The sequence below is a fragment of the Platichthys flesus genome, chromosome 9 (genome assembly GCF_949316205.1).
Source record: "Platichthys flesus chromosome 9, fPlaFle2.1, whole genome shotgun sequence".
NCBI lineage: Eukaryota > Metazoa > Chordata > Actinopteri > Pleuronectiformes > Pleuronectidae > Platichthys > Platichthys flesus.
Window position 1 is genome coordinate 11,480,219 of NC_084953.1, and position 144,179 is coordinate 11,624,397.

At 43.5% G+C, this 144,179-nt stretch overlaps 1 protein-coding gene across 10 annotated transcripts; it reads left to right on the top strand.

Moving 5' to 3' along the window:
* The first annotated feature begins 23,393 nt into the window (after positions 1–23,393).
* Positions 23,394–121,161, top strand: adgrl2a (adhesion G protein-coupled receptor L2a). 10 transcript variants are annotated; one of them, XM_062395875.1, is made up of 24 exons: positions 23,394–24,061; positions 44,511–44,698; positions 64,403–64,616; positions 75,925–76,034; positions 83,642–84,442; positions 95,841–96,137; positions 96,732–96,835; positions 97,526–97,711; positions 98,343–98,381; positions 100,054–100,237; positions 100,925–101,047; positions 101,685–101,887; positions 102,546–102,719; positions 103,794–104,003; positions 104,720–104,940; positions 105,572–105,638; positions 109,669–109,760; positions 112,711–112,879; positions 113,088–113,216; positions 114,260–114,356; positions 116,028–116,156; positions 116,962–116,979; positions 118,223–118,261; positions 118,903–119,043. In XM_062395875.1, the coding sequence occupies exons 2-23, from the start codon at positions 44,623–44,625 to the stop codon at positions 118,258–118,260; spliced, it is 3,681 nt and encodes a 1,226-aa protein (XP_062251859.1). In that variant the 5' UTR covers positions 23,394–24,061; positions 44,511–44,622; the 3' UTR covers position 118,261; positions 118,903–119,043. The 10 variants fall into 10 exon arrangements, with proteins under 10 accessions (XP_062251859.1, XP_062251858.1, XP_062251852.1 ...); XM_062395874.1 differs by having other exon boundaries at positions 118,223–118,275; positions 118,903–119,029; XM_062395868.1 differs by lacking the exon at positions 118,223–118,261 and having other exon boundaries at positions 118,903–121,161.
* Positions 121,162–144,179: the final 23,018 nt, after the last annotated feature.

The window sequence follows — 144,179 nt, forward strand, 5'->3', positions numbered from 1 at the left end:
CACTTTTCATTTGTGTACTTCAGTATGTTGCTTCATGATTCAGAGGAAGGGTGTTCACACTTTGTCTTGGAGGGACTTATCTCTCTCATGGCGGACGGGTTGAGAGACGCGGCGTCTTGTCTCCCCCGATTGTGACGTTGAAATGCTTTGTTTTCTAGTATGTAACTCGGCTGTTTAAGATTGTCATGTTACGGAGATGTCAGGAGACGGAGACGCAGTTTAACGGAGCAGAAGGTAGCTCAACAGTTGATTGAGTAATTACAATTAAATCCCTCCCACATTGATTTGTATTACCGCGTTGCTGTAATACACAAGTTCAGATAGATTTTTTTTTACCCTGCACCCCACTGTCCTGCTGCACCGTATCAAACTAGGTCACAGAGCAGACTTGAATATTCATGATCCTCTATGACAACTCCCTGCTATTCCATGTCAAGACCTATGTTAATTCTGAGATTTGCACATTTGAGCCTACTTGAAACTCTTTAACTCCACTACCTCAAATTTTGAGCACCGCGAGAGCCAGGTTGACAACTGCAGTCCGGCTGAAAGGAAAACATTGTGCCGCAGAGGACTGCGACCGTCCAGCGCTTGGCAGAGATGGAGCAACTTATTTCTTTGCTTCGCCGGGCATATGGCTGCCATTTTGGAGGGTCACTCAGGCTGCAGCTGTGACGGCTTGAGATGATATTGATTTGAACAAGATAGCCAGGTGGCCAGTGTGGTTTCCAGAGGATGCTGTTGTTTTGCACATAGTTGGATTGTGCCCCGATTCTCATGTGTCACCGGAGAGATGACAGTTGAGACTTGAATATTCCAAAAGGTGTTTTGTCTGTTCGACCCACCGCTCATCAACATTACAATCCATCTGTCAGTCACTGTCCGCGCCATTATCACCGGCCAGTTGCCGTCCGTGTTGCACTGCCATGTGTGCGTGCACGTGACAGGCTGTGGCACGCACACAAACACACACAAGGTCCCATTGGCACCATTAAAAACTGCCCTACAGTAGTTTGTCCCTTTTTAGTCCCTAACTCACACACCTGCCAATTGCCAGAAATACCTGGACTGTCCCATAAGGTCAATAAAGCACTAAAGAACTGCCCAACAGAAATGAATGCACTTCCCCCTGACATTTACTCTCAGTGTCTGATGACCTCTCATTAGCAAGAAACTGGGTCACATAGGATCTGGTACTTATCAGTGCTTGAGTGAGAAACGGAAGCTGTGTATGCTTCATCTTGGGAAATAAAACAGCCCTCTTGGTAGTCATTTACTACTCTGCTGCCAAGAGCACCATCATTAATTGGAAATGGTGTGGAAGCCTTGGCGTGGACCTCTTCTAACAAGTTGACTGAGAACCGAAGCTTTCGCAGCCAGACTGTGGGAAGCGTGCGGGACAGACGCTGTAGGGAGGGGAGCAAAAGTGACGCGTATGGGCCATCTCAGCCGAAGAAGGGAAACAAATTGAATCGAGAGTCGGCCGGAAGAATCGCGAATTAAAGCTAGCTCTGCGGAAAAAAAACATGTCCTGTTGTTGTTTTTATCCTTCTTTACATTTTCCTCTGTTTTTTTTTCCAAACAGTCCTTCAGAATTACCACCACCCTGTTGATGTGTCTTGAAGATGATTATCCACCGAGATTGGGCCTCTGGAGCTGAACACGCCCAGGGGAGCCTTATCACCCCCGCTGTAATAGACGAGAACAAAAGGAGTGGAGAGGGGAAGGAGAAGGAGAGGAGGCAAGAATTCCACCGAGCTACAACAAAGAGCACAGTCAAATCTTCACCCCTCCACCACCCCCAACCCGCCTGTCTGCGGCAGCCGCTCAACCTGCTCTCCGTGCGGATTGCTCGATCTTCGCCTCAACCCTGGGAGGGAGATGTATTCCGAGGCATATTGATCACGGTCTTCTTACAGCTGTCATTAATTCAGACAACTCTGAGCTTAATGAGAAGTTTTATTTCTGCTGTCAGTTCCTTTGTTACTGAGTAGCATTAGACACACAGACACACACACACACACAAACACACACACACACACCTACTTAGTGTGACATAGATGCTGCCCCACCCTCCCCCTACCCAATCCAACATTTAAAGATTTATCTCTTAAATGAGAACCTGTGGTAAACAGGCTAATCTGTTTGGCAGCACTCACGGTCATGGCTGAATAAAACATTTGACAATGCTAAGCTCCTGAATCTTCCTATCTCTCGCTGGCAAAAGGCCTCTCTTTGCCTCCCTTTAGGGCTCCTCCATTGTTAATCCCACCGATCGCATTCTTCTGGCTTTTTTCTTGCCGTGCTGCAGGGGTGTGGCCGGACTTTGGTCTCGTCTGACAGAGAGTTCATTATGAGATTGGCGAGGAGCTAATGCAATAACGCTCATCGTGTGCCGCTACCGGGGCCAAGTCCAGCCGTTCATGCAGCACTCTGCTCTTCTTCCTCTCCTCTCTCTCTGTCTCTCTCAATCCCTCCCTCTCCCTCCCTCCTCGCTCTCTCTCTTCCCCTGTCTTGAGGAGGCAGCCTGCCACCTCTCCTGTGGTGACAGGTTTTCTCTGAGGTATTTAACCACTTGTCTAGCAAAACCCCTTTTAATTGAAATTACCCATTGGCTGATAAGCTTCTGGAGCCTTATCAGAGAAGAGATACAGGGGTTAGGGTCTTTCATGCTGCAATGTTTAGCTTGCTCTTCTCCCTATGTTTCTAATTGTCTATCTCAGTAGGTCTCACTTCCGATATGTCTCTTTTATTCCAAATTGAAGATCCTTTATTCCTGTGTATTTTCTCTCGAGTGCAGTACCCATTCTACACCCCCCCCCCCCTCCAGAAAGGACTGTTCTCTTGTATTTCTAATCTTGAGCTACTTCAGAATTACCCCGTGTCATCAGTGAGTCCTCTTCAAACACTTCTGCAATATACGTTCACTTTTTTATGGTTTGTGTGATGGATGTTCTCTGCAGAGCTTTTTAAATGGAGTCTATGTTGTAAAGTTAAGTTTAGAAAACTTTGCGTTCATCCTACCTGGTTTATTTCTAATGGAGCCATAGTACCTCAATGATAGTTTTACAGTCAATGCTTTTCTTGAATTTGCTGTATTACTGTTCACTCAATCTTCAACACTAGAGCTCTGTCACTCAGCTCAATAGAAGAGATTTTCCTCCGAAGAGAAATTGCTTAAGAGGAAGTGATTCTCTGAATGTTGTCTCCATGATTGAGATCAGCACCTGCAACACCCATGAATGAGTGTGTCAGTCCGATATGGGGTAAGTTATTAAATTATCAAAATGATCTGTTAGGATCGCCAATTATTAACCACTGCTGGAGTTTATAGGAGGGCGTAGAGGAGGTTCAACTCTGTCTAGCATTCCTGTTAACCCATGCTGCCCCCCCCCCCCTGCCTGCAAGGTGCTGTTCGCCTCTTTATTTAAGTTTAGTTAATGTTGAACATATCGCGCTGATTCGACACTCCACATCCCTCGAGCCAACAAGCCAAGTGTGAAGATCATGAGATCAAAATTTTTTCAAGCTATTATCATTATTATTATTATTAGATCTACGTTCTCCAGACTGACAGCCAGACAAAGATTTGTGGAATGGGTAGATTATCCGTCCCTTCCATTGTTTCCTTCTTGTTGCTTCTCCATCACTGTTTCCTGGTTTGAAAGTTGGCCGGTCAAGCATTGTGCCCTGTCTCTTCGGTGATACAGGTGGTGTACCAGCCACAAAGTGTGCAGTACACCACATGATCCAGTGAGCACTTTGGTTTTTATCTGACATACACAGACCTATGAGCCAGTCTGACACGCCTCCCCTATTGTGAGCTGTCAGGAGTCAACAGTTAACAAAGCTGAAGTAGCACACACAAGTATTCTGGGTTTTCAAACCTAATATTTCTGCAGCGGATTCATCAGTCAGCACACAAATGGCCAATTTATCGTTCTGCTGGTTCTGACACATTATAAACTAATGCTTAAGAACCATAATTAGGTCAGTAACATTCTGTGATTTAAATTCTGTGACTGTCAGACCCTGACAACAATTACAACACTGTGATGCTGCTTTCTGACATGGACTAAGTCCAAGACTTTCCAGACGGGGATGTGTGTGAGAACGCAAATGTTTGAATTAATTGCTCTGGACATTTTTCGGGAACTTTTCCTGCCAGCCACCCAGAAAGTATGTCCAGAAATGTCAGCGTGAGAATACAGCAGGAACAATTCTGGAATTCACAGCAAGCGAGTGTGTTGATGATGCATCTGAAGAGAAGAAGCTGTCAAACACTGTGTTCTTGGCAGGGGAGTAAATGCATCATCCCCTGCCTCCTGCATGATCTACCCAGATGCCCCCCCCCCCCCCCCCCCCCCCGCCTGACTGTTCCGGAGATGTTCCTGTTGTTGTGAACGCATCGGACCCAGACAATCTACTACTGCGTTCTTCATATGTGAAAGGAAAACTATTTCTGGACCCAATGTTGGCGACATGTTCTGGAGATCATCTGAAAACACAACAGAACCAGGGGTAGCGAAGAATGTATTATTTTGTAATGCAAAGGAAAATTCAGCGATGACATTATCATGTATAAAACAACTGGCTCCGGCACCCTGGAGCATGCACACTCTGTCTGTGTAACACTGAAAGAAAAATGATGTTATCAAGTCAAACACCTCAGCGGTGCATGGAAATGCACATTAGCTTAGCTCAATATCAACCTTTGAATGGGATCCAACTCAGCAGGCTAAATTCAATATGAAAATACAATCAGCATAAAGGTAAACAACCTCAAATGTATCCATACCTTCCCGGAGATGACATGAATAGATGCACAGTGGGACGTGGCCGTGCGCACACACGGCTCCACAGATTGCTTGCATGTTTAACAAAACACATCACATGTGTGGAGAGATAAAGCCGGTGATTTTTTTGTGTTTGATATTCAAATACTTCTCCTCTGAGTCAGTAAATCCACTTTCAACCCCCGGCCCTGTTGAATATGATTTGAAGGCTATGCCCCGACGAATATTATCTGATGAGCGCTTACCTTTGCCGCAACTCCCATCACTCTTCAGGCCATGACACAAATGAGTGGTCATTTATAATGAAGAGGCTGATTTTATCAGAACAAAAACAAATCAATGTGACACCGTTGTAACAACTGAATTATTCATCAGCTGTTATTAGGAACTTTCATTTACATGTACTAATTGGACTGACTGCTGCGCACATGCCTGTATGGTTAGAGTTATGCTTAAGCTGTTAAGTGCATATTATGGATAATAGATGTTTCATACGCATAGGTGCTTGACTGTTGGATTTTTGAAATGATGTGTCAAGGTGGCTGATGTTTGCCAATAAAGCAGGAAATGGTTAATATGATCCACAAATGAGTCAGTGTCTTCCTCCACCTTCAGATGTTTTCTGGATTGGTCCAACATTAATTACAGGTTGTGTGTTAGTGTCGTGATTATCTTTGCAATACATCATTTTACCTACCAATAAGAATGTGTGCTAAACCTGACAAAAAAAGCTATTGGCATTACAATAACAGCTAGGAGTCCCCAACTGTAGTACTATTAGAGCGCATTGGTTTATGTTTGTGCTCTCATGGTATTCATGGTATGTGTTATCTTCATGTCAGAGGCCAAGTTGTGTTAAAGGTTCAGCTGCAGGTAAACGTTACCTTACTGCTACTTGCAATGCTGTATTTTTAAAGTGCCTTTCTAAAGTGCATGTTATTCTGATAACCCTTAACCAAATCAATATAGATAGTTCTGTGATTTAGTATGTAAGCGTAATTTCTAAGAGATAGAGTTAGAGTCAACATTATGCACAACAATGTAAGGCTGAACTATTCAATGATCTAAAGTATTTCTTAATCTACATTATCTAGCAGCTATCACTACTGCATACTCTACACTCTAAAGTTTTACCTTCTGTGATGTTGTTACAGTACTTTTTAGAGATGACGCCAGTTTTTCACGTGCCTTAACCTTATGTCTAATTAACAATAAATTCTTAACTTTTCAGTTGGCTTAATGAATTATTTATCCTTATTATGCAATGTTTCTTTCCAAAAAGCAACATTTTTAGAGAAGTCAAATTTCACAATTTGTAACAACAAAGTAATAACAGCACTTGATTGTAATGAAGTGTTTTTACTTTGCTGCACACTTCACATTATGTGGATCTGATTATTTCATCCACCACTGTACTTTCATAAATAATCAGTATTTTCTACCCGTAATCCAGCAAACTGTGGCTGCAGAGGGAGAAAGTTTTTCTCAGTGTGACCAACAAGTTAAATGAAACTATCAGGCATTCATGTTTGAAAGTTACTCAAGCATGTTGCAGGCAAAATAACACAACTGAGGACTTTTAAGTAGTAAAATGAGTAGATTAAAAAGGGCTCCTGAAGAAAGGGGGAACAGGAAGGAGGAATGAGCTGCAGATGGCGGCGAGTGTGGAGACGTGCCAGCCCTCCGGACGGGGCGTGACCGGAGAACCAACCATGTGGAGGTAGAGGGGCTCGCTGAAGCCACCTGAGCCTCGACTGTGTCTGAAACAGGAGTGCTTCGTTGACAAGCCATCAGTCAGAGACTCCGACAGGGCTTTCAGCAGACCCCATCCTCCCCGGGCCCCCCCCCCCCTCCCTCCCTGCACCAGCCCCCGACACACACACGCTCGAACCCTACACCACAACGTATGTCAGCACTGTCATTAGGGTAATTGCTGATTACACACACAGTTGTCTCACCCAAGTCTGCCGTGCGTACGTCAATCCACAAGCAGCTTTTCTTTCGTTTGCCATGATTGGTCTGAATGCGGATCGTTCAGGATGTCCAATTCCTGTTTTTCTAGCAAACTCTGCTGAGAACGGTGGAATGCTTGACTTTGACCAGTTTCAGTGTTTCTGTCCCGCCCCTCTCTCACAGACCGACGACCTTTGTGAGATATGACAGTCCAGGCGCTTTCCTTTCTGAGCCCTGCAGAAGGATAAGTGGACAACATGTCTCGGACGGCTAGCTCTGAGAAATCACACTTATTATGCCTTTGGACAGTCCAGGTATCTGAGTGAGTCGAAGAATAGAAATTCCCTGTGGGGTTTTTTGACAAGCTATTAGGCTTAGTTTTATGTTTTTTATGTGATCCATTTTAAACTGCTTTCAGACATGCACTGAACTCTGGATAATTTACTCAAATTATCTGGGGGGGCTGCATGTGAGAATGCAAATGTCAGGGTAAGACTTTTTCCCGATAGCCCCCTATTAAAAACTCCAGTCAGCGTGTCAATGAGGTGTCTAACATGTGAACGACACATGACCAGAGGAGCTTTGAGCCAAAACGATCCATCGTCAGTGTCGATGTGTTGTAAACAAACACATGATCTATACATTATGTCCCAGGATGCTCCACCTCACCTGAACGCTCTGGACAATGTCCTGCTGTTGTGGACGCATCCGACCCGGAGAAGCTCCTCCTGCGTCGTTCATGCATTTTTTGCAATTGGGTCCGGATACTGTCAGAAACCTTATATTATCCAAAGTCCTCAGTCTCGGCACTCGAAATGTCAGAGAACCATTTTTTTCTTATGCTCAAATTCATATATTAAAAAGAATTTGACCACAATACTCTGCAAGTTCGCCTGTCAGGTTAAAGCAGCAGCTGTTTATGCAGTTTGTCCACAGCACTGGCTTCTTCAGCTACATTTCAGCCTGGCACAGTCACGCTGACGAACGCTCCAATTTGTATCTGGGGACTAAAATCAGCTCTCCTTGTTAAAAATGCATGATTTCATAGCAGCTCCATGATCAAAATATTAACCCGTTCAAACAAAGGGTCACCTTTGCAATTGCACCAATCGGGAGTGATATCAAATGGAAGCCATGCTGATTTGGCCTTCTATATTTATGTCCTTAGCGTGTTGATATCAGGCGATCACACAGAGATGCCTTCAAAATTTGTTATTTATCGCTTTTTGTAAACCCTGCGAGTGGGAAATTGCTCCGGCCTCATTCCTTTGCATTTCCCTTTTTCCCAGGGCAGACTCGTGGTAGCGGTGGTGAGGGTTGAGCTCTGTGGAGACGGCGCTCGAGGTGAGCAGTCCCCCATCAGTGCCAGGTGATGAGTTTACTCGTCCTCGCTCACCCCGGAGGCCCCGAGGTCATGACCTCCCATCCGCTCCCTCACGCTCTCATTCATTTCACTTTCATAAGCGCCAGTAATGACTTTGCAACAGAGAAGGGGAGCCTGAAACACTTGTTGGGCAGAAGGGGGAAATCTGCTTCCGTGTGACGGCAATTGGTTGTGCTCTAGGAAAATGCAACGAGGGGATAGAGCTGTCACAGAGGTCACGCAGCACAGGAACCACAATTATTTGCACCTTCTCATGTATACACTACTTTATGCAGCTGGTACTCAAACAGATTGACACATGCCTAAACGTCCACACGCATGCACATAGCACACACACACTCCCACTCACACAGGGGCTGGTGGAACGCTGGCTCTGTGCATTGTAATATGCTTGGGAGCCTGTACAGGGATTAGCAGCTCATTTCAGTGGCTGCACAGTTGGCCTTCACAGTATCCCAGAGGAGCAAGACAGCTGTGTGGGGGTCTGGGGGGCTTGTTTAGAGAGTGGGTTGCAGTGTGTGTGTGTGTGTGTGTATGTGTGTGTGTGTGTGTTTGGAGGAGGAGTTGGGGCACGGCGTATGCTTATCTGACTCCAAGGGGCAAATTTGAGATGGTTCAATACCAGCTTATCCAATACACACCACTGCACTTAACTGAAACGGGACAAAGCAGCCGACTCCCACCTCTCAGGAGATCTCTTATCATATTGCTCCTCAGCTTAAACAAACTACAAGTTGGTGAGGATTTAGAGCGGCTTCAGCGCAGGCATGTGACGAAGCATGAACCCGTGCGCCGCAGAGGATTTGTGATGATTAAAAAAAAAAAGAGAGAGAGACCCTCAGAGATCCAACTTAATTTTTAAAGTAGGTTGCAGCTAATTTGAAAAGATAAACACAAACATTGGTTTCTTTTTTCAACGGAGTACCGAGGGCGCACGAGGAACCAGACTGTGTTGTGATAATTACATGTGAAACCACTAACTTTAATTACATTCTGGTCAGAGCCAGCCACTCCGGTGACTCGTGGTGATAGGATCCAGGTGGACCTTGTTATGAGAATGCAGGAACGCTCTGGAGTGATGAGGGGGTCATGTGAAGATGTGCTGCGGTGATCTCATCCGCGGAGAAACGGGAGGTTTCTGCACACACTCAAACGCAAATAAATATTCAAGTGGAAGTTAGCTGCTCTGTCAACTGGTGACTTGGTTTCTTGACTCATGGCTTCTGAAGTGACAAGGTGTGAATTCTCTGATTTGATGACCTGCACTTAAGCCTCTTCGGTCTGTCTATTTATATAAGTTTTTCTTTTTTACAATATTTGCATTCCACATCTCGGTTTTTGAAGCCTGGCATCCGAGAGAAACGCTGCCACGAAACTTTTTCCGATGAGGATTAAAGACAGGTTTACACATGCCAGCATGTTTCTAGCATTTATGGGCGAGGCTGTCATTGTTGCCGGCCATATAAACGCTGGATCTTAGCAACTTTGTTGTTACAGTTTAAAATTTCATGCCTGCTGGTGGGCCGGCTTCCGGAATCCTAAAACGTCATCTTCCAGCTCCAAAGCAAACACCGCCGACTCCGGGACGAAAGGAATAAAGGAAACAGAACAAATCCAGAGTTCAGCGTTCCAAAAACACAAAGTCTAGTCGAGTAATACAGTTGGACATGAGTCAGGGACTCAGTCCTGCGGTTGTTTCCCAGGCAGACTGAGAGCTTTACAGAAACTTACAATACAGAAAAACCAACTGATGCCACAGTTTGCAATTTTTCAGACAAAGGGATCTTTTTTTGTGTTGTATCCTTTCCATTGTGTCAGTCACCATGAACTTTTGGGACTGGTGGCGAGTCCGGGCTCCTTCTCACAGTTAGCCGCCTCTCTAATCCAATCTAGAGCAATGGTGCTGGCATTGCAATGCCCAGGCTTCAGCAGCAGGGGTCTGCTTTGTGAGGAGAGGACGGGTGTTATAATTTTTAGACCCCCTATGCACAGAGGGGTCACTGGCTTTGCTTTTCTGGTTTCCTCTTACTGTGTCGACATGAGGTGTGGGATTGTGAATTCTAAGGCAAGTTCTGCTTTGAATCACTGGAGATGTCAAGATGAGAAAAGAAAAGAAGGGGGAAAAATGAATATACACTAAATAGAAAGAGTTTTGTCCTCTTTCTACGAGACAGTTTTCAAGCCCCCTTAAAACGCAGAAGTTAGGAAATGTTGTTGCCTCTATTTTAGTTTGAAAACTCCAGGGCTGCATCCATATGGTTGAGGAAAAATCTGAAATGATTGGAGACGATGACCCCTCTCTGATTGGTTCTTCCCTGTCGCAGCTCAATTAATTGAAACCTTATAAACTCTTACGGCCTCTAACAGTCCATCTTGTCCTCTGTCCGAGAAAAGAAATCCTCTGTCCATCGTTGTTTCTTGTTCATGGTTTCCACTGGCATTCACATGCCCAGTGTATATGAATGGTCACATGATGTGTTGTCCAGGTGTCTTGGAATGGACAGAGATTAGTGATATGCTTAACGCTCACATGGGAGGAGATGGATTTAGTTTTTAAAGAATCAGGTTTAAAATGATGTATGGAAGTAGTTCATGGATGTGATAATCCAATGGATGAGGGGATGCCTGCTCGAATAAGACCCTCCTAACCTCACACTTGTTTCAAAGCACATAATGGGCGCAGTAACACATAAATATTTACTAAGTCCTTTGAGACAAAGTTAAGATATAATTACTTTCCATCGGACCTCCACCTCCGTCCGCCCCCCCCCCCGACAGCACATCTTCCACTGTGGTTTTAATGTTCGGGAGCTGGAGAGGTTTGAGAAGAGTCCTCGCCTCATTGTCCCGGACACAACAGCTGTGACTTAATGAGTCCTTTCCAAAGTGCTCACCCTTTGCCCGTGTCTGAGCCGCTTCCACCGCTGCCTCCTCATTGACCACATGACCATTGTCGCCAACTTATTCACTGGGTCTTAATGGTAAGACACACAAGAATGCAGCGGTGCCTGAGCCTCTGCCACCTCGGAGCAATGGTGGGAAAGCTCCTGAACTCAATTCCAACAGCTTATGTTTACCATGACAAACCAGTGACCTGTGGGTTCACTCCAGCAATTTGGGGGAGAACCTCCCACACACACACTTGGATATATCCTCCTATCTCTCTTTCTCTCGTTCTGCAGCTCCATTTTATCTACTTCAGTATGTTACTGCCTCCGGATCCTAACAAGGACGTTCGCAAAAAGGAAAAGAGAAAAAACCTGACACAAAATTTTTTACCTTCAAAAAATCCTCATTCAACCCAGACAAAATAACAAGGACGGAATTCTTGGCTCTCTTTCTGTCGAAACATAATATCATTACCCGAAAAAAAAAAAGGCACTCGTCTCGCAGCGAAGGAACTGGGTCCTGTGTGATCCCCGTGGCTGGAGGTGGTGGAGAGCTGAAAAGAAGCGAGGAAACGTGATGTGGCGCAAACCTGCAGCTTGGCGAGGGAAGTTAGGATGTTGCCATAGCGATTTGAGATGAAATGCACAAGTAGTTGTTTAATTAAATCCCGCCGCTTTTGTATATTTGACAGTGAGTAGGGTGGTGACAATAGGCAGTGATAATATTAAAAGTCCGTCGTTAGACACGTCTTGTGGAGCCGGGCGTCCACACTGAGGCGATTTGACTGGGACGGCTGGAAACAAGCTGTTGGAATTTTCCTCACATACGCGGTGATCTCGGCTCATAACGGGGCCGCCGGATAAAAAAAAGACACTCAACACGACCATAAACTCGTCTTTCATTCCGCTGCCTCCTCACCTGAGCATCACCCATGTTAGGGGACTAATTGTGTGGCGTGTTTGGTACCCATTTATCCTTGAGGGGAGAATAGAGCGCCTGTCAACCCCGCCGCATATGCATACAAAGTGGTGCGCTTCTTTATTAAGGACTTCTACAAACAAGACTGTATTGAGAGCCACGGGCAAAGACGATGGCGAAGAGCCTGGAGTTACACGCCCCTCACCCCAGCAACAACACAGCATGGAGCTGTCATCCCAGTCAGGTGTTATTATCGCGGCAGGTCTGGGTTCTTAGCGAAGGCTGGCAGCTTTATGATTTGATTCACTTGGGCTGTGAGGTAATTAGAAAGGAGGGTGGCATTAAAAACACTTACAAATGGAACACAAGACACCTGAAATGGTGGTATTCGTGAATCCTGTACAGATAATATACTTCAGTGTATTGAAACGAACAAAATCCTTATAGTAGATTAATATATAATACATTAACGCCATGTCTTGAATCTCTTAGATTATTTAATATTGCCTTCTTTTTCTAGTATGGAAGATCATATTGTGAACTGGAATCCAGACATGTGTCGTCTGCACACACCCTGGGTTATCAGGGGGTAAAAGTCAGTGTGTTTGACACTGGACATGAACCTCAGAGAGGATAAAAGCGGCTTGTTGAAAACCAGATTGCCGATAACCTTTCCCCTCGGAGGTTGTAGCTGCGGAGGCCACGTCTCTCCCGGCCTCCCTCTCTCGTCTCCTTGACACGCCATGCAAAGTGAATGACATGATATTAAAGCACTTCCTCATCAAGATTGAAAGGCGTACATTCTTTTTTTTTCTTTTTTTTTGCCTGCAAGCAGTCAATTATTTGACAAGTACACATAATGAACAATGCAAGACTAGTCAGAATTTAATCAAAAGGCAGAGACAGGGGCCTAGTGCAGATGGGAAATGATTAACACAGTTAATCAAACATCCCAGCGTTAGGTTAAACATGGCAAGCCTATCCCATCATCTGAAATATGAATGGGATCCCTTGCATATTTCCATTTTTCCATTTCCTTTTTGCCCATGGAACATTTATTGCATTTATTATGTTGACCCCTATTTATTCTGCTGCTTTCATGGAGGTGTTTATGTTGGCCCTGACATCTGGGGACTCATTTCCTCCCTTTGGTGTGAACCCTAATGCAGACAAATTCGAGGTAGCTGACACTGAAGAAATTGTCAAACGCAGGCTAATCCGAGGGGTATTTATGTAAAGGTTATTTGGTTTTGCTTCTCAGTGGGTTGCTATTGTGAAAAATCATAGGGGGGAAAAGAAACACCCACATGGAGTTGATAGCAGGAGCTCTCTATTGAAAAAACTGATGCATCCGGCAGGTCAAGCATAATAGGTGAGAGGGTGTTCAGACACAGAGACATATTTGATCCATGGCTTTTCTATTGCAGCACATTGACAGAGACCCCTAAAGAAAGAGAGAGACAACCTTGTCCCATGAAACACAGAACAATTATGTATTACCATCTGACATTGGCAGAAACTGATTATATCTTCATTTACTAAATCCAATTTGAAGGTCCTTGTCCTTTACTTGACAGTTCTCTTGTTTCATACTGCTTTTGTTCATGTATGCAAATTGCATGAAAACATATTTTTTAGCTTCAGTGAATAGTGAGGCTTCTTTACAGATTAAGATCTGACATACAAAAATATTAGACACTGTTACAGATAACAAAATAAAAGACATACAGAGTACAGTGTGATGTAAATTATAGAAAATGGACGCTTTGCATAAGCAATACTCAACCAAATATAAATAATACATACAGGCTTATGTATCAATAAATAATGGTCCACTGATATAATTACTGCATTATCAATATGTTCACTTAAATATATTCTGCTCCATTTACTTGTTATAAAAAATGTTTCATATTGTAACATTGCTTTAATTAGGTGAAAAATCTTAATTATTCCTACCCTGGTATATTTAGTCTCTTCCAATTAATGAGTGTCTTTTAGGGTACAGGAACAAAATAAGAAGAAGGTGGATGTGTTTTTGTTTTGTCCTCCACAGCGTTGAACTTGTGAAGGTCTCAGTTGTGCAACGGGGGGGGGGGGGGGACTTTTGTGCAACTTCAAAAACATCTCCTCATTTTGCAACCTCGCGAAAAGTCTGGAACAACGAGTATTGTTCCTTTTCCACTTTACCATGCAACAATAATTAGCCGTGATTACAAAGTATCTCTTGAGAAATGGGGACAGAACAATTTAGTTCATTGTCCTCGGAAATTAGAGTTGCCCTTTCTCTCCTTGTCTTTCTCCCCCTATTGGATAAATCTGTTCCTCAGTGGGCCAGGAGGAACACACCGCCAATCAAGCAGACAATTTGATTGGCTGGAAGGAGATTTCGCTCTGACATATTTTTGCCTAATAAACAGTTGTGTCAAATGATTGGAATGGGTGCAATTGCAGACTTATTAAGGGATGCGTATTAAGGAAGGTGTTCTGCTTTTTCCAACATGTATATGTACGCCCCCGCACATTTGCACACGCAGCCTGTTTCCTGTGTGGCTGGAAACACTTCACCTCGAACGTTGAGCTGTGAAGTCACATATGTCGAAGCTTTCTACAAATTGAACAACCCTTCAAGGATTCTTGTTGACTCCCTAATAGCTTTAAGCATCAGAAGCAATTGCCATCGTAAATTTGGCCATTTTTATGCCTTGCTGAGCAGCCCCGGTATTTAGAAGACTAATGTTTTATGGAAATAAGCTATATGTATTTAAAACTTATAATTGTGTTCCTTTATACTGGCACAAAGCAGTTACTTTTAAATTAGTAGAATTAATCAGAATGCAAAATTGAAGGGAAGGAATGTCTGTCCGCAGTGATGAATGCTTAAGTAAGATTTTGCTTCAATTAAAAATTCAGGCAATTATAGTTAAAGATTATTGACCTCTAAAGGGACTGGGGGGGGTCACATGTTTTCCTCCGTCTTCACAGTATAGTGTTCATCTTCATTAGGCAGAACAATTGAAGGCGTTTTGGTCTCGTACGGGGGGGGGGGGTATTAACGCAGACAGATTATCCTCTGCACACTTCACTAATAAAGTTGATTTCCGTTATTGTCTGTCCAGGTGAGGGGAGATTTTGAAATATTGCCTTCTTCCCACTGACCCACTCGTCCTTCTCATCAGTGCGTCTTAGACTTTTTTCCTCCCATTGTTAATATGCCAACAGGGAAGATTGATGTGTAATTGTTTTGTTCTGTCGGAAAGTCATCCAGACTTAGTTTTAGACCCAGAATTGTGAATTTGTCCCAAAACATATAAACAGTGTCTAGTTTTGACTGAAGTTAATGTGGAGCTTGGTGGAGAATATGTGTAGGTCGGTCACGAAGCCGTATTTGTGCCAAACCTTTTTGCCATTTCACTTTGTCAGGTTTATACATGATTGTAATTTGGAGTCCAACTCTTTTTTTCTGGTGCTGTGGGAATATCTAACTGAAATCTAAACTCACGCACTCAAGCAGATGGAGCGAGGCCATTTAGGCGATGTCCAAATCCATTTTTTGTAATTGTTTTAAAGGGGTTGTACATAAATACCGCTCATTATTAGTGTGTGTGTGTGTGTGTGTGTGTGTGTGTGTGTGTTTTGGTGGTAACATGCCTTAAACCAACCAGAGTAGTATCTTCAATTCCCTGTAAAAAACAGCTGTGCCTGCGCTTTGGTAGATCGTTGGTGCAGGTAGTGAGAGAGAGAGCTTCTCTGGAGAGGAAATGGTTTCACTTTGCACCCAAGCATTTACCATAGTCTTTGTATTCACATTTAATTATGCTATATTATATTTGGTTTGGATCCAGGAATTACTTATTTAACTTTTCTGGTTTTTTTTTTACATTTTCACCATTTTCCCAGGGAATAAATGACAGGTCTTGATGAAAAAACTCATTTAGTTAACTGATGCTCGTGAGTGTGAGAAATTTTGGGACAGCTTGATTAAATTTGAGGGACTGTTGGCGGAGGTTTATGCCTTATAGAGTCAAATATAAAAGAGAACTAAAAAACTCATATTTTCTTTGGTGCTGAACACCTTTCTTTATAATTACAATACATCAACTTGATAAATAATAACTGAAATAACATTGTGCTCGGCAGAAAACCCCTTTGGTTTCAAACGTGTTGCAATCGAGAGTGAATGGATCTTTCTTTCAACCCAGTCGTTTCAGAGTGCACCGAGCATTCACTGCAGGTTTACAGTGCAGACGCCAGAACTCGTGTTTGAAAAATATGTCCACATTTACACGACACAGAGTGCAACACAACAGAGTGAGGCAAATTGGAACTGTTGGCCTCTGCTGAATCATATTACCAGTGACCATATATCACTTTTTTTATAGGTCACAGGTGAAGCACATCTGTTTCCACTTGGCTAAGTTTCCCCACGAAAACATTTGAATAGAGATTCTTCACCTTTATCTGTTGCTTTCGTGTGTTTGTTAAAAAACCAACATGTCGCTCACACATCAAACCTGAGAGAGAGCAAAGGGCTGCTCTGTAAGACAACATGTTTCTGGGAGGTTTGGATTCCAGGACACAGTTGAAGGAGTTGTACGGTTCTTGAACGTTTACTTCACGTCACACTTTTGCTTTGAATGATTTGTTTATGCGCCGTGGTCTTTTACCAGGCAACTTATTTGACAGTTGTGCAAGCCAGAGCCCAACGTGCCCACACTGGAACTTGCTTTTTTCAAAGTTGATCTCAAAGCCCCTCATGTGTTCGACTTGTCTTTAATTGCTTCCTGTCTGCTGGGTCAATTATAAGTCCTGGACTCTTTTTTAGGGGGGAATGACTTGGGCAGCAAAAAAAAAATTCTGAACAGAGAGAGTGATTAAATAACTGAAATTTGAGCAGAATGATGACATCATTCATTGGGACTTGATTTGATAATATTTTACTTGGTGTGCCAGCTCCCAGCGCACATGTTGATTTACATTTAGACAGGAATTGATTTTCGAGGCTTTCTTGGGTGTGTTTAATGGGGGAAAAGGCACAGAGACAAAGAAAACTGTAATGATTTTAAAAAGGCTTAAGATATTCTTACTCTTTTATCCTCTATTGATTCCGTGTCAGATGCATGCCGGTGTACCCTCTTACTATTTGTATTTAACACGTGAAAGAGCTGTAAGAAAAACAGTTTGATCGACAGTCGCCAGTGAATTAAAAACACTTAAACAGCTTTTTATTTGCATGTGACAATCGTCTCATTCTCAATAATCTCCAGCAGGTAAGTAGAGGCAAAGATAATCTCTGTCTAGTTAATGATTGATCATGATACAATGAAAGAAAATGTCTGGCTACAGTTTGGATGAGTTTGACTTGTAAAACATTTGTAATACAACATATAGTCCTACCAAAGTATAGAGAAAATCTTTAAAAATAACTCATGGGAAAATCTATGTTTACAAGCAAGACTAAAGGGGCTTTTACTTCAAGGAACCTGGCACTTGAGTATAGTTCACGTTTACCCAGGTAAAGCTCACATCAGGTGTGAGCCATAGGTGGCTGGCTACAAAGTAGGTCCTACTCCATGTTATCAAATTGGACATGGACCAAACTAAAAAGGTCAAAGTACATGTCAAATAAAGTTTCCACAGAGATGGTTTCTGTCCTTTTAGGTGCTTCCTATCACACTGGTGAGTGGTCAAGCGTTATATTTTCGAGTGACTTTGGACTCTAGTTTTAATTAGCTCTTTGATGCTATTAAAAAAGGAGGAGACACTTCATAATTGACAGCTGAGACTGACTCGTGATTCGTCGAGTGCATGTGTACCAATACCAATCAATACCATGGATCCAACCAACAATAGCAACAGAACCGGCTCGGACTCCAAATGAGTAGTGTTATCTGAGATATTCCGGCTTCATCTCTTCACAGTGGTGGAGAAGGGGGAACTCAGACTGATGACTTATATATACTAATATATTTAAATGTAGGCTTGATGTCCTCAATTAGACAAGAAGTTGGGACAATATACAAACGCTAACAGAGTAACATGAGCAATTGTCACCCCCAAGTCTGAAGATGTCTCCCACAGCATCCCAGTATATCTCCCTCTACTTGCGTGTTCCAACAGCACATCCATGAATGGTTTTGATTGCTGTCACTCTCCATGTTACATTTAGGTGTTCACATCTAATTTGATAGTTAAGTATAAATATGTATTACTAAATTACATGTTGCCTCTGGTGAAATACGCCAAAGAGTTGAATTGGTGCCTCTCTGTCTGGGCACATCTGAGTTAGATATGAAAGTCCCTGAGCGTAGACTCAGCACTGTACTGTTGGTTGGCCCTTTATCTATAACCTGACCTTGTGTACTGCTGAATGAGAGAAGGGAGTATGTGTGGAACAGGCCCCCACTCTCCCAATGAAGTCATGTAATATGCACTATGTACATAATATATAGTGGCATACACAGGATGTGTGTGAGGATGGTCACAAATTCCTCAACAACCATAACATGTGACATCATAAACGTCCATTCAAACATGGCTGCAAAAGGATCTCCAAGGCTTCCTGAGGAAAATGAACTACTTTGTTTGAAATGTGAGCAAATGAAAACATGGAGTATTTCCATGTGCAGATGTCACCTCAAGGCAGCAGAGACATAGTTGATGACGCAAGTGAAGGCATCTTTTTCTTTTGTGTGTGTGTATTGGCGGATCCCAATCCACCTACATGCATTCTCCCACCTCTGACATGAGAATGCCCTCGCTCCAGACCTTTCAAAATGTATTTTCCATCACATCATTGTCCACGGACTTAAGTTAAACAACTTACTGATAAGCTTTGTAAAAGTATTCAAACTTTTATTTCATTCTATTTAAATAAGCCAATAAAAGCCCTGTCGCGTCTTCAAATCAGCTCGGTGCCGACTTCTTCCAGAGCAGATACAGGGCAGCTCCTCGAGGTGCTGCAGGAGTGAGGTCAAAACTCCACGCCGCGTGGTTACCCGTGGCTACATAAATATTAACCAAGTCTCCACTGTGTAGAGAGGCCTTCTCTGATTGTGAGTCTACTCCGAGAGTGTGATATCCTAGGAGACCACTAAAGCCAGCTTGACGAAATTGATGAGAGAATACCGAGAAAGTCGGTGCAGCCGTGATGTGGAGGAGTTTCCTTTCACTCGGGAACAGATCAAGCTGCAGGATTTTCATGCAGACGAAGCGGGGGGTGGGGGGGGGCACCACCGGCTCGCGCTGCTCATGCATCACTTTGAACTTCCGCTGTAAAAACGGCAGGGAGAGATGTGACGGGAAGAACACGAGGAACACAACTCCTTTCGGTGTCCTGAAACCGATTCTTTTATCTGCACCGTGCACCAGGCGATACGGCGAACCCGCCACGGCTTCAAACAATGTCCCGTTACTGGAGCGGTTAAGCGGACGAGTACATGACACAAGCAAAACTCCGAGTGTGTCCACGGGTCAAGCTCAGAGACGTTGAATGAAATAAAGTAGGTCAGAGTCACTTCAGGAACAAACGATTGAGTGATGGAGGTTTTAAACGCGGGCTTTGTTAATTGTGCTCTGAAGGGCATTATGGCCGCGGCCAAATCTTTGTCCTTCATCGGCGAGAGGACGCTGGTTTGTCGGGGGTGGGCTGCGGTCCCGTGACTGGTCATGTGTGCCTGAGATGTCAATCATGTGCAAATATTTTGGGAGGGAACCAATAAGCATTGTGAGGTGAACAATTGGAGGTTAAGAGGCAGCCTCGGAGCCCCATGCGGAACGAGGAGACGTTGGCTCTCAGGTCCGTCTGACGCGTCTGCTGGAAATCACACCACAGTTCTCTCTTTACCAGAGGTGGGACCAAGTCATTTTTTTGCAAGTCCCAAGTAAGTCTCAAGTCTTTGCCCTCAAGTCCCGAGTCAAGTCCCAAGTCAAGACAGGCAAGTCCCGAGTCAAGTCCAAAGTCAAGACTGACAAGTCTCAAGTCAAGTCCAAGTCCTGCAGTTTGAGTTTCGAGTCTTTTCGAGTCCATTTGATCACTGAGTAATAATATATTTACACAGATCATGTATGCTTTAAAAATCTGTAATTATTTATTTATTTATTAAAACAAGTGCAATTGAAATTACAGAAAAAAATTGTGCCAACATTGCACTTCCCTATTGCACAATTAACCAGTCATTTTTAACATTTAACTCATATTTTGCAAGAATATTCTTCATTTTAAACCACTCCTACAGAATGAACACATTTGAAAAAACAAGTGCAACTGTAATTATTTGTACAAAAGTGCTAACAACATTGTCCTGTCCTGTGTTTATCTCACCTCATATTGTCTGTGTGTGTGTGTACATGTGAGAAACATAACAAATACTTGAACACAACAATGAACAGGGTTGTGCTTTTTATATGTCAGGGCCCTATGCTGAATTGCATTTGCAAAAGACCAAATTGGCCAAAAGTCTGTCAGTCATTTGTGCACGATGGGGACGTAGTATGATTCCACAAAGTGCACCATTTTGGTGCCCTAAGCATAACTCCTCTATGATTACATTAAATAATCATGAATAAGTACAAACAAGAATAGTCAATCTTTTTTAACTTTTTTTGAGCAATTTAATATATCTCTTGTTCTGCCTTTTTTGTGATATACATGTCTAAAAGGTATCTAATATTTCTATACTGAAATAATATCGGCATTATAATTGTAAGCTAATTTATTTAATGACGTTATTGTTGAGGGTTGATTTGTATTTCCGGTTTTAAGTGGGTTGTTGGTAGTGACTCTTATTTTGAAAGTGGGTTTTAAAGGAAGTGGGTGCTGTGATGAGTGAAGTTGTAAAATGAACGGAGAATAAACGGGTGTGCTGTCCCGAGCGCATGACCTGCTCTCGTGTCCTTTGTCGGCTGAAGCCGGACTTATGATACAACCAAACGCTCGGCTACATAATTATTATAACTATGATGATTTTTCAGTTGCTTTTTTTTTGGTTCCCCCTCAGGACTTGGTGCCCAACGCACAGCGCGTAGTGGGCGTTTTGGGAGCGGCGGCGCTGCACACACACACACAGACGCACACAAACACGATGACAGATACAGAGCGCTCCTTAATAACATACTTTTGAATCTTTGTGTTTTGGGGAAAAGAGCAAGTCTTATCAAGTCAAACGGCTCAAGTCCAAGTGAAGTCACGAGTCATTGATGTTGAAGTCCAAGTCGAGTTGCAAGTCTCTTTACAGTTTGTCAAGCCGAGTCTAAAGTCATCAAATTAATGACTCGAGTCTGACTCGAGTCCAAGTCATGTGACTCGAGTCCACACCTCTGCTCTTTACTAACCTGAAAAACACTTTTACTGCAATTCATAAAAATCATTCTCTTGTTTTTCCATCTTCTTCGTGAGTTTGGGCCGAATCAAAGACAGAAGAGGAACCGTTTATCATGCACCATTTGGCGAGTCATTATTAAGATTAATATTAAGATACGTTTATTTATACCAAGCACATGCACAACACACTCATGCAATGGTAGGTAAAATGATCCTCTGCATTTAACCCATCTGGTGCAGGACACACAGAGCAGTGAGCAGCCATGTGCCCGGGGAGCAGATGTTGGGGGAGTAAGGTGCCTTGCTCAGGGGCACTAGACAGGGTAGGGAGAATCTTCTTGGATTTTTGGACAGATCAATCCAGGTTCGTCTTTTGTTGTCTCTCAGTGGAGTCGAACCAGAGACCTTTTCTGCCCATAGTCCAAGTTTCTGCCACTAGACCACCTCCTCTCCATTATGTGCAATGCTGTGCCGCCTTTGCGCGATATGATCGTATCAGAGTCCATTATACTAGCACTTGCACATAAACAATTAATGTGCAACTCGTCAGAGAAACAACTGCGTGAGCCGAGGTCACAAAAACAAGGTGGTCCACAATTAGCAATAAAAAAAAATGACTAAACTGAAATGTGTGATGTGTGTCATTTTCTGTCTTTACCTACTTCATCAGCTTGTGAGTTATGTTCACTCAGAAGAATAGCAACACAAGTCTATTGCCCTCTGTTGACAATCTGAGGAAGCAGATTCAAATGAATTCATGCAAAATGGCAGTTTACGCTGCTCAACGCTGAAGCCGTGCAGACACCACATGTGTTTTTGCTCTGGGCTTATAAATAAACATTTTTCTCCAGATATGGATATCTGCCACTGGGTGACCTTTTATTACATCTGTTTTCCCTCCCCTTTTTTTTGTCCCTAGCAAGAAAGAAAATGGCAGTATTATTATGTAAAATTATGCTTATGAAAACACAAGTCTGCCCCTCATACCGCGCTCACCTTCACCTGGCAGGCATGACTCAACTTCACATTTTCCCCACAGAGGGTGAAAGGCAGGTTCTATTGAAGCCAGGTGTGTACCCATGTCCTGTCAGATAATGGTTCTGGCCACAATTCCTCAAGCAGATCATAACATGGTCCAAGTCTTCAGCAGATGGAGAAATTAAAACATGAAACAGTTGTGACCTGTGTCTTTGTTTCTTTTTTTAAATTCAAAGATAGAGGCTCTGAGGAAAATATTTAAATATGTACCAGCTGCAGTGAAAATTTGATTTTTTTTGTATTGAGAATGAGGTCGAGTTTATGAGGTTTTAATGAAGATTCAAATTATATATATATAATTTTGAAATCCAAATGAGCAGTGATCACCTTGTGTTGTTTTTACGGCGAATACAAATCACGGATCACCACGGCGGCGTACAGTATGCGGAGCGCCACAGGGTCGAAGCCGCGGCCGCCCAACACAACTCCCTCTCCTGCCAAACGGTGTCATGAATCATGTAGAAGAAAAGTGCAGCGAGGGAAAGAAAAAACCACACACTCACAATTGAGGAGAGGTTCTTGGTTTGGGAAAAAAAGTGCTCTGGCTGTGTACCCACCAGCAGCAGCAGCAGCAGAAGCTTGACCACTCGCTGCTGCTCAGGCCGGCGTGTTCTCCTGCAGGAGCCGGGCGGAGGCAGGGTGGAGTGGTTGGGGGGGGGGGGGGGTCTCTCTGCCTGTACTTCTATGTTCCTTTTGATGCTTGGTAGTATTACAGTAAAATGAGTCCTCTGTCATTGGTTGAATAGGCCGGACTGCCTACTGTGACAGAGCGTGAGGCCTCTCGTGCCCCAACAGGGAAAGGCAGCGTTGCATCTCCAAACAGAAACGCCAAAAATAAGACCAGGCAACTTCGTGACCTTGAGAAGAGGAAGAGGAAGAGGAAGAGGAAGAGGAAGAAAAGAGGAAGACGATGAAGCATGAGTCCTGGGTGCAAACGATATTAACGTGATGTGATTGGTGTCTTCTGGCACAGACTCCGAGTCAGTGTGGATCCGGACTCCACTCCGGGTTTTGCCCGCGGCCCGCTGCTCACACGGCTCCTGCAGGCAGCGGCTCCGCTCCTCCACTGCGCTGGCGCTGTTTACTGGAAGCTGCCCGATCCTCCACCAAGTGGCTGAGCACCGTGAGCGGGGTCTTCTCCACAGGCGAGCCGCCGCTGAGCTCCAAACTTCAGCCAGTCTCCGCCAGACACAGGAGCCCGGAGGAGAGCAGCGTTCTGAGGCTAGAAAAGTAGCGAAGGGGGTTTCTGTCTTCTCACCCCGGCACCAGACACTGAGAAAAGCCACTCTTTTACCCTCTTTCACTCACTCTTGTTGCTTTTAATTTTTTTTATTTTATTTATCCTCCTCCTGCGTCTTCTCCTTCCCCGTGTCGGTCGCTCCTTCCCCGGGAGTGAGAGCGCACGCAGGCGGGAGAACCAGGGCACACGAGCCGCTTCTCAGGGCGCATGAGGTGTCGGGACTGAGCGCCGAGCAGAGCAGCACCTGGCCGGCCATGGAGGCGTGTGTCCCGGGCAGGGGAATGTGAGGCTCCGGGGCTGAGTTTGGTTCTGTTTCTGGAAGGGGGGGGGACCTGCACTGCCTGATCGCCCGAGCCTGTGTCCCAGATCGAGGGGAGCATGCCTCAGACCTGCAGACTCTCCGCTGCAGAGGAGTTCCCATCAGACTGTCTCTCCACTATCTGACATTTAATTTTTTCCCCCCACATTTCCTCTACATGCACTTTTTTTTTGTATCCTTGTTTGGCTTCAGTGAATTAAAGGTAAGAAGCAGCTTTTTTTAAATTACTCTACAAGTCCGATCTAGGCAGCAGGGTTACACTGGTTGATGCGAGGTGTAGCAACTTTTCTGTTATTGCCTGGTCACCTCAGAGTCATGCATTTGCTTTATGCACTTATTCAAACAAATGCAACCGAGACGTAAAGCTGCTTAAGTTTTTGAGTTGGTCGTATTCTTGCTTTTTTTTTTAAATAGAAAAAGTCAGATTTTATTTCAAGAAACAGTGAAATTACAACAAAAGTATTTACAGCCGGGGATCCCATTTCACTGGTCCGAGGCACTAATTGAAAAATGGTTAATGAAAACACAACCAGATGTGGATTGATTTGTTCGGCTGAATGGAAACTATTTAAAAAAAAAAAAAAAAAAAAAAAAACGTGTGTCGTGGAAGAGGGGCAGTGGATTTACATGTGAACCAGAACATGTGAAGCGCCATTTAACTCGGAATTTATGCCTTTTTTTTTTAAAAAAAAAAAAGAAAAGTTGAGTTGGAGTTTAATGGTGGTGAGTTTATTTTTAAATCCACTGATGGTCCCAGTAGTTGGGTCTGAATGGGGAGGGAGGGGGGGGGGGGATTTATGCTGGAGGCTGTGACCTGAGAAGCCATGTCGTTGGAACTTGTAGAGAACATTCACAGGCTAATCCATTATAATTGGGGCAGGGGGCTATTTGTCCAGAAGAAAAGAGAAGAGGGGAAAAAGCCCAGTCAAGCCTCGCCTACCCAGTGTTATAATAATTAGTGGTGGAGCCACAGATAGCCCATGATGCAATGGTTCTTACAAGCGCAGGAGATGTCAAGGAAATCAATCAAAGAAAGAGAAAAAACTAAAAAGAATAACAGAAAATAAAAGGAGGGGTTCAGGTCGAACTCCAACGCACTGGGTGCAGAGTGGCAGTAAAATTAGATCCTTTCTCCTGCACATGTTTTATTTAGGGCCGCAGATTGCGTCTTGTCAAGCGTGTGTTAAAAGGAGTAGGGTGAGGAAGAGGCGCGCATGCCTTCTCCTTGCCCCCGACAAACACGCGGTCGCAGCCGGGGATGTTTGGCAGCCGCCAGCCGAGCTGCAGCCTCCAGTGATCGATCACTGCAAACGGGATAAATTTAGCTCGGTGCCCTCCGTGTTTTTGTTGTTGTTGTTGTTGTTGTTTTTGGGAGGTTTGTGCCTTTGATCTTTAAAGAGAAACCTCAAGATTGGGTGTGATCCATGAATCCCTTCCCTGGACTCGAGTCCCATCAATGTGTCTCATTTCTATGGTTAGTCTGTAGAACACATCCAACCACCATATCTGCCCAGCGGTTGGATACAGCTACTTTAAAACATCACATTTGTCAAGCTGTGTGTGTTTTTTTTATAAAAGTAAATGTGTATTTAAATGATCTGATGCATCAATCCTGGGTAAATAGGCAGAGCTGCACAACCTTTCCTGTTTTCTGTGACACAATTCTCGAGATTATGCAAAACAAAAGAACAAACCAAGTGTTTCCGAGGATGAAGTGGCTTCATCTGCCTCCCTGCACACAACAAAGTGACATCCAGCGCTACACAAAGGCAACTTTTTCTTTTTTAGGAATCCGTATGAAATAGGCTACATGCTTGTATCAGGCTTCGGGAGCTGTACGCTGCTCCTTCAAGCCTCGCTACTGGATAAGTCCAGTTTCACATGTTTGGGCATTGAGGTGTGGGGGGGGGGGGAATTGTATGAATTAGCACAAGTGCAAATTCCGAGTGTTTGCGAGGAATACATTAGCATATCAAAGTGGTCAAAGCCTCCAACACAATGGAAGGAGTCGTAATTTCTTGCCACAGGTTTTTTGGCTGAGTCTGAAAAGGCTTGAGGACGAATGTGTGAGCTGGTAAAACTGAAAGACGTGTGTGTGTGTGTGTGTCTGTGTGTGTGTATTTCCCCCTTTCTTGTAAGCAGGACTGCGTTACATCTCATGTATAACATCATCTCGATTTGGATTTGTTCGCACGCCGGTGTTGTCGGAGCGTCCTCACAACAAGGTGGATGTCATTTCCAAAAGAATGAAAAGTGGAGACAGAAGAAAACATTTGGGAGTTAGAAGCAGAAAATCAGACTTTTATTTTGATTGTAGTTCTCAATTTGACCGTAAGCTAAATTGTAGAAATTGTTATTCCAATTCGTTGGCTTCTTAGGAAAAAAACAGGTGTATCTACGCTCGGTGGACGTAACACAAACTCCCCCCACCCCCGAACGCGGATTTTAGGAACTGTCTTCTCACATGTCTTGGTGCTTGATATCTTTAGCTCGAGCACGCCATTACGAGCGTTTTACCGCTGGTCCCAGACGGAGAGAGAGTACCTGTTCCCAGTCCATACAGCCTGGTTTCCCTTGAAAGTGCGGTCCGGTTTCAAAGACCTGCAGCTGCTCTTGATCTGCCACCGAGCAGCAAGATTGCCTCTCTCTCGGCCTGTGCGTTCAATCTGGAGGCGCTGATCAATACAGGCCCGGGCACGAATCTCTGTGCGTTTTGAGGAGAGAAAAAAAAAAAAAGTGCTACATGTCGCGCTACTCTCAACTCTTTATGTCACTTCATCTTTTTCCTCTCTTGCAGCTCACGAGACTCTCAAGAAGACAGGCAGTGTGAATGAGGGAGGGAGTGTGAACGCATCAGAATTTGTGGACGTGACGGACTGTTGCTGTTGCTCCATTTTCCGCTGGGTTATATCTTTTTTTTTTTGTCCCCCTCCCTACAGCAGCTGAGGTTTTGTACTGTTACGTATATCTTTGACGTGGGAGTCACGCGGATCGCCATGCAGCTTCCGTAGCCTCTCCAGGTTTTTTAAATTCCAAGAAGCCAGGTTTCTTCTGCTCCACCTTAATCGATGAATCTGTTATTAATTTAATTCAACATGAGCTCACACACGCTCACCGGTAGCCCCATTCGCTCATGAGGTTTTTTTTTCTCTGCGCAGTCTCACAAGCGTCTTTTGTGTGAGGAGCGATTGGCGAGTCCATGTGCCTGATTTAAAGGTTGCATTGTGGCTGAATGGATTGTTTGTGCCAGTGCTAAACTAAGGGGGGGGGGGGGGGTGTTTGGGCTTTCATCCACGGTGAAAAACCAAATTGAGGCTTGTGTTTCTGTTTTTCTTTTCCTCCACTAGCATCACACTCTTTTGTTAGCCGACAATGTACGAGGAGCGAGGGCCCATTTCAAGTTGCAGTTCTCGCAAAATGAAGTGTTTGCTGCTCCGTCGCAGAGTCGGACGAGCAGGGGGTGGAGGCTGGGAATGTGTCCGGAGTGGAGGGGTTTCAGGGAGCTAAAGCTTTGAGATTTACATCCCTGCTGCTGATGTGCCTCGTAAATTGTGGCTTTGTGTTTTCCGACGCAATCTTTTCTGTTTTTAAACCACCTACATGGAGCCCTGCTGTGCGGATAACTGTTCGCCCGTTAAAGGGAATAAACAAGGCTGTAAAAGGAAGCTATGGCAAATTTGATGTAATGCGCAGGCCAGAATATCTCCCCTTTCATGACTGATTTTATTTTACGATCGGCAATCAGGAAAACGCTGTGCGCCCGTGTGTCATCGCCCCCCCCCCCCTCCCCTCCCCTCCCTCCCCTCCCTGCCATTTTGTCAAACATTTGTTTCCACTTGCCAAAGGCCTCTGGTGCAGCGGGGGATTCGGTACCCCTGAAATGGCAGGTGAAACTTTCTGCTTGCCTGAATAATTTCCGAGCAGAACGTTACACAGCAAGGACATGGGGCGGTGGAAAGTTAGGGGTCAATCTAAACTCTGCTGACAAGAAACAACATGGATATTAGCCGGTGGCTCTCGTTTGGCTCCGGTTAAGTGGCAGCCTCCCTTTAGCTTATCTGGCATCTCTTTTTTTTTCATGATTGCCTCAACTCATTTTCTGCTTCTCGGAAAAGGTATTCGGGAGAAAAGGAAGTGCAGAGTGCAAAACTGTGTTGTAAAAAAAAAAAAATCCGCCGCCACCCTGGTCGTAAACCGACGTGTGTAACCTATCGTCCTGGGTTCTGATCGCAGCTATCGTGTTTTACAGCTCGTTGATGACGCAACGTGGACTTACGAGATATGCCGCGGGCTATTAGCGCTGTGTGTTTAGGTCACTCCCAAGACCAGTGAGGGAAATGTCTGTCAAGAAGGCGTAATGCAAACAAGACCCCACCTTTAATTGTTTTTAAAAATTATCGTTTCACAGATCCAAATTAAAGCCGTTGCATGAGCGATAATTATTCCCTGTCACTTGGATAATTTAAGGATAATTAGAAAATTCTAAAAAAAACATGCCTTGAAAAAAATTTAAAAATAGTGCTTGTTTTCAAAATTATATTTGTAAAAATGTTTTTAGACCTACTATTTAGACTACAGACACACACTCACACACACTCACACACACACACACACTCACACACACACACACACACACACACACACGCACACACCAACGCACCCTGCCTGTCTCAGTCTTTGTGCTATGTGAACAGGACTTGTCCTTATCTGTGCACAGCTGCAACACTATTTGGGAAAATATTCAATTTCTGTGTGACCGAGGAGAACCTGGGAGGCAAGGCTCTGAGCAAACAGCAGTTATTGCGGCTCTGCCATAGCAGCCGAGAGCGAGGTCTGTCTGGGAGAGAGAGAGGGAGAGAGAGAGGGGGGATCTGCGGACGTCTGCCAGGGGAAGGAGTAATGTCTCGGCTGGATTAGAGGAGAGCGGAGCACATCCACACTTAAAAGCCCCCTTTTCCAGCAAGACAGGGCTGTTATTTAGGAACAGTGCGTGTGTGTGTAAACACTGCACAGCAATATATATACGTCTTCCATACAGGCGGCTGTTGTCCTTGACAACTGTGACTCATTGCACGTGAGAAAAGTTAGACCCCCCCCCCTCCCCCCTTTTATATTTATTTTAAAAGAAATATTTAATGTTGGGCTGTGGCCATTCTTCAGATTAGCATTATCCCAGTGAGGTGCAAAACTATAGAGCACTGTTGAACATTAGAATATTATTTTACTTTCATTCAAGTGGAAGTGTCTTTTTTATTATTTATTTTATGCAGGTTTTATTTATTTATTTATTTTTTTTTATTCATCTTTTTGGAACTTCACTTCTAATGCTGCTCTGGCTGTCATTTATTTGCACAGCAGTTGTGGTGAGTTGCTATTTTGCATTTAAGTAAAAAAAAAACATGATACTGTCCCCGAATACAGAATATGAAATTCAGAACAATCTGAGATAGATGGCATCAGTTGGAAGAAAATCACAACACTACAGTTATAAATATATATATATATATATATATATATATATATATTTATGTTTTTAAAAGACACTAATACCACGTCTTCCAATGGGTGAAAGTGGAAGTAAGAACTGGTTGTGATTTAGTAAAATAATGTTGCTCGCTAGCTCTTTGATGTGTGTGCTTATTGATGTTCTGAGAGTGCTTTAATTCAGGCGACTGCAGTAGACACTCTCCGGGATTGAAGTCCATGTTGGAAAGCAGTTTGTAAAGAATCGCTGATTTGTAACGATCAAATCGACCAAAGCGTTAGAGTGAAAACCACGAGAAAACATGAAAAATAACACAAGATATTCAAATTAATGCAGAAAGTTCAAATCCTGCAAGAGGCACGTATGTGCATCAGTCATATATTTCATCTTATATGCTTGGTTGTGTAGTTCCGTTGGGAGTCTGAGGGTTTGATGGATGACATTTTATTGTACAGTATTTAGTTGGGGAGTGTGGAAAGCTTTGTTCCAGTAGCGTGCTTTGCCAAGTCAGATGGAGTGGAGCGTCTGGTCTGGGAGTTTCAGAGGAATATCACAGGCGCGGTAACTTGCTAAAAACTAAGCTAATCAACAAAATAATTGTCTGTTCAATTGCTCGCGTGCCAGAGACATCAAACACAGCCGAGGTTGAAAAAACAATCAAATTATCTCTTAATGATTGCTCACGCTGACAGATGAGCACTTGTGAGCCGGTTGTGTGGCGAAGGCGACATATGTGAGGTGGAAGGAAACTTTGCGGTCGCTCATGTGTTCATTTTGAGAATCCATCGTCACGTGTGGTAAAAAGCGTAGCAATGTTATCTTATTGTGTGGTTTTTGGCGTCGGAACAGAGAGAGAGAGAGAGAGAGACGTATTAGTCTGTTAATTTCCGACAGTGAATCATGAATCCTGCTGCTTTTTATCTGCGCTGTTCCCACCATGTGTGGTCCACAAAAATGTTTCTGTTTCCTCTGCAGACTGAAGTTTGGCCCCTATGTCTGCTGTCTCTCTCTCTCATCTCTCTCTCTCTCTCTCTCTCTCTCTCTCTCTCTCTCTCTCTCTCTCTCTCTCTCTCTCTCTCTCTCTCTCTCTCTCTCTCTCTCTCTCTCACGTTCTCCCTCTGTCTCTCTCTCTCTCTCTCTCTCTGCGTAGATAATGTCTCTCTGCAAATGATTTAACCGCCCTCGTCGAGGCTCCTTCCAGTAATTGAACAAGCAGAGACTTGGAGTTTTTTTTTTTACAGGAAAACAATAGTCATATTATCTCAGATCTCTCTCACTGTAGAACTCTTGACATTCAGCGAAAACTCTGAGCTCGGACCGGACTCTGCCGACTGCTCCCGGGGTCTTTAATGAAGCAAGGAATCAGGTTGGCTTTTTACACAAAAAAAAAAAAAAAATCACATCGGGGCCATTAATTTTCATGCCGCCAGGACATATTGAAAGTGTTGCATGATTGGAATGCATGCCTTGCAAGATCCACCTTGGGGTGTTGTGCAGCCTCGGGCGCTACTTGGTTGACTTCGGATGCAGGAAAGCCACAGAGACTTGGTTGTTATTAATCAAATTGTTTTAGACAAACAACGAGGGCGCTTGTAGCAATAATTAGTTAAACATTTTTTTTACATTATATTCTATTAAAATGGCTATTCAACGCATTTACGTGTATGCAGGGTTTCTATGTTATTATTGTTATTATTGTTTAATAGGGGAACCTCTTGGCTTGACAATGTGTCTCAAAGCTCCGTATTTAAGTGTGATTGCCGCAGGTTGAAACGTGCATTGTTTCCTGGCAGAGCACGGGGGGGGCTTTGATTGTGTTGCTGTGGAGCTGGATTGACCTTATGTGTCAGAACGAGGTTTTTCTAAGCCTTGTTTCATACCGAGCGCTCTCCGACTCAAATGGCCTTAGGAGGAGTCGATCTTGACAGAGATGCATTGTCTCAGGCAGCCAATAAACCACTGCACTGAGTGGGTACATCTGTGAACCTCATCTCGACTACAGTGTGGGGCGAGCAACAACACGGCGACTGTCACAGCTGCACCTGCTGCTGTCTCCGTACAGAGCGCGCCTCTCTGCTGCTCCCGTGGAACCCGCATCGCTCTTCCCTCTCGGTGACAAGCCAGAGGCAGTGGTCTCTCTCTCTCTGCTTCCAGTCAACCGGAGACCAGCTTCCTGGGATAACATTTGAGAAACAGAGGACAAAATGTCATAACCCCCCCTCCAAAAAAAAAGAGATGTTAAAATGACAAATCTGCCCCGGGGGCCAGGATTTGGTTCCATCGGTGCATGGGTATAAAAAAATTCCCCGTCTGTGAAGCACAGTGGGGCCTGTGAATGCTTCTGGCGTAGTAAAACCTGACCACCACTTGAGCGCTCATTCCTCAGTGCATTTGTCCAGCTACGGTAACAGTGTGGGGTATGATATGACAGCAGGTTGTCTCGTAATATTGTGAATGATGAACGCAGACACACGGCGCTGACTGGTTCTGCACACGCGCCGCCCCTGCTCGTGTATTGAGGCCATTCAGAAGATGATCTGATCAGCTGAGAAGAGATTCAGCAGCATTAGAGGCTCTTAAACCTCAGATGTGCTCATTTTTGCCGCGCTGCTGTTAAAAGTCGCTCAGGATCCAGCGTTGACACAGCATTACTAAACCCCTCACACCTCATTCGCTTGCACTGAATAACCCGGGATAAAGAACAAAATGCAAGAAATGTATTGCCAAAAAAATGACCATTTGATCATTTGCACATCGAGACACACACAAAAAAACAAGATATAAGGGGAACAATGCCCGAGAGGGTTCTTTCAGCCTGGAGAAATGATGCAACATATCCACTTTGCTGCCAAATTGAATGTAGGAGTGTGAACAGCGATGCGGGGACGTGAGGAGTGGGTCTGACGCCGGTGCAGATAGTGTGGGATTAACGCAGGAGAAGATTGAGCGACAGTGGCCGGTGACTTCTCTTTACAGCTTTGCTTGTACAGCTGTGCCAGGCCTGGCATTCACTGCTGCCTGTCGGCTCCAACTCCTCCTCCGCCGCCGGGGGGGGGGGGTGGTAATGAACATCTTAAATACTGCAGATAAGTTGAGCTCTTGAATGTGCCTGTGTGTAGATTAATCATGTATTTCTAATGAAAATTGAAAAGCGCTTTTTATTGACACCTCGGCGGGATTCTTTTTTTTTTACGATTTGAATCTTTTTTGGCGTGTGGGCAAGAAAAGTACATACACAGGCTGCCCTCATTATTCACCATGCCTCCTTATAAATGAGGTGTGAGGCGGCTCTGCTGGTGTGAATGCTGCTATAAATCACACATACCCTGACTGCTTTATCCATTAGACTGCCCTGTTTGTCTAATTCAGCTCTTCAGTCCTGCGCAGTGGTTGAGGTAATAAAGCCAAGTGTGAGAACCTCAGCTTTCCACTGACACCTGGTGTGTTATCGCTGGAAGGGAGAGGTGGAGAAGCAGGAAGGAAGAGAATTAGCCCGAAAATGACAATCAGGTTACATCACAGATTCCTTCAAGTCCCTACAGCACATGCCTCTTTGACGCAAACCTATATTTACGTTATTTTAAAGTCTGCTTTTTAACTAGAAGTGTGGAATGTAAACATATTGGTTCTTTATATTCAAATTGTCCAGCTGATCCTATAATGGTTTATGTAATTTAAGAAAAACAATAATTTTCTCGAAAGACCATTTCAGAAACATCCCTCTATATATCTGAAACAATTAAACAACCACATTTTGAGATACATGATTTTCTTTGGAATTTTAGGTCCTCAGGATTTGTTAAACTTAAAAAAAAAGCTTTACTTACTGTGACCTGTCATTTGCAAACTGGAAAGTCTTTGGCTTCCGACTGTATTCGGAGCGCAGAAGTTTCCTCAAAAAGTACTTCCAGGTTTTTATAGAGAGTTTAACGCAGCCACACTGCATAAAATCAGTCAATAAAGCCTGAAAAGACTTTGAGGAGTCTTAACTTTTTTTTTTGAGGTAGCTGACACAGATCAGTCGCCATTAGCTAATTAATGCTCAAAAGGCATCACTGGCAAGCTACTTTTGAATATTTTAATAAATAATTCACACTAAACAGCTGTTTATGCAACTAAGAAATGAGACAATGGAAGATGGAACCAGTCGAATGTGTTTGTGATTACGAAATCACCCAATGATAAAAATCTAAACCACGGTTAAATGATGACCAGACACAAAGCTCTGAGCGAGCTGCACGAACTCCCATGTAACCGCATCTGAGCCCCGGTAACACATGTTTCATTTTTAGCATCAGCATCAGCAGCTGAACCAATGTGATGAGCCGGATTTCTGTGGTGGTTGATGGAAATGGAGAAAAGAGGCAGTGTAAAGAGGACAGTCAAATAGGAGGCGTCCACGGGGTGCATTTTTCGTCATTGCAGAAAGTGGAGCCAGTGGCATTTCTGTCATTCATCAGCCTGAGCTGATTACTAGTGAGTCTAGAGTGAGCTGACAGGATGCGGCTCCCGCAGCCATTACCATCAGAAATAGGTCCAGCAGGCCCGGAGGTGGGCGAGGCAGCCCGGAGAGGCAGAGACCTCGAGGATGGAAAAGTTTGCACGGATATGTTTCTGAGTGAGATGGTGAGGTAGAGATTTAGATTAGATTTGTAGTTTGACTTTAGAAATTCAGCATATGATCTTCTGCTCTGTAAACGATGTGATACAGACAATAAAAGTGCGACTGAGTGGGACTTGCTCTCAACTGGAAAGTCTCGTAGGCCCTTGTGCGTACAGTTTATAAAACGGAGGCAGGTGCAGACATTACTTGGGGACAGTCAGTGATGTAGCCTAGTTTATTGTATTGGTTGTACTCAGACTTATCAGTTCTGGGACGGGGGATCCAAATGGATAAATCCATAAAAACTTTATGGATTTCTGTTGGTCCACTTGCCCATCTATGCGGCAGCCCACTGGGATTTGTCCCAGGGTGCCCGATGGCCAGTACAACACTGGATTTGCTGCTATGATTCACTCCCGGCTTCTTACACACCCCAGTCCCTGAGAGACACCCCCGCTAGAGCCACTGCAGTGGTACATTGGTATTTAAACAGAAGTTTACAAAACTATTCATACAACTGGTGTTAAAGTAGCCTCAAACAAAAAGTACTACTTGATACTGTGGATATTTTGGGGTATGAAACAAAATATGGGTGACGGAGATGAAAAATATTCACAGGACAGGATATCATATATTTATTAGTTCTCCTTTAAAGTTTAAATGTTATTGACATGTGGTGATTATGCACACAGACAATATGAGTGACTTTCATTAAACTTTATGGGATGCAAATCCACACATTGCTTTTGAAGCCGCTGTTTTGTTCTTCATCAGTTTATCATTAATGAATTCTTGTCAGATGCTGAAATCATGCTCTGCATAGTGATAAATGTTGACTTAATGAATTGTTAGATAACACCTTGCCTGGTTAACAATAAAGTACAAGAATATTCCTTTAATTAGGCCTTAATCCATATCTCGTTTAATTAGCATTTTCTTTCCTGTGATTTTTTATGAATCATTTCCAGGTATTTTTTTACTCTCCTGCAGAGATAAAAAAATGAAAATTAATCATTTATATTTAACGTCGAATTTAACTGCTTATACACTCAACAATAGTGTAAAGTAGAGGTTTAACTACTTCTCTGATATAATCGACCAACCGTTTGATTGTGTAGGGAAACGCCTCACGTAGAATCTGGTTGTTGAGAGAAATTCAGTATCACCACCTCCATCACCAAGGGACTTTATCACACTTACTTCTTATTCATAGTGTGTCCCATTCTCCTGTCATTATTTTGTACAACTCAGAGCTGTAGCAATTGCAGGGATTCAGAGATTAACATCTCGTCTTCATCCTTCCTTCGGCGCTGCAGTTCAAAGGTGCGACCCGAACCCCAATCCGCTATCGTCTGGCCGTTCAATTGGTCGACTTTCCAGAGTTTGTTTAGGAATTTGAATCCCTTTGTTACTCAAAACAGGAGGGGGGGGGATAGTTTCCTGTTAAATGTTTTATCGCTGTCCACTTTCACAGTCGCCCTGCGTTTGCCTGGTCGCTCTCTCTCGCCTTGTGGTTTCAGACTCCCTTGACTTTGGTCTCGTTATTCTGAGCAAACAAATAAAAAGGGGAAGCCCTGTTTGTTTTCCTGCCTGCTTTTTTTGTTGTTGTTATCACCAAAGAGCAAACACGTCTTAAACATACACAAGGTGCAGAAGCAGCGATTGCCGTATCTGCCGTCCTATTGTGGGTGGCGGGAGATGATAACATAAGCCATGGATTCATTTACATAATTTTTAAAATCATGTCAAGCCGAAGCCTGACTCATGGTCAGTAGGAAGCCGGGGGACATTCTTGAAAAGAGATATTTTTTGCCTCTGTGATTTTGAGCTCTTAAAGCGAATATGCTGAACATTACATTTTATAATTCTCCCTGTTTTGTCATCTGCTACCACTGGAATCTATTGAGTGCAAGCCAAGTGTTTGCTAGTTGACGTCCCTCAATCCAAACCGAGCTGGAGAACACTCTGATATATAAATACCTTCACTCTCTCCGTCCCAGGGATGCTGCTCCATTGTACAGTAGGCAGGAAGGCGCGAGATCCTGAAGCACCTTAGTTATTGAAATAGGGGGCAGGAACGAGCCAATGGGTGCTTGTTTGCATCACAATCCCCCCCACTCAGTCCTGATGTGATGCTAATGAGCGCTGTGGAGAAGGCCCAGCCCCCAAAACTGTCCCCCTCTCTGAAGGTGGGGAGAGGGCGAGGATTAGTGACACTGAAACTCCACCAAGGAATCTAATGATGTGCAGCTTGGAAATTCAAAGCAACTTAAATGACTCTTTTGTGCTTGTGTTCTCTTTCACTCCACCAGTGTTTCCTTGTTATAATGCAGCCGAGTGCATTCATTTCTCATCAGAGGCTATATGCCTGTTAGACACTGTCACCACATGTATATCTTTGAATAAAAGCAAATATACCGTCATCAGGTTTTACAAGCACCATTACCTGTCGGGCCGGTACTCAGTGAAGATATATGGCTGACAAGTGATGGTATCCGGAAACGACTACACCCACTTATTTTGTCGTGGGCTTCGTGACAAGACAAGTTGCCATACCTCGTTTTAGGTTGACATGCGCCACTTGCCTTGTCTGACAACCGCATCCGTGCCATCTTTTTCAATTTAAGACAGAAATGTGCCAGGATGACGCCGGCTGCAGGAGATCCGCTCCTCTGCTCAAATCGTCGGTATGCCTTTGCTGCCGCTGTAAGGTCCTCGTGTCGTCTTCTATTTTGGTGCAGACTAGGATTATGCGGTGTCCCTTATTCTGGTTGTTTGTCCCTCTGAGCTGCCGAAAGGTTGAAAGCCTCAATTAGACACCGAGCCAACATTGGCCACATTTTGCGCAGTGCCTCTCATCTGAAAGAATTAGCACCCATCAAAAATCTAAATGTCCACCACTCCAGAAATGCAATTACTGCATTCCAAGCTTCTGCGCTTTTATGGTTTTTACGTAATGTTAGAAAAGTCTTTTTCACGGAAATGGATACAAACACAAAAACTATATACCATATGCTTTCCTGCAATGATGAGGTTAATCCCGGTAAAAGCTAGTATCAAGCCTTGGTTAAATATACCGGTTACAAAAGGAGGAGACAAGCGAAGCAAACAAAGAGGAGAAGGATTTTGGGGCTTTTAGACAATGGGCATGTGGATTTTTGGAAATGGGCTATGACTTCATTTCTGGATTGTACATTCAATTTAAGCCAAGTATGATTTTAATGATACATTCAAGGTTAGGTAACACACACACACACACACGTTGTTTAGTCCCAAAGATATTTGCTCCGTTTCTCTTTTGTTTCCGGCATCATGCTCTGTGAAGATGAGGAAAGAAAGGAAGGCAGATAAATGGCTTATTTTCACGCTCACTCCACTTCCATCTTGAACGTCTCTCACAAGTCATCTTCTCCGTTACCTTCTTCATGTTTTGTATTGCTGCCCACCACCTTAAAAATTAATCATCCTGTTTAATAACGCCTCACGATCACAGTGCATTATTGATGGTGAGGTCCTTAATAGAAGGATGAAGCAGGGTTTTTAACCCTTCAGCTGCTCATTTTTAAAAGGGTGTCGGGAGGGGGAGTCATAAAAGCGGCTTACTGGTGCATATCCGGGTAAATACAGCACATTATCACCGTAGACTCTAACTATGCCCTGTGCATCCAAAAGGGAATCGTCAGTTTTCAGTGAACGTGACTTCCACGAGTGAATCACTGACCGCCCCTGTTGAGTTATTTGTTCCCCCACAGTTCAGATTGAAGCCGGGTGACATGCATAATTTAAACGTTTCTCACCTGACACCGAGTAGCTCTGTGTGGCTTTGCATGTGCACTTGTTTGTGTTTTTGTCCCCGACTTTGCTTGGCCACATCGCCTTGTGTTATTTTTGCATGAACGCAACAATGATGTACCCGGGCTGTAATTGCGAAGATGACTCGGGGAGAGTGTCTGGGCCACCTGCCGAGCTTAGTTTGTATAATCCCTGATTTGTTTTGACTAATTTAGCCATGGTAAACTGGATCGCACAACAAATGTTTCTTTTATTGTGTCCTAACGCGCTCTATGAGCACAAACCCTGAAAGTATGTTTGTGCGCATACTAATTGGACATGGTTTCTGGACAGGGGAGGATGCACTACATACTGCATACGCTCTGTGTATTCCAAGGTGAATCACTGCGATGTCAAGGACTTATTGGACTTGATTGGCAGGTACTATCGCCATGAGATGCCCATATAATGGCAGGGCTCCCATTCCCGACCTTCCTATTTATCTTTCTGTATTAATGTCAGCCTATTAATTCCCAAGCGGAGGAACATTTGGCAAAGACACCGTTTAACGGCCCTGGCTGAATCATTCTTATCTCCACAGACCTGAAAGGAATAGTTTTGTGCTATCAGCAAGTGGAAATGACATTTTCAAATTTCATTTGAGATAATCCACTTCACTTCCCAGTAAAACATCAAAATTACAACTAAAAACGTATGGAACCTGTATTAAGACTCTGGTACCACGGAAATTATCTGACTATAATCCACAGTGTGGACAGACAGGTGTTGGTATCTGTTGGTGCTAATAGGATTTTTGTTGCATTGCTAGTGTGATTATGAACCTACGGGTTTAATATATATACAATATATTAAGGGCAATATATCTGTCAGTGCCTCAGGACACTGCTGGACATAAGAATATTACTCACTGATAAACACAGTTCTCCCGCGTTTAAATCTGAACGGAAAATATGGTCCCCTGAAATTGTTTTCCCGACAACGCCTACGTTTTAGTTTTGTCTCCATAAATGTATTGATGAGCCGGAGTGTTCCTGGGTCTGGTTCATGACTGCTTTATCCAGAAGCCATATGTCCTGACCAGTGGGGAGTACTCTAATCGATTAATTGAGTGGCTCGTAAAAATGATGAATGGCGCAAACACTGAGAGCAACGAGCATGACAGGCCCAACGCGTATGTCACACGCTCCGGCTTTTACAGTGCAGCCCATAGGAGAAGCTGGGCAGTGCTAAATTTAATTTGCGTATTCTAATCCGCAGATTCAAAAACAGTTGTTTCTATCTGCTGGCAGAAGATAAAATGGGTTAGATGACAGCGATGATGTCCTGATCAGACAAATTGGATTGTGCTGGTTGTTAACAATCTGGAATGATAGTTCACGGTAACGATTCGTAAGAAATGTTATCTGCCAGCTTAAAAAAATGACCCCTCCCCCCTTCTGCGTCTCTTTGTTTTTGTTTTTCCCTTCTGTCTCAAAGATGTAATTCTCCCTAACGCCTCCCCAAGTACCCCCACCCTCGGCCCCCCACCCTCTCCTCTCAAGAAGCCTTCCTGTCCTGTTGAGCAGCATGTTCCTGGTATTTCCCTGGCTGAGCTCCTGTCAGGGTCAGGGCCCTTGTTTCGGGCACCAGCAGTCAAAGAGTGTTTGGTTGGGTGTCATTCAGCTCCCCGGGCCCTGCGCTGCTCTCAATCATTCCCCTCAGCGGAGGGGTCATCCTCTGATTCCTCCCTGCCCCATATTTGACTCAGCAGGACTCCAGACCCATCGGATCACCGGCCCAATCTCCCCCTCTAGAGTGTGAATTTTCTGATTTACGCTTGCAAATTGTACATCTTCAGCGGTGTCGGAAGCGGGGACACAATCTCTTTGGGGAATATGTTTCCTCCACAGCTGAGGCTGAGCGTTCTCTAACTGAGCTCTATGTCCCCCAAGTATGTCTTTTTTCCTTTTCCTCCTCAAAATTGGCAAGAAAAATGGAGATAAGGAGTCTTATAGCATGTATGAATTCATGAGGAGGGGGAAATGCAGTAGAAACCGAATGGGTTCGCTTCATTCAACATGTGGTCGGTCAGTTTGCTCCTGATTTACATCTCAGTAGATCTCCTGCCCCATATTTCCCTTCCTTTGAATCCCTCTGATGTTCCGTGACAATTAACATCCCAACTCTTTCTTGAGATTTGTTGAAAGCTCGGGGGCTAATTCAAGGGTCAAGCAAGACTTGCAAGCTGTCAGTCTCTTATTGTAACTCGAGTCCCCCTCCCCCAATTGGGCTTCTTTATTCCGGGGCCCCCTCCAACCCCTCCATTCTCCCAGACCTCGTTTAGTAGAAAGGCCGGACTCTTCTTCTATTCTCCTGAGGTCCTCTAACAGCTAGAGAGGGACAACTGGGAGCTTTGTCTGAGGAGCCCGGCATTCTTTCACATCTGCCTCTTGTTTTCAGACCCCCGCTGCATTCAAAATTCAAACTGTCCTTTTTCAATCAGCCCCCCTCCCCTCCCTCCTAATAACCCCCTTCCTCCTAGTTACCAACCCTTTCATTTTTTTTTTTGCCTGAAGAAGACCAACTGACAATTTTGTCACTCAGTTGTCAATTACAAGGCGAATACATCAAGTGTACATGTGTTTAAAGCCTCGGGGCTCAGCGCTCCTGTGGCTTCTCCGTCTCTCCGAACACACAAAACATCTGTGTGCAGCGGCTTCGTATTTAGCCAAAACCGTGTGATGCCTGTTGACATCTTAGCAGTCTGGGCTCAACCATCAGCAGAGCATCGCCTCGATCACGTGTGCCGTGTCCGAGGAGCAGCTGCGTCGAGCAGGATGCTCTTCTTCGTTTGTCTACCCTGTCTCTAAAAAACCCCCCCGAAAAATCCAAACCTTGGCCTCTCTGCAGATGGTAAAACCTGCTCTGAGATCCCGCCGACCAGTCGAGGGCTATTTGAAAAACAGTCAAGGTTTGGTCTGCGGCGGTTTGTGTTACAAGGTGAAGAGAGAAGAGAAACCCCCAGCTGAGCGGGGAGACCTCTGCACGGTTAATGAGAAGCATGGCAGCCAGGCAGCCTCCCTTCAGTCGGCGCCTTTGGTGCCTCAGCATGTTAAACACTCACAGCATGATACAGAACATATTAAAGTATAGGACTGTTATCATCGATTTACAGAACACCCATCCCCACATACTACGGTTTAACATTCTGCATTTTCTCCGTGGCGGGGGGTCTCGACTGCCTCGGAGGCAGAATGTTTCAAGGCATCTTGTCTTTGTCTTCACGTACTGACACCAGAGGTCTGTCGAGCATGCTGCCTCTGATTTTGCACTAAGCTATGATGACAGGGAAGCAGGAAAAATCATGTTGACTCAACACTGTTATCTCAGGCCTTTTTTTTTTACATATGTAAACACCCACAGCCTCCAAAGACTCAGAAACATACTTGAATGCATACTTCTAATAATAGTCATTAATAAGGTGCTCCGTCATATGGTTCTATTTGCAAAATCACAGAAAATACCATGTGGAATGGGTAGTTTGGGGATTAAAGAAGTAGTTTAAGGGTTAGTGTTTTGGTGCATCACGTAATCCACAGCGTTAATCTCGACTGTGAAAAGATCAGCAGGCTCACGTGCACACTAATAACTCTGGTCTGACCAACGTGGGGCAAAACACAAATGATTTCACCTATCATGTAAATACCTTAAACCAGGTGAGCCCGCCCGTGTCAAGGTCGCGAGCCGTGCAGGCGCAGCATCAGTCTCTGAAATTGCACTTGGCATGTATGTCCCATAGTGTCGGGTGTTCTCATTCTGTGCGTGCACCGCAGAGGTCACGGAGCGAGCCAGATGGAAAGTGGGACTATATTTGATAAAAGAGTGACAAGGCAGGGGATGGTGGGAAAATAAAACTCATTCCTTTGAGTGACGGTGAAACAAATTTAATGCAACAGCTAACACCTCAAGTGCCTGTGTCGAACCGCTCGGTGAGATTTAATGCTAAAAACACCAAAAGAAAATCTATTCATTATTTATAAGATACACCGATCAGCCACGACATTAAATCCAATTACCTGTTGTGTCTTTCTCTTTTTCCCGTTTGAACATAGCCCGCACCGGTCCCTACTCACATTCATTTACAGATCAAACACCAGAGTAAACTCTCAATCTATTATTACAGAACTCTGGTTTCTGTGGAGCATGTGAACACTGTTACTTTAATCATAGTTTTCCCAGTAAATTACTTAATGTGGGAGAAGGTAATGACTGAATGGGATAATCATGACTCAGATCTCCACACAAGTGAATGTGTGTGTGTGTGTGTAATCTAAGTATTGTCTGTCTCATTAAGTGGACCAAACAGTAACGGCTAAGTCTCTGTGTGCGCGGATGAGGATGCCTAAGCCTATATGCTCACTGTACTGCTTTATTGTGGAGACAATCTGCTTAAGCTCTCATTGTTCTGAACCCAGTCGTGGGCTGATTATTCAAAGCCACTTTCCTGATCAATTTAATTGCTGCCGCATGCACACATCAGCTGAAGACAACAAGGGGTTAGGGGTCTCTGTCGGGATCCAGTGTTTGGTCTCCACGATCATCTGTCGCTCGCCTCGTCTCCTGACTGCACATTATTCCATCGAAACTAAATACACTGTGGCTGCAGCGCTCCTGTTCCTGTTAACCTCTTTTAAATGGCTCTAAAATTAGAGGTCTCAGGTGAGGCGTAATGTCATACCAGATGAGCTGATTATGGCGGGGTTTAATTATAACTTTGTTGGCTAATGTGTGCTGCTCTGCATGTTTTCCTGGATGATGAATTATTACACCGTCTGAGAACCCAGACAAAACAGATCAAAGAGTCCTCAGCCTGTGAATCCTCCGGTGGAGGAGCCGACCGGGGCCGGCTCTCTGCGGCTCCGGCTCTCCACGGCAAACAAATTCCTCACTGTCTCTTCAGTTCACTTCTCTTGTTAGCTCCGAGTGTGATGGATAACAGTCGGTCCCCTGAATCTTAGCAAGCAATCGCAGGTGGCAGACGCTGACACAAAAAAAAATGGAATGTTGTTTTTGAATGTGCGGAAATAATAGAGGGGAGAAAAAAACAGTTTCTAATGGGGTCCTATGTGCTTTGTTGCCTTAGCGATGCCATATCCCATGGTGAATTTGCTAATGGTTCACAGGAGTGAGAGGACTGAGCTTAGCCCGGCAGTGTAAACACGCGGACAAAAGGGAGCTGTTAGTGGTGCGAAACACATGCCCGGGCGCGCAGGTAGGCATTAGGTTTCACCCGACACCGCTCCGGCGCTGTATCCATGACAAGGGGAGGAGGCCATTTGCTTTTGTAGCGAAAGAGAGCAAAAACAAACAGTCAAACAGACGAGTACTAGAGGGGCAGGTATGGATGAGGTGGGGGGAGAGGGATTCAGGTTTGGAGGGGGGGTGTGAGTGAGAGAGAGAGAGGGAGGGGCTGCAGATAAGGTGGTCTGTGATCGGCCACAACAAAGAAGTGACCATTTGCCCGTGGTGTTTCTTCATGCTTGTTTGTTTGTTTGTTTGCTCAGGGGTTGGGGGAGTCACAAAGTATCAGTCAAACAGAAGCACTGTGACTTCTTGAGTCATCTGAAATAGCAGTCGTAAAAGATTCTACTTGTATAACATTATAATGTAGTGCAGTTATTTATTTAGGGAAATGTGACTCAGCTGTTTACATGGTGACATATGAGACTGTTTACAGTTTGAAAACTAGAATAGAACTCGGGAGTACAGTGCCATGGTGTATTTTTATCGACTCCTTAAATATGCATCTTTTATTTAATCCATTTGTTATTCCCTGGAAATTTGGTGAAGATGTTTAAAAATAACAACCTTGCAATGTGTAAATAAACAATCCTGGATCCGCCCCCCTGATCCAGATCCACACCGAAAACTTCTTCACCGTTTCTTTCCATCCAGTGGTTTCTGTGAAATGCTGCCAACTAACAAACAAATGCAGATGAGTTATTAGCATTATGCTGCATCTTTAATTGACCACGTAGACTGTCTAACAATAATTACTCAATTACCTCAGTTGCTCTATTTTCCAAGCTCATGTGAACCGATGTGACTGTGGCGGGACGTAAAGCTTTCTGACTAATGGATGTCAAGCTGCTTCCATGGATAATTAAAGCATCCAACGTCACTGTGAGGTCATTTAACATCAACATTGACTTTGTTCTGTTGATTTAATCCTTTACATTTTAACCTGTAGTAAGGAATTCAAATTTTAAATTTTTCTGTCAATATCACCACTCATATTCCATGATTGATCCATATACATCTTTATCTAAAAGCAACATTTTAAAATAACCACAAAAGTCGTAAAGTAAAAATATGTCCTTTGCGAAAGGTGTAGAAATCTGAATTTGACGCAGCACTGATCAGGTTAGCATCACTTGTTATGGGTCACGAGGAGATGGGGTGGGTGGGGGGAGGGGGGGCCTTATCTGTTTGATAATATCACTGGTCCCTCCCTGCTCCTCCTCCCGGCCTCTGAATTGGTCAACGTTCGGCCGCCATCAGGGGGATTTCCCCTCCTCAGGACTATTGACCCTCTGAGCTGGTTTTACTTTGGTGGCTGGCTGGAGTTTGTAGGATTTCACAGCTTCAGGTTCAATGCTGCAGTGGAATGTATATGCAGCATCGAGTGTGACCGGGTGACTTCCTCTGTGAAATCAGCCAGGGGACCGAGCTGGCACGTGGAATAAATTTCCTCCCTGACCTGAACCGTCTGTCTCGCTTTCTCCTCCACAGGTGAGAGAGGATCAACGATGAGCATCTCTGAGAGCGGTCGGCTTGGACTTTTTTAATCAGAGCCTTTTGAGTCCCGACGCCAACCTGCCACAGACCATCACCGCCCGGCGCCATGGCGTGCTCTTTGTGGAAACTACACACCTTCTGCTGGTTCCTCATCACACTAGCCCAAGTGCACTCCACAGAGGGTAAGTCCCCCAAAAAAAGAAGCCGTCGTCTTTGTCTTCTATAAAAACATTGTGTTTTGATCTCATGTCAGTATTTTTTTTTAGATTATCTTTTGAATGGGTATTGTTTCAGGCTCAGTGGCAGCCGCTGCCAGGAATCTCTGTCGTCTTCCTTATAGCATGAGCAGTGAAATTGTGACTCAAGCCAAAGCTGCTCCTGTGAGAGCGAGCAGTGTAAGTAATGCAGCTCTGAGGACAGTGGGCAGAGGCGGATGGGGGATAATCTTGAGTGGTTTCATTAGTTGGTAAATTGTGATTTGTCTGAGATTTTCTGCTTGAAAGCGCCAGTTGTTCCCAGTTGCATCAGAGCCGGATCCATTTGTGAATCCCTCGCTTAAGAACTGTTCAGCCTCACGGTGGGCTCGCAGACTTCACACCTGGAAAAGTATAAAGCCTGGATTTGCTTTAATCATAGTGTATTTAGCTTCCGTTAAATAACTCGCTGCTGTGTCGTAATTGCAAGATTTATGCATCCAAACCATGTCTCATAAACTGTTTCCCGTTCGTATTAGCGTCTAATCAAAGCAATAGAGGCACATTTCTCAAACGGTTGATGACTGGATTTAGAATAACTAAAGTTGGCATCTTTTCAGTGCAGTTCATCAGATAAGACATTACCGATCTGGTCGGCTGGTGCCAACATAAACGCTGGCAAACTGTTCACTATACCTGCTTCATTGATTGATTTAAAAAAAATAACTCCGTAATGTGATATTACTGATTAAAGTTTGGGAGGTAATCATTTCTCAAGATGCCTAATTTACACTGGAGCAAATCACACCGGCAGGATTTATGATATCTGCGTTTCTCCTGTATCATCTGGCCTGGATTTGATTTTCCATATAAGAAGTGTGCAATCTGAGTAGTGTGTGGTCTCTAAGGGCTCGCTAAGGGTGGCTTTAGGAAGCACATCACAGAAATCACTTCAACAGCACTATTTCTGTTCAGATGTATTCTGTATGTGTTAGCAATGCATGCCACTTGCAAGAAAGGATGTTACAGCCTTGAGATCTGGGTGTTAACCCAGTCGGGGGCAGGGAAGATAGTTGGCTCCTCGTGGAGTTTCTGTCACATGTTTTAGTACATCAGATTTCACCAGGCGCAGGGTGTTGACAGTGTTTGTAAGGTGGGAAGCCAGCGAGGGATTCCAATGAAACTCAGACATTAGCTCAATGAAAAACATAAACAGAGTGAGAAGTGTTTCTAAAGCTGCGTTCAGACATACACTGGACTCCACAGTGCAAATGTCCTGGTAAAAAAAAGCGGTGTCATACACATAGAAGCCACGGACGGAGATGTCAAGAGAGTTTGAGATGTGTGTCGTCGTGAAAATCCCGTGATCCCGTGGTCCCGTGATCCCGTGATCCCCAGACCCATTTCCATCCAGCAGGATGGAAATGGGTCTGGAATCGGATGTTTAATGGAGTTTACCATTCAAATATGAAGAATGCAGCTGAAGATTGTTTCGGGCCAGACTCGTTCCCATCAACAGGTTAATGTACGGAGCATGCAGGCGAGGGGGGGTGCGAGGGTAGAGCAGGCAGCATGCAGGAGTTAGGACGTGACGGAGAGGTTTTCTGCTGCAGGAATCACACGTTGTGGTTTAAAGCAGATTGACTCCGGTGTCGACCCTTCACACCAGGAGCTCTTGAATTTCCAAGTACACTGATCTGATTGGGTTTGTTGTATAAGTATGACCTGCGTCTTTTTCATCTTGAGATATTTGTGTTCTTCCATGTTCGTGTCCGTCGGGAGTTAGAAATTTTGTCAACACATCCACTCACTCGCTGTGACATTTTCCTGCCGCATTCTCCGACATTTACGGATGTTTTACCAGGGGACTGGCAGCAGAAGTTCCAGAAGAGAGCAACGCACTCGAACATTTGTTTCTCTGTAGTTTGGTCAGGGTGCATCTAGAAGCCTGAGTGAACCTTGGTACATGGGAGTCACTGCTGACATTGTGTGAGGTGACACCCAGCAGCCCGAATCCTCCCCGGGCAAACACACAGAGAGCGATAAGCGACCTCAGTTTGGCAGAAAACCTGAAACTGTAGAAAACGCCCAATCCAAATCAAGGGAAGAAATGAGTCAAAACAACAAAGCACAAAGCCCATTTATTCATGACATTTATCATTCACCTTTTCCCTCTCGTTGCACCCTCCCCCCCCCCCCCTTTCCCATCACAGCCCCAGAGATCAGCCCACAAACAGTTCATTACAAACAATATCCCCAAGTAAACATGCTTCATTAAACTGCGTCTACCCCTAATATCTTTTTAATGCATTTTTATAATTGAATTAAATGGGTTAGCGGAATGCTGTAAATAGTTTAAAGTTTGTTTTTTTGCCACTTGTTTTTTTATGTCTGAAGAAAGGGATGCAAACACACACACACACCCACACACACACACGCGCACACACACGCACACAGACACAGCCGGGATTGATACTGCAGCTGTGGGGGATTGTGTTCCTCTCTGACCTCCTTCTACACAACATTTCTCATTCTGCTCATTTGACTGCATTTGTTTGACTCGTCTCCGCAAATGTTTTAATCTGCTCAGCCGTCTCGCCCTTCATCATCCATTTTCTCTACATCTTAACGTATACTTATATGTGTGTGTGTGTGTGTGTGTGTTTGTGTATACATATACACATACATATGTACATATTTATGGAACCCTGGGGACTACAGCCTTTCAACCTAATGGTATGGAATTAACCGTGTTATACGCTGTGTGTTTTATTATGGTCAATACATAGTGAAGTGAATATCTTGCTCTATGAAGATATGATTTCGTCATTTAGAGTCAGTGAACTGTTTAAACCACTAAAATAATTATTTTGCTGTAATACAGATATTTTGAAATACAGTACAATATGTCCGTAATTGTAAAAAAGACCAAGGGGTGCTGTCTTATGTAATAGATACAGTTATCAATATTGATATTAATAGGGAAATCCTGACATGATATTAAGAATAAAGATACTCAAAGAGTCATCGTGTGTACATTTGGCCATTTGGTTAAAATTTCACTGAAGAGCTATTCCAAACTTACACGTCAACTTTTTTATAATAAGTACTACTCGAGTGATGTCAGATATCGGGGGGTAATCTGGGTTTGGGATAAAAACTTGTATTAGATGTAGAGTCAGCTTTTCAAACTGAGGGCGTGGAGTGGAAATGAAAGAGGAGCCAACAAAAGACTGATTTAAGATGCGGTCTGGGAGGAGCTGACTTCAGTGCTTCTGGAGCTTGATCCATATCAGAAGGAATATATACATATACTTGAAGTAAACGATTTATTGAGTAATTTTTGTTGCAGATTAAGGCAGGAAGATATGGACAAAATGAGTATAGAGATAAAAAATAAAGCATAGATACAAATATGACTTGATAATTAGCACGGTAAATGCCTATTAGTTATATGATTAAATACAGACGTTTGCTCCTATTGATGTATTGAACCTTTGTTATATGCTATTGATGAAAATTATATTGTCATAATTATTGATATCGATTTACTGCTCAGCCCTAACTCAGAGGATCGTTCAATGACAATATATGTTCCTCAAGATCAGTGATCACTTTAATAGGCATGCTTAACTTTGACCTGCTCTGATATTTATTGGTATTTCATCAACACAAATTGGCCCTCTGGCATTTGTGTTGATCTTCTTTGAAGCAGCAGGTTTATTTAGTGTCCCCTGTGAATGTCATCATAGCAACCCAGAAGAAATGAGGTTTAATTTATAATAATGACAATAATGATAATAACTTTATTTGTGTAGCACTTTTCTAAACAAGGTTACAAACTGCTCACAAGGTTACAAAGTGTTTATGAAGTAATGATGTTTTATTTTCTTGTTGCAATATGTAAAAAACCTGTGATGACTTTCCCTCGCAACACATGATTAAATTGGCTCACATGTCTTTCAAAATAATTTAGTCAAGTCTGGTGGGGTTAAAAGGATTTGTCTGTATCAGCGACAGAATAACAATTCACACCTAGCTCCACCGCCGCTGCTCCCTCTTCAAAGGCTTTTTTCGAAGCTTGTTAAAATGACGGTGTCGCAGAATTAGAGAGCAGAGCAAGGATTCTGTGTCAGGAGGTAGAGGCAGGGCAAAGTTTGCAAGAAACCAAAGAGGGCTAAGAATAAATCAGGAGAAAATGCATCTGCAGTAAGTTTTTTTGATGTTTCAGACGGTGATCCATCTCCATCTATTGTGATCAACTGAATTGTTTTGAAATCTGTGTTTATTGGTGGTTTTTCAATCCGTTGAACACCACACCACTCTATCGAAATATATAAAAATCAAAGTACTGTAGTTTTTCTCCAGACTCCATGTAATGTCATTACTGTGGAGCTGGTGCTGGTTATGGTTGTGAGGTGACGGGTATTTAAAGGAGTTTGCCATAAAAGGGTTTCAGTTCGCTTCCTTACACCCTGAAAACCACGCTATTGTTTCTCCTCGTAGCTTTCAATGTTTCGAAACACTTGAGATTTCTCAAGGGCAACAGTGAAGGGCACCTTTTAAAAGTCCTGTTTTTGTACCATGTGAAAGGAAGACAGAAGACACTTAAAAACCTTCACCTCAAAGTGAATGGAATGAAATAGACAATCAAGGTGTTCTGAAATGTAATTACTGGAAGTAGAAGCCCACGGCTTAATGTAAGACAGAACTCGCAAGAACAGGGTTGTGACACTCTCAGTGCTGCGCCTGCTACCTATTTGCTCTGGTTAGCCAGGAAGACGTATTCATATAACTTCATGAAGATGACCCAATCCCTCAGAACTTTTCTCCTGACCCGACATCAAGCCCGCTAGTTTTCATGGAAAGCAGGTAATTGTCTAACAGGCAAAATTCAATCAGTTTAAGTTTATCCATGTATCATAAACCCACTCTTCAGAGGCAGAGAAACTATCTCTGTATTTGCAGACAGTCTTTTCATTCTGTCCACTAGGGGCCTCTTTCTTATTTTATATTGAAAAAAAACCTGAAGAAACTGTCAAGCAAGTATTTGTGGAACCATGGGCGCATCAGGCAGAATGTCGTTTAAAGATATTATTTGAGTTTGGTCCGTGGAAAAAGTATAGTACCACACTGCGTCACCAGCCTCCCTTTCCCTGACCACTAATTCGGTATTTGATGTACTGATTCTGACTCAAAGCCATTTGGGCGGACGGTGGACTTTTCCTTGTCTCATATGTCTTCAGTCAACAACTTCTGTTGGCTTTGACTCTCCACCTACTGCTTGATGCCATTGCGGTGGTTTACAGCAGACCGGGGAGTCTGGCTTCCCGTGGAGCCAGGCAGGCGTGGGGCCTGTGTACGAAGGCCTGCCGTGCTGTCACGTCTCTTTCATCGCCAGCCAGGCTTGGCCAATAAGGAGATAAGGAGACAATGACTGGGAGAGCAAGCAGTGGCAAGGTGTAACCACAGCCCCTGGGTCTCCTCCCTGCTGAGCACTTCAAATCCTCATTAGGATTTTCAGCAAAGGAAGGAGGGATTTTGTGGATTAGGCCTTTGTCACAGCTGGCTCCAGGTTGGTGTTTGTCACGCAGGAGAACAGCGGAGCGCTGACATCTTGCCACCCTTCTTCCTCCCACCCAAACACAGACCCCCCCTTCACCTGCATGGTAGAGGCAGTAAAAAGATGTTCCATCAACCCAAAGTGTGTGAAACTCATAGCTAATAACCGCCTGCCCTTGCCACCCATGTTTTTAATGTCATTCCAGTGGTATGTTTGGGTCTGTGGGTTTGAGCTGCTGCATTAGCATTCTTCGTCATGGTTATTTATGCGGAAATAACCTTGGGAAGCATCATTAGTTTTTTGTTTGCTGTCGCGGTCCATAGCTCATGCTGGGATCTTACTTGGCTGTGACTCGGATGCGGCGGTCAATGCAGGAGGTACGCTGCCTTTTTTTCAACCCCAGTTGCCCTCCTTCACGTATCAGTTATGGCTGGAGCAATGTAAATGGAATTATATGAGGCTATTTATCCCTTCACAGCTCACTTATTTCAAGGTTCCCAGCTTAGATGGTTTTCCTGGGTCTATTTGCAGAGATCTGGCCGTTCGTCTAATGAAGTCAGGGGTCTTGTGATCTTCTCACACCAGACAACAGGACTGTGTTTCTATACATGGATCAGGCTCTAACATGGCCCTTAATTGAGTTTCAGACATGTCTAGGAGAGTGGTTCAGCATGACAGGTCTTCAGACTCAGTGTGAAACCTAACTTCTCCCATCATTCTCGGTGCCGAGCTCTGCGGAGGATCTTGCTGGTTGGGATCTCAGGCACACTAGATTACTCATCTATCCGCATGTCCCCATCTGCCTTGTAGTTTACCGTCATGCTTTATCTCAATCTGTTCTTGCCCAGGTAGAGCCATGTGGGTCCCTAACAAGTCTATCCCAGGCAATCTACAAAACATCTTCTGATAAACCATACAGTCTGCTCACCGAATCCCAAATATGGGAAGACAAATCTGCCTTATCAATCTCCAGTGCAGTGGTCTATAACCAAAGACCCATTGTTCATGGAGCATTTATTGTTGTGTGCTTTTGTTGCTCTCCTCTGATCTGGCCGTGGCAGACATGACGAGCAGTATGTGGGCATTTTTGTATAAGCAGGCTTCAATTTGTCAGAGACATGCCTCCATCTTAAGAGTTGTGTTTTTTGCTTGTTTCTTGTCTCACATTTGTTAGTCGTGGTGGTAGAGAGAAAAAGGCAACATTACCCCAGGGCGGAGGGTTTGATTTTAAAAGTTTCTGGTATATGGAGTGAAAAAAGGCGTGCGTATAGAGAAAATACCCAAAGCTACCCGTATGATGTAGGACAGACCCTTTAGTTCTCGTTTTTTCTGTTGCTAGAGCCTCTGTAGTGGACATCAAGGACTGCAGACAAACCTCACTGAAAGACTGCTGATGAAGTGCTGTCTGGAAGGGGCGGATGAGGGGAATGCTTTTGATTATCCTGTGTAGATGGTATTTCAAACAGGAACCAGCATGTTCACCTTGCGTCAGACAAATGAACCAGCACAGCCGGTCAAGGGGCAAATGCAGTGTGGTTTCCTGTTTGCTACTGTAATACTGTGGAATCTTAAGGTGATTATACTGCAGTGTTCGGGTCACACGGAGTGCAGCGTTCAATCGCTGTCTCGACCAGCTTTTTCTGTGAGCTAGAGGGCGATGTCACTTGTCACGAATGAACTGTGGATACTGTGCACTTTTTGCTACATACGGTGAATAACATGTGTTTATGAGTGTGAGCAATTTAGTTCTTCTGCACCCTCTGATTTGAGCAAATAGAACAACTTAGAAATAAAGGCATTGAAGTCGTCTCTTGGGAGCCGCCATTTATCAAAAACCATTGACTCATGCGTGTCAGTTTGCTTTTCCATATCCGCTGAAATACCCAATGTAAACAACAACAATCTGCAGGTGTTCGAGGGGTATGTTATCACATTTTCATTGTGAGGATGGCGTTGAAAGGCATGTTCACTGAAGCACGGGGACGTGTGGTTATGGTTTGGATGACATGCAATGAAAACTGATTGCAGAACATGTAATGACAGACTCTGCTAAGAGAACATAATGCATCCGAAAGGCTTATGATTTCACAGCCTCTAACATTCATGCTCAAGAGTCAGATGCAAGATATTCCTGCTCGCCCTCAGTGGAATCCTCTTTGTCCTCCTGCTTTCAGTCCTGATTTAGAGCAGCTATAAATCCTGAAGAGGCTCCTGTAAACGAGGGGCGGTGAAACTACGCCCATAAATATAAAGGATTTAGAACCAGGTCCCTTTGAAGGAACTCTTGAGTGTCCATTTATGAAGCTTGTTAACTTGCACAGTTTCCCTAGTAGGTTTTTGTCTTTTGTTCAAAGTTCTTTCAGCCCTTTCTTTAAAACAGTGAAGCTTTTCTAAATGCTGCTTGACCTAAGGCAGGCTGCAGAAATACGTTGTCTGTCAAAAAACAAGGTTGTCTGAGCTCATTTCCCCTTTTTCGTTAGTTATCATTTAGCGGGGAAAATTAGAGATGTGTGGGTGCACTTGCTGTCAAACACAACAGATGTCAGCTCAGGCCATTTGTGCACTTGTAGATCACTGCAGCTTGACCCCTTGTGACTCAATGTATGACCTTGTGAGTCATAATGACCCCTGAGTGTGTCCGTATGTCAAGGGCCTGGGTCTCTGCTCTTGAGCCCCCCACTCTCAAGTAAATGATGGCCTGAAGGAAATAATCAGTCAAAGACAGATTTCCACTGTGGAAATATAACAAATCAATATGACTGAAATAACTCATTTTAAATCTACCCCACTTAGTCTGTGTGTGTCTTTTATACAACTGACTCAGCTCAGCTGTACCAGTTCCCTTGCCTTAAATTGGCTATTGTGCCTTAATTTCCGTCGCACACACTAAATTATATTTTAAGTAGTCAACAAGCAATAACTAAGGCAGAAAAACCAGACTGACATCTGATAGAACCTTCAAATGAGAACTTCAAAGTGCCCCTGCTCTGACAATGTGAGGGCTGGAAACAGATGGAGGGGGGATAATGTCAGGGAGCAGTCTCTGATTCACATGGGGTCAATACAAATCTAACTTTGTTCTTGATTTCGGGGCAATCAGGTCAATGAAGGGAAAATACATATGCAGTGGCAGGTTTGTCACGATAATACTCGAGCAGCGGATTATTAGGAATAGCAGCCAGTAAATTCTTGATGTATTGTAACAAGAGTAAAATTTAATTTTAGCCTGGCCAACTTTCTCGTCAAAGTATAACAACATGTAATCCTTGAACCACAGGAAATATGAAGATAAATCTCCCTTTGATTTGAAGATACAAACAATCATCAAAATAAACACAAATAGATGCTGTTGTCGTCCCTCAGTTATATTTGACAGATGGATTACTGTCAGATGGGAGACACAGGAGCCAACAAGCCACTGTATGTGAGTAAAATAGCATGCATGTCACGTGACAGTACTCTTAAACGAGGAGGAGGCAAATCTGCAGTTTAGTCTGACTAAGAGATGCATAAAGAATTCAATTGGGAGCCGCAGTCCTGTCACCAGGGCATGACTACGCGGTTGGTCAGGGAATTTGAATGCCAGGTGGGGGTCAGTCGAGGATCACGCTGAATAATATGGCACAAATGCATGCACATGAGTGCCGAGGCTGGGGAAGAGGAGCTGCTGTGGTGGTCGGCTTGAGGAGATGCACTCTGGGAATGCAAACCAAGCAGATGGACCTTTCTCATTTGTGTGTACTGCCACTGTTGACCCGTTGGGAAATGCTTCCTTATTGAATCGAAGAGCATCAAACGCTTCATTGGAGCAGAGAAGGAAGTCCGGGCTGCCCAATACATCCATTTTTCCCCCCTTCCATCATTTGCAATGGAAAACTGTGGAAATGATATAGATTAGAAGTAGAGCTTACAATCACAAAGCATATCCAGTCTCAAAGGTGAAAAATATGACTTGTATTATATTTTGGGGGATAAAAGGCTGAGTAATGACGTCCAGACAGCAGGACAGAAAAGCACCGTAGCTTATAGAAGGCCCAGCCCTATATCAATACCCCTGGGGAATGAATCATCAGACCTGTCCACTGCTAATCAAACAAACCATGAGTCAGTTTGCTTGATTAAAAATATAAGGTGTAATCGCGGCTCACCCGACACTGACCAAATCTTTCATTTCTGAATTGACTGGAGTTTTGAAGGACGTTTGCTTCCCGAATTTTTGAGATTGCTCTCGATTTACCTCAACATCGTCATAATGAATTGGCCCAAAAAACGCCCTTGACCCATCAGCGGTAATAATTGTACTTCAAGGCTCAAATTTACCAGTGACCGTTTGTTAAGGACCATGAGACAAAATTTACTGTTTGATGGTCATCGCAGCCATTTCATTACCACAAGATGTCCTTGCTTTTTTGTTGTGTGACCTAAAAAGCACTCCCCTCCCCTCTCTCTCTCTCGCCATCTCTCCCTCTCTCTCCTCCAAACACACACCACCTGGCCCCAGGGCTATCCGATATTAGACATTGAGATGACATTGTGTGCTTGTGCGAGTGCAGTCAGCCGACATGTGCAGATGATGTGAAGTCAATAATGCATTATGAAAAAAGGGGATTTATGACCTTGATGAGCCCCATAGAGCTTAATTAGGCCTTAAAGGTTGATTTACATACAAGTGTACATGGAATTTGATGAGGCTGTGTTTTCTTACCGGTGCTCCGCTTTCTCGCTCCGTCTGCCGGCAACACTTGATGCTTTCTATCTGTTCAAATTCTTCCGGATTGGGTAAAAAAAAACTTGAACATTTCTTGGCTACCATCTTCACAAGTGCCCATGTTTTGTCTGGACACAGTAAAATCAAGTTCTGAGCTGTAGGATCAGATTTCCTTTTTTTCTGGGCAATGATGGCATTTCCTGTGCAGGCTTATGTGCTGGTTAGAGATGAGGAAGAGAGTAAATGTTAAAGGAGAAGACCCTGACAGGGCACGTTTCGGTATAAAGAAGCTCACCCTAACATCAAGGGGGGGGGGAAACACACAGTCTTTCTTCCCGGTGTCTATTCAGAAAGAAATGACAAGATCTTTTTCATAGTCATGTACCTATATCAAAGATGCTACTGATAGCCCCCCTGCTGTTGCTATGGAGGTAGCGGAGATGTAAATGAACTGGAGTGAATTGCCTGGTGGAGAATACAAATGAGGTGCGAAGGGTTGTTCCCCTGCTGCTCTCTGCCTCTTCTTCTTCTCCCAATATTTTTTCCTCTCCTGTCTCCCTCTCTCTGCCCAAGTGTAGTTCAAAGACTTAACCAGTTTTCCACATATTATTTATATATCCTCCCCCACCCTTTTTTAAAGCTATATCACAATGGATGCATTCAAATGACTTGTGTCCTGTCCTGCACTGAGCATCATGCGGACGAATGGATTAAATAACAAAAGAGAAATCAATTATCCCCCCCTCCCCCCCCCAGAATGAGTCAGGCTTCTCGCCGATCATCACTGATACAAATATGAGCCAGGATGACGTGTCAGTCTCCTCTGTGGCACATAAGTCATCGCTTCAGCATCAGTTGTCAGAGTTAAATAATCTACAGATGTTCCGGGCTGAATTACAGAGGAGAAGAAACCTCGACATCAGTAACTGTCGTTTGCTGTGAGCCGTGCCCAAGACATGACGTCAGCTTTCAACACACGTACCCGAGAAAAACACAAATCTGAATCACAGCCTTCGGTTAAAGTTAATGTTTAAGACATTAAGAAGAATATTCAAATCCGGCCAACCAATGGCGTAATTCTTTTCTACAATGGCCACACAGAGTCAGCAGTCTACCTCATACCCTGCTGTTTGCAGGATATATGCAATATTTTCTTTCTTCTCGTCCCCTGTGTGGACCTGACTTCTTAAGAATACACGCCGTTGTAAAGGATATCTCTGGATTATAGAATCAGCACTGTGGGAAGAGTCTCGACTTAAAGGTTTCTTTTCCTTCACAGACTTCCTCTACTCGTACCGGGGGGGGGGGGGGGCGCAGGGATGGGAGGGGGGGGTGGGAGGGTATGTGTAGCAGAACCCGCAGGACTCAAGCTGCGTGTCCTGTGTCTCTAGGCCACACTTTTCTTTAACCCCAAGTCCCCCCAGCAAGCGCCCTTGTCGGCTCGGGAGTGCCGAATAATGGCGAGCGGCGAGTGGAGATGCTAGCTCATTTACAAGCAGCTGTTTGGCTCCCCGTCAGAACAGCGAGGAAAATCAAAGGGCCGCGTAAACGGCGGAGGACAAGCGGCGGGAGCGTCCCCGTCACACTTCTCATTGGCCCTCGACAGAAAAAATTATCTGGTTTCACATCAAAATAATCTGGAGAGCTCCTTTGTGCTCCGGCCACAATGATGGCAGCAGCGTGAGTGGCTGAATGGGCCTTTTGATCGGCCCCTGCTCTGCCCCTTGACTAACTCCAGAAAAATGTGGAACTCCAGGTACAAAGGGTCATTTTAATATGAAAAGCCATTTACTGGATGGGAGATAGCCCTGATGATAAGCAAAATAGTTCCGCCGTCATTTACGTTGCATAATCAACGCTCAGCAACAGTGAAATAATTTATCTTTGCTGACGGAGAGTCGTGTTCTAACCCTAACCCTCATTAGACGTATGGCTCCTTCAAAAGCTGCATGCGTTCAGCCGTCTATACTTCACGTGTCCTTCACGTCACGTCTCTGTGATTGATCATGGTAATGTGTATCTTCATGGGACTACATGGTAGACTGTCCCTAAATGGCTGGTGAAGATCCTTATGACTCCTCGATGGTGTGGAATAGGAAGACATTTTGTTTATTGCCTCTGCTTCACTGATAGTCATATCCTACCAGATGGTCACTTTCCGATTGATTTGGCTCATCTGTGGAGGAAAAAAAAAGAATTAAAACGTTACAGCACCAAGGAGACTCTATGTAATGGGTCGCTTTTTACACACGGGAGTTTCTCACCATTCCTCAGCTGCGGAATCATCACAGAGGTTACACACGGTAGTAAACGCCAGCCTGGGAAGCTTTAAATAGAGGTTCCTCATCGGTGTAATAAAGTGCTATTACCCATGGAAATAGAGGTCCTGTGCGCCCATCAAAATCAATTACTAGCAGGTGAGAACAACGTGTACAATAAGCCTGTGTCAAAAGGTTTACGGATCATGTGTTTTAAAATGCAAACAGCTGTTTTCATCGCTGGCAAAACACGAAACCACTTAAACTTTAATTTACGCCGCTTGGTTGGGAAATGTACAGTATTTTTAAGGCTTACAGTCTATTTTCAGCCTTTGGAAAAGAAAGACTAGACCCCCGACTGAGTGGTTTGCCTTTCGTATAATGGCACTGATCACTGCTCAGTTCAGTGCTTGCCACATAGCTGATGAAGAAGAATTGAAATGCCTTTCTAGTGGTGGGTGGGTGTCCAGAATGGTTGATTAGGTAGAGTGTCAACAAGGCCATGATAAGGATCTGGCCAGTAATGTCTCCGCTGCACCATGTTGCCATGGTCACAGGATTGAGATTTTTCCCATATTTTATCATGCCTCCGAGCCAGCGACAGATATGGCCAGCGGCAAAATAACTCTATTTTAACAATCTAAACGCATGAGCTGAAGCACAGGACGCGAGTGTATCTAACGGCGTGTGCACATCCACTTCTTCTAGTTTAACGGCAGAACAATATATTTCTGCGCCAGGCACACGGTTCACAAAGGTGGTGCTCAGTCTCGTACTTAATCACGGGTGTGTCCTGCATGTAAGATGTAATAAATTATTCCCTTTAGAGGCCAGGTGTGCTTGCATCTTGGTAGATAGCTCCTGCAAGACTCTATTTGCTGAAAGGAGCAAACCTGAACGCTTCTCTGCAGAGTGCAAATAGTGTTATCATGATTATGTGACTTCAGATCAAGCAGAATAGCAACAGCCTCAAATAAGAAATTCTCCAACAATATCTGATCGCGCAGCTTTCCATTGGGTGTTAGATAGGGCAGGGTTTTTTTCCAGCTTGTAAATCTCGGCCACCACTGGCATCCCAATCTCTTGAACGTAATATAACAGGAACATAAAAGGGAATTTCTTCTATTGCCACACGTGTTCACTTGAGATCAAGGATCAGTTGAGTTTCGGTGTGCAAAGGTCAAGGTCACTGCGGTCACCTTTGACAGCAACTCGAGAATTTATACACTAATTATTAACTCAGTCTCACACAAATAAAATGATGAAGTGATGACATTTTGTATCCAAAATTTCAATTGACTTTTCTGGCCAATATTCAACACCATAAATTTAAAAAAGTTACGTTATTTCACATTTCCCGGAATATTGAATTTGCGTCTTGGGTGCCCTCCTTGGAAACAATCATGTTTTTCAGTCTGTACCTTCTTCGTAGCATAATTCATATTTGAACTATAGTTTTTGTATCAGAATCGGCTTTATTGGCCAAGAATATGAACACATGCAAGTAGTTTGTTTCTCTCAATGAACTCACACAGTGACATACAGCAGAACAGGACGAGCCTGGTTTAACTAAGTCTAGTCAAATCAATGATAATTATATGATATTATATTATATTATGAGTTTGGACAGACATGAGTGTAAACTGCAACTAGACTGGTTGGCGGGGGCATCCAACAGCAAGACAGTAATTCAATGGGCCTTTATCTTTTCCTGCCGGTTAATTAGTGCTCAGAATATGAAAATCCTCTTTTTAGGTATCTGATTGATAGTCATCTCTCGTGTCGGCCCTTGTATAGGTTCGGATGCTCTATCCCAGTGAAAGTACATCAAAGCTGAGAAAATAACATCTCACTTTTTGAGGAGCTCTCTGAAGTGTGTGCTTCCTCTGAAGAGGGGAGCGCTGAATTTAGCCTTTTACTTTGCACAGTTTCTGTGTAAGATCCCAAAACGAACTCGGCTAAAAACATCCAGTTACGTGACTCTATTTTCGCACCTATATGCACCAGTGGTGTGCCCCGTGTCTGGCACCGTTTTGTTAGCTCAGCAGCCTCTTGCCAATCATAAAAAAAAGCACAGGAAAGGGAAAAGGCCTCAGACACACAATAGCATTTACTTTCAGCTGCTGCAATAAATGGTTGAGTTCATGAGACTTGAAAAGTAAAGGGAGAAAGGGGAACTCGATATGTTATAACACACACTACATTTTGATATTCTTTGATGGTTTACTGTCACCATATAGAGAATAAGTAATTTTTCATTTGGTCCCTGAATAATAACAACAATGACCCCAAGAGAATAGAAAGTATTATTTGTTTGGCTTATTTGAATAATAACATTTACGTGACACTTTAGCACATTCAGTTGTTATTGCAGTGCATTATCATGGCAGAGCACGATCAATAGTGTTTTGGTGCCTTCATACGACGAGAATAATAATAGTATATGAAAACAGAGAAAACCTTTGCCTATATGTAAAAGAACTTAAACCAGTTCTACAAGAATTTGTCATTGTACCATTGTCTACCGTTATGCCTCACGTTTGGTTTGTGGGTTGTCTGGTTGTCTGTATGTTTTTGTCGTCGTACGCCCAAATTCTCCTATCACGATATCTCACAAACAACCCGAGCTAATTCCTGTAAATATCGTGAACTTGTTCACCTGTAATCAAAAATATACTGATAAAATGTCAGAGGTCAAGTCACTTTGACCTCGCGTCCATTCCAGTCTTGTCAACATATTATATCCACAAGGGCCTTGAGGGAGTTCCATTAAAACCCTTGCTTAGATTCAATGATGTGTGGCCATAACACAAGAATCTATACACTAATCATGACACAATTTCAAATAAATGTCATATAGGAAATATTGACAAAGTGATGACATTTGATATTTAAAAGGACAAAGGTCAGCTTCACTATGACATCATAATGTTCTGCAAACCCACTTTTATGACCATTATTCAACCCCCGTAACTCAGTGAAACAAGACGAGAGTGGGACCATATTTCACATGTGGTTAGAACTGGTGACACTGATCTTGGGTGTCCACCGTGAAACTGTGGTGATTATAAAGATGGTCTGTGCTGCCAGTTTTGGAGATGTGTGTGAGGCAGCCATGTTTCAGAATGTGTAGCTTCTTTGCAGCAGCATCCTTATGTAACGTTTCGTCCTCTGTCATGACGACAACATTGTGTTGCATCAGAACCAGCTCTAATTGGCCAAGAATGTGAACTCATAGAAGTAGTTTTGACACTAACACAGTGGACATACAGCAGAAAGACATGGCTTAACGAAGTCAAGTCAAATACATTTTTATATTCGTCTTTGTATTGTAAATCGATAAATACACGTAATAAATCCTATTAAATTCATTCAAAGTCTTACATATTATATAAGTTTGGACAGGCATGGATGTAAATTACAACTTGACAGGTCGTGGCAGAGACAGTAATTCTAGCCCCGTAGCTCATTCACTGCCATGTTGAAGCTTCCTGTTGCTGTCATGGTTATACAGAGGCAGGTATATCTCATACTGTGCTCAGTGATTTGATTAGTTATGGTGAACTGGTATTTGTGTTCCCGACATCTGGGGCGATTTAAAAACAGAATCATGGGATCAGTTTACTGCAACTTGCTGTCAGGGCCCAGCTCTGACTGTGTTTCTCTACCGTGTCCAGCAGTAGTTGTGATCCCCGGTTTTACCAACTGATACTTCTATACATGAACATTGCTGTTGAAATTACTGATCCTAGTTTGCCTCTGTTGTTTCAAGAGGAAACATTTTCTGACGACTTTGATTCTGAACAGGATATCAAATAAGATAAACTGAACCACATTCACAAAATTAAAATAAACATTACATATAAACATCAGAAAATGTATCACTTTATCATAGATGTTGAAATGAAAGACAATGAATCTCATTTATGGTGCCGGGTTTAGTTTGCTGCACTGCTGGGTGTCCCTCATTGATTTATCTCTGTCACTCATCTCCCCATATACCAAAAGTACCATCTGACACCAGGGAGGGAAAGTAGTTTAGCCTCAGGTCTAATCAATAGAGAGAAGCTTTTGGAGGTTGTTTACAGCTGTGCTTTTGGGCCATGATGCACAAACCCAGCTGGCCAATAAAATGCACTTAGGCGAGAGCAATTTTGTTTGATTTCCAGAGATTTGAACACAAAAATGAACCATTATTACAGGGCCTGTCATCAGCGCGGCTGAAACGTTGCTAGTGTATTCCAGCACGAGTCAGACAGTATTCTCAAGCACACGTTTATCTCCTCATAACGCCGGCCTCTGTTTTCCTACTTAAGCAGAGACTTCATCAACTCTACAGCACAAAACCAGAAGCAGAGATTGTAAAGGCTCTGAAGAGTATTTAAGTGCTTTAACAGTGTTCCAGGCGCGCGGAGCGTCAGCGGGTTTTGGCTGCCGACTCGAAAGATTAAATTCAGACGTCTTGCATATGGCCCAAGAACCCGGGCCCTTCCAGCCATGAAGTGGGCCAGTGGAAGATAACAAGTCTTACCAAGATGCCATACGTAACTGCTGCCCAATTGATCCATGTAAAGTCTATGTGACCTCTTTAGTTACACAAACCAGGGTTCAGTTCATTTACTTATTTAAGGGCTACAAGCCTGTCCAATTCTTCAGCTTGTACGTTTTAAAAAGCTTTTGGAATCTCATTTGCACCATATGTGGACAGTTTGTCCCCCCTTTTGATAAGACAACTGATAAGAACAGACATGTCTCCATCAGAGGTTTAAATTATATATATTATATAATGTGGCTTTTGACTGATGCTTTCCATAGGTTCTCACACAGCTTGGTATGATCTCAGAGCAGGACGTCAGGTCTTGTTCCTGACAAACTGTTTCTTCTCTCTTTTTTCACACCTGGGCTTTTTCCTCTCAAGCCATCGGCTCTGATAAATTGTTTGTCACTGAGCGTTAGTCTTTGACTCCGGAGAGAAAAGGGGCCGGATAAAAAAAGAGAAATGTGTCTGAAACCTATCATATTTGAAAGCCTTTTACTTTTTCATGACCGGCAGTCACATGAGAAAGTTTGATGTCAAAAATAGAAGGTAGAGTGAAAAAAGATCCTGCCTTTATGATTGTATGCTCCCAAGACAAATGAGGTTTTGAGCCGTTTTCAAACAGAAACTAGGGATTTTCTTTGTAAAGTTGGGTCCAGTTTGCCTCTCACATATGAAGACTGCAGCAGGAGATCATCTGAGTCGTTTGCAATATCAGGAAAATGACCATAACATTCAGGCAAGGAGTGGAGCTGTTGAAATCACATTGGAGTTGGCCCCTTATCACCAAAAACTCAAATCTCATCGTTTTTCTGAGATGAAATCGGGGAAAACCACCCCCCTTTATCCTGAGATATTTGTATTACCTATGTTTTTTTTCAGTTAGCATCCATCTTTCACAAAAACGCACAAAAACTTCCCCAAAAAAGTGTTCTGAGCAACTCACTCGGACATTTGCATTCTCATATGCAGCATCTTTGTGCAATTTCAGGAGAATGCCCAGGGTTCAGTGCAGGTCTAAAAACAGCTTTATAAAGGTTAAATAGTCCAGGACAGCTTCCTCCCCCCACCCCCAACATACAGTTATATCCTTTGTTTAGCCTGAGCTCTGCACTGAGCACCTTAGATGTAAGACTTTAACCTGATTGGTGCTCGAGTGGAAGATCAGGGAATGAAAACTGACATTTATCTTCCTTTTGTGAAATACCACAGGAGCATTTCCTGGTGCGAGGCACCACACAGAATGCTAATCCCCTGCAATGTAGCATAGCATTTAATCAGACAGAGATAATGATATTGGTAGTTAACCGATGAGGCATCCGATGGGGTAAAATGAACTCGGCCATTCCTGGTCAATTTGGCAGAGCTGGAGTCGGTGGCTTTAAGTAATCACCTCTCAGGATGACTCATTAAAAATAAACAAGGGCTATGTAATAGTATTGTAAACAACTGTATTGGCCAGACTGGCTGCATGAGAAGCTGTTACTGCACCCTTTCCCCCTTTCTCCAGAGACTGTGAACTAAACCTCTTTAGGGAAATAGAAGCTTGGAAACACTAACAACATAGCCATCAAGCAAGTAGCAGGAAACAACACTGTTATTTAAAGACACAGGAGGTGATTGAGTCACGGCCGAAATGCAGGGGAAATGTAGGCCCACAAACGGGCAGCTGCTAAAATTGTTTTTTAAAGCTTTGTGCCACTCTCTTCGCATACTTGACATGACATAGCTGTAAAAAAAAGAAATAAAAGGGCTCTGACCGAAAATATCTCGTGCTGGGTTTGGTATAGTTGTGTATGTGGCTTTATGTGTTTGTATGTAGTTCAGTAGCAGTTTAAATATGGCTTTTGGCATTGTTGCAGAGCACAGAGCCACAATATTGATTTCTTTTCTGTTTTTCCTACCCCCCCACCCTCTCTGACCTGAAACACACACACACACAAACACAAACACACACGCACACACACTGTTTTTCCCTTTTTTCCCAGCCTCCCAATGGCCGTGGTTCGATTGTCAGCACAGCGATGTGGATTAAATTGCACTCATGCTGTACGGATGTTTTTTGTTCTTTTTCGTTTTGGGTAGCGAGTGAACTACAAGTCTCCAGTGACTAGTGACTCTGTGGTGACAGCGTGTCCCCACCTTGAAATGAATCAAGGGACATTTAGTAACACAGGAGGGAAAAACAGAAGGTAGCTCTGCGTTTGAAAACAAAGTAGCATGACAAAATAAATTCTTAAAGGAGTTCTTTTTTTCTATCACATCGGCTGCTGTCACATTTGGTTATTGATGTTGTATCAGTGCGCTCACCGTGCATAGTAACACCATAAGCTCCCTGTTGACATCTGAACTTATTACTCTGATGTATGCCAAGTAGGATTCACTATCCACATTTCAAGTGTGATTTATTTTGCTGAACAGTTTCAGCCACTTACATTTTAAAATAAGAAAGAACGAACATGCACAAAACTGCCACTCTCGTGTGTACACTCAGCACGTCCAACTCAGATATCCAGTGTCCTCCGCCTCTTACCATCTTCCCCTGCGTCAGCCGAACCATCCAGCCCTCTTCGATTTTCACTGATAGAGCTCTTTCTCCCCCTCTCTCTCTCACCTTCTCCCTCAGGGTTCAGTCGAGCCGCCCTGCCGTTCGGCTTAGTGCGCAGAGAGCTGTCTTGTGAGGGTTACCCCATCGATCTGCGGTGTCCGGGAAGTGACGTCATAATGATCGAGAGTGCCAACTACGGCCGGACGGACGACAAGATCTGCGACGCCGACCCGTTCCAGATGGAGAACGTCAACTGCTATCTTCCAGATGCCTACAAGATTATGTCGCAAAGGTAAAAACCGCAGACGTCACGGCACGGTGCCAAAAATGTTTTCCCGGAAATGAGGCCAGACTCACGGGACCCTTAGAAAATACTTGATAAGGCCTCAACAGCAGTAGTTGCATAGTTGCCCTTCGCAACCAGATCTGGCACACAGTCAAGCATTTAATTCTGTCTGGTTGCCCCCGTCGGCATCTGTTTTCCCATGTTTAAAATCATCTTCTGCATCCCTCGCCTTTGGAGTAAAATTCTCTACTGAGGAGACTAACAGGGCAGATGGAGGACTGAGTTACTGCTGTAGGAAAACAGCAAATCTGATAATCTGAATGTAGAGGGTGTGGAGGGACAGAAGAGAAAGTCAACAGTAGCCTTCAGGAACCTGCAAGACATGAGTGAGATGAACTCAAGAGAATCAGAAACTTCATCATAACTTGAGAAGTGAAGCCCAGCTGTTAAACAGAACAGAGCAGATTCAAAACATGCACACTGATGTACACTGATGCACTCACAATGGACACCAGATTCACGTGAACACAACAAACTCACAACAGGCTGAACAGACTGTGAAACTGCACAGATCTAATCTGGTTGCTGTGAGGTAATTCTTCTGTCTATTGTAATTGACTCTGTTAAATACATTACCTTGCAAATGTGCAATCTAGATTAAGTATGCTAACATTAGTCTATTACACTTAGCTTTGTATCACCTTATTAGTGAAGCTGAGCAACTTGCTTTTAGTGAAATCCGTTTAGTGTGTGTGTGTGTGTGTGTGTGTGTGTGTGTGTGTGTGTGTGTGTGTGTGTGTGTGTGTGTGTGTGTGTGTGTGTGTGTGTGTGTGTGTGTGTGTGTGTGTGTGTGTGTGTGTGTGTGTGTGTGTGTGTGTGTGTGTGTGTGTGTGTGTGTGTGTGTGTGTGAGATAGAGATGGGAAAAGCAATTACCAAAAAATTCTATAAATAAAACAATGTTAGGGTCATTTTGGTGTCATAAATTAATATGATTTAAATCTAGTCAAATAGGAAAATTTACAAAATAAATAAAAGGTACAACCATTTACCTTAATTTCACCAAAAGAAAACAAACCGCTGTTGGGCAACATAACTACCTCACCCTCTAATTATATTGTGTTGATGATGGATCCCCGAACAATGATCCGTCTGTCATTGGTTGTGCGTTCTTCTTTGGATCATTCACACAAAGTAATATACAGTGTTTCAGACATTGTCTTGTTAATGCAGAATATTTAAAACATAATTTTTAATCAAATTAACTCAAATATTCCAGATAGATTAATCATCTGCATCTGACAGCTGACTGCAAAAAGTGCTCATTCTGAGGATTTCCTTGTGATGAAACATAACTAAGTACATCTTCACAAGTAATAATGATGAGTGCAGTTTTTAAGTATTTTTAGTTATTATTTCCACCGCTGCTTATTTGCTTTTACTCGACCACAATCCAGTGAGATGTATTGTGCTTCTTGTTGCACTATGTATTTAACAGTTAGAATTATTAGTTATTTATATAACAACCTTGTGCATAGAAAACATGGTCACATTATCAGTTTCTACAATTAAATGCACCACTATGGATAAACCAACCAATACTTTATACATAATTGCTAAAAAATAAGGTGTAGTAACAGTAATCCTGACAGGGACAATTATTCAGGTTTCACTTGTACTTAAAGTACATTTTGTTGCCAATACCTGTACTTTTACTGTAGTAAAATACTGATCACATTATTACTCATAATGTTTAAAGTGTGGTAAAGCTCAGTTAAATAATTGAAATACCTCGTCGATCACTAGCATTTCCTTAACATCATCATACTGCTCCCCCCCATCGGCCCCTCTGGTAAACCCTATTGGTCAGATTAAGCGCTGGTACTTGGCAGGACCAATTTAGAGATGCTCCATATCTCCTTAGATCCCATTGATTGATCACCGGTCACAGAGATGCCCCACATTTCTAAAGCCTCTGTCTCGGTAGCCATCAGTCATGTGAAAGGAAAGATGATTTAGTGTGGAAAACAAACCAACTGAGGTACATGTATCGGCACGCACACACACATGCACCACGGCGGGGTTCCACTGCCAGTGCTGCATACATGAGACCCTATACATGAGACCAGTTGTCACAAAGGTATGCCATCTGAGCCGAAGTGTGCGGGATGGAATGACATATGAGTGCCACAGAGAGAGATATTGGATGGTATGAGGGCGTCAGCAACTCTGGTGTGTCGCCATGGGAAATAAAAAATAATGAAATAAAACAGTCAAGCCCTTGTATGCAGGGGTTAAATTGTCAAGCCGTGTTTGATGAAGTCAGATAGCTGACTCACATTGTCTGTCTTGAAAGGCTACAGCCTGCCTGCTCCCTGCTTGTGACCCTGTGTATTACGCTGCCCTCAGCCTTGCTCGTATCTTCATATTAAAAACAGCCCACTGATGCACAAAAACACAAATATCCAGCAGGAGCCGGCAGACGAGAAAACAACCCCAAACGGCCTCGTCCATAAGCTCTCCAGCAGAGGAGTCGGGTTCATTCCTCATGTGCATATATCCTAAGTGTGCCAGAAGCCCCGGAGTTCAGATGTTATTTTAAATGTGTTTTTTAGCATTTCAATGTTTCTGCTGAACTATTGTACTCAGAGCAGAGAGGGAAATGTGTGCGTTCGAGGAAAAAGCACTTTGGTACAAAGGGTCTCTCTCAGGTGCACGGGTTAAAAAGAAATCACACAAAGAAGAACCCCATAAGAGTTTATATCTGATACCACAGGAAGGAATCTAAAGCAGATCTGCAGACGCAAAATACTGACAGATACATATTTACATTATGGGCAAATTTATTTTTATTTAACTTTCCGTTAGTAAGCAGCATTACAGAAAAGCAGCATTACAGATTACCATGAAACTTGGTGGAAGGATACACTGTGGGTCAGGGAAGAACCAATGCATTTTGGTGCATTTCCAACATTTTATCTGAATTTCTTTATTATTGCGAAATAAGGCAGGTTTTTAACATTTTCACAAATTTCCCAGGGAACGACATGTGGATTTGAAAAAAATCTGTAATGTTAGAAGTTGAGTGTGCATAATTTAGGTGAAAGGGATCTAATGGCAGAAATTTAGTTTAAAATAATCCTAGTGATGTTTTCAAGGGTGTGTTTCATCTACATTATATGAATTGTTGTTTTCTTTACCCTAGAATGGGCCTTTTATATGTAAATGCTTTATATTTACTTTTGGAGCAGGTCCTCTCTACGGAGGCCGCCTTGTTGTTTACAGTCGTCCAAACTGGAAAAAAAACTTTTAAGTTTTTATGACATCTAATAGTTGCCACAGGTTTTCTTTCCTGTTTGAAAGAGGAGGGTGTGGTGAGTGGTATTCAGCTGCAAAATGCAACTTCACCACTAGATGTCACTATATTCTACACACTGAACCTTTAAGGGAACTGGAATCTATAAGTATTTGCAATTTGGTGCGGCTTCATTGAATTTAATGCAACTGTTGGTCCTTGGCAGAGGAATGTGCTTTACTGAGGGTTATTCGAGTCATAATTGCAAACGTTTAACACATATTTGAAGATGAATAGTTACATATATCCCTATGTAGTTGATACTACTAATATTTTGCTCATATTACTGATATTACAGAATTACTGTTTGTGTATTCGGAGCAGAAATCTAAAACACAGATTTGAGGTCAGTTGACAAATGCCCAGGATTGCATATGCGACGAGGACAGATTATTTTTTTCTTTTCCTCACGACCATTCATTTACATTAATAGACCAAAATATGAAGCAAATGTGATGAAACAAAAGAGCTGCTGCCAAACATGAATATCCTCCAGCCAAGAAATCTAGTGAATTATTTGCCTATTTTGGAGTCAGTGTTTGTTTCACCGTCACAAGGTCTCAGTCCTTCACTTCTACACCATATACTCACCTTATATGGAAAGAAGAAAAGTTAAGTATTTCCTACTGTACAATCTTCCGTAAATAAAGGAACGAGGTGGCAAAAATATTGGTTGCCATAATAACCCTGCCCTATTAATTTCAGTGTGTGCGGAAAATCACATTAGCACTTGTGTGTAAAACTGTGTTCACTTTTAAACATCCGCAATTGATGTGTTCCCGAACTGTGGAGAATTGGATTGAGGCTTCGCTGAGTTTGATAGATCCTGTTGGCACTTCAAGTTGTTTTTATATCTGGCTGGCATATTATATTCATGAGCACAATGATTTTATGAAAATAGCCCTAGGACTGTTGTGGCTCAATTAGAACATTCAGCTGCAAGCAATTAGTCGACTCAAGTGGGTGATAATCTGTACAGATTTTCTTCATGTGGACACCTCCCCAGCAGATGCGAAACTGCATGGCAGTACAGTTTGAAATAATTAATTCATTGGTAATAATAGTCAGCGAGATGATTTTTTTATGTGATTCTACTTCAGGATTTTTAGTTTTTAATCATTACATTTCCTCATCTGCACTGATGATGATGATAATTGCAGCCACAATGTATTCCTAGCACTGATAATATCCACCTGATTAAAACTGTGATTTAAATACATTTAAATATATATATATTTTTTTAATTAATTTAGTAAGTCTGATTGTTCGTTGTTATTGATTTAAATGTGACCCCTCGTCATTATCACAGCAGGTTTGAGCCGCAGCAAAGATGACTGTGACACATCTTGACTAATAATTCTCACATATTAAGATATAGAATATGAATAAGCGGCTCACATTTATTGATCACCCCTTTGACTAATGAGCTCTATTGGAAGTATTCGATAACAAGGTCATTGATTGGTGTAACCGAACATGGCTGGCTCCTGCCATGCTTGTGTAACATTGGTTCTTTCCAAAGGGCGTATTTCATTTCCATGAGTGATCAATGCAGATGGGTCTCTAACCGAGGACGTGAAATACATCAGGGGGATGACGGGACAACTGTGAGCCAGTCTGAGTTCATTTTTATTATTAATTAAATATATGAGGTATCATGAAGGATCATTACAGCACACCGTTGGGTATTTATACATTTTCTGTTATCTGAACAGCTTTACTCTGACAAATATTGTTAATTATAATGAATTGGTGAGGTAACAGCTGACTTGTGATGCTCACATGACCAGGCATTAGCATGTAATCGACTATATACACCAAATTCCAGTCAATAAAGTGTGCAGCAGTCCTGCAGACTAAATGATGCCTCTTCCACTATTTATATCAGTGACATGGCCGCTTGCAGGGCTCTCCGAGGAGCTCCATTGTTGCCGCCTGACAGCGCGCTGCCTTGTTCTCCCTCTCTGTACATACAGTGCTAGTGTGTTATTTAAAGCACAGCAGATTAAGATTTCATAAAGATCCAGATTCAGCCCGGGCGTTTCTGAGGGGTGTACACAAGTTCATGAGCCATGAAACTGCTCTCTACTCAAAGACCATATCAGTGATGATGTGTTATATTAAAAAAGGAAAAGTGTCAGTGGCTCTTATCAAGCAAAAAGTACTGCTACTGCCAACAAATAACACTAATGGAAAAAATAATTTAAATAAAAACTTTTTTTGCTCATTAAAATGTGGAGAAATAGATTTTTATACACTGGCCATTACTCTTACTATAACAGCCTGAAAATACACCATATATCTCTATTTGTGGAGGCTACCCCTTTAACAATAATGGACATTAATATAAAGTAAATTTAATGTCGTTTTATTATACAATTAAGTGGAACAGATCTCTGTAAAGTAATATGAATGAATTACCTTATTATGATGAACTAACCAATAACAAATATAAAACTTCTCTGTTTCAGGCCTTGACTGGTAGTCGACCGGTTTCGGTTATTTTTGTTGTTGTCTTTAGCTTTTGCTTTATTCTCTGGTGAGCTTCCATTTCATTCTTCTGTCTTATAAATGTCACATTTCGACCTGCAGAATGTCACCAGAGCATTTCCAGTGACTTAATTCAGTGGCAGGACGATATACCTTTGCTGGTTTATAAATCAATAGTTGATGGACGGATGTGAGTCAGACAGCCTCCCTCCTGACTCTCTAAGAGCCTGGAATCCCCCCTTCAAGCACCATTGGCAGCTTCAGTAAATATAGTATAAACACAGGCATATGACAGTAATTACAAGTTTCTGGGATGCCTTACCCCGGATATTGGGTCAGACCCCAAGTTGAAAGCAGGATACTAATGGTTAATTTTCTAATGACCTATTTCCTGAAACATTATTGGGCCACCCTCCTAGAAAATTCTCTAAATATACCATTATGGTTGCTCAAACATCTAACGTGTCTGCGGTGCATCTGTGTTTTGTGTCCTTTGTGCAACAGATTGTGCTTTTTTTTTTGTTGCCATGCTCTGGCCCTGGAAATGATTTAATTTTTCAATGGTCTGTCTGCGATCAACAGGCTCGCCTCTTGAGAGAGATGTCTGCCTTGATAATTGTGCCATGAACCTCATCAGCATTTCAGATGAAATGGAGCTAGACGGGTCACTTTGAGTTTAAGAGATGCTAATTTGATTGAAATTCAAACTGGGAGCACCAGGAAGTAGATTGTGCCTCTCTCTGTAATGGGCTCCCCTCACTCATGTCCTCTTTCTCCTCCTGATACACAGCCATTGTTTTTGTTGCTCCGCTTATATATAGTTTTTTATTGTGAATTCCAAGTGGCTGCTCAGGGGTAGAAAGTTGAGCGGTGGGGGTAAATCTGTCTCGGATTTGGGATTTAGGTCTTACTCCTTAGTTTAACCAGTTAAGTCACATGAGCATCACATGCCACATTAGAGGCTTTTTGCGTTTCTGCGAACGACCTCCGTGACTTTCTCCACCGGTTTAATGTGATGTGTGGGAGGTGGTCGACCAAAACCAAATTGTTAACCGGATTTTTAAGATTTAACACAGTTGAAGCATTACATGTTTGAAATTAGCCAATGTTTTTTTCTCCCATAAACAAATCAACAGAATTACCATGTGATTATTTGTCAAGGCTGTGTAACAACCCTGCACTGATCTACTGCACACCTCATCATTGATTTTAATCACATTGTATCTTTTCCAAAAAATGGATCATAGAAAAGCCGTTTTGAAGTGATTTATGGTTGAAGGAGACGTGTAAGAGAAACCTTTTACTCAGTTTCTTATAGTGGAAAATACATTTTCTATCATTTCCTCTCCTCATGGTAATTCTTTTTTTTTTTTACACTTAGCACATTATCTTTTTGTCCAATTATTCCTCTGACATGCTTTGTGATTGCAGTGGAAAAGGTTAAATTGCATGTGGATACATGAAATCAGGGACGCTATCAGCTGCACCTTGTTGGCATCTTATCGCACCTTACCCCTGTCAGCGGGGAGTGCTCCTTCTGAAAGGAGATTTGCACCATTGCACGCAGCATTTTCTATGACACTATAATTGTACTGATGTTTGCCTCTTCCATATGGTCAGAGATGTGATGGGATTACGGCTGGAATACTTCAGTGTGATTAACAGGCCGGTCAGGGAAATGAAAGCAATCAAAGCAGAAAATATAGCTCCATATGTTTCCATAATTCTTGACATTAGGAGAGGAGTTTATTAAATATTATTGGGAAAATTGTTAAAAGATATTGTAATTTATGGACGTATAGATAATAAAAAGCTTCTTTACTTTAGTCAATGTAAATTTTTAACATTGAGTCCTTTTTGTCCAGAGTTAAAAAACAGAAAACCTCAATTTGAATTCAACAGGTTCAAACTAGACACTCCTAGTAAAAATCGTGTGACAAATGTGTTCGCGACGTTGGAAACAATTATAAAATGTTATTAATATAAATATTTGTTAATTTCGACAGATGGCATCACATTTTCTTCTTTATATGAGGACACCAAATAATAACATAATATTCCTGCCACAAATATCATAATTCCCATCAAATTTTGGAATATATTAAGTCCGTTTTCCAACCAATTTTTTCTCTTGCACTACAGGATAAATCATATTAGCCGGCTTCTCTTTCCACTTTAGCTTGAGTGAAATTGTTGAGCGGCCGAGGTATTTAAAGAAATGGAATGATTCACTCTGGAGAAAAGTGCAGAAAAGCTTCCTTTGACTTAATATTCATTATGTGCATGATTAATTACTATATAGCCTCAGACTATCAAAAGATAGTCAGAGATATCATATTTTACATGTATTTAATTAGTGTGCACTTTGAGACCTGTGCCCTGGCAGGCCCGAATGCTGAACTTTTTATGCAAGGAATTTCAATTACCCATGCTCCCTCAATCTACGGGCTAGGTCTATACATAGAGTCATTAGGGCTTTTTCAATTGGTCTCAGGAGATGCCCGAGGTTTCACAGATGAGACGGAATAAGAGTCAAGCAATCCCATAGATCATGGTGCCCCTGCTCCACAGCTCTAAAATTAGGGCAATATATCAGCAAGAGCTATCAACACTTATGTCAACATTGTTTCAAAAGAAATATGAGTTTTTTTTCCCCTCTCAGTGCTTGGGTCCTGTTGTTTAATAGATTTGACTGAGAAACGATGGCAGGTCTATGTCTCATTAGTGCCATGAATTTTATTTTTGATACCATTCTGTTTCATATGGCGAATATAAACCAGGCATTCATTTCCTGCTCCCAATGGAATCTGTTAGATAAAGCACTGTAATTTATAATACTCCTGCGTTATATGCTTATGCATGAGGAAACGGGATGGAATCATCAAAGTGACCATATAATATATGGAAAGTACTGCAGAGTCATGAAATATTACCCACAAAAAAACAAGCTGCGCATTATGGGCTCAGCGTGAGGTGCATGTTTTAATTCTAAAACAGTCATTAATTTCCATAAAAACAAATGCAATATGCTGATATTCTCATCTTTTATCATGTGTGAAGGTCATTAATAAAGCGAAATGCCCCTTTGAGACCTTTTGCTAAACACAGATGCACACACACACACAGATAATTGTGTTATTATGGCTGTGTGCTACACTACAGCATTTTAACATGAAGAAAAAGGAAATCCCTTTCCTTTCTTATTTAAACTGTTCCTTTTAGAAAATGTAGCAACTTTCTTTAAAAGTACACATGCTGATTTGAAGAAATAGAATAGGAGGACGAGGGAGATGCATTTCTTAGTAGCAGTTATTGAAATAATGATGGATAAATCCATTTCCTGTCGTTGTTGTGATTTAGTTCTGTTTTTTTACTTGAATTCAGGATCAGTTTGTTAAACTAAATAAATGTTTGTTCTGTAAACTGTAATATACAGCATTCCTTCATGGTACGCAGCTAAATGGTGGTTGTGTTCAGGTTGTTTGTGTCTGATCAATGCCACGCACCTCACGAGAAACCAAGTCCTCAGTGTTCCACTGTGCGACCTATAATATTATATTAATAACGTTTGGACACAGAGCAGTGATTAACTCAGCAGCCAAAAGCAAAGACAAAACCCAAAGCACAATACAGTGCAGCCAGTAATGCGTTTTCCAATGATCTGCTGTAAATGGGTGCACTGGCCTGTGATAAGAAGAAACAAATATCATCTCTGCTCCCTGCTAAATCAGCAGAACACAGTTATTGATCTGGCTCCTCGCATTGCCAATAGAATTTTAAGTCCCCTTGGTAGCAAATAGGGCTTTCTAGCAGTATTGATGTCATTATCATGATTTCAGTACAGCAAAAGGGTGGTCACCTGCAATTCCCCGACCCTCGGAGCACCCCACTGGCTCAATATGAATGTCTGCTCTCCAGATGTTAGAGGCAGGACCTGAATTAACTTTTGACACAGCTGCAAGGGGCTGCTAAAAAGATAAACAAGCACAAATTTGTGCTTAATAGCAGACAAAGGATTCTCAATTTCATAAAAAGCATACCAGAATTGCTTTAAGTAGAGGGCATACCTCTGAGAAGCCCCAGCAGTTGCCTTATGAAATCACATTTGAATTCACTAGATCCAGATTTTTATTTGGATCTGCAACAACTTCACCAAACTCATACATATCAGTCCGCTAAACATGACAGACTCCCCCCCCCCCCCCCCCCAGCAAGAGCTTTAAATTATTCTTGAGGAATCAAATGTAAAAAAAGACACCTATATCATAATGTTAAGGAAAGTGAAAAACAATTCTTGGATCTGTCTGTTTCGGGTTCTTCCCTGACCCATACCGCACCCTTCCACCAAGGTGGACTTAACAGTTCTCTATTTTTACAATGGAGTAGAACGTGCATATTGTTTCTTATAAAAGTGTAAATTTTCTCTCTTCTTAATCCCACCTGACTCTGAAAACTGTTCCATGGACTAAACATATTTTGCTCCACACAGCTCATTCAAAAAATGTCAAACTGTAAACGAGCTTTGAAGAGTGATATGGTTTTTCAGGTCTTTCTGGGTAAAAATATTGCAGAAGCTGGTTTGGCCTTTGATTGGTCCAAATTCAAGTGGCACATTCAGATACTCAGCATGTGGAACCCATCAGAGAAAAAAGCTCAAATCAATAAGTTTGGACATTTTAGTGAAGCATTCCAACGTTTATGTGGGGGGGTCAGGTCAAATGAGGTCGCTGTGCAGTTGTCATCCAACATAAAAAATGCTTTATTTTCCATTGTTTGATTTTGTTGCCTTGGTTTGTATGGTTTATGCAGATCTAATCATTCACACACATTCTTGTACTCCATACTTAGTGAGGGCCTACTAAAATGTCCTCACTCCACAAGGTCGGCCCTCAAATTGGTTCTCACAAAGATAAAGTAAAAGTAAACACACATGGGTGAGCTAGGCTGGTTCGGATTTAATTTGATCAAAACTAGCGTGAACAAGGTTGAAGAACAGAATATCTGAAAAATTTATTTAGAAACCAAATGAATGTCGGCAAGTTAGTTACAGTGCCTTTTTGTATTCTTACATTCACACAGATTATCTAAGCCCTTGCAAAATGATAAACAGAATAGAGGGTTAGTGAAGGGCGCAAAGGACTTATTTTTCTCCTTAACCATAGTTGAGAAGATCCAATAGGCAGAGAGCTGAGTCAAAAGCGATTGAGTTGTCCCTGACAGCATTGGCAGTCAACTCAACAGTTCTGCTAAATGGTGACAGCACTTCACCTTTCTTTTCGCTTTTTCCTTCTTTCTTGGTGAATATGAATATTTCACAGTCTAAACACGAGTCAGGAACATTAGATTTTTGCATTATTGAGGAGTCTTTACTCCACGAGAACAGTGTTTTGACATTTCTGCATTTTTACGATTTATTCGAAAAGAGTTTTCTGGTTAAATGTGTTCATGTTTGTCTGTTTTGTTTTTGACAGATGCAACAATCGGACCCAGTGCATCGTGATCACTGGCTCAGATGTCTTCCCTGACCCCTGCCCAGGGACCTACAAATACCTGGAGGTCCAGTATGAGTGTGTGCCCTATAGTAAGTACAGCCCCTCTGCCATGAGTTGAAAACTGTCCCTCCCCTACCCCCCCCCCCCCTCCACCCTCACATCCCCAGTTTCTCCCCTCCACCCCCCCCCCCATCTCTCGTGTCATATCATATCCTGTCCGACCTCTTCCCCCTGCCTTGACAGTCTGCTCCCTCCGTCTGCAACACCTTCCAGCACCATTTTCCACCGTCTCTTTTTCCATCTGTGTCACACCATGAACTTTTCATGAAATATGACCTGTAAAACCCTGTGGTCCTTTTTTCTACACCGGCTTTTATTATTGATGTGCTCACCCGTGTTTCCAGCGGATCAACGAGGCTGGTTATGAGGCAGCAGAACATAGGAAGTCATGCTGACTCCTCACGATGGCAAGCGAGTGGTTCATTAGTCTTAAGTCTTGCATGGAGAAGTCTATCAGGCGAAGAAAAAAACAACAGCCTCACCTTGATGGCTCAATATACAGTACATCCAATACAACAGGTGTTGAAATGAGTTAACAGATGTTTCATTATGTAACCGAACAGAATGGCTCCACTCGCAAGTCAACACGGTAATATTTCATTGAAAGAGATAGTGTTAACATTTTGTCTCCCACGTTGATGCTAAAATATTCATTGCCATTCAGCTTCCGAACAATCTTTAGGTTTGCCCTTTGTATTAGAATTCCCCTTTGTCCTTTAAGCTGCCATGTTCATTTGCAATTTGTGGAGGAAATTCCCCCATGTAACCTTTACAGGCTGATTAATGGAGAGGATCAGATGATTTGCGAGAATCACTAATCAGGTGGAACTGAAATAATTAGAGTGGGAATGGCGGGAAGGATTTTAAGTATTTGGCAGCTCATGTGTGTCGATTCAGAAGGGTTATTTTGCACATTGATATCATGATAACATCATATTTGAGTTCTGAATCTTCTAAAGAAAATATATGCCCAAATATAAATAGTGCACCTTTATGCCACAGCACTTTAACACATCACTTATACATAGCTCATTACCAGTACGCCTGTCCACACTGCTACCCCCAGTGTTGAATCAGAGCATCATTAGCTATTGAGACCCATTTCAACTTAAAGGTTAACCTCTCCAAGGCTTTGAGGACCAGTAATTATGAGCCTCCACACTGAGCAAAGCCAAATCCTGTCGCTTCCACCTGAAACACCCAACTACTTGTTTTTTTTTTTACTTTTCTTGTTTATTTTCTTTTCGTGGACACTTGCGTCATAGTTAAGTGAAGTATCGATTCTGTGTCTTGCTGTGTTATCTCAAACTGTAATAGTGGGATTAGCCTCAAGGTGCACTCATGTCCACCCACTGCTATGATTATCTTTTGCCCCCGTCTGGCATCAAGGAGACAGTCGAGCTTGCCATACTGTGGTGAACAAAACAATACATAATCAGCCCAAGGACTTCCAGTTCTGACAAAGTCTGTCTAACAAAAAAAAAAAAATTCCAAACAGGTCCTCACTTCACTCTGAGCAGTTTCAAACATGCATGTCTGTAGCCCCATCTTTTTGCTTCTCAAGGTCCATGCCCCACCAGAATAGGACCAAGAACACAGAATGTATCCTATCGCAACTGCCCCGGTAAGTGCTTGGTGTTCTCCCAGTCTGACCCAGTCCACCACAAGCCCAGTCTAGCCTTTCCCACTCAAGCCCTGTTGTAAAGTGTAATAGACTCATAGGCCAGTTCCATGTTTTGTTGTTTTCCTCCCAACGATCCTCTGTCTCCTCGTACCCCCAAAATAAAACCCATACAACCGGGATCATTTTGTAAAATCAGACAAACAGAAAAAGGCCATCACAGGGGAATATTTACTGAGTGTTTCCACACCAGAGCGAACCCTCCCCGCAGTTTTTTGTCAGGATTGCAAAGATCTTAGCATCATTTCCTAGTTTTCACATGAAATATATCATATGCCAGAGAGTTGTGATTAAAAACAAGCAGCGGATCAGGGGCTTAGGATCCCCAGGATTTGCCGGGATACAAGACTTGAGAATTTGTTTTGCAAGAAAACGCATTAAATCCCCATTAAGCTGATCAACGACGGGGCCGCAGACAGTGTCCTCATTTTGACTTGAAACCACTGCCCCTCAAAGTCTGTCTGTCCCATGAATTACAGAAAGCACTTTAATAATATAATGTGGAAAGCTGTTGTGTTTTATGCCACCGACTCAATGCAGTGGGGTATTTTATTAATGCATTCCATTGTCCAAGCATTTGCATAATCACACAAGGAATTTTACTTTTTTTTTTTTCACTTCTGTCCAAGTGGCCTTTGCAACAAGTTGAATACATTTGCAACATTTTCATCCTTTTGGCTTTGTAATTTGGTTCTTGTCATGAGCTGCCCTCATTAGCAGCATTATCTTTGCTTTCCAGCCAAGGATGTAAATTTTGCCTTGGCACTAAGTCACCTCTGAATTGGCTCTAGTATTTCTTTCCTTTTTTGGAATGGGGCAACATAAAATCCATTATGTGTCTTTTTATAGCCTTCTCTGTGAAAGCTATTTGTGATGGGGAAAATTATAAAAGTAACCATTTCTATTCCACCATTGTAAATCTGTAGAATAGTGCCAGTGAGCCCATCAATGATAACATTTTCATTTTTTTATCACATGCTAGCTCAAGTAAACCCTCAGCACCTTGTCATAGCGATGGCCAGATTATAACAATTTAAGCTAAGCTGGAACCGCATGAGTCTTGGGTCCCCTGTGGTGTTTTTGTTTTCACTTTCATCCCCTCTTTGTATTCAGTGTAGTTTACATGATGCATAACTTTAACTGAGGAGTCACAAACTAAGTCTTTAGTTGACAGTGCACATTCAACCATATAGTGTTGCAACTTTTAATTACTAGTCTGGATAGTTAGATTAGAAATACTTTGTAGGAAGCAGTGACTTTCTAGAGCAGTGGTTCTCATCCTTTTCCAGTCACGACCCAGTTTTAAACATATTTACTGCTCATAAACGGTCTGCATCTCTTTAGCCACATGTCCCAGTGGATGCTGGAGAGTGGTTTCGTGCTTTTTTCGATCTAAATATTTGGGCATTTTATTACAGCTGAGCATGTGGGTGTTTGTGTTGTGAAATGAGTATGCGCTAAATGAGGGGGTGCAGGTGTGGCACTGTACATATTACTGAAACAGAGCTGAGCTATGGACAGACAGACAGACGAAAAGAGAGACAGTCTGAAAGAAAGGGAGAGAGAGAGACAAACAGACAGAAAGAAAGACAGAGAGACAGAAAGACAGACTGAACACATCACTAAGTTTGTTTTTTCAGTGTTCTTGTTCGTCATGGTTTTAAATATAACTTTTGGCCCAAATTCCATTTCCCCCCCATTGTTGCCAAACCACAGACAGGGACGAGACATCAGGGCATTGAAGGGACAGACAGAGAGAGAGCGTTGTGGTATTTTTTTCCGATACAAAATTATTTATTTGTGATGATAATGATGCAGAGAGTCTGCTGATGAACTTATACATGACCCACCTGGAGACTTAACCTCTTGCCCCAAGTATAGAGCTAGAATACTTATATAGAGAGACCATTGCTCCATTTGATTGCTCGTAAAACTGGTCATGACTTCTTGGTTTGGCACAAAAGTACCAAAATCAAAGTTTTTTTCGTGTCCAAGTAGAAACTCACACGCACTCGCACTTTGTCTTCCGAAACAATAAAACCTATTATAAGGCAAATTATATCCCCAGTACGATTTGATGTAGAAGTGTTCTAACAAAGCATCTGACAGCCCTCAGTAATTATCCTGTGACCACCTGTGGGACCCCAGGTTGAGAACCACTGCTCTAGAAAGTCAGTTTGGTGGGAAAAGTTGATGGTGTCGGCAGTTAGTCTGGGTTGGGTTGTGTCGTATCTGTTTGTTTATATGTTGCTTATATTTAAGTGTCTGACTCTCTTCCCTTCCCCCTGTGCAATCTGCAGGAAACCTCCTCGGCTTTCTGAATCTCTCTCTCCTCACCCATATCTGATCACACTGATTTCTATTTCAATTCTTATATTTCCACTAACCTCATCAGGTCTTCTGTCATGTGTTCTCCTTTTCTTTCCAGATTTGCTTCACACCATCTTCCCTCTGACCTCTCCTCGGCTTCTCTGCCGAGGGAGCCTCTGACTCAACCGTTGTTAATTTGTTTGCTTCCTAACCTCGTTTGATCTCTTAGTTCACTGCAAGACAGAATGGCAAAATGTTTTTTTCATGGATCCCATTGAAACTCTTTTTTTTCCACTGAAGCCTACGTCAGATTCATCAGTTACCGCAGATCCAAAGACTCATATTAACCCGCACTAATTGGAACTTGAGGGTTGCAGGATTCAAGAGGAACCTAATTTAAGATTGCTCCAATTATATCAGGCTGCAAACTGGCCCAAAATGTGTAGGCTACATTTTGTATTTCAACCAATGAGGGAGGACTACTGGATATCGTCTCTACTCATGAGATTAATTTGTTCACTGCACTAAAATATTGCCTTGTTGAGAGTATAGGTCTCAAATATAGTGATGTCCAACAGCAAAGTCTCCAAAACAGTCCACATTGTAGATTTTTAGGAAAACGTTTTTATAACTGTCAAAAAAGCAGTTGAACATTCTTTGCAATAATATATTTCCCAAGCTTTTCTCTGCAAGGGGTGAAAAGAAGAACAGTTGAGTCTCTGCAGTTATTTTTTATGTAATACTTGTCTTCTTTCAAACTCAGTCAATAACTTGCTGAGTGAACATCAAGCAGTAGAGTTGAATTGTTTTGTTGTCGGTTTTCTGACCTGGGCTTCAGACCCCCCCCCCCCCCCCCCCAAGAAACACGTCTGTTCTGAAGAATGTTTATTGCATCTGTGTAGACTTGTCTTAAATCATTTTCTTAAGAAATGTTGCAGTCTTTTTGTTGCAGTTCAAAAACAAGTAGTTGGTTTTCATGCAGGGATGATGCATATTATGTTTTATTTTCGTCTTAAGATTTGATTCATACAGTAGCTAGTGACTAATTGTGAAATTGTTGGGTAATGATTCTTTAGTGTAGCTTCTTCAGAGGGACTTGTTTCATGTGCACCTGTTGGTTAAATCGTAGTGTTTTTGCATTACAAGCACAAAATTGCTGAACAAATTAAACAAAGTGTTGTGGAATATGGAATTAAATACATGTTTCAACAGTGAATACACATAGTTTATATTCATGTTTTTTTACCCTAGTGATTGACATTGATTACTTGCTAAAGGCCAGCATTGGTTTGTAAATAAGGTTAAGAAAGATCGTTACTTTGCAGCATCTTGTCATTAGTCAGGTGTCATATGGGTGCATAATATTAAATGGAATGTTTATCGTAGAAGAATATATTTTAAATGATTTTATTATTTAAATTTTAATAGATATTAATCTACACTGAAAAATTAAAACTACTTTAATTTAATTTTACTTTTCAAAAAGAAAGAAAATACAACTGTCTTTATTTATTACATTTTATTGTTCTTTTACAGCTTTTACCTGGTTTATAGTGGTGGGTAGATTTATAGTGATCACAGTTTAGATGCTACCTGGTTTGACTTTTTAACCAAACTAGGGTGATGCAAAATTAAATATTATTTGAAATATATTCAACACAAATCTTTGACAATAAAAATGTTATTAATAATTATAACAATATCATTTGCGTCAATAGAAATATAACTTAATTCAAATATATATGAATATATATATATGAATATATTTCTTATGCATTTTGCACATTATTGATCCACCTCAGATCTTTCTGTCAGTATCAGCTCATTAAGAAAAGTAAAAAAACACAACCTTCACTCAGGATCAAAAATCTGTCTTTAAACTTAAAAGAAGAAGAAATAATAATGTCACATTTATCGTCATAATTACAGTCTTAATTTCTGATATCGCTCGATTTTAAATTTGCATCTTGATATAATAATAATTTGGCCATATCACCCAGCTCATGTAAAAAAAGTTTATCAAACTATTTACGTGTAATATTCCCATGATGAGCCTTGATTCTATTAATGTTTATATACTCTTGATTTTTAACACATTTATTTAATAAATGGAGATAATTTCCTACATGAATCCACAGAATGGATATCCTGTGTATTAAATATAATCCTTTACCTGTGAAAGTCCGATGTTGAACCTGACTGAAGTTGTGTATTACTAATAGAACATAGTTGATTATTTAAAATAAAAAATAAATCCACCCACCACTTGGCTATAAACCAACTGTCACCATTCTCAATCTACTGATCAAACCATTTCTCTTAAACAGGACCCTGGAGGCCGTTTGTCAACTTTCTCTGTTTTCCTCCCTTTCTCTGAACAGGTGTACCTGTCTTTGTCACTGTCTCATAACATGTTTCTGCATGTGTAAGCATAGCATTGACAGTTAATTCATATTAACCTCTTTTTTTCCTCCTTGCACCCCTTTCATTCTCTCTTCCAACGCTTAAAATAGAAGTGGAGCAAAAAGGTAAATAAAAGACACGATCCAAACCCTAGCTCCTTGTTTTGTGGCATCTGGTTGTAAACTACCTATTTTTCCCATGGTGGCCCCTACGATCCCATCGCAGATGTTACCTGTAGAATCCCCCCCCCCCCCCCCTTACTGTAATATTTATGGTTAGTGTTGTACGACAAGCGAAGTAAGGCTGGCCATAAAAAAAAGACAGTCAAAAAGGCAGCCAAAAGATGTAAATGGGGGTATATTGGCTGCAGTCCATAGGGGCTTCCTCTCCTCATTCTCCCTGGGTGCTTTCTCTACTCAGCAGAATCTCCTCTTGCCTGGCTTCCCAATCCTTTTCCATAGCATGCCATGGTAACAGTGTTTCTCGTCCCCCTTTTTCCCAAGCTATTGCTTTTTCTTCTATCCCTTTCGCTGTCCGAGCCCCCCTCCCCTCTCACTATTCTCCCCATTATCCTCACCTGACCACTTGCTGCTTTCCTCTGTTGATTCTTATGCCTCCAATGTCTCTAAGCCCAAACACCAAGAGAACCCCCCCTAATGAAAGTTTTTTTTCTTTTACTCTTTAATTTGAATGGTTGTGACATCTGCACCACTTTGTAATGACAACCCTCTCAGGTATATATCCCGTAGCAAAGGTGGCCCGACCGAGACACAAACATTTTGCCGACTGCTGCTCTCTCATAACCTCTCCCATCTGTTGCCGTGTGACTTTAGCTGTGGTTTACCAGACTAATTGTTTGGTTAAGTTTTGTTTCTGTTCTACTTCCCCTCATTTGTGTTCTATTCCCAACAGTAAATGCCAATGAGGCCAAGCTTCATTTTTTTTCAGACTACTTCTTACATTTAAACATTATGCTTAATCAACTCTCCTGTTTCTTTTTTTCTTTCTATGCACAAAACCAAAATCCGTACACTGCTTGTGAATATTGGCTGTAGCTGTTAGTCCTTTTGGCCACTCTTCAATGTGTGTTCGTCCCCACTCCTCTTGGACAACCTGTAAAAATAAAATGAAGACATTAGGCATTTTATTGATATCATATATAGTTTTATATAGTGTTATATTTCACCTGTTAACCTGTGCCTGTCTTCTTTTTATTTTATTCTACTCTTCTCCCATCACCAGTTTTTATTTGTCCCGGGACTCTGAAAGCTGTCGGCGAGCCGTCCTTTCTATTTGAAGCGGAGCAACAAGCCGGCGCCTGGTGCAAAGACCCGCTGCAAGCCGGCGACAAAATCTACTTTATGCCTTGGACTCCCTATAGGACAGACACTCTCATTGAGTATTCCTCCCTGGATGACTTCAAAAACGCCCGGCAAACCATCACCTACAAGCTGCCCCACCGGGTGGATGGCACCGGATTTGTGGTCTACGACGGCGCCGTGTTTTTCAACAAGGAGCGGACGCGCAACATCGTGAAGTTTGACCTGCGAACTCGTATCAAAAGCGGCGAGGCCATCATCAACAATGCAAACTACCACGACACGTCGCCTTACAAGTGGGGTGGCAAAACAGACATTGATCTGGCGGTCGACGAGAACGGGCTGTGGGTGATCTACGCCACGGAGCAGAACAACGGCATGATGGTGATCAGCCAGCTGAACCCTTACACGTTACGGTTCGAGGCAACCTGGGACACGACCTATGATAAACGCTCGGCCTCCAATGCCTTCATGGTTTGTGGAGTACTGTACGTGGTCCGCTCCACCTATGAAGACAATGAGAGCGAGGTCAGCAAGAGCCTGATCGATTACGTTTACAACACCAAACAGAACCGTGGGGAATACGTCGATATCCACTTTCCCAACCAGTACCAGTACATTGCAGCGGTGGATTATAATCCGCGAGATAACCAGCTCTATGTGTGGAATAATTTTTACATCCTGAGGTACAACCTGGAGTTCGGCTCACCTGATCCAGCACATGGTAAGTATCCAGCCCCCAGTCGTTTCTCCTTCACATAATAATGGTTAGATTGCATTTCTGAAATCGTGATTTTAGTCACTGTCAACTGCACTTCGATATTCCTTCGGTATTCCCCATCTATGTATCAAGTGTCACAGCTGACTGGTTTTTAATTTAGAATCTAATATGTGCTAGATATGTTACGAAAGCTTTGGAGTGGAGGAAATCATCTCAGGGGGGAACTGTGTGGTAAACAACACCTCAAAGCCAGTTTCCATATCATAAGGGATCAGTATCACAGGGATTTGGTGAGGTTTGCCTACTGGGTGATCCCTGAGTCCCTGGTGCTAAGGCTTGAGGGACCCCTGCTAGCATATCGCCTTTTTTAGAGTGTAAGACCGGGAGAGAGAGGTGTACTCTCAACCCGGGAAACATACATGCCTGGACAGGTGCAAAGTCTCGCCTGGGGCAAGGTTAGATCATTCTCCCAGTGACACTGAAGCTCCAAATATCCATCGGCCATTAAAATAAAATATTTCACACCCTATGGGAGGATTCTCAAGATTTAAAGTTCTGTCTGAGAAAAAAAAGAGATGGGAGACACAAGGGAGACGAATCAATGACCCTGGGTCATATCATTAAAAACATACACTATGTTTTTAATTTAGCTGTCAAGAGCTGAGGGGAGGCTAGCCTAGGCTTGCTATAGTCCTTACGCTGAGACTATAATAACAGTAATTACACTAATCCCCTCCACACCCAGACTTTAAGTCCACGTAATGTCCAACGCATTCAGTAATGAGCCACGGAGGTCAAGCAACTTTTCACAGATTATCCAAGAGCTCAATATTTGTTCATGTGTTTGCAAGTCCAATCTCTTATTGATGGGGCACGTATGGGTGATGGTGGCTAAATCCAGTTCAGCCAGTGGAGCCCCATCAATCTAGCCCGACCGCGGCGAGCTTGACATTAACAAAGACTGCAGTCCAGATCTGAAAGCAGCATTAAGATGCAGGGGGGTTACACTGAGTAAAATCCTGTAACAGCCATGAGTAAGAAGATTAAAAAACATTTTATTTTTAATTTTTCCAACATCTTTGAAGCTCGTCCATTTTTCAAAATTAAATATTTGCATGTAACAAGTTAATTTTGAAAGGCTCAGGAATATGCCACTGTCTGATAACGTCCTTATTTTAGTCATGTCCAAAAAAAATAATTCATTCACTTGTGCCGAGAATTTCCAATGAGCTTATTTGTAACCAGCACTTTGAATTTGCAGACAGCTGCTGGACAATGGTCATAATATTACCCGTTTCTGCTCTCCAATCAAAAATATATCTGAGCATGTCTTTGCATGCCATTATATTTTTCTATACAGTAAACTGATTATCCAGCAGTCAAGCAGCAGCCTCCACAACACCTTTTTATTTTTTCAGCTTGGCTGTTATGGATTCTTGGAATAAGCCTTGCATAGATTGGCTGCACGCTCAATTGATTTATTCAGGTGTTGAATGGACACTGATTACCGATAGAGAAATCAGTGGCTTTACCCTGAAACGAGACGTATTCATGTTACTGTTGTGTGTTGTGCCTGTGTGCAGGAGAAACATGCTTTACGTTGTTGATCCTCACAATCAGACCCCCCCACGCACCCACAGGAACCCACTACACTTCCTGTAGAGAATCCTATATCAAAAACTACTCATCGGATCACCTTCCGACTTGGCGGATGTGTTTCAGGGAACCTAACGCTAACTTAACACTCGTTTTCCGCGGGTCAAAAAACCCACTAGCGCCCACTAACATCTGTCTTTTGTTGGCAATGGGAATGGATACAATCAGCATTTACTCCCGGGTCAAATGACTCTGCAGTAGACAGAGGTTTTTATCACCTCCAATCAGCAGTGATGGAAACACAACACCTGGGTGAACGTGGCAATTTGTCAAGACGGCGAGGTGGGAGAGCTTCTGTTTTGCACCGCGGGGGGCAAGTGAAGTAAACTCCTCTACCAGCTAGTGTTGGTGTAGAAGCGGTTGTGTATTTGATTATTTGGTGCAATTACGTGAACATCACAGAATGTTGCTCTTTGGAAATTATAATACCTTTTTAATCATTTTGAAAAGAGCAAAAAACATAGTTACTAGTTTTTAGTCCCAGAACCAAACTGTACTCTATTTCCTGCCGTATTCACACATCTGTATTTGATGGTCAATAAGGAATCAGTTTTTCACTTCGTGTCAAAGGAGACATGAGCGTGGCCCCCGCAGCCGACTAATGTATGTTGAGATGCAGTCGATGTGTCGAAGGGAGAATGGTCCAAGACGATCATCAAGACGTCAATAAACTTGTCCTCCCACACGGCTGATGTTGGCACATAAATGACGGCACTTTTTTCTGGCTGTCACTGGACGCCCTCTCTGCGATATCTCCACGTCTGCTTCACTGAGCACTAAACCGAGCCGCCACAATGCCTGTGTGGAGGTAACAATCTAAGGTACGTGTTTTCTAAACGGCGCTCTGACAGAGAGAAAACCTGCAATGAAAAAAAAAAAAATACATTTCAGCTCTGCTCAAATCAATGCAAGCACATCACCAGACAGCCCAGCACATTAGCATGCAGGATGCATTGTTAATACGACACAGCAGGGGGGATTATTAATGTAGATGCTCGAGCTGTGCTAATTGTTTGGCTTTTTCCTTCAAAAGAGAAGACAGACGATCCTCAGGTTTTGCGTTTGAACGCTGAATTTTCCTCTTCAAGAGAATTTCAGAGCACGTACAGAGGATTTGTCAACGTCTTCGCAGGGAGCAGGGTTGACACTGTGTGTATTTGCTATCGTGCACTGCACTTCCTAATTCCTCCCTTTTCCAGATTTTGCAAATGCACAAAGACGCCTGTCACATGATGCGCTCCGTCATGAAATTCAATCACATCAAAGTGATGTTGAGACCCTGTGTGGCAGACAGTTGGGTACTTGTCAAGTCCAATAACGTCGCCCGTGTCGAGGGAAGATCATCTCTTGTAGGATTATGGGGGAGTAGATGGGGTCACATCCAGCAAGCGGCTTCACTGGAAGTGGACATTAAATGGGTCAGTAAGTCCCTCGCTTGGCTTTGACCAACAGCGCAATAATCCACTCGTTTAACCATGGCTTCAAGCCTGCTTTCCCTTTCTGCATATAGGATCTAATAGAAGGACATATTCCTTTGTTGCATATTGTAAATGAGATGATTAAATTGATTTAAATGAGGTATTCCCAGACAAAACCCATTATGCACCCATTTCTATGGGTCCATTTATTCACGCCAGGCTCTGGAATGTGGTCTCAAACCACACGAGTAAGCATATCCATAGCTATTTTTTACCAGAAGTGTGCACAAACAGAACGATGGGACACAGGTGAGCCCTGGAAACCTTTTATTCATCCCTTGTTGCAAAATTAGATTCGGAATCACTTCCGTATAAAAGCCCCCAGTGCTGCAGTTAACGCCCACACAAATCAAGGCCTCCTCCTTAATTGTTCAAATGTCAATACATTTGCATACAGCCTCAATCTTTGCTGCAGCCTCAAATTATACATTTGCATGTGGGGATCGTAAGGGAGCGAACGACCCAATTTGTCTGAAATTATAAGTTGCGGCCCCGGTGACGCCGCGTGCCAATTAGCTTACAAAACTCTGCATGTGGTCAAACAATGCCCGGTAGCTGCGTGTTGGGAAAGTGCTTTACAATGCAAAAATGCTCAGCTGTTACCGTCGCCTGTGAGTCACATGCATTAGCAGCCACCCCGGAGAGGCTCCCTCTTATAGGCTGATGAATACACAACTCTCGAAAAAGCGCCACCATGATTCATTCCCCGTCTTCTGCGGGGCCTATATAGAGGTCAACTTGTGCACGGCAACATTTAGAGTTAAAAGGGACACACACACACACACACACACGCACACACACACACACACACACACACAGAGATATAGATACTTTTAACGACAACAGCTTTCACAGCCATCTCAGGTGGTGAAATGGCTCAGACTTCTGGCTGCTAGATGTGTGACAGTGGCACAGGAGAACGGATCGGGGTCTGCTCAAAACGGCCAATTTGTTTGTTTGCCTTGGCAGGACTCTCTCTCTCCCCAACCCCCCCCCCCCCCATGTTCTCTCTCTCTCTTACCCTCTCTCCGTTCATCTCCCCAAGTGGACAACGGTGTGAAAGCAGAGTGTATTGATGTGGAAAATCACCTTCTTTGTTTTTGTTTTTCTGTCCCCCTGTCATATTCTTGTTCTTGCTGTTTCCTTCCCTGTCTGCCTCCATCTCTCTCTTTCATTATCTCTCCATTGCAGCCTTTTCTCTCTTCGGTCACTCTCTCTTTCTTCCTATCTTCCCTCCTTCTGCCTATAGACGCTCATTGTTCTCCTCAGATCACCTCCTCCTTCTCCTCCTGCGCGATCAGCCATGAGCTGGGTCTTACATCTGGACACGGGCGCACATCCTCGCATATGCGTCTGTTTGGCTTCTTTCCGGCTTAAGTCCTGGTCAGACTGTTCAAATCATGCCCGATGAGAGCGGAGTGCACTAAATGACAGGATTTAAGTAAATCCTTCGCTGTGCCTTTGGGAAACTGTAAACACACACACACACACACACACAGTGACTGGACAAAGATGACCATCACCCACATGACATCCAGTAGATCACACACAACAGACAAACATTAGTTCCGTGCTGGAGCAGATTGGTAAATAACAATGTTTATATTTATATGATCTCATTACACTGCAAAAAGACTCCTAAAAAAAAAATTGGGGTTACTCTTAAATTGAATGTTGTCCTACATTGGCCTGGATTGAGCCAGGCTTCTTGAAAGGTGGCATTTCTTTCAGAAGCAGCAGAAGTAATGGAATGTCTTCTCATTTAAAATACATCCATTAAAGTTGTGAACTTTGTTCTGGTTCTTTCTCTTTACCCGATCGAAACTGTCATCAACCAACAATCTGCAGCCAACGGCTGAGACTTGATGTAAACATCCTCTAAAATGAGCTTAACTTGAGGCAGACCTGTGTGGTGCTGGTAGCAGGAACAGGCTAATTCAACAAGTACCTTATGTTTTTATGGCACTTACATTTGTCCGTGAATCTTTGTATTTTTGAGTCGTTAGGACACTATTGGCCAGTGTATGTTCTGCAAACGCTCCCCTTCTTTACTGCTGGCCTTGTATCTCCCTATATGCCAGCTTCTGTCTTTATTCCTCCCCTGTAGCTTTCTTAACCACCATTTTATGACACAGTGTGACGTTATGCCGTCTACACCGTGACCCACTGGTATCGTTCTCGGTTACGATATCGGGGCTGAATTTAACTGGGGTGATAAAAAATAGGGGGGTGGGGGGGGGAATCCCACTATGGGGATTTACAGTCTTGTTCACAGTGTCTGTGATATTACATCGTTGGATACTACCAAACCACCCTCGGTGTCTGGTTGCAATACAGGCTACTCAGCACATGAGGTCGGGGGGGGGGGGGTCACCTGTTTCCTCTGAAATCCGATCGTGATCTCTGCCGCTCCTCCAGCGCCGAACATCGTGGAGACACGACGGCCAGTGGTTGCAAGCCAGGTCGGGGGGTGGGGGGGTCGCTCATCCCTTATCCCAAAACACACCTCAGGATAATGATTTCTCACAGTCCCGAGCTGCCAGTCACCACTTCTCCCGGAACGTCTCCCCCTCTGATGTTAAACGGGTGTGCGCGGCGTGCCCCGATGAGCTGCTGACAGAGTATGTGGGCAACAGCAAAACTCCCGGGGTTGTGATTTCGGATGTCACAAAGAGATGTTTGACATGAAAGCGAGAGGAGGGGGGGTGCGATTATGTCTACGCTGAGCCCAACAGCCAAAGGGATCCACAGCCTCTTGTTCGATTACAGTCCGTCTGTGAAACAAGGCATATTTAGAAGAATTATTACTCATCTCCCCCCCCCCCCCCCACACACACACACACATCACTCCCTGACACACTTCTTTGAGGACATTTCTTTTACCGAGGGCTGATTTTTGCCTCCACGTACGTCTGTGTTCCCGCCAATCTGCATACTACAGGTTTGCAGGACTTTTTGGTGCCGCGCTGCTTGTGTTGACGTGTGCAGACGCAGCCCAGCGGATGTAAATCTGTGTGCAAGTGTGTATGAACAGCCCCGGAAATAGACACCCTCCTGTGTGCGCGGCATTAAATATCAGTCCGCTTGGCACACTTTAGAGTTAATGCTTGAAATTTGAGGCACGTACTGTACCGAGAGAGAGCTGCGAGGAGAAGAAGAAGAAGGGGGGAAAGAAGGCAAGGGCTGGTGTCTGGCAGCTGCTGTGTCTGTTCTCTATACTTTGGTGTCATTTTGTGTGTGAGGGTGTATATGAATGTGTACATGTGTTTATAAGAATGTGTGCGCTCGCATGCGTATGTGTGGGAGACTGACTGACTGACTGACTGACTGCCTGACTGACTGCCTGCCTGCCCGCGCCCATGTGAATCAATGTGTTTGCGCTGAGGGGAAGGGAAATATTGGACAGAGCAGTAAATAACATAATCCAGCTATTAGGTTCTGTTCCCCACGACATGGACACGCACTGCACACCCCCTCGCAAGGACATGACTCGTGGGAAATTATCCGAATTTTCTCTCAGCTTTCTTCATATTTACTGCTGATGCACAAGCAATCACACGCCATGGCCCCCCCCTCCACAGCAACCAATGCAGCACGGAGCGAAAGACGTGTAATCCAATTTCCTTTGTGTATTATTGTTATTATTGGTAGATATCGAAATGCATCACAAATGTATTATAAATCATCACACTATTTCATAGCCGAGAGCAGCTCCACTTCCATCAGCGCGGCTGCACCGGGGGAGGACTGAGCGAGTGCCCGTTTGAAACGCCGATATTTCAGTGGCAGCATTAGCACGGGGAATAATTTACTCTTAGTGTGTTTTTTTTCACAGTTCCAACACCTTATTTCAATTAATCTACACTCGGCTGAACGACTTGAAAACCAGTGGGACATTCATTTACCGTCCACCCACTATATTCTCAAAGTCCCCAGACAAACAGGGCTCCTAATTGCAGAAGCAGACTTTGGAGTTGCTCAGACTTCCATAGACTTTTTAACGTTGTTGCTGTTGCTTCTCAATGAGGAGGAGGAAACCACCCAGGATTCACATGTGAAGACCATTTTTCAACAGGTCAAAAAAAAACAACCACTAACACTTGGTAACATCTGGTTTCTTCTGCAATGGGAATGGGTTCAGCCGCCATTTACTCCCGGGTCAAATGACTCTGCAGTAGACACAGGTTTTTGGTGGTGATGGTAACAAGATACCAAGGTGAACACGCTAATCTGGCTAAACAGCGCCTCAGTTTTCGCTGCGTTTATGATGTCGAACATTATCTCCCTGCAAAAAGATGACTTTCTACAGTCTTATCACAAAATAAGTTTCCCCACAAAAAATAGAGCCAATAGGCGGATCTCCTGAACGGCCTTGTTTCACATCACCATGAGTTGATTACAGAGGAGGGGACGAGGGAGATCTCATGATCATTTTAACTTTGCATGTGGCAAATTAGCTGAAATAAATGCTAAATGCATGTTCCCTTCCCAGTTTTCCTCCGTCACTCAACAGCACCTGATAATGTGTTTGAAACATTACCCTGATGAACAGCCATGCGGCGCCGACTAAAAGTGAAGCTATTAACCATAATATGAAAGACCCACACGCTGTCAGTGTTCATTTGTCACCGTGGCGTGACTGCAGAGTCCTGGTAAGGGCTCATCTGGGCTTCACCTGAGAGCGCTGATGGGGTGTGTGTGTTTGTGTGTGAATGCGTACATGTATGCATATGCTCTGACAACACTCGAAAAGGCGCGCTCCTCCCCTGGATCCCTGTCTCATTGTCTGTCATCAATCCCACACCCCCTAACCCCCAGTGGTAATAACAGAACCACAGCGATACAGCCGACTGCAACAACGTGTGGGCGTCCAATCACACGAACGGGTTATGCATAAGTCTGTCCTGACTATTTGGAGGGGGAAGGGGGGGGGGGGTACTTCGGAGAGTAGCACCGCATGCGCTCACACTCTGTGACAGCTAATTGAAGGTTCCCCTTGGGCTGAGTGCAGCGGAGACGTAATAATCAAGGCGCCTGTCCTATATAGCCCGAACTTGGGATTTGCTCCTTTTGTCATAATCAAAGGAATATTGAGCACAGATGTGTGTTTCCACAGCGGAGAGAACAGACAGATCTGTGTGTTTGTGTTGTGCATCACAGAAGGTTTAGAAAAAACACTGCAGCAGCGGATCAGTGGCAACACGTCACGTTTCAGAATGTAAAACGTATCCATTCAGACATCGAAGTGAGGAAGTGACCAGTCGAGAGGGGTGTCCTGTTTAATACCTGCAGGGTTAATTCCTCGCCGGCTTTCATTGGATTAAATTAAACCAAGCTATGCCATAAAGGTAATAAGATTACTGTGTCGCTGGCAGGATTACGGTCTGACGGGAACAGCAGTGGTCAGAGAGACGCCGCATTGTTTATTATGCGGGAAGCGTAGCCTACGTTCACATTAGCCTCTTTTTCACGCAGGAAAGAGGATTAGCTAGCAGCACAAACACGAAATGAAACCTACCCACAGGATTATTCTAGCCCTTCTACTTATGTCCTTTTCATAATGTTCCCTGTTAATGAAGCTGTTTAATGTACAGCTGAATCTCCGTGAGGGTGCACACGACTTTAAGCTATGCCAGCGCCATACCCCTCCCATTGGATCAGCAAATCCACCCCACGCCCCTTTCCCAAAGCCAAACCCATCCATTCCGCTGTGGGGCAATCCCCCCTCCAAAGCTTCAGGAGAGCCAAAACCCATTAGTTCCTGCCATGTATTAACCGAGTCAAACATTAATTACCGCCACAGTTTCGCTGATGGCAGGTAACAAGAAAGGAAAAAAAAAACACTTCAAAGAAATGTCATCGTGCATGTTGTAACCGGAGCTCGGAGCTCGGCGTCCCCGGCAAGCCGCGACAAGCAGCCGCTCCTGACGGAGGAGTGTAGACAAGATACAGTTGTTAGTTGACATGCCGAAGGAATGTGCTGGGATCACAGCAGATGCCTTTTTGATTTATTGGCTGCAGTCGCTAGCCCTTCATCTCGCATCGCGCTGCCGAACGCTGATTGATTTCCATTTTTATTTCCGTCTGGATCCTAAACTAGCCACCCATCGAGGGCTGCCGTCTCATCCTCTATCATCTTTCAGACCCTGGAAACGGGAAACCTGCAAAGGGCCTCGCGGTTTCTTGGGAATCTTCTGGAAGTTTGCCAAGCAACCCTGACCCAGATGTTTAAAAAAAGAAACAATGATAATAATTTACTCACTCTGTCGACTCACACTCGTTTCCTGTCAGACGGCAGCGCCAGAGGGAAACATTTGCATGTTTTTATGTTTTTTTCCTGTCTGACGATTACTTTCACCTCTGTGAGTCCTCTCAGCGAGCCGTGACAAGAAAGCAAGGGTTATCGCAATAAAAGGGTATTGGTGCAGAATAGAGACGGGCATTTCTCCCAGCCCGCTAAATGCCGGTGCAGGAAGGACGCTAAGCACAGGTCTTCTCTGAACCGCTGTGACAGCACGAGCGGCCGAGGATTTCACCGTTGAGTGAGAGAATGCAGGTAGGGGAGGAGAGGCGAGAGGAAGCTAAGGTGAAGGCAGCCGGCCAAGTCTGCCTTCGGCTCGGTGTCAAATCAGCCAGTCAGCTGTGTACACCTTCATGTCACCTCCCCTGCTCGTATCTGTGTGTGCGTGTGTGTGTGTGCGTGTGTGTGTGTTTGTGTGTGTGTGTTTGTATGTAGCTCCATAGCCCCCACCAGGAGGGAGAACACAAGAGTCATCTTCTCTGGTCAATAGAGCCTAATTCACCACAGGTAGCAGGCAGCCTCAAAGACGATTTCCCTTCAGCTCAACTGTGCTGAAGCCTTTCATCCACACCTTGGGGCCTACGGTGGTAGTAGCCTGTGTATGTGAGTGTGTGTGTTTTGGTAAGGGGGGGGTGCTATCTGCCTGACCCATTATCCAGTGGGAGCCTCTCCCCTCACAATCCGCTGGACGACAGGAACTGTCTTCTCCTTCTGCAGCTTGGCCGCGTTTGTTCCTGAAGTTTCCTTTGTGGGCATCTAATTTCTCTCTCTTCCTCCCCCCTTCCCTCTCTCTCTTTCTCTACATCTATATATATATTTCCCCTCGTCATGCCTCTGACTCGCTCGCCCTCTTTGTCACGGCGTCTCTTCGATGTTTTTTTCGCTCGCCGTTGTGCCACAGAGAGCGGCAGCGCTCCGCTCGAGCGGCGCAGCAGCACCTCTTCACATTCTCTGCATGCTCTACAGGCAGCCTAATGGAGGAAATCAAAGTACTCAAATGTGATTACGTTCAGTATGTGCATTGCATTCCAATCAGAGCCCCTTTGACTGATAGAGCTGTTCATTTTTTTTATGGGGGGATGTTTTTCTTTTTGTACTTGGAGGTTTGCAGCAGATTGATATAAAATAACTACTGTTTATCCACATTTCATCAATGGGAACTCCCTTATGGTGGACTTTTATGATATGTAATTACAGTGGCTCGATCACGTCTCTCCGCCGCATCACATGAGAAATGTCTTCATGGTTCTTTTCCTTAGTGGTTCATGTTAAATGTAAGGAGCGCCCTATTTCCTCCTTTCTCAGGACAGAAACATATTGTCTTTTGCCCGGGGCGCTGCATGAGTTACTGCGCACCTGTTTCCTCAGAGTCAGAGAAACAACTGTAAACTGAAGGTTTCGGGCTCCGGCGCCGCTGAGCATCCAGGTTCTCTGGTGAAATTGAATCAGCCGTGCAACAAAATCTCCCAGGCAAGACCGATTTGCCAGGCCGGAGGATGTTTCTGTAATTGTTGTCTTGTTGGCTGCAGACTGAGTGCCTTGGCTGAGCCATAGTCAACGGGAAGGCAAATACGCTTGTTGCACAAAGCACTTAGCAGCAATTTACACAACAGGATACTTGGTTGTATGAGCATCACACTGCGGCACATTTTGAGGGAAAAATTAGGAATGGCACTCGCCGGGCGCACCATTAAAGTTTTGTGGGGCACGAGGGCACCAGAAGGTCAAGGTCTGAATGCCTGCCACCGTATTCTCTGCCCTCGGTATAAACCACATGATGTGTCCCAGGGGTCCCACAATAATGCACTGACTCCGCAGGTGATCCGACTATTTCCTTTTCAATTGTGTTCCCTTTACTATATTGTGTTTTCATAAAGACTGATACATACGTGTCCCTCTGAGAGTCAAACTTAAAAAATGAAATAGTTTTATAATACTGCTCCACCCTCTTTTTTAATCTTTTTAGATTCACCACAGTCAGAAGCCACCGCGGCCCCGCAGCCTCAGAGAACCACAACCACCACCACCACCACCACGGTGCACCGGGGCGTGGCCAACACCACCACCACAACAGGGCTGAAGGAGGGCAGCAGGGGAGCGCCCAAGCCCCCTCCCGTGATCCCGCAGACGACTGCCCCTCCGCCTCTGGAGTCCTACCCTCTACCTGAGCGCTTCTGCGAAGCCGCCGAGAAGAGAGACATAATGTGGCCTCAGACCCAAAGGGGCATGGTGGTGGAGCGACCTTGCCCCAAGGGAACAAGAGGTAAACAGGCAACCGCCCCCGCCCTGCCGCCTCTCCCCTCAGGGCCGTGTTCTCGCTGTTTTCAATATGACCTATACAGGCTGTTAGATCTGTCCTGGCACACAGTATTTTTTTTATCTGTAACAACCACCAGTTTTCATTGGGAAAACACACCTTGTAATGCATTTTGGTTTTAACTGTGCCATCGCAGGTCGAGACGTGATTAAGCGATCAGTGTTTGCCGGAAATAGGACCCAGCTGTTTCTCTCAAAGTGGAGACGTGCAAAGTTCATTTGATTGCTTGAAATAAGGAATAATCAGGACGTGAAGATTAATGTAACGACTTTGTAGCAAACATATTTGTTAATTTACACGTTTGGAGTTCTCATCATCCAACGAATTTCAGTGGAATTGTCCTCTGACATGATTTGAACTGTGAAAAGCAAAATATCTGTAAGGGTCTGCACACAGCAACAGTGTGATATGAATGAATTTTAACGTTTGTAAATATGTTGTTTGTGTGTGAATTCTCCCCGTGAAGGACTTCATGGTAAAAAATAAGTTTGACGTGACCTGATTGAACTTGACTTATCCTGCTTTTGTTTTCCATTTCAGGCACGGCGTCTTATTCATGTGTCCTTTCCACCGGGGCCTGGCACCCTAGGGGCCCTGATCTCAGCAACTGTACCTCCCACTGGGTCAACCAAGTCGCCCAGAAGGTTTGTGTGGGCTATGGCGTTCTGTGTTGTTTCTGTGCAGAGTGTGTTCCTCTGCACAGAGTAGAGGGAGTAGAGGCAAGACAAAATAGTGGCAACACGTCCCTGTGAAGAACTTCAACGCTGAATTACTTTTAATTCACTGTTAAAAACATGGCAGTAAATCTGGGTCAGATTAACTTGAAAGCACAATTTGAGAAAAGAGGACTTTGATATGTGTTTCATAAGTAAAAACGCTGCAGAGACAACATCTGTACTTCAGCTGCAAAATAAAAAAACAAACAGATATAGCGTTAAGCACTTATATAATGTAGATCTGAAGGGGGTGCTGTATATAATGGTTGCACATCTAATAATTTGAGCCAGGTTGGTAGGATTGTATTTGCCTGCAAGTTAAAGGTCTTTTCCATGAACCTTATTTCCTCCACCCTGTGCATAATGTGTGTAGATCTCACAGCAGATCATTGTGTACCTGTACCTAACTTACCACACAGTAAAAAAAAAAAAAAACTGCTACCATGGCAACGTCTCTGGCGTGAAGAAGAACTAAACCCTCTTTTCGTGAATGGCCTTTCAAGGACTAATTCAAGTGTGATTTGATGCCGGGAGCGTGGCTGTGGATCCGTCCACGTCCGTCTTTCTTGCATTCTCGTGAACCTCACACTGCGTACGCCCCCCCTCCCCACCCCACAGATTCGCAGCGGTGAAAATGCGGCAAACTTGGCCAACGAGCTGGCCAAGCACACCAAGGGCCCCATCTATGCCGGGGACGTCAGCTCGTCCGTGCGCCTCATGGAGCAGCTGGTGGACATCCTGGACGCCCAGCTGCAGGAGCTCAGGCCCAGCGAGAAGGACTCTGCAGGGCGGAGCTTCAACAAGGTAAGCGCAGCCGCCAAAATAAAAGCAGTGCTCTCAAGTGAAACACTAACTCCATTATCTCACATAGTCTGTCTTCGCTGAATCACTCCGCAGTCAAGGTTCACATGGCCAAGGGGCTTATGTGTATCTTTTTAAATGATAAATGCAGGAATTTTCTTTCGCTCCCCCGACAGTGATACAGTGTGTAGCTGCTGCTGTTTGTCACGTAGAGTGTGTCCCTTTCTTTTCAAAGTCAGGAAGAGAGGAGGAACAGAAAAACAGCAGACTAGCTGCATGATTTGCGACTTTGACGAGGAGCTGACATTTGTATTCACGGCAGCATTTTGTACATTTGTAGTAAAGGCCATAATTGGGCTCGTAATGCTTCTGCGATGTGTCAGTAAATGCAGCATTTCTCTAATGTCAGCGGAGGCCCTTTTATTCTTCACCCTTCAGGTAAGCAGGTCAGCGACGCAGCAGGCAGTGCACTAAGCGGTGGGCTGGAACCGCGACTGAATATTTAATTTTCTTTTGCATCCAGCGAATAGTCAGGACCTTGTTCTACAAAATCGTTTTTACCTGTGCAAATTGATGTCTCTGTTTATATCTGTTCTTTTTTTTTTTTTTTCTTTCTTTTCTAATTAAAACAAAGCTTCAAAAACGAGAAAGGACATGCAGGGCATACATGAAGGTACTGGAGCAATGTTTGTGCCAACTCTTCTTGCTGCTGCCCCCCCCCTCCTCCGTATCTGCCCCCCAGCCCAAGTCCAGCAGCATGTAACCCCTGCACTGTCATGCCCCCCCCCCTCCTCCTCCTCCTCCTCCCCCTGTGCTTCCTGCTGTCTTTTTGTTTTCGAGTAATTGCCCTACACACAGACACAACTGTACCCGAGGTGCCTTCTCAGTCAAAGAGGAGAAGTCAAGCCCAGTTTCCGGGGCGGCTTCTCCTCATGGATGTATATATGTGTCTCTGTGGTTTTTTTATGCTTTGACAGTAATGGTGCATTTTGGCTCTTTTCATTCTGATTTGTATGTTTTCTGAGTGTCTAGTCAAGATCGCACGCCTTGATGCATAACACCACAACTCAATGAACACCCTGTTCTTACATTCCTCTCATTGTTCATTCGCTGAAGAATTTGTCTCTTTTGTGACAATTCCCCCCCCCCCCCCCACGAAAAACTCCCTTCAGTATAAAACGCCGCTGAAAATGGCATCCAACACAATTTGCTGATTAAAATCCAACCCCCTTTGATATTTTTCAAGGACCTCGACCCGACCTTTCCCCCCCGAAAATGAAAATTGCGGGTCTCGTTTCACAAGGACGCAGGTTTTATGTCATTTGGTTCATAAATTAAAGCTGTAAATCTGCAACTCTGTCTGTTTAATAGGGGAAGACGGGTCAAATCATTTTTTTTTCCCCGTGTTCCATTGAATGCTACCAGGTTAGGTCCACACGACAGAGTATTTTGTCCATATATAACTCTCTACCTTTAGGGAGCTCATTGTCCTACACCTGCCACCAAAGTCACCCCCCCCCCCCCCCCCCACCAATCCAGATCTCTCCTTTGGGAGGGTATTAAAATGGATCGAGCTAATTAGCCAGTCAATGGCCGTGCGCTCATAAAAAGAAAAGAGGGAAAAAGGGAAAGAAAAGAAATTGCACCCGTGTCGTCGCACCACTTCCCTAAAAAATGACCCATCATCATTTTGTTTTTGTTTTTTGTTAAATGTCACAATATGTAGATTTAAAGGTAGAGGCCGTGATGCTGTGAGGGAGGGTTCGTCAATGTTAACGACTCCACTTATTCGACTAATGACAGAGAGACATGTGGGACACAGATTGTTGAGTCAGTGGAATCTGACATCTGCCAAACCTGACGCAACACCACATTAGCAGCCCACCGCCGCCAAGACCCCCCCCCCTGCAGCCTTTCGCCTGCACTGATGATCTGATTAGACACATTGATGCGATCATTTCCTGAAGAAAACTGTTCCATCCATTATCTAAGATATAGATGTTCGTTTCTCCATCACAATCAATAGCTTTAATTGTTTCTTTCTTATCGATTAAATAACGGTGTTTAATTGTTTTTTTCATATATTCAACATCGATGTCCTTTTAGCTTTCTTATTTTATTTTCTCATCTTCATCTTTTAATCCCAACAGATGTGATTGTTCAAGCCACAGCATTTCATCCATTTCATCTCAGTGTCTGCATGTCACTGCTCATGCTTGCAAGCATTTATTTATTTACTCCATTTCCTCCGAGTTACTCAAATATCTTTGTTTTTCTTTGCCTGTGTGTGTCTCTGTGTGTGTGTGTGTGTGTGTTTGTGTGTGTTTGTTTTGGTCTGGACTCAGGCTATTGTGGACACAGTCGATAACCTCCTGCGACCGGAAGCCTTGAAGTCCTGGCAAGACATGAACAGCACGGAGCAGACGCACGCGGCCACCATGTTGCTGGACACTCTGGAGGAGGGGGCCTTCGTCCTCGCCGACAACCTCATGGAGCCCGCCTTCGTCAAAGTTCCTGCAGACAACATAAGTAAGTACAGCAGGAGTTTGTGGTAAGCAAGCGACGGGCGTTCTCGATTGATGTAAAGCTCGGTTAATTTCATTACCTTCCATTCATCGAGAGAGAGAGAGAGACAGAGAGAGAGAGAGAGCGAGAGAACAAGGCCGCCACTTGAAAAAGGACTTTGTTTTCATAATAAGCATTTAAACCTCGGGGGAACAGAAAAAAACAACGCATATTAGGTTTAACGAGCCGCTTACTGACAAAGTGATGAATATCAGACAATTAAACAGACTGGATTCTCTGATTGCGCACGCTTGGTTTATAAATGTCTGCGTCTAGACCTTGTAACTCTATACATTAATGTGAACATTAGCCGGCTGTGGGAGTCAGAAAAACGACATTGTTTATCCACAGCCTCCTCTTCCCTCCCTCATTGACTTGAGCATGAGGGGACGTGAAGGTTCTCTCTTTGCTCCTCTCTCAGGGCTGTTTTCATGTATTAGTAATTCAATGATCACCTTGTGACTGACATTTTTATTGTGTGGCCCTTTGAGTAGATGATGCATCTTTTGATCTGTGCAACATTTCAAGTAGAAGAAAGCTTTAGCAACATACTTTACAGATTAGTTTGTTCTTGCCCTGGAATCAGAGTTACTTAATGGCCAATATCTCCCTTTCTCCATTTGTCTTCTCTCACCCACCTGCACCCTTCAGTCCTGGACGTGTACGTGCTCACCACAGACGGCCAAGTTCAGGATTTCAAATTCCCACAATCCAGCAAGGGGGGCGTCTCAATCCAGCTCTCGGCCAACACGGTCAAGCTCAACAGCCGGAATGGTAAGATCGCCTTTAACCTCACCAATAGAAAAGAAGAGAAAGCAAAACTCGGTCAAGGAAACTCTGCTCATTCTCACCGTGGGAGAATCTAAGAGATACAGGGGTGTTTATTTGACTTGTGCTCTCCTTCTCGTAGCTTTGAAAAGGTGGTAAGTCCGTCTGTGCTCTCCCTTTTTTATACCAATATTAACAGTTTTTTTAAGCATGAATAGATGTGATTAAAAAAGGAGATTGACTCAATTTCCATTGTCAGTAGTGTCCCCAGGTGAGTCATGTAAATTGCATGAATGCGTCTGAGACCGTTGCTGTCTTGCCAGTGTGGCATCTTGCACGATACAGACGGGAACAAGTCGCTGTTCTTTATTCCCAAGATATAAAAAGCAATAAGAACACAAACGTTCAATTGGAGTCATCATGTAACAGCTAAAATAATGAGGAATAAGAAGAAATTTGCACATTCTCCTGGTTGTCGTTTGCTGATTGTAACCATTCCCATTGAAGACAAAAGCCAGATGCTAGTGGGTTTTCTGAAAAAAGGTTATCTTTTCCACCGTTTTCCATCGTATATTTTCTCAATTGTTCTAGAAGCTGGATAATTCCTCATCCTCTGTTTTTTTTTCCCTCTGTCGCTCTACAGGAGTTGCCAAGCTGGTGTTTGTCCTCTACAAGAACCTGGGCCAGTTCCTCAGCACAGAGAACTCCACCATTAAGATGGCCGACTCCTATGGCCGCAACGTGTCAGTGGCCGTCAACTCCGACATCCTCGCCGCCTCGATCAACAAGGAGTCAAGCCGCGTGTTCATTAATGACCCCGTGATTTATACCCTGGAGCACATCGATGTGAGTGTCCCTGCTGTAGAGGAAGGGAGAGGTCATATTAAAAAAAACTCCAGGAGGGAACATCCAGAGTAGACCGAGATCTGCAGTTTGAATTGTAAATGTCTGACTAGGTCAGTCGGCAGTTTATTTAAGTCATTGAACATCAAATTAAAGGAGTCTTTAGAACCTAAGTGAATTCTTAATGAAAACTAATTCTTTAATCAACATTGGGATATAAATGATACCCATTTTCTTTTATAGTGGAGGGAATTAGCTCCTAGATTAGCCATACAATCTAGGATGAAATTACTGGAGCACCAATTATCTTTCGTCTTTTAAAGTTGTCACTAGAGTTCCCAGAGGGCCGTGCGTGGCTCCATCCTTTATCAGAGAAATTGTGCAATTCCAGAGACATGCCGTCAAACAATTATGCCTCTGGGTTATTAAGTCCTCATATACCCGACCATGCTTCGGTTGATTCTGCAAGCATGTGCCAAATGAGATATAACATATGAATTGCTTCATAAGAGCTGTGAAGTGAAGAATCCTCATCCATGTCATTGTTGGGGGGAAATACTTGGTGTCAGTGGGGGGGTAAATGGCCTCTGTGTTCTACATGTACTTCAATTTCAGGCAGTCAATTATTTGGACACTTAACCATATCTCTTGTTATCTGCAGATGGAGCACTACTTCAACTCCAATTGCTCCTTCTGGAATTACTCTGAGAGGAGCATGATGGGATACTGGTCCACCCAAGGCTGCAAACTCCTGGATTCCAATAAAACACACACCACCTGCTCCTGCACTCATCTCACCAACTTTGCCATTCTCATGGCGCACCGTGAAGTCTCAGTAAGTCGCGTCTGTTCTTCTGTCATTTTTATCACAATCAAAGAAGCTGAACTTACTTTTATGCAGTTTATTCGAATCTAAAACTTTAAATTAATTATCTGTACTTCACAACACATCAACTCAAATGATTGAAGAGAATTGTTGTCGACTGCAATGAGAGAATGTGGCCTCAGTACAACCAATATTATCTGTGCTTTAAAAGTGTTTTCTTTTATTTACTCTGCAAAAACTACTCCACCAATTTCTACAAAATTTCTTAAAGGGGTGAGACACGGTTTAAGGAAGAATTGGTTAAATTGTGGTGTGGATCCAAATCAGGGGGTTGATAAAGAATTTATCAAATTTTTTCAAATTTTTCAAATTGATTGAAAGGCTAGTTCTTTTCAAAGCGTGGATTGTACTTTAATAAATTCAATATTCGATTAATTTTTTTTGAGGCAAAAAGGAATAAACCACAGCGCTCTAAATTAAAAAGCATTTCTTATTGTGGCTAATGCATATAATAGATGAAAAAAAAAATGAATCCTCTCATCTCGACACACTGGCCTTCATCAGAGTGACTAATTAGGAGTAAAGAAAGAACGAATATAAACCTGGGAGACATCAGGAAGAAATCGTTATCACAAGAGACTCAATTTCCAAAACAGACACTGCTTTTTTTTTGCCTTTTTTAATATTATAAAATATTATATATTCTTCTTCTGAATCAGTAATTCATTATTAAATCTGAAGGGTGTTTAGAACTTTTGATCAGGTCACATATGATTTTGTAACAAACTAGAATGGCGCTCAGTAGAAATTACACCTCCACCTTTAACTAATTATGCCTGATTTAAAAAAAAATACATAATCTGAAATCATGAATTCTCCTCTGGGAAATTGGCGAAAATCTCCAAAAAACTCCTGATCTGGATCCGCACCGAAATGTAACAGACAGACAAACAAATACCATGAAATCATAACCACCCTTACAGAGGTAATAGTGTTTCTTTCCTTCCCTTCCCAGCAGACCTAATGCAAGAACTTGATTTTTCATATTTCATAATCCGGCCTGTAACCCTCTCTCTCCTCCAGGTTAACGACCGGGTCCACGAGCTGCTTCTCACCGTCATCACCCGCGTGGGGATCGTGGTGTCCCTTGTCTGCCTCACCATGAGCATCTTCACCTTCTGCTTCTTCCGGGGCCTGCAGAGCGACCGCAACACCATCCACAAGAACTTGTGCATTAATCTCTTCATCGCCGAGTTAATATTCCTAATTGGTATCGATATGACGGAACCCAGGGTAAGCTAGGACGACTGCGTCCTATTGATTTTGGTTTTGATTCATTCCCTGTCTCTTTATCTCCTCCCGCTCCCACAATGCAACAGAAGACCCTCTCAGGGTGAAATTGATGGGACTTTAAGCATTGTTTGTTTCTAACCTTCCCGGCTTGTCCCTGACACGACACGAGTGGGACAGCACCATTAATATAGATTACTAAAGGGCTCTGTCTTCCTCTTGACAAGTCGCTTTTCCTCCCTGACTTAAAGCCGCAGTTGCCATGGCGACGTCCATACAAATTTAAATGTTCACTGCATTTTTCTAAGAGCACAAAGGGATTTTTCTTTTTTCTGTTTATAGCCGGAGAATCAAACCTTCGAAGGCTGAGCTAACGTTTGGGTCCTGGCATCTATTAACTCTCTGAACATACAAATGGCATTTAAATAGCATAGTGATGGGAAGCTACAGCTGTGAATAGTCCGAGCCTGTGTAGTGAATGAACACATATTCAAGTTTTTCATCAGTTTCACTCCATGTTTGTGCTACATGAGTTCGGCAGCAGCGATCAATGTCGTCTTTTCAGGAGGTTTCAGTAAAAGACAAAATACGTGATTCACAATTACTCTTTAATAATAATACATTTTGTTGTTAGATTTTTTGTATCACAGTATTTTTTAATGTGAACTCGTCACCTTTGGATTATTTGAATGTCTCAACCGGTTGTTGCTCTGTTACAGATCGGCTGCGCCATCATCGCGGGGATCCTTCACTTCTTCTTCCTGGCCTCCTTCTCCTGGATGTGTCTCGAGGGGGTCCAGCTGTACCTCATGCTCGTGGAGGTCTTCGAGAGCGAGTACTCTCGGAAGAAGTACTACTACGTGTCTGGTTACCTCTTCCCCGCCATCGTGGTCGGGGTCTCGGCGGCCATCGACTACCAGAGCTACGGGACAGAGAAAGCGTGAGTGCGGCCTTTTTAAAAAAAAATTTAAATCATGGGAAATGCAGAGCAGGTAGCGCTGGTTTGGTTTCCCAGTTGCATCCTGTGGGTGTGGCAGCGCTTAAAGAGGAAATCTACTCATCGTTTCAGCCGGCACCTTAAGTCCGGCCCCAGAGACTTAACCCCCCCCCCCCCCCCCAAAAAAAAAGAATGTAGCTCCCTCTTTGCCAAGGACGGGCAGCTATTAAATATTTGATGTCATTTCAGAAAGTGGCTGACGGACTCAACACTGTGGTTTTCCGGGGGCGGGGGGGGGGGGGGGGGGACGTGGGCTACATTAATGCCTCTCTGCTCAAAGACCCTCCTGTGACCTCTTGTTTGTAAATGCTCCCTTAAAGAGAAGAGTGCTGAAAAAGCCTTTTACATAGATTAATGACCATATCTCAGCGACGGCCCTGCTTTGGCCGGGGGGGGGGCTACTTCATTGTGTGTTAATGTCCCGCCGGTGAGGGGAGCGTCTGAAAAGGCTCCAAGTTAAATATTGACAAGAAATCACACGCCCGATGTCATTATCCACAAATGTCACCCCATTAATTTAAACGCTGATATTATTTTCCTGAAGTGTGTGTGTGTGTGTGTCTCTCCCTCACAGGTGCTGGCTAAGTGTGGATAATCATTTCATATGGAGTTTTATTGGACCTGTCACCTTTATCATCATGGTAAGCTGTTTTATTTCCCTTTGAATCCTGAGACTGACAGAGTACGGAAGGGACTGAGAGTGTGAGATGAAAGAGATGCCGGAGAGAGATAGAGGAAGTGAGATGGTTGAACCGAGGGGAAAGTCAGCAGGATTTCTGCTCCGAGACTTCTCGGCGATGACAGGTTAATTTTGCGGCAGAGAAAGATTCCGAGGCATCCTTCAATCCTCCCCCTCTCCCGCCGGCCGACAAGGATCAGGGTTTGATAATGTACTTAAAAAAAAAAAAAAAAAAATGCATTTACACAACTCCCGGTAAAGTCTCGCACTGCATACGTTTGCCAAAAGGCCTTCAGGTTTACTGTATTTATGATTAAGGGAAGAAAATAGATTAAAAATGGCCCCAAGGCTGAATTTCACAGCATGTACAGAACAATATTTCTCTTTTTTTTTTATACCTGCTCCTCTGCATCCGCCTCCTCGTGTGTTTGTCCGACCTGCAGTAAATAGCACATGACAGTGTCGGAGAGAGAGGGGGGGGGAGGGAAACGCAAAGGCACCTCTGTTTGGTCAAGGACCATCGGGGGTGAAGGACATACAGCATATCGTATTGACATGTGTCCCATTGAGGCATGCAATTATTTACTGGTCATGACATTATTATCTCCCGCTCCATCAGAGAGGTTCAGAAGAATGAGACCTCGGGGAGTCTTAGCTCCCCCGCGCCAAAAAAAAAGGGAATGAACTAGCAGGTGGTATTTCCTCAGATACAGTAGATCCACTCAGCCCGCCGCGCCACGTCTGACTTTGCCCTCGCGCAGGCACCCGGGGAAGAGGAAGCTCCACGCGGCCGCCTTGCCGCTGCGCAGGGAGTGCGATATTTGTTCAGGCGCTGGGTTCATTATCCAGCGTAATGGTTGGCACTGTATCTACAGATGCAGTGACCTCTGTTGAACATCAAACTGACACTGAAAACACAGCGGAGGGAAGGGGGCACCCGTGTCAAACTCCAGCAAGTCTCCGCTCAGCCATTGGCAGCCGGCACGGCAGCTCTCAGAGTGGAGCTATAGCTACAGCTCTTTGTCTGTGCGCTAACACAAAATGAATAAAAGATGACTCCGCACGCTGGACTGCTTTTCACGGCTTCCTAAAAGAGACATGTTGCCACTCGATGTAGCATTTAAAAATAGAGGAGGGAGCTGACAAATGTCTGTGTTGGATAAAAAGAGGAAATAGTGAAATGCTTGTTTCCTTTTTTTCCCCTCCTTTTTCATTGATTTCTTTTCCTCCTCCATCGCTTTGCATGTGAGAGCCGATAATTGAGGGAAAAGCAAATATGGTATCAAAACAAACAAGCAGCTCCCTGTGTCAGCAGAAGCCTTTGTCAGCCTCACAGGAATCCGTCTCCCTCCCCCTCGACTCGGCCCTTGTTGTTTTCCAATCGCGCGTCGCCTCCTCGATGACCCGCGTGAAAAATGCGTCTGCGCTGGAAGGGATGATCGGGATCCCGGCGGCGATGGCCCGGAGAGATAGAACCGTGACCCCGCGAGGAGCTAATGTATTGCAGCAGTGCTAATGTGTGCTCGGGCGGCGCACGGCGCTCCTCTGGTCCTGTGCAACAATTGACTCCAAAAGACAAAGTACTGTGGAAGGCAGCGTCTCGGGGGAGCGTGCAGGGACAAGGTTTGTCCACGCGATCCGTGACCCTGGTTCCTCTACAAATTGGCTCTGTCCTTGTCAATGAAGGGAGCGAGGGAGGGAAGGAGAAAAGCCACAAGAGCAGAGGAGAAAAAAGAGAGGAGAGGAAACAGAGCGTTGCCACTCCGGCCATGTTTGTGCCAAGTAACATTGGGGTTGACCTCGAGTGGTCATGCTTTTTTCCCCTCATCCCTTTATGTCTTCCCTTTCTCTTTCTTTCTTTCTTTCTTTCCGCTCGTTGCTCAAACGGGTCGTAAATAGCGACTGAAAACAAAGCCGGCGGAAGGCATTTAGATCCGTGTTCCGAGGCTGAGGCCGCCCCGTCTCTGGGCACAGGGGGTATTAGCTCCATGGAAGGGGGAACATGGAAGTAATGAGTGGTGGGGGGGGGAGCCATTAGTATGCTTGAGATAGCTTCAACACGAGGCCTCTTGGATCATGACATGTCGCGAGCAGTTCCTATCATCCGGACAGCTCCATCTGCACCTTTAATATTTCATCTGCAGGCAGTTCATTTGGAGTTCAGTGTGGACACACACGGCCCACTTGAGAAAAAAAGCTTTCTCCTGCGTCCCAGCGTGGCGAGGTGCTTCTGCATGGCTTGCACTGATGATTCAGAGACAGAGAGACAGAGCACAGCGGCGAGGCAAAGCGCCGCTCCAGTAAGAAAAAAAATAAAAAGGTAGGGCGGGGGGGGGCCTCCCCCGGGAAGGGCTGCGAAAGCTTGTCGGTTGGGGGTGGGAACATGTGCCGTGCTGCTAGGTTACTTTAAAGTACTGTGTCCCTCTCCTCTGTCTCATTGGATCCATGTCACCACTCCGGGCTGTGTGAAAAAGGCTTTTTTTTTTTTTTTTTATGATGTCCTCGCCCTCCTGTCCCCTCTCCACAGCGCCCCCCCCCTCCTCCTCCTCCTCCACCCCGCACCATCTGACTCACGCAGGCGACTGATAGAAATAATGGCTGATTAGCCACGAAACCCAAACACAGTTTCAGTGCCTGTCTGGGAGATGAGAGAAGGTTTCACCATCCATTTTTCTCTCCTCCTCGTCGTCCCCTCTCTTTCACCGCCCGGGTTATTGTGAGCGGCCGCGTGAGCTGATTGCATGTGGGGGGGGGGGGGGGGGTGATGTATCGATCTCAGGCAGGTTCTTTTGATAGCAGCCGTGCACCGGGAACACGGATCACTTCTGCTCAGGAGGGAACGGCCGTGGTCTGAGTCCGGCTCGTAAAGGTCACTGGCTTGTTTCATGCCCTTCTAGCAGCGGCGCATCTCCATCTCCACTGTTGGGCAGTGTGAAGGACAACAGGCAGAGAGAGAGAGAGAGAGAGAGAGAGAGAGAGAGCTTTCCTTGTCTTTATTTGAACATCATTTATTTTTCTATTCACATGCCACAGATACAAGGAGCTCACGCTTACAGTATTTGTCTGCTGTATCTTTTTTTTTTTTTTTTTTTTTTTCATCTGTCTGAGGCTTTGATATGCACAATTGGAGACACGTTTCATTTTCTCTCTCCCTCAGATATTCCCTGACATCATTTATACATGGCTGGCTTGCAGTACAAACACAGGCTGGTTCGGCTGCTGTGAGTGCATGTACACGCTGTGTCGGGGACTGGTTTGCCCCCGGAAGAAATGTTTTTTTGAAGTAAATTATTTGGAGCGGCTCCTTGCCGGCCCATCCAGCCTCCGTGTTCTGAATCACAGTATTGATTTTTTTTTTTTTTTAAGGTAGCGCCTAAACGCGGGCGCATCGCATCCTCGTCTCAACCCGATACGTGCCACTGGCTCCTTAAGATTTAGTACATCCAAAACAAGCAGGCGGACGCCATCTCCCCCCCCCCAGCCTCTCCCCCTCTGTCTCTCTCTTTCATCTCCCCCGTGCAGAGAGGGGAGAAACTCTACCTGGTCACCTGGTTTCACCTCGTAATATTTCACTGTGTTAAATGAGATGTAGGTTTTCGCTACCAGAGGGGTCTCCTGTTTCTCCTGCCTCCCTCGTTCCCCTGTGACTTTGCCAGCCGGCTGCTGTGTGGCTGTTTTTCCTTTCTTCCTCTTTTCCTTTTTTTTTTTTTTTTTTTTTTTTTTTACAGTGATGGATTTTAATGCATTTCCATGCTCTTATTGATATAGAATGACACTAAATTTGGCGCCAGTCAGCCCGTCTGAGCCCGGCCGGAACGATAGATGTTTATTGGATTAGTCTGTGGACATGCAGAGATTTGAAGGCTCTCCTCTTTTACTATAATTAACAGTTTCTTCTTCCTTCCTTCCCCCCCCTCCCCCCCGCTGCCTCTGTGATATCTCTGAATCGTACATCTCCATGTATTAACACGGACGTTACTCTGTTTTGACAGCTCAATCTCATCTTCCTGGTCATCACAATGTACAAAATGGTGAAGCACTCCACCACCCTGAAACCGGACTCGAGCCGACTGGAGAATATAAAGTAAGTGAAGCGCTGAACACACACTACACACAATGTAACTCTGGTGCTTTTGCTGCCACCGCCCCCAGGAAGAATACGGCTCTTTTACTTTTGAGGTAATGATTTTATTTTTTCCGCAATATTTTTATAAGGGGAAAGCATGAGGAGCCTCAAAGCCAAGTTACAGTGCTGGACGTAGCGAGCGAGTGATTAAAAATATAAGAATACGCATCGTTGAATTTTTTGGGAGGGGGGCAGTGATCCACATCAAATGGATTTAACAGAGGGATATTTTATTTTGACTCTATAAAGATGTTAAATGTGAGACAGGCTTTGACTCAGACTCTTGGCGTTGGCCTTGCACGTCACGACGGCCTCCACAGACTGCGAGTCGTCGCTCTGTCCTTTGTTTCGCTCCAAGCCACCGGCCGCAAGGCTGCACTGGCATGACAAGCATCACTCTGAAGCCTCAACCCAGCTCTGAACTGGTGGCTCTGCTGTGGGTGGGGTCCAGTGGAACGGCTACCATGTGTGCTCGCTCGCCGCTGGAACATATCAAACCCTTTATTTTTTCGCTCATAGATTCCAGCTTCTGAGAAAAAAGACAAGTTCCTTCCCAACACAGCCGCCACCGCACGACCAGAACCCCCCCCCGCCCCCCCGCACGCTCTCCGAGTCGCCCTCCGCTTTTACGACGTGTTTTTCCGAAGCCCTAATTGTTTTGTTTAGTTTTTTGGCACTCTTGTGATCACAGTATTAATTGCTGTTTACTGCGGGCTGCATTTCAGGGCTGCTTCCATTTGGGGTTTATTTGGTTTTGTTGCTCACAGAAGCAAAGATGTTCCCAGAGTCAGAGAACATCTCAGTTATTATATATCAGCTTCCACAACCCGGCTATTTTTATCCGCAGTTATGTTGTTTCACCAGTGAATGTGTGCAACGTTACAGGACTGTGGTAGAACTGCAATCAGTGAAAACGGCCATTGTTTGAGCTAGACTCCACTCCCTTATCATAGGAAGGAATGTGTGAGGGCCATATTGAAGAAAAGCTAACTCAACTTTAACGAGGGATAAAGTCGTAAAATTAATGAATTTCTTGAGAAACTGCTGAACTTCCTTGAATATCAAACAGATATTTCGTATGATATTTTCTATGGTCGAGCACAACCAAACGTTTCATTCTGCACCGAAGAGGCATCTCACTCCAAGTCTGTGAGCTGCTTTCTCCTGAATAGACACAGTTTCTTGTACAATCTTTTCAAAGTCCTGGAACTTGTGATAATGTAGTGCTGATGAACCCAAGGATGAAGTCTTATGTTATTTATGAAACTAATTTGAAAAACTTGAAAGCTCCACATTCCTGATTTTAACACGGAGGACATGCTGATCCTCTTTGATTCCCCCTCTAACACGTAGAGGGGGTTTATGATACTAAAATGATGACTTCATTATTGTAATATTACGACTTAGCGCTCTTACATTTTTTAAATAATTCTCATATTTTAACAACTTATTTTAACTGTATTATGACTTTACTCTCGTAAAACCATCATTATAGTACGACTGTTTTTCGGTCAAATCACAGCTTTTGTTTAAACTTTATTCTTATATTAATATGACTTTATCATGGATTTCTCAGATTCCCCTCCCTGCCCTTAAATGACCCTAATAGTCTGCCGTACTCATTAAGGCAACCACAACTGAACTGAAACATTGTGGCGCTCAGATTAGATCAATGATTGTTTATCCTGTTAATGAATGTGTTAATGGCCGTTTTCCTTGTGCTGTTTTTGTTCTTTCTGCTTTTGTGCCAAAGTGTTTGATTTTAACACTCTGCTGTCCACCGGTGTCATTGCATGCTGCACGTGAAGGCAAACTTAACCCACACCCTGTCCTTTTCTCTTCCACCGCTCTCCTCCTCCTCCTCTCTCTCTCTCTCTCTCTGTTCCGCACCAGTAATTATCGCGTTTGTGACGGCTACTATAATACAGATTTGCCTGGGTAAGCTTTTACTGTACACCTCAGATGATGCTTACCCACAGAACATCACCCACGCATACAGTAGCGCAAATGCAAATTCAACCACAAGACAATGTGCTCTGACCGAATGCTTCACACAGGATTTTTTGTAATTGAATCTCCAGCAGCAAAAAAATACACAAGTTCCCGTTCTTGTCAGACCCTTTACTGTAATTGCCTCCCCCGATCTCCCCTGGATCAAAGTTGAGAGATATGCCGACTAACCCACGCTGTTCTGCGCTCTGATCTAACTGTGTGTTCTCTTTTCCTGCTCATCATGCTCTCTAGCTATGAAGATAATAAACGGTTCATCAAGTAAGCGCACGTTGCCCAGAGGTCTCCTCCTCAGCCTGTAGTCGTTTCTCTCTCCTCTCGTTTTATTTCTTCTCCTTTCTTTTCGTTTTCTCACGTTGGCCGGTTCATCTTCTCCAAACCCGCAGCTTGGAAGCTACACATCAACTGCCCATGCGAGTGTTCGCTGTCAGCCCCGTGCATCATCATGAAATCCAGTGTTGTTGTCGACGTTGTTGTTGTTGTTGTTGTGTGTTTGAGCATTGAACTGTGCCCACTGCTGGTGTCTGAAGGCTCCGAAGGACCTTCACACACAAACCTGGGTATCTCCGTTTTTCCTTGAACTCTCTCCACGTCCACCTGGTTCTCCACTTCTAATAACACACTCACTAGATCATAATGAGCAATGATAGTAGGCAACGCTTCAAACACCCTGTGCCGGACTGTTTCTTCTAATGCACACAAAGTTATGACCAAAAAGCAGATCACGGTTTCGCTTCCTTCTCGTCTGTTTGAAGACAGGAGCTGCATTCGGGTTGAGAGTGGGTGTGTGTGAATGGAGGGGTGGGGACGGTGGGGAAGCGGTCTCCCACAGTTGTTGTACTGGGACTGGACGCCTCTCGTGCTAATGTTGCCCTCCTCCTTTGTGTCTGTGTTTTAGATCCTGGGTCCTGGGTGCGTTCGCCCTCCTGTTCCTGCTGGGCCTGACGTGGTCCTTCGGCCTCTTCTTCATCAACGAGGCCTCCATCGTCATGGCGTACCTCTTCACCATATTCAACGCTTTCCAAGGAATGTTCATCTTTATCTTCCACTGCGTCTTGCAGAAGAAAGTGAGTCTTCAAAGACATTCATCAGTTCTTGTCTTCTTTCTTGAATCTTAAGCTGTCGAGCCGAAACCCTTCACGTGGCCATGCGGATTTCACCGGCCGCCGCAGCGGGCTGATATAAAGAACAAACACCGCTTGCCTCAGGATCTCGGGCTGAGTCATATGTGAAGTCAACACCGTATGTAAACACTGTGCCCGTTTGCTCACGCAGGTCCGCAAAGAGTACAGCAAGTGCTTCCGCCACACGTACTGCTGCGGCGGGCTGCCGACCGAGAGCTCGCACGGTTCCGCCAAGACCTCCACCACACGGACCAGCGCCCGCTACTCCTCTGGCACCCAGGTAGACCGGCAGCTTCCCGTTCACAGACGCTCCTCACGCGTGTTGTCTTAATATGCTGAAGTTTCACACAATAGCTCATGAGAAGGCACACGATTATGTAGGTGTCACCCAATAGATGCACGTCCTGCTTCTTAGCCTCAGAGTGGGATCAGGAGACACAGAACACGCTGCCACAGTTTAACAAGCAGCATCTGCCGTGCTGCATGAGGAGCTCTCTCCTGCTCTGCCCCTTTAGCGCTCGCTTTTATCTGTCCTCTCACTAACGTCACATGCATGGGCAAACGGCACAGCACTGTTTAAAGAGCGATGCAGGCATATATTACTGAGTGGGGGGGAGGGGGGGGGGAGAGAGATGACGTTATAAAAGAACAACATGTTTGCTTTACGCTCTTTGTTATTAAAGGCTAATAGAGCTTATTAAAAGATAATACATCCAGATGTATTTTGCCCATAGGGAAACATCACACTTTAATCTCAAGCCTTAAAACAAGATACTGCGGCTCCGGTCGTTTCAGAGTTGAGTTCAAATAAGAAAAACACAAGATGTTTTCAGACAGGAACTCCGGGACTTAGTTTCGTTAGTTTTCCGGAACCTGGACTCTTACCGGAGTTTGTCTTCCACGCGTGAACAAAGCAGCAGGAGATTCTCCAGTGAGACGTCTTCCCAACAACACAGTTAGAAACCTCATCAATCCGCCCACCTGCTCGCGGGGAATCTTCCGTATAATTCTCACACGGACTCACTTGGACATTATCCTTCGATTTTGACCGAGGGGCTGGAAGCAAGAACGTCTGCAGCCACTGACTCAGACAATGTGCGTTCTCTAATTCAGCTCCCAGCATGTCTGAAAGGAGCTTTGCACAGAGGAAGCTGGCCTCAGAGCTGCCCTCGCTTCACAGCACATTAGCAGGCGTGTGAAGGGGGGAGGCGGGTGGGCGGGGGGGGGGGGGGGCATGTTGGTGTAGGAGATGAATGAAAGCTGATCCGAAAGGTGAGCGGGCTTGTCTAAAGTCCTAACGACTGTCCCTTGTTGACCCGACAGAGTCGTATCAGGAGAATGTGGAATGACACCGTAAGAAAGCAAACCGAGTCCTCGTTTATCTCAGGTGACATCAACAGCACCTCCACCCTTAACCAAGGTCAGTTCACGCCTCATTTCTCTCCACATGCACGCCTACGCACACATTTCATCAGCCACGCTAAAAATACCTCCAATGATCTCACACACCGGCCCGGACAGGATCCTTCTCTGGTAATCAGAATAGATGCCTCCTGCTTGAAGAGACGGAGCAGTGCGGCCTCTCTGTTCTGTCCTGCCACTGAGGGATTACAAAGATCTATCCTCACACACTCTGTGCGCTGTCGTCCCGGCTGGTAACGTCACTCTCACATCGGGGGCAAGGCGCGGGGAGCGGTTTTTATCTAAGTGCTGCCTGTCCTCAGTTCACGGCCAAGCTCGGGGGAGACGGAGACAAAAACTCGAAACAGCAAAAGGGGGAAATCGAGTTTTTATTTCAGGACAATCCTAACACGCAGAGAGAGAGAGATAGAGTCAGAGAGAGAGAGAGAGAGAGAGAGTCAGAGAGGGGCTATTTGTTGCCTGGCATACGGTGGCCTCCGTTACTTTGTGAGGGAAGGAGGGAGGGAGAAAAAAACTGTCATTTATTATTTAGCTTGAGCACAAATATGATGATGAGAAGATGATGTTCAACTCTGGCTGACCTGGAGCGCTTAGTGCGCGGTTCGACTCTCTGCTGCCTCTGAAAGGGCTTTCCAAGCATGCGAGGGGTTTCCACTGAGGGGGTTTAACTTTGCTCTTCTCCTCCTCTGACTCCTGTCGCTGCTGCGCTTCTTTTTTCCGCCTTTTCCCCACTTTCCACAAGGTGAAAACATTACATCCGAAAGCTCTGAAGCATATTCTGCCTCGCTCTGACGATGTAGTAGCGCAAATTCTTTTTTCCCCACAGTTCCATATCCGGGGGATCTTAATGTAAAGGTTGGATATTGATCACTCTGGGGTGTAATAGCCTAGTTACCCTGGAGAGGCCGAGCACTAACGCAGGGCTCTATCTCCTGGAAGCACTTCCCTGTCATTAAATTCGTCCCCGGAGAAATCCCAACATGACAGATGGCATTTAACACAGGTGATAAATGACACACGGCAAACCGGGGGGAAACTCAAAGGCAGATTAAGAATTTGGAAAAAGACATTACAAATGTCTACAAATTAAGAGTTTGATATTAAAACTAGGAAAGTTCTCTTTTTGACATTGGGAAGGTTTTATGGTTGGATCCATTTAAAACCGAAAGAACCTCAGATCACGATCAAATAGGGAATATTTTTGAGAATTGATATTTACACAAAATAAGAAGTCAATCTGACTCGTAAAAAAAAGCAGAGATGACAGGATGCAATAATTAGCCTAATGTCTTTAACGCGTCTTTATTAATGTAATCGCTCCTGAACAATCTGCAACGCAAATGAGCTTGAAAGTTAAAGCAGCTGCTTTTTAAACTCCATCAACTTGTGATGAAGGCCTGCAATTATTTCTGGCAGGCTGCAGACGTAGGCGTTCTGTCGCTCCTCAAAACTTTTCCTCCACGTTCTCGACTTTAAGATAAAGCGCCTAGTTTCGTATCGTTTTTTTTTTTTTTTTTCGGTGCAAGATACCCGGGATGAAGCCACAACAGACAAAAAACATCCCCCCCCCCCCCCCCCGCCCGTCACTTCTCTTCTTCATGACACTCTCAGTCACTGTTGGCTACGCTCTGCAACTGATCTGCTTCTTCTGTCTCGCCCCTTCTTCCAGGAATGACCGGGAATTATCTACTAACAAACCCTCTTCTGCGACCACAAGGCACTAACAACCCTTATAACACCTTGCTGGCCGAGACAATCGTGTGTAACAACCCCACGGCTCCAGTGTTTAACTCGCCAGGTGTGCCTACTTAATACTTTCATCATGCGTTCGGGCTCTGATTCGTTCTTTTCTGTCTCTCCCTCCTTGTTTCTCATGTGGAGGCCAGATTAAAAGCAGGGTGTTCTGCAGTATCGCCTTTCCTTCTGAATCATTGTCTCCCAAATACTTGATAGAGTACTTAATGTAACACATTGTGTGTGTGTGTGTGTGTGTGTGTGTGTGTGTGTGTGTGTGTGTGTGTGTGTGTGTGTGTGTGTGTGTGTGTGTGTGTGTGTGTGTGTGTGTGTGTGTGTGTGTGTGTGTGTGTGTGTGCGCGTGCGTGGGAGCATGCACCGGTTTTCTGGTGGGATGGAGATTTTCTGTGGTTTGTTTTCGATCTCCGTGTTCTCATATTTCTCAAACTCTGAACGGGACACAATGATTAAGATGGTAAAGAGATACTGCACATTCTAGATTCAGATAGTGTAAACAGTGGTGTAGACTTGAAGCTACAGTGTAAACTGCACGATTATGAAGATTTATGGTCCAGAGATATCAGGTGATTGATGACATTTTGTGTTTTGTTGGGAGCTTTCCCTTCAACACTTGTTAAACCGCACGCTAAGTCCATGCAACTCAATACAGATCTACTTAATGCAACTTTTGCATTAAGTTGTGTATGTGTAGATATGTTTGTTGATAGCTGATACACACAAACACATTTGGCATGTAAGCATATATCCCACTGTAACGACTGTGCTGTGATTATCTTTGCTCCTCTGTTTCGTTACTGAAATGGGATTCCTCTGTGTTTTGTGCTTCTCCACTGTGCCCCCCCCTCCAGTGACCTACAGAGAGACAAGTATGGGAGTAAAACTTAACTTTGCCTATCAAATGTAATTTTTTTTTCAGCATGCTTATTAAAAAATCGGCCAACACCCTGGCACAATCACTGGTTTACTTTAGGCCATTAACACACACTCAGTGAGCAAGTGGTTCACAAAATGATCTGCCTAAATTCGACTAATCTGAACAGAAATTTGACACAAAAAAAAAAAGAAGAAGACTCCGGGCGTTTCTCGTAATCCTCCAGATCTGACAGCTCTATCGCAAATACCCATTCCTCTGCTTCTCTGTCTCTTCTGCCTAATTTGTGATTTAACGGATCAAAAATGTTTTTTTTTTTCTGGAAGAAAGGAGCATTTTATCAGACTGGTTTCTTTACTTTTTCTTTCTTTCGTTTTAAAATTCCTTTTTTCTTCTTTCTTTGCTTTCCTCCTGTGGCACTCAGCAGTCTCGGTGTCCAGTGTGATTCCCCTCACAGCTTTGCAGACAACACCTGTCTGGACACTAAATTGCCTCCTAGCGGGCACCAACACATGGATGTCATGGCAGCGGCTCTTTATTTGCCCATTTTTCGTCTTTAAAAAAATATATCTTTCTTGTCATTTTTATCTTTCTAATGCGGCAAAATCTGGACTTTTTAACAACCTGAAGCAATTTCATTAGAACAACCCATTCGTCTTAATTTGAATGTCTGGATCTGTTAAGAACACAGAGCAGAGCACATTCTCTCCTTTATCTCCCCACTCAATCATTGCATAACTAATATTTATCTTCTTCCGCCGCTGTTTTCCATGACCTCCATGCTTTGAGAAATTCCTAACATGACCGCGTCTGACCTCGTCGGCGGCTGTGTTGTTCCTGAGCGGTTCTGCTGGTGACGGGGGGGGGGGGGGGGGGGTCTCACTGGGAACTGTCACTGTGACGGATGCCAAGTCGGGGACTGCGGGCATCCTCTGACCTTTTGCCAGCTCTGGGTGCACAAGCTGCCAACTAATGGACAAATAAAAAAAATAAAGTCTAAAATAAAAAGAGGAAGAAAACAACCGCTACGGGGAAAAAAAAAAGTAGCTGCTGGCATTTAATTCCTGAAAGTGAAAGCTGTTGGATGCTTGCTGATTTCGTTTGCTGAACCCTTGCTCTCGCTAAGTTGCAGTTAAGACGTTTTTTTTTTTTTTTTTTACTTTTTTGTTTTGTTGTTCCTTTTGAGTGATTTTTTCTCCATGTTACAATAAATCATTTTACTTTCTTTTGTACATCAGCTGCTCTTAGACCAGATAGCCTGAGCAGACAGACATGATGTGAGTTGTCCAAAGTGAGTCCTTTCACCTGCTGTGTGTGGTGATGGTGGAGTGCTGCTTGTGGGCTCCCCTTGTAGTGGGAGCAGCGATGGCCGTCCCATGTTGATACATTACTACTTTCCCTTTTTTTCTGTCCATGTTATCTTTTACCCATCTCCGTCCTTTTTCTTTCTTTCCTTCGGCACAACCTATTAGTTGCTAGACAACCTGTGAGTGTTGTAGCTTGCCCGTCCGTGGCTTCATCCTTGTGGACATCTACCTTTGCCCGGTGTGTTGTGACGTCGATGACTGTTCCAGTGTGTTTCTCCTTAATGTTGTTTGGGATCTTTTTCATTGCTTTGTCACGTTCGTGGCAGACTAAAATGCACAGTGCTCTGCTTATTTTCAAGCAATGTAAAAAAAAAAGGGAAAGTCAAAATGTATAAATGAGAAAGTAAAATGATTTCTCATTGCCAACAATGCATGCCTGTTTATTGTATGTTAAGGATTGTGCCTACTAACGGATTTACGGCATGGCTTGATTTGACTGGAGTTCTCTTTGTGAAACTGCATCCTGAACAGCATTAAACCCGTGTTTGTTTCCTCCATGCTTATTAGTCGTGACTAATGTGAACTCCCCTCACGTCTCCCTCTCTTTGCAGGGCACTCGCTGAACAGTGCGGTGAGGGATACAAGTGCAATGGATACTCTACCGCTAAATGGTAACTTTAATAACAGCTACTCGCTGCGCAACGGGGACTTTGGCAACAGTGTGCAGGTAGTGGACTGCGGCCTCAGTCTGGACGATGCTGCCTTCGAGAAAATGATCATCTCCGAGCTAGTACACAACAACCTGCGTGCCTGTAACAAAAGCCACCAACAGCAGCAGCACCCAAGTTTACACCACCCGCCCCACCACCAGCAGCCGCCGCAGTACCACCACCACCACCATCACCACGTGGAGCGGGCTCCGCCCAAGGTGACGGTGATAGGGGGGGGCAGCAGCAGCGAAGACGACGCCATCGTAGCCGACGCTCCGTCTTTGGTGCACACGCGCGACACCGTGGGCCTCAAGCTGCACCATCAGCAGGAGCTGGAGGCGCCGCTCATCCCCCAGCGGACTCACTCTCTTCTGTACGCACCCCAGAAGAAGGTGAGGACCGACGGGGGAGTTGACACCTTTGTCAGCGAGCTGAAACCCACCGACCCTGACGATAGTCTGCAGTCCCCAAACAGAGACTCCTTGTACACTAGTATGCCTAATCTTAGGGACTCGCCGTGCCCAGAGAGCAGCCCCGACGTGGTGGAGGACCTGTCGCCGTCGAAGAGGAGCGAGAATGAGGACATTTACTACAAGAGCATGCCTAACTTAGGGGCCGGACACCAGCTCCAGGCCTATTACCAGATAGGCCGAGGGAGCAGCGATGGTTACATTATTCCCATTACTAAAGAGGGCTGCATCCCTGAAGGCGACGTGCGGGAAGGACAGATGCAGTTAGTGACAAGCCTTTAAATGTATTCAGATCATCCCCGAACCTCTTCCCCTTCCTCCTGGAGGACACACCAGGGGAGGAAAGAGAAGTGAGGGGAAGGGCAGAGTTTGTTTTACGTTTGAGGAGAAGCCTAGAGTCCCCGTCACTCACGTCAGCCATTTACAAACCTCCCCTCCCCCCATCTGCATCGCCATCTCCTTTCCCCCATCAACGTGCCACCCTCCCCCTCGTCCTCGCAGACCAACGGACTCGGCACACAGCGACGGCAGTGCAGAGTTCCAATGAGACTGTAGATAAAATACAGAGTCAGAATTCAATTTTAAAGAGACAAGCCAACCATGTATTTAAAAGTGCTGCTGCTGTTGAGTAATCGAGAAAAATTTAAGGTACGAAAAAAAAAAGAGGAAAAGAACAAAAAAAAGAAAGGACGGAATGATTTCCATCTACATCAGATCAATTGACCCGGTCTCAAGGTTGTACATACACTCCCAAACATCCTCGTTAGAACCTGTTGATTTTGTTTGTTTGTTTTTTATTGTGAACAAAACAACATCTGTGGACCAGGACCCGGACACTATTTGTGAAGCGTTCCTTATCGGACTGTTAGAAAAGGAATCCAAGGTCCCGGAGTCGTTCACCATGAAGTTTGGATTGTATAATCACTAGCAATCAAGCCCCTGGCCTTATATTTTCTCAACTGTACATTGAACTGTTGTCAAGGAAAATGGCTGAAATATATATTTTGTTGTATTGCTAGTGTAAAAATAAAAATTCATGGGAAAAAAACGTAAATATGAAGAAACCTTTTAATTGCAAAATTTTACGTTTGGAGAGACTATTGTGTAGAAGTTGCACATATGTTATACAGTGTGTTTATGGTTCCCACACTTCATTCATGGTAGTTACGGTTGAACATTAAAAGCTTTTGAAAAGAGCGGAGGAGTCGGCAAATTTCAAAGATGCATCACCACAGTTTTTCCACTTGTGAACAGTGTTTTTTGCTTAATGAGTTCCATTGATACCACCCATCGCAATATGTTTATTCAGCATTACTTTAGTAGAATGGGGGGGGATGCAGACCCCCCCCTCCCAGTGAAAGTGATTTATGCATTGCACAGTTTTTGTGTGTAATTTTGAATGAAATAGAGCTTTCTAAACTGTCACGGCAGAGTGATGGGCGGAGCGGCAGCGAGTTCCTATCATAAATGTAGTTCTTCCGCCTGGTTATGGACATTTTATTTATTAAAATCTTTCCAAAAGATAAGTGGGAAATGTGTGAATATTTTCCAGCACTGGTATACATGCTGTACTGTAGCTCATGTTTTTTATGTAAACATGTTACCAGGGGGGCTCATCACTTAAGACTGATGTAAAGTTCAACACTTGTTTAACAAATAAAATAAATGTGAGATTTTTTGTCAAATGCCAGTTGCTCTTCGATGCTTCTCTGTTTTTGGTACTATTTGAGAAAAAGAAAAAGAAAAGAAACAAGCTTAATTATTTTTGCTATGGACAAAAAAAGACACTTTTGACTCAGGTTATAAGTAAAGTCCCGAGCACCTTGAGGGTAAATTGGTGATTTATTTTTCCCCTCCGGGATTTATTTGCTTTTTATTTTATTTTTGTTCTGCTTTTCTTCAACCGCTGCAGTGTAGGGCTCATTTCACCGTATGTGTTAGAGAAGCCAAATCTTTCCATGTGATTCAAAGATGAGAAACTCAGGTAGGAAAATTGCATTGTAAATGTTCCTCTGTGTGGTTGTAACACTAATAAAGGTTCAAAATGTCACTGGTTCACAGCATCGTCCACTTAGTATATCATTGATTGAGCACTATAGTCCTGGCACCATTAAGAAGCCCGGCGCGTTAGAAACCTGGTCTTTAATGCCACGTAGGAGTGGAAACGTGTCCATGGACCTAACAAGGGGTCAATGTAACACTTGGCTGCGGTTGTAGAAATATATTATGTATAATATGTCTTCCTATGACACGTATTTGCTCTAATTACTGCCTGCTGCTGCCGAAGCCCACAGTCAGTTCCTGTGCGGCTGTGTGCCTCAGGTAGGCTAATGCTAATTTCTGTTTAATATCAAACCGGAGTGACAGGTCTCTGCGGGGGGGCTAGAAATTGCACTGTTTAGCATTTGGTATTAAAGGAAATGACTCAGAAGTTAGCAACAACAACCCCCCAAAAAAAGCACTTTATGACAGAGCCGGTGCACATAATGCTGTGTGGGCTGCGTGTTGTTTTGACTTTTTTTTTTTTTAACAATTATGTGACATTCTGTGCAATTATCTGAGGCTTCGGATCGTCACAAAGCAATTTTTTCTTCTTTTTTTTTTGAGATCTCACCAAGTGTTGAGGTGATTGTTGACTGTTGAAATGGCAGACTTAATGATGTGCATGATAATGAGGAGCAGAAACAGATTTTCATCCTGTTTGTACAGCATGCAGCCACATTTATCTGTCTGAGAACAGGTAAAGTACATTTTTTTAATTATATATATATATATATATATTCAATAAGAAATATTCTGCTAAACATTAGACATCAAATCTAAAACTGTAACAAAAATTATAATAATGATGCTCAGTAGGGTGCCTACCTTCGCCAAGGCCCAACAGTTCCCCTGTGAAACCATTTATAAATCCCCGAGATCTGGTTTAATGGATCTGCATCAAAATGCACATGCTCATAAATATCCGTACTATAAATATGTTGGATTTTTTCATCTAGGTCCATGAAAAAATCAATAAAAACACCATATCTCACAACCATAAATAAAGTGTAAAAACAATCCCATGATCTGTTCCTGATACGAATGTGCACCAAAACTTAGAAGGTTCTTACCAGAGCCACATCACACCCTTCCTCCAAGTTTAGCAGCATTCTGTCCAGTAGCTTTTGTTTAATACTGCTAACAATCAAACAAACACAAATAAAACCAGACAAACACAACGGAGGTAATTAGCCAAACGACAAAAAAACATATCAAACTATTCACTGACGTAAAAACACTGAGGAGAATTACCGCTCTGCAGGTTTGTCTTTGTTCTCTGACGATAAATCACTCTCCACCTCTCGCCAGCTTTATCTCATCACCTGAAATAGAAAAGTTAAGAGTCAGACTCAGACAAACAAATAACTGCCCCCTCCTCTTGGTCACCCCTCTCTCTAACTGCTCTCTAACTTTATTTTCATTATTAAGTGCAGGGAAATATGATCCTGGCATCGGCTGTTTGTCCGCGACAGGGAATGTGGACCGGGCACCCTCCGGCTCTGCGTGTGGTCCTCTCACCGTGCAGGAGCCTCTCTAATTCACCATCTATTGCTCAGGGAGAGACTTGCCCTTTGTCAAACACTGATTCAGAAGTAGGCCAGGAGCCGAGGGGCCGAGAGCTCGGATGCTCCCACAGAGGAGCGAGTCGGCCCCTGGAAACCGAGCGGGAGAACACTGTCAGCAGAAACCGGGTGAAACTGCAAAAGACTATTTGTGATCGTCAAGTCAGAAGTAATTTTCAGGATCCAAGGAATTTCTGTAGGATATGACGCAAGTGCATGAAAGAAGTTTTTTCTTTTTGATGAATTAATTTATTTTTTTCTCCTAAATCCCAGAATGCTCTGAAGCTAAATGTTTCCGTCTCCTGTCTGTGAGACGGGAAAACAATAAAGCTTCTCCTGAAAGGACTTTTGGTATTTTGGTCACACAGAGATTTCATAAAAAATTCATGAGATTAACTGACAAGCTTCATGAACTTAAATTAAATAACTATTATGTGCTTTTAATTAAAGATCATCAGCACAGTTCTGACTAATTTGACACCCCCTCATTTGAAAAAACAAGAATGAATGCTTTAGTGTATTTTTTTAGCCTCAAACCCAAATAATTGAATATGTGGTTTAAAAATATACGGTGTTCCTACAAGTCCTTATTCATGCATTTGTTGAAAGTTCGTTTTAAGAAGTTTTTATTTCAAACACATGGGAATTTGTCTAAGGTTATCGACGGCGGCTGCAATATACTTTCCGCTGCAGCGACTCCTGTGAACGCAGAACACTGCCAATTATAGATGCCATCAACGTGGATGAAAGCAGTTGTGTACATGCAAAGGAAAACCTCTCAAGCCACAAACAGTGTAACTGGCAGCGCAAAAAGTAACTTCCCAAAGTCTTGAAGTCAAAGGGGACCCTTTAACTGCTCACGCTTTTCTTCCCGCTGCCTCTTTTGTCCTGTCCCCAACTTCAAATGTGCAGATTTGTGGCCCGTGGGCGACTTAGATCCGGTCCCGTTGAGGTGAAAAATCCAATTAACCTGCAGCTCCGACTGCCTCCGTTATAATCCCTTCCCATAATTATGAAATTACCAGATGCAGGATTTCAAATGAAAAAAGGATGAGAGCGACCGGCTCAGAGAAAAAGATGAAATAAAGCAGTTCCCTGCCAGTATACAGAGTTCCAATTTACCTCTACAGGGGGGAACAGCTAATTCTTCTGACTGGGTTTTAAGGTGAGACCTGCAAAAGCCCTTGTAATCAGAATAAGAAATATCCCAACAAAAGCATCAGGAGGCCTGGATCTTCAAATAGTCATTGAGATAAATGGATGGGCTCCTGCTTGTTTTGCATTTAGACGTTTAAAGGGACAGTATAAATCCACAGAATGTCTGGAGTTCGACTATAAGACTGAAAACAGTCTGGGAACAGTAATTTTACTACACAATTTTATTACTGTGAATTTAATTGTGTTTATCTTAAAGTCTAAGATAAACACAATTTATCTTAGACTACAATCTAAGAATGCAGCCAAGGTTAATTCAGCCTTGCTGCGCTGTTGAAAGACTTGTGGACTTTTTACTTAAATTATGCACTAGTTTTTTCTACTTTGCTTTTGTGTACAGTATTTGGATTCATACTCTGTGTTTAACCGTTCATCTGCCTCGGTTTAATTCATTTCTTGCGATCCCTCATGTTGCGTCATTTTCTGCTTTATCTTGAACTTCACTTCCTGTGTTGGCCATGTCACTTCCTGTGTTGGTCACTTCACTTCCTGGTGTTTCTCCCACCTGCAGCCTGTTGTGTCACACCTGTGTCTTTCTCCTCCTGCAGTTATATCGTCTCCGTTTCCCTCTTGTTTTTGGTCACGTTGTGTTCTTGCACATGGATTCTCCTCATGTGTCACTTTTCTTTTGTGGATTTAACTCTGCTGCTGTTTGCCTGACCCTGAAAGCAGTACGCCTGTTTGGTTTCTTCTCATTAAATTCATTAAACTAGTACAGTAAGTGTTCTCCTCCTCAAACAGTTCCAGAATATACTGTCACTTCTTATTGTCTGTGCGCTGGATGTTTTGAGCAGATGTTTTTATTTACTCTATGGAGCAGAGTGAAGTCAGTAAACTTTGTCTTCATCCCACCTGGTTAATCTGCAATGAAGAAAGAAGCAAATACAGTTTCATAAAATGAAACTGTATTTGCTTCATTTACCGTGGGTGTTTGGTGTGTGGCTTTTTATATACAATATAAGTGATTCTATGATTCTATTCTGTTCAAATTGGAAGTCTTCCTGTTGAAGCGCGCTGCCCCGCCCTCAATTAATACTACAGAGCACTGGTGACCTATTAATACAAATTGTATTAATATTGGAAGAACTGTTTCCAAATCGCACCAAAGTCAGCATTGAACTATCCAGGTTTATACAAGATGTGGGTTTTACATACAGACTGAAACATTTGTGGAAACTGTTGTTAGATTCATCTTCACCAGCCTAAGTTTCTGTGCCTGCATTAAGTTCCTATAAGAAGACCTACTGTGTCCTGTGTTTGGAGGCCCTAGGCTGTAGGAAACATTGCACCACTGACAACCACTAGAATGTGAAACAAGTCATTTTATTTTCTACTCTTCAATATTAATTTTTCTAAAGGCAAACAGTTTAAAAACCTCCTGTTAGTAGAACACATGATCATCCCTGGGCCTGTCGAGCCACGTCGACACCGCAAATATATTTAGATCCTTTTTGTTTAGCCAGTTAGAGAAGTTTAACTACCCCCCCCCCCCCCCAATATTATTCACTGACTCGTTAAGTCCATACACTTTCCTGCTAATAGATATAGCACGTCAAACATAGAAATATCTACTGCAATGTTATTTGATAGTGTTCTACACTTGCATGCTATGTAATGAGCTCCACGTTGTTTCTCAGTAAACAGGATGAATGCTTCCTGTTGTTCCTGCGTTCAGTTCCTTGGCTGCAGAGACTCCACCTCATCAGGAAATCTAACATTCGGATGATAAACTCATTGGCACTTGCCGTGGGGAAGCCTCGGGCAGTAACGATGGGATCTCCTGCCGTGTACAAGCTTCTGCAGGCCAGTATAGATAACTCCCACTCACACTTCACCCACTGTACGCCGAGGCCCATTCCAACCAATCCATTATGCTGCCGAATTCTCACCACATCAGTATCTACGCTCATCATTCAGCGGAAAATAGAGGAAACATTTAAGAACTTCATGGCTGCCCACCTCGGCCTCGCGACTGCACTTCTTGAGGGGAACTGCTTCCATTTTTTTCTCTGAAAGAGCTGTTATTTTAATAAGCACTCACAAATTTAAACAGGCTAACAAATATATGAACATGTGCTCTAATAAAGCCGGCAAGTTTCCCCAAGTTTTATTACTTTTCACAGTGTTATTGTGGCAGATTTAGGATGGATGAGACTCGAGATGGACTGCAGCCGAAAAAAAAGTCTTAACTATCAATGTTTCAATATCAAAAAACTGTGAAGCTGCAGTTTGTCCATTTTAGAAAAGTAAGTTTTAAGTTAAAAGTCTCGTTCAAAGTATTCTTCTCTGCTCTCTAATGTCCAACTTATCTAGATATTAAATTAAGTAAAGGAGGATTAACAATATGTAAAACCAACTTGTATGGTTCAGGAAACATAATTCAGAAATTATTCAAAGCTCTGAAGTATTTTGTGTACGTCTTGTGAAAACTTTTGATTGAATATGTTAATTTGTAGATTGTAACTGTTAATGCCATCTAGAAATATGCACATTTTCTATTCAAGATGATTAAGGCATCAATATCTATTGATTGTACTTGGGTCATGTCTCATTGAAACGCCTTGACTGGGAACTGAAGTCATTCACACTGGGAAATACACAGGATCCATAGAGCAGGCCCATGGTTTATATTAGCTAGGTAGAGGGAAAACAGTTGTAACCTTGAGTAAAAGTGTGTGTTGCAGCTGAATATTGATTCCGAGTTTCCTTGCTGGTGGCAAAGGTGCAAGTCGACTATGAAAACAAGATATAAATATATATTATGAATGTTTCAGTCGGACTGTAGAGCCTCATTAAAATTCAGAGGGGCCTTTGCAGAGAAACCTTGTCATGCTAATTCTGGCCAAGTGGTCCCACAGGGTCCCAGCAGCTGTGAGTGAGCGTATGCATAACTCCAAGAACATTCCTTTTATCTGTGATCTTTGTCATATTACTCTCATTGCCTTTGTGTTGTCATTGTCCTATTTGTGTAGTAGTTTATCTTTGTCATATAGCTGGTTAAGACACTTGAAATGCACAAACTCCTTCTAGGGCTTCTCATTTGAAGGAGCAAAGAAGCAGGAAGGATTTTCTCAACAAGCTGATTTCTTTGCACAATTAGTCATGATTCCACATGTTTAGAAAATTGCGAACGCCTTCCCTTGTATACGCAACTGTTCAAGTTCAGGTCACTTGTTTCATTAGTGAATTAATCACCTCAAATACTATTAAACCCAGAGCAATGAAACAGGAATACATGAACCCACCTGGGAAACAGAAGGCGACAGAGGAACGTACAGCACACTATGTACTGTATGCTGTATAATTTAATGTCTACTGAACCGACGGGTCAGTTCCAATATAGCCTGAGTGAAGCGTAGTGAGATCTAATCTTGTTTCATTTTATTAAAATGAGAATGCATTTCAAGAAATCAATCGCACTTTTCTGATTCATAGCAGCAGTTTATTCAACCACGGTGAGCCGCACACACTGCTGCGTCGGCTGACTGCTGTATTTGCAAATATACATTTGATTGAAGGTCTGCGAATGGGTTTCTCCCTTTTGTCTGCAGGACTTTTCTCTGGGTAGTCAGGCTTCCTACCACTCTCCACAGACATGCAGATTGGATTTGGGTTAATCGAGGACTCTTAATTGACTATATATGTGAGTGTGAACGGTTGTTCTTCCATATTACCACGTTTAAGTTTGAAAACGATGCGTTCACACGGGACACGATAAGCATTCAGTGTTTAGCGGCAAAGGAGCGAGCTTCAGAAATGAATGAATGACATTTCCTACGCATGTTAGCAGTTGTATCATCGTGAAACTTCAGCATTTAACTACACAACATCTGTTAGCACAGACAACGCAATTGATTATCCATGTTGCGTTCTGCACTGGTAGCAGAGGCTGATGCTGGTTGTTTTGTTCCAGGAGAGGGTCATGTGACAGGAGACCGATGACTTGGCGATGGCTACGAAGTGACTGAAAAGACCCAATCAGCAAACAGATCTGAGTTTCTTTGTCATTGTTTCAAAACTTCTCAGTTTTAGCCACTGTTGATGAGGGTTTTCTCTCGATCAAAGTCAGCTGCTGGCTCCTGCTCCCCCCCCCCCCCCCCAGCCCTAAAAAGAATAAGCGGCATATATGATGGATGGATAACAAATATGGAAAAACAACACAATAACCCCATATGGACTAAATGTAGATCCTGTAAGACTGTTAATACATGGTATTTCCTGGAGGGATGGGGCTACAGGAGAGAAAGCCGAGCGCGACTGCTTTGTTTCCCTCTTGAAGGAAAGCCCTGAAATCCGACCACAGTACATTTCTTAGGCTGATGAAATTACTGGCCTGACCTTTAGAGCGTCCCCTGTTTCAACTTTTTCTGTCTGATGTCTCACAAATGACAAAAAGATGTCTCGCCAATCACGTAAATTACATCTCGGATTCAATGGATCACGTTGCAGGTAGGAAGGGAGAGGAGCATTATGTTGACTGTAAAAAGGCAGGACAAGCAATTAATGATATCGGAGCAGGGGTTTCATATCTCCAACAATCCAAATAGATTTACATGATATACATGATCAGATGGTCTAATGTCAGCCGAGCTTCCGCCTCCCCGGCCATTTCTCCGCTCACACAGACGGGTAAATTGCTTTGAGCTTATTTGTGATAATCATAGTATTGACACTAGGCGGTATGAATGGTGGCTATTATATGTTCTAGCAGAAGCCCCGGAAATAGACATTTAATTTGAATGTGTTTCAATAACATTGAGTGTAATGGATTATGGGGGCTCTGCCGCCAGATTGATTGGTTTCACTCTTTATGTAGAGTGAAAGTCTGGCCGCCGCTGCTATAGTCCTAACTGGGAAAGCATCGTAATGACTGTGGCTCGACTGCAGTTCAATGAATGAGTCTGCAGTGCAGCCATTATGGTTAATGCCAGTCGCGCTCTCTGTCTTGTGTAAACCTGCGATGTTTCCTCACTGGACATGAGCTGTTGCGAGTGCGTTAACGCAGAGCCAGCGGGATCCCGACAGATGTGGAACGGTTGTTATTGTCTTGAGTACATCGGCGCTTTTCAGCTTGAAGGTGAGATGAGGTAGGAACCGCATTACGACCCACTTTGAAGTTATAGCTTACAGCTGTGGCTGGCAGATCAGTGGAATGAGATCATCAGTATATCTGTATATAGAGATATATACTTGGAGGGATCATAGGGTGGCCAGTATTGGTTGGCCCCCGCCCCCCCACAAGGTTATGCGCCTAAATTCCAGAGACCACAGAGGCCAAACTCCAGATGCTGTCACTGAATTGTGATTTGTTATGAATGAGGAAACTGTGCTTTAAGTGGGATCGTTTCAACAGCATGACTGCCAATCATTATTTTGCATGAAGTTCTTGCAGTCACTGATGCCAGGCTGAGATTTGTTTGGGGACAGAAACACTAAGCTGCTTTCATTTGTATTCACCGGGCAGCTGCAGTATCTGCAGGGTCTGTCTTTATGTGGCCAGTGTGCCAGCAGCACTGGAGGACAACCAGATGCAGAGAATAACAAGTAGAGCTGAGGCTACAGCCAAGGTATCAACATGTGTCATCTGGATAGACGTGTCAATTTAAGTGTACCGCTGCAATGTGTTGAGCCTTGAGCTGCGCTCCCTGCATTAATTTCCTGTTGTCTGAGTTCAGAGTGTTTGTCACCCGGTGTCAGTCACACTGCCGGTTTCTCTCTCGCTGCTCGGGGACCTCGCCGTGGTTCCAGGAAATGCTGTTTCCCCCTTAACAGTACACTGGGTCACTTGGTCGATAGTGGCAGAGGGCCACTGGGGTCAGGGCGGCTGACAGGGGTGCCCACTGTCGCCGCTGCATGATAAATGCTCCGAGGAGTTCCAGCCGGAATTCGAACACTCCTGCAGGAAGCGAGGGCGTTGAGACATGTGAGTGAGGGAGGAGGTAAAAGGTGATGGTGCAGGGGAGAGTGGGCACATGTGAGAAGAATTTATTTTCCTCACAACTCGGCTGTGATCAACACATAATGACCCCTGAAGGCACGAGGCTCGTGGCCCGACGAAACAAAGGCCCACTTGATTGAAAGAGACCTGCAGATTAACCAGGCCCTCTGTATATATTTGCTCAGCGGCATCAATCAACAGTGGATGGACTACTCTGAATATTAAGCGAGGTGATTATACAGCACTGAAACCTCACTCGTGTTGGTGATTCAGGCCTTGCACTGGTTTACAAGCAACTTGTGAAAATGTAATTGATATAACACCAAATTGTAAAATAGACAATTGTAAATCGGTGAGTCATCCGTTTTATTTACTTAACATTTTGAAACAAAGCTGCTGAGTTATTCAGTTATTAAGTCATCAATAAAAAAACAAATAAAGCGAAGATGATAAAAGAAGTGGTAAGATTTGCAAAATTTGGAATATATGAAAAAATATAAATGTAAATTGCAGGTTTATGACCTTGACTTTTACGAATAATCTTAATGTCCAAAAACATTTAGTGTTTTAATAGAATTTTTTTTTGCAGCATCACTGTGCCCTTTAAGCTATCATAAACAAATATGCTATTTTATGGACATATGTTATCATTACCTCAACCAGGGAGGTTTTGTTTTCAGCAGCAGAACTAATTACATTTTGGTATTGATCCAGATCAGGGGGCGGAATTTTGTTGATTTCTCAGAAAAATGGATGTATCTTGATGTTTAGTGGACTGATTTATGATTGAGTGCATTTTGGTACAGTTACAGGTAAACAATCTTGATCCATTGAATTGAAATGTGTTTTCATGCGGGGACCGTTGGGCCCTGGCGGAGGTTTGTGCCCCACTGGGTGTCATTCTACTTGTATGGATAATTTTATGTCTGACATTAATAACCAAAGGAGGCTCTTCCCACTGTTAATATTCAGTCTAAGTTTTTGGTAGCCACTAAAATATGCTCCACAGTTGACATTTAGTATCGTGAATTACTGTGTGTTCACCTTTACCCAACAGCTGTCGCCCCGCAACTCATTTTATCTCAACACCCAATGCAAACTGGCTCACGGTGAAGGTAACATGCAGTAAATAAAAGCAGTGTGGGACAGCCGGCTCCGAACAATTTACTATACTTGTAAAACACGACATCATAAACCTGCCAACCTAAGAAAACACATTGACTCATAATATCTATATAATTGGCCCAGATTTGTAATCTGACACCTTTCGGAGCTAGTTGCTATTTGACAACGGGCCCGGTGGTGAAAAGGTATCATTTTAGCACATTCTGTAATTAACCTCATGAATATATATTGTTTTGTGAGTTTTTTCCAGTATCTTAGATTTTCACCTTTTGCAACTGATCAACACCCTCAGTTGCGTCTCTGGGTTACTTAACCACTTCTCAGTGAAAAACTGCTGACTTACCCTCTCATGGAAACACCACATTACCCTGTATGCAAAAAAACGACTTTGTCTAACATGTGAGCCAAATCTCTCCGGATAAAGTTGCTCTCAAAGTTCCTTGATGTCTCCTATTGACGGACAATGATCGTTTTAAATCCGCCTCACGGGATTGGACCGCTCACAGTGATGGCGATAGCTGCTAATTGGGGTCGTATACTCCCTGGTTAATTCCCCAGCCTGTACAATATCATGCACATGGTATCAAGAGTCTACTCGGAGGTAATCTGGAGAATCCATTTCATCGTTTTTGAAAAAGCTGACAGCGGTCCACTCGCCGCTTGTCGTAGAATATTTGCAAGAGAGAGAATTAGCAGGGATTAGGACGTGGATCTTGTAACAGTGCAAACAGGTGAAGGGGAGTTCCTGCAACTTGTTCCAGAAAAATGAAACTGCAGAGTGGATTAAAAACGCATTACAGCTCTAATGCAGTGTTTCACTGCACCTGAACATGTCTGTGTCCTGCTGCCTTTCTTGTCCTTTTATGTTTCATTATGTGATGAATATTTAAGACAAAAGGGATGGGGGGGGTGGTGGCTTAAGGTTTCATCATGACTGTTCATCCTTCAAAATCAAAGCTTGAACTTGTCTGATTAAATGTAAATTTATGATTTTGAGAATCAGTATTCTGTATTTTGGGGTTTTGTACTTTGTACTTTTCCGATTTGTGTTTTCAGTTTTCAACAATTTGAAGGCAATTGGTTCTAATTCTGTTTATGCTGATCCTACAACATATGAACATGACTCAGCTGGTTTGTGTTGTTTTGTCCTGCGGAGGGTGAAGGGTGCTTATAGAATTAAAAACTAGAGAGTTATCAACAGGCCATTCTCCACCTCCTTCCTTAGTTATGCCAGCACTCATTTTGTTTGGGACTAACAACAAGAAGAATCCATTTTCTTTGAGACCTTCTTTAAATCCTAAAGTTTTAGCAAACAAATCTGACAATGACCAAAAAAATATATATATAATAAATACACAATCCCTAAGATGTGGCAAACCGCCCCAGAAATCAATTCTGGCTCATTCACCTTAGATCGTAACCCTCTCAGTGTCCAAAACCTCCAGATCCTCCTTGATATCTTTGAATCACTGTCTCTCTTATCAAACACCTGCGGCCATGTGGCTGCTGTGATACTGTAGCTCCCAGCAAGCTGTTTCCAGAAACATTGTGTGAAGTCTCCTCAGCAGCATCGGAGAGAAAATGTCATGTGCGAGTTAACACAGGGTCAACAGTACAATGAAAGGTATTCCACTTTGCACTCAAAGCCATTTAAGGTTCACATTTCTACTGTAGGTGAAGCTGCTAATTAGCTTCACATCCAGGTTAATCAAGCCGCTAAGAACAACTTCACAATGTTAAGTAAATAACCATGTTAGGAATATCGGTCTGGGTGAGCGGAAAAATATTCAATATAATATTATCACTGTGACACTTTAATTAGCATTAGATTAGAAATAGGATTAGATGAGAAGTTAAGTGCTGGTGTAAGAGACAAAACAAGCCCAAGGTGCTAAACAGTTCTACCAAAGTTTTATTATTACAAATATCATTATTACCTACATTCACTTCAAAGACATTAAATTACTCTTCCACTAAAGCAACACTTTTTTGCAGTGTTCAGTGTCGCAATGGGACGACAGCCAGTCACAAATGACTTTGCTCTTTTCAAAATTTAGGAGGAAGGAATCGAAGAGTTGAACCATTTGTCTTGTGACTTGCAGTGATTTTCGGCTACAAATGTCGGCACCAGGGCTTCATATTTTTTCCTGAAAATGAGAGTTTCTCTGCTCCGGGGGCAGAGGCACTCTATCCTGGGGAATACTGCAGGAAATTGATTTTCTTTTCAAGGTACGACTTCAGACACCGTCACGACGCATTGGTCATATTTAAAATGTCAAAGTAATGAGCAGGAATATGCACGTGGATTCCCCAACGTGCTTTGTGTTTTATGTACGATTCGGCTTTTGTTGTATCAATAATTATTACGACAAAAGGAAAGATACTTGTTAGTAGACAAGGGAATAAACAATCTAAACTTTTCATGCAGCTTGAACTTTGCTGCAGCTGCGAGAGGTATTGTGATCACGACCGTCTTTCTTTGGCGCTGCGGTGACATATGTACTTTTTCCCATATTGTGAAAAGAGGATCAATCACTCGTTGGCATTTCTGCCTTTGCGGGGTAGTGTTTTGAATCCTTTCGTCAGCTGTCACCTTCAGTTTTGCCCTGCTGAGATTCCAGATGTTGATAAAAACCACTGTTCTAGGCAACCCACTGTAGAGACTGGCAATTGCATCCATGCCATAGGGTATAAAGGTTTTATGCAAAGTATTGTACTATGGAATAGGGATATGCTTTTTGCACATATGAGCCTCTTTGGTTTCTGCTTAAAATGTATCTATATAAATGTCTTTCTCCTGATTTCCATTTCTGTTTCCTAGTAAACTGAATGTTGGAAGTGGAATCCCGGAAGTCCTGCACGGTGCTAACAAGAGAATACAGTCAGTCTTCATTAGTATGTTGAGAAAAGCAGGAGTGAGTGTCAGTGAGCCTAAGTTTGGAGCCGTCACAGAACAAAGCTGGAGCGGGAGGATCGGGTCACAGCGAACCCACGGAGACGAGTGCAGGGGGCAGAGGGCAGAGGGGGAGGCTAATGTGGAAATGGAGTGTCATTGTGTTTCACCTTAATTAGCCAGAGTCGCCACACATTCTCACCCGGCCGCGGTGTAGCTAAGTGCCTCAGCTGCTGCCTCACATAATGATAAAGTGGAGGGAAGCGGGGCGACACTTGCCTCGGGAGGGACTGATTGTCGGGTATTATCATTCCTCATCAGTCATTTATTAACCTTTTTTATTACTGAAGGGAAAAACGCCTTCAGTAACTTGAGGTTTCATGTAATGTTTCAAACTCAAAGGTTAAAACTTCTTCTCGCTGAACTGATTTGCTTGAGATGCATCAGGACCGGCCGTGTTACATGGTTGTTCCGCGGCTCCTCGGATAACAATCTCACAAACTGCTTTCTGCGTGTAATGAGCTAATGATCTGATCTTTTATTAGAGAGTCAACTGTGAACGTAAGGGGAGACATCTTTTGTCGAGTTATTAGTGTTGGGTCTCCGATGAGTTCACACACACACGCACGTGTCTTTGCCAGCTGTGAAGAGATGTAGTGCACTAGACCTGCTGCTCAAGTCAGATACTTTATTACCATTTCAAACCAATCTCTGTTAGTTAGAAAGTGTCAGGTTTTCAATGTACTCTGGTGCATTTTGAATTGTTGTTTTAATGCCATAAATTATCCAAAAAATGTGGAGAAATTCAGTTTCAACATTATGTCCAAGGCTTCGATGATTTTCGGTTTGGAGATACAGACCGAAGTAACCATGCTAACCAGCTAGCCTCAGCCCGTAGCATCTCATCAAATCCCTGTCTACCTCTCGAGGTGACAGTGAGTCAGACTGCAGCATCCATTTTGTGCTTAGTCCAACATGACAGGAAGACGCAGAGCTGCACAGAGCGTACCACTTTCTCACCTTCCTTGTGGTTATGGACAACACTACAGAGACTATTTTTCAAATATTTATTTTTTACTCTAACGAACAAGAAAAAAGTAACCAATGAAACAGACATCAAGTCATTGAGACGACTTTGAGCCAGTTGCAGGAAGACGAGTCCCAGCTTTTCCTTTTTTGTACGTTTATTTATCCTGTTTTTTTTTTTTTTATGGCAGAGCGTTTTATTGCTGCAGCTGTTGTTTTCCATGTCATTTGTATTAAGGGAAGAGAGAGCATCCTCTCCCACCATTGGAAACTCTGACACTGCTGTGATTTATCATCTCTGTGAATGATTCGCAAAACATTAGATCTCTCTCTCTCTCTCGCTCTCTGTTGAGATAGACTGGTGTAAAGTTCCTCATTTAAGACGACCCGTGGGATGTCGAGGACAGAATCTCTCTCAGCGAGATCGCTGTAGGCTGAAGCTACGGTCGGTTGCTCTGGACCGATCATCATTAGCTGTTAGTTTTATACACACAAAAAAAAACAAGGCTCTCTGGTAATGAAAAGTTGTCTTTCCCACAGTTGCCGGCATCAAAGTACAAGTAAAGTATTTTGCTGGCATTGGCAGCGCGATGTGTCATGAAACTACAATCGGAAGTGTATTTCAAATTGACATGAAAATGTTTGCGCGGACAGATATGCAGAGCTCGTCCTCGAGCTGCTGGGTGTGTTCTTCTTTATTTGCATTGCCGCAGAGATAAATCACTTGGCACCTTTATAGTTTGTGCTTTGGACTACAGAGAATAGCTTTTTCTGGAGGAATGCGGTACCTTTGTGTGCACAACCCTGTGCTAGCCGATTTATCATCAGACAGTAATTTAAGTAATTAGGCCAGTGATAAATCTAATTTTTTTAAAAGGTTCAGGGAGAATTGTGTTATTAGATAGAAGTTCAAACACTGTGTTACACACAGTGCAGCAGAGTCTGCAGGGCATAACTGTTATTTATCTTTAGCCTTTTAGCTTTTTTGTTAAAACAAGTTGTGGGTGTGGTACTTTCAAATGCATGTATACAAATTCATTTGTTTCTCTGTCTATCTGTTTGTGTATTCAGGCAAATGAAAGTGAATTTTGTGTTTTGTTTAGCGAAGCGAGATATGTGTATCGGCTCAAGGGTTGTATCAGAAATGCCCTTTTTTTCTACCCTATGTTTTGGAGGCGATTCGTGGATTCAACAGTGCTGATCTCCTCTGAGGCGTGCCCCAGATGAAACAAAGCATACACCTCAATAGGTCTCCATGGGACTGGCGGCTATTTGACTGGCTTTTGGAAGATTGACAAGTGAGCATTATTTTTCACAGGAAAGTGGCAGGCAGTCCCTCATGTGGTATGGAGGCATGTGAAGGGTTGCTCTCCATCTTTCTCTCCATGTGTCTTTCTCTTTTTTAACACCTCTGCTATTCAAACTGGCCTCTGAGCATTTAAATGATCAGAATTCTGCAACATGGCTGTCTGCCCCCGCGCTGTCAAATTTGGACGGATACGTTTCAGCAAGTGAAAGAGGTAGACATGGATGATACACATACACTACACAGACCCGTACACACACACACACACACACACACACACACACACACACACACACACACACACACACACACATACACACACATTTGCCAGAGTCCGGCGTCACTCCTCCAGACAGGCAAACGCCTCTCGGCGTACCCGGCAGTTGAGCCGGGCAGAAAAGTGGAAAGATGTGCTCCTCAGTGGAGATGCAGTCAGTCATGCAGCTGTCCAAAACCAGCATATATCCTTTCAGTGAGAGAGCAGAGGGCAAAAGGCCAAAGTCTTTTTATTCAACTTTCACTCATTCATCACCCTTTGAATTGAAATTATCTTATCTTATTATCGTACAGATCAAACAGGAAATAACTGCACAAATAACCCCAATAGTTTGTTTGAGTTCCCATTTCAAGATTCAAGAATGATGATGTTAATAATGGTGTTTTATTGGTTTGAGGTTTGTGACACTAGTCCCGTATTTTGTATTGTCCCTGAAAACAATCTCCAAATACAAGTCGCGCTCCGTAAGAACATACGGGACTGTGCCCAAAATTTAGATGGTCACACAAATGACCAATCGTGCAGTCGTATGACACAAGACAACACAAATATGCACATGGATCTAAAGTGGTTGTCGCTGTCAACACAGACAGATTAAAGATAATAAGAAAATAAACACGACACAGGCAGTCATTGGTATTGACAGCAGCACAGTGTGCCTCTCGTGAGCCCGAGCTTTTCATGAAAATAAGCACAATTTAGTCGTCAAGGCGAGATCCGTCTCTGTGTCTGCCTGCTGGCACTAAGGGGGATATGGATTCCTCCATTATCAGGCCGCTGTTGAATAAAACATGTTAATGTCGCTAAGCTAAATTGTGGCATGCCCCAGAACTTATTTTAAGTGGTGACGATCCATCCACATTTGGAGCAAATAGGAGTCGTGTGAAAGGAACACTGACAGACAGCTGGACCGCGACAATGGCTCCGCACAAACATGTCACGGCTGCGGTAGCAGGTGTCACCTCTCAGTGTTTAACCGTTTTAAGTGATGTGACTAAACGGGGGGAGCACTGCGAGCGTCCCGTTATTTTCGAGTGGACTTAATGAAACATGGCACGATAAACAAATTCGGCGGGGCCTCGCTAGTGTCACGAGCGACTGATTTCATTTGCAGAGCCAATAAGTCCTGTTTCTCCTCAAGTCAGGGAGGGAGGAACGGAGACCGACACAGAGGAGCCAAGAACGACTGCGTCCGCCTGCCTGCTCCCGTTCACATCTGTCTGAGCAGAGACGTCTTGTGTGAAGGAGATGGCTCGCTGAGTGCTGCGCTGCTGCCAGCACTGATCCATCTGGAAATGTTATCTTTGGGGTGATTTATCTGGAGGCGGCTATTTTTGTCTGTATTTTTGCAAATGATTATTCTAATACCTCGATGAAATCTGGAGCATCTTTCATATCTCGCCCCGACAGAATTGAATTTTGGCATATATAACACTGACCCAAGATAGTAGAGTGCATTTTAGTTCATTAGAAAGCCTTTCTTCTATATATCATGCATACAATCGCAATTAGTGTATTATCTCAAATGCTGGGGTGGAGTTTAAATGCAAATGTGATGGTAGGGAGCAGAGCTGTGCTCGTGTCTCCAAACCGGAGCCAGGTCTGTAGCTGACCCCGTCACCTGGACAGGATGTTAATAAATTGCCAGAGAGAAATCGCTCCATATCTGGACGTGGAACTTTTGCTGGTCAGCAGAACACATGTGTGCTTAGGCTGGGGGGAGTCACCACCTGCCTTCATTGCCCCTTGCAAACAGCCTGGAAAAAATTGACATATTGGTCACAAATAGTTTCATCTGCCGGGGAAATCCAATATCCCCAGGATATCTCTGTGAATCATCCGTTTCACCATGTGCACGGGATCCAGAGGAGACCTTAGAGTCCTATAGCAGGATATATGAGCATTACGATGGCTATGATACACAACATTGACATTCTGAAAACGGCCTGTTCTCTGGATTTTCACAGAGGTGGAAATTGAACAAATCAAATGCACTGTATCTAGACAGTGATCCAAATCCTCAGAGCTCCTTTCAAACTATTTGGACATGAGATGCATCACTAACTTTCTGCAGGAAGTGCCTCCACATGTCACGCGTTTGACTTTGACCCTTTTGAAACCTTCTAGAGGGATGGATTGAGTTGCATGTGGTGGAAAGGTTCGATTATGTGCATGAATTATGGTCTCCTCTGAAGTTTGCAAGTTAAAATCAGCCCAAGTTAATGGCTCTGCATTTGTTAGACTTAAATAAACAAGGAATACATTCGCTTGCGTAAGCCTAACGCAACTGAGTGTTGGATTTCAGATCCGTTGTAATGGTTGTTGGCAGGGTTGAAGGTAGGGAACAGCTGGAGGCTCCCCATGTGGGCCCCGACTAGCAAGCAAAAGTATGTGTGTGGGAAATGTATGCAAACACGAAGGATCCTTTCTCTGCTGCCGGGAAGAGTGTCCTTCACAGAGCCTAATTCACAGATAGCCCACAAAGGAAGCAAGGTCTGACATGAATAATCTCGTAATTCTCCGACAAATAGATAATGTGTGGCTTATAGAAGAGGCAGGATGGCGTACAAAGCCATTCCAGTAGCACAAGTGTTATAGATGAAAACTGGAATTGTCCTTTTTTTTCTGCAGCAAAAGGCTAAAGGTCGTCCAAGGCCACAGTGGTCTTTGCAAGATGCAGTGGAGCTTAAAGAGAATATCAGTATACGCTTTGAAAAGAAATGTCCACTGAAGGAAGCTGCAGCTGCATGTGATGGCCAAAATTGCTAAAAAAAGTTGCAAAGACCTCAATCCATAAGAAGTGGTGTTTTTCTATTATCTTTGTCTCACTACACATCACTACGCATCTCCTTGTTAGAGGAAGATCAAAGACCCGGTGCTAATTAATATTGTGTTCACGGGGGTGCTTTACCTGGATGAAAGGCGGAATGATTAGGAATTATCCTTGTTTCATGCACTGGGAAGATGGAGCAACATTCAAGACGTGTTGTGCAGCTATGTTGGTGGTAGGGAAAAAAAACGTTTGTGTGTTATTTCAAATTGTTGAATCGCATTTACAACTATCATACCAGGAGAATAACTGAGGGATGTGTCATTTTACCAGAGTAACTAAAGCTTCAGGTGCACAAGGTTGGAAAACACTGTCACACAAAAAGAAACAATCTGTATCCATCCGAGTAGACGACCGTCAGTGGACAGAGGTCTTGAACATCTTGAACATGATATCTCAAGTTTGTCTTAAGGGATTTTCCTCAAATTTTGACCAGTTGTCACTTGAACTCCAAGATAAACTGATTAGATTTCAGTGGTCAAAGGTCAAAGCTCCCAATTAGGCTGGGGACGGCTCTGCCAGTTTGTCTGCCACTGTGCTCCAGACTGAAAGATCTCAACAACTGTGGGATGGATTACAATGAAATGGCAGCACGCTCAAAAATGGACCATTTTAATATGCACACTGTCTGTTACAGAGTCAGTACATGTAGTCTTGTTTGCATTTGCTGAAGCTTTTATTTTGAGTGGCATGGTGCTTGTATGGCAGAACCACAATGGATGTCGATGGACACAATGTTTTACAGAGAGCTTTCAGTCACATACACAGCTTCTATGGCGTATGCACTCTGTCAACAAGCATATAGGGACAGAGGGGAAATAAACATAAAAGCTTGCACAGGCGCTACAGCCGGCGTCGTCTCTACCTGTCATTAGGGCGCCATGAAGGCGTCTGCCAGGAGATGCACATTCGTCACCCTAACTGTGTGTTATCATCTGAGTCCTGCGTGCATGTGCTGCGAGTCCATGCCGCACAGAAGCAGCTGGGAGAGACAAAAAAAAAAAACATCTTCAATTTTACAGCTGTGCCTGCTCCCCGCTGGGTTTGAACGTACAGCATCAATCCATTCACAGTAGGAATATATTACACAGTTGACGCATGGAAACAGAGAAACAAACATGCTCGATAGACGTATCAGAGATTTTCAAACTGCCACCTAATAGACTCGTAACTCCCCGGCTCTTTGTCGTCTTTTCTCTTTTCTTGTTCTTTTTTTCCCCCCGCCCACGCCCCATGTCTTTCTCCACATGTGTGATATGTCAAAGTCTTATTTCCACGTCCTGGCGCCACTTATACTCAAGGCAAACACAGGGCGGTATGTGTTGATGATTGTCAGCAGTGGTCATTTGTCATCTGTCAGGCTTCTGTCCTCTGAGGAGGTAAATACACCCGGTGAATTATGGTTGTTTTAGTCTGTAGGCGGAATCCCACATGACAGCCAGCAGAAGGCCGTGACAAAATCGTTTATGAGGAAATAGTTTATCACGGCCATGGTAAACATTGTCCATCAAACATGAGAAGAGCGATGGAGCTAGGACTTTGACGGGCCTGAAACTTGAAAGAGAGACGTGTGGGAGCTGAAGTGGACGCATGAAAGATGTAATCCAACGTAATGGCGGGGAAGAAACAACAAAATAATTATGATTCTGTTGTGTCTCATTTGTTCACTGTTGGATCCAGTCATGTGTATGAATATTGGTGTGTTTGTGTTGAAAAAAAAAAGGGAAGGAGTATATTGGGGATTATAATTCATATCAAACTCCAAGCTGTGTTTCCATCATCCGTGGAAGGGCTGTCGGATCAGTGCGTCTGGAATTCCTACTGGATGAGTCACGTTTGTTTTCTTTCTCTATTTATTTTTCTCCAGTATATCCAGTGTAATTCTTACCTTCTCGCCCTCAAGTGTTCTCAAGTAGACCTGATTTCCATTCGAGATTTAAGCGAAGACCTGAACAATAACCCGCTTTGTTTCTCACAGAGGTTTCAGCCGCATTCCTGGTGGAAGGTCTTTGAGCGGTTCAGCCAGATGGACGGCGTATCGAGAAACAGGGGAGTGTGTGTGTGTGTGTGGGGGGGCAGTTGCACACCTCGTCCACTGAAGTGGTCCAGTCATTAACAGACATGACCCTTCTTTTCCTGACTGCAAAAGGAGATTTCTGGCTGGAGCTGCTTTTTTCTCTGAGAGCCCCCAGGCGATCCCAGCAACATGGCCCCCCAACATATGGTGAGATGCATGCACCTGAAAAAAAAAAGCTTAGTTAAAGCACTTAGTGCTGTGGGGTGGAGTTAATGACACCATGTTACACTTGTGGCCCAGCGCAAGGCAGTAGGAATCTGCAGTTGTCAAAATCTGCTTGGTCAAAGAGCCAGAGCTGATGTTGGAGCCTTTAAGCAGTTGGCAGCAACATCTGGATGCAGGCAGGTGCTCGTCATGCCTGTACAGAATTTATTCCAGTCTGACTAACCCACTGTTTAAGTTGCTCATCACTCAACATACAGTACAGAGCCTTATAAAAACTTCTGTGAAATGACAGGACTTTGATTTGGTTTTGTCCTAATCTCCTGTTAGGCACCAATTCAAAATATCTGGGCTCGGATCCAACGGATTAAAAATAAAGACTCTCTCCTGCCGTCCTTTCTTCACTCCCCCACTCCTTTGGGCCGCGTCGCAATTCGAACGAGACTTGCGGCGCCATTTGCTTCGGGAGAAGCATGACAGTCGACCATTTCTGATTCCACATTCGTCCTAATAACGTGTTGAAAATCGCTGCCCACTCTGTCACAGTCTTGAAATGATATTTCAGATGATGGGATCATTAAAGACGCTGGAAGCTAATCAGGAGGTGACCCGTGAATGTCTGGGTATTGGTAGGAGTGGCTGCTTTGGCGAACAGCAAATGGCGTGTTCAGGCATTTGACCACTTTATATTCCATTTGGAGAATAGGACCACTCATGCATTAAAGAATATCTTGTTACACTTGCTATTGAAGTGTCTCCACTGAGCCTTGCATCTGTCTAAATTGAAAATTAAAAATAATTTCACAACCTGTTTCACTCAATTTAAGACATTTTCACGTTTGTGCCATTAATTATTTATGAGTGTAATATGTAGAAAGAAAAAATGTAATGTCACTTCTGTCTTAGGATTTAGCTAAAAACACAGAGACACACACTCTCTCTCACACACACACACACACACACAGACACACAAATTAGCAGCAAATGATTGTGGCTCTAAGCACACTTGAAGTTGTATTTATGCAGATGAGACAGCCCAATGAAATTTCACCTCTATATTGCAACAACAGATCTACTCAGATCAAGAAATAAACTTTATTGTCAATCATGTTTCATTTTTAGAGTTTAACTTGCTTTATTTGCATATTTAAATGTACAAATGTATAAATTAGGATTTCTGTGTCTTCTAAAATGATTTTGTAAGGTGCACCTGTATGCCTGAGAAGCTGGTTGGTCCATTAGGAAACTGCTGCTTCAACATGGGACCAGCGATGATGTGATTGGCCATTACAGACGCCTGCTCCAACTCCACCTGCTGATACAGTATTCTTCCTATTAACTTCCTTTCCACTTGGTATCTTTTAGTCTTTCTCCACCGGTGATAAAACACACAAACACACACATCTACTCAGTGAGTGTGTAAGTGTTCATGAAAGTTAATTTGAGCTTTTATTTCATATAAGCAGTATCCTCACACACTACATTAAATACATTTGCATTTTGTTTACCTAGTAATGACTATGGCTAAATGGTTGACGATTGACACAGACAAAACGCCTGTGTCCATCAGGAACGTGTGTTCATTGCAAATGGATTAATTCGGCCCCAATTAGTTACCGTATTCACCTTCATTTACAAAAGTTCTTTCATCTGGAGAAAAACCCTCTCGACACAGAAACACTTATTTCCTCGATTTTCGGCGGTGCCAGCAGATCACTTGAGGGACAAAGCTAGCTCCATAGTTATTATCATTATATGAGGTGTATTAACCCAAGGGTCTTATTCTCCTCGTGAGCACTGGCTTGATTTTTAGCTTAACTTTCAATTTGTTTATTTGCACCATTTAATCTGCACAAGAAAGAGAAGTGAGATAAAACCTGTAGCGGAGGTATGGACGAAATAAAAAAATGATGTCAGTAAATATTGAAGTTGTTCTTCTGTCTCCATTTGTTTGGAGTGAAATTTAAAGATCACATTTACACAGTCAATCCCTCAAGTATCTGAAAGGATTATTAGCTCCCAATACGAAAATTGCCAAATGTAAATAAAACTGTGTAAGCATTGCTTGTTAGCCAAGCAAAATGAAAATGAAAATGCTTATAAGATAATGGGAGATGTGACAAATCAAATGTCCTCTTCCTCTGTTGCCTGGACGTGAAATTGCGACGCTGTAAATGGGTCATACAGAGACGTCCACCTGCGATAAAGACAAAGTTGTTTGGTTTTTCTTGATTCAGCACCGCGGCACTGAGGA

Coding starts and splice junctions, on each gene's coding strand:
- adgrl2a (XM_062395868.1), top strand. CDS start 44,623: ATGGCGTGCTCTTTGTGGAAACTACACACCTTCTGCTGGTTCCTCATC. Junction 101,888..102,545: donor ATACCCTGGAGCACATCGAT/GTGAGTGTCCCT, acceptor TGTTATCTGCAG/ATGGAGCACTACTTCAACTC. Junction 104,004..104,719: donor TCGATATGACGGAACCCAGG/GTAAGCTAGGAC, acceptor GCTCTGTTACAG/ATCGGCTGCGCCATCATCGC.